Raw genomic sequence first — 144,179 nt, 5'->3', positions numbered from 1 at the left:
TGACAGGGATTTTGGTCATTATTGAAAAATGTTCATTTTGCATCGTGCTCATCCTGCACATTTATTAAGGTGATTTTAACTAAACGAACTGACTCAATTTTTTTTTTTTTTTTTTTACAGAGGGGATCGAGTTTCAAAACACGACCTTTAAACATTTCGGGGGCGAAGATTTTTAAGGCTGTGTGGGTCTACATGATAAGAATGCTGAACAAGACCCAAAGGTGGCTATTTATGCAAAGTCAGCCTTCCGGCGTCCCTTTCGGGAACATTCAACTATTTACGACAAAACAGCGTCACCCGATTTATTTACGACTCTGTAAAAATTTGACACATTTTTTATTTATTTATTTATTGATTTTTGGCTATTTAGAAAAATAGGGGTTGAACCCGACGAGGGTTGCCTACGTATCTCACATCCGGTGAGAATCAAACCGGCGTAGTTCGGGCATGCCGTAAATAGGGAAAATCAAATAAACCCAAAAATCAAGAATGCGTATTTTTATTATTTTTTTTTTTGAAAAGAGATAAAGATTAAAGAAAATATTTATTACTAATTATTTTTCTTGAAAATATTTGGACTATTAGTCTGAATTTATAAAAGGGGTACCACAAAAGAAACAACGTTTCTTTTTTTTTGAATTATGAATTTCCGTTTTTTTTTTACTTTTAAATAAATACCTTCTTTTTTTCCCTTTTTTTTTGATTTTGGAAATGATGAAAAGAAAAATTTTTGTATATATTTTTTTTTAATAATTCAAACTAAGAAAACAAATTTTGCTTTTATTCTTTTTTTTTTTTAGAAAAATTCCGGCGAGGTTTTGACACTACTTGGACATTGGTTTTATTTTTCCAAGATAAGTAATTATCTCCCTACGCTGCTATTTTCCTTTTTTTTTAGAAACCGGTCAGCATGCGGAATCGAAGCAAATAAATGCGCAAAACAAATATGATGCAGCAGGGTGGTCTTTTCATTTCAGGTTGCCTGTCTTAGACGGACCCAACCCCTGTGTTGAGTCCCCTAAGTCAAATGCAACATGATGCAAATAAGCGTTCCTACTAGGGATCCGGCATGGAGTCAAGTTATTCTAGGTTCGTAACCTGGGTATTTGTTCTAGACTGGGTACCCGAGCGGACAACTCGAGTCGAGGAGGGGGCTACGTACCGGGGACCCGCGAGATCGTCCGGCTTTGTAACTTGTCCGACCTCTTTCTTATTTCAGGTATTGACACTAACAGAATAGGGAGTCTCGACCAGCGAGCTTCTCCCCGGAGGTAAGAAGAGGAGGGTTTCGGCACAGTTTATATACAGTTCAGATAATATCAAAGCGGTAAAAGACAACATTTAGTACGTTATGCAAAAACATGTAATAAAGATCAGAATAAAGCCAAATATAACAATTATTCTAAGCTCGAATTCTTGAACCCTGAACCAGTGGTACTGGGTTTTGTCCCCAGCAGAGTCGCCTGAGCTGTCACACCTCCTTTATGCGCGCCCGGCCCCGAAGGGTAAGATGCGCGGGTGGAGTTTTTCCAATTTAAGTGACAATATTCGGAATGGGATTATTTATTTAATTCAGAGTCGCCACTTGGGAAAGGTTAGGCTTTTTGGTGTCCCAAGTCACCGGTTTATCTTGAATCCCAAATCGAGGAAATTTTCGACTTTTCCAAATGAAGTCTGCGAACCAGAAATTCTAAGTAAGGAATTCTGTTGACCCGAGGGAAGGTGTTAGGCACCCTCGAATCCCGTAGTTCTAGCACGGTCGCTTAAATTGTTATAATGGCTAAATATCTGATTTAAATACATGTTATGACTTACGTGCTTTTATTAAACTTAAAACCGCTTTTATCATTATCACTTATTTTTATAGAATTGCAACGTCGTGAAAATGCATCTCGAACCACGTCACAATCAATGCGCCCGTGATCGTCAACACATTTTGACTTCGTTGAGATTTGGATTTGGGTCACATCAATGTGCACCCGAATTTAAGAATATGATTTAATTAAGCCGCGCCTAAAGAGTCTAACGCGTTATTATTTTTTGGGAAGGCCATGAGATCCACTAAACGGCCTAGCCTGAATTCTAAATATTTATTATGATTATTTATTGAGGGCCCCGCAATTTGCATTCTATTTGGCGAGGCTCGTCTCATTTAGAAGGGTATCCTACAGTGACTACATTTCTACTACGTTTGTCTCTAAAAAAAGAAAGATGATACCGAACTTACTTGTTTGAACAAATACAGACTGGATCTTTATTATGTTTGCCGAACCTAAATTTGTTTGATTACCTGATTGATTGTTTATGAGGTGAAAGTTACCTCTTGCTTTGTCTTCATCGAGTGAATAAGCTTATTAATTTGCTAAGTGAGATTGCAGGCAAACTAACAACATATACTGAGTTATATTTAACGACCTCCAAGTTTTATTTTTTAAACTCTAACCCATTTGAACTTGATAAACGAAATTGGCTGTTTATTAGGAAAATTACTACTAATTGAACTCAAAACGCCTATTAGTTTTCCTCAACAGTCATCGCATTATTTCGAAACAAGGAATCTATACCGAGATCCGATATCGAACCTATATCGGAAAAAATAATCTGACAGGAGAGCTGGCATTCATAGCCAAACTCTTAATGTGACTGCATGAGAGTTGGTTTGGGATACATTTATCCCGGACCTAGTACCATAGATTTGTCAATTCAGTGGTCTAGACAAAATACATACAGGTGCTTGCCATGACTCTATGTTATACTGCCATAACTAAATTAAACAGAATGTTATACTGAACTGAACGTATACTAAATCAAACATACTGTCTATGTCATACTGTCATTACTATTAAACAATGCTATCTAATAGTTCATCTCAAACAAAATGTATGTTAGTTTATACAGAATGTTTACAGTTTGCAGTTAAACAAATACAGGCTAAACTAGCATTTAACCTATTTTGACCACCAGTATTATAACATAAACAAATGTTCATTTCCTTATTTCTGCTTCAACTTCAAACTTTCAACAATACATGGTTTCAGAGGTTGTGTACATGGAAATATTTGACAATTGAAGAAGAGAGCAGTCAGTAGAGTAACAATGACAACAAGTGCAGCAGCAGTAACAGCAGGTAACAAAATCCCAATGCAAGATGCAGTTATAGCCAACGGGAAGAGGTAACAAAATGACAGCAACAAAGCAGGGGAGTGGGCTCAGGAATCAAACAGTCTAACTCTAAAAGAAAACAACCAATAAGAACCAGACAGCAGAATCCTAGCTGATACTTGAAAAAATCAGCACTTATTTGAAACAGGGTAAACAAACTGGGAATCGAACAAACAACAGGAAGAAAACAGTTTCTGATTTTTGTGATATCCCTCTCCCTGTCTCCTTTCTTTTCAAAATCCAATGTCAATCTTCAGTTTTGAAAATATGCTTGAGTTATCAGAAAGAAATCTTTTCCAGTTTTTCTCGTTTTTTCAGAATTTTCAGTTCTCAAATATTCAATCTGAGTTCTGTCTCTTTTGTGTGTCGTGTGTGTGCATGTATCCCTCAATGTGTATCACCCTCTCTTTCTTTCAAAAATATTCCCCACAGTGTGCCTCCCTCTATTATGTGTGTGTGTTTTTTTTCTAATCTTAGAATCCGTGTGTCTCTCTTCCCCTATCAGATGTCCTCCCCCCATTTATAAGCCTTAACACTACCCCTTTTAACAGCCTGTTTAGAATATCACCATACCCCTCCCATGTGCCTTCCATTTTCAGTTCCACTTTAGCTAATTAAGTATTAAACCCCATCAACATTCCCTGGCAGACTTATCTTTCCCATTTTATTAACTAAAAGCAAGCATGGGCAGCAGGATGTAGTCTGACAGCACATGCTGTCAAACTATTTAATTCAAAAGGGCCTTTATGCCCATGTTGTGCACATGCCCTCCAGTTCAGATTACCATTACAGACTAAACATTAGGTTTCTGAAATCACATTAACAACTATAAGTAAATGAACTTAGTTCTTAATTGATTCAGGCAATGTTCAACAGAAGCAAATCGATTTATTTTGTTCAGACAGTTGAAACTAATTGACGACACATGTCGACTCGACTATATTAGCATTAACATACACAATCGTAGCCAAAAATCAGATATTTAAACAGTATCGATACATGGTTCGAATTATACTGACAAGCAGAAATGCACTCGAGGAGTCAACTAGTCAGTCCAAACTTGAAAATCAGCTACTTGCACAACACTTACATACACATTATCAGAACAAATGGAAGGGCTTAATCAAACAACAGAGGTTCAGGCAAAGTGGTTAAGGCACAGTTGATAGAAGTCAAGGACACAAACAGAACATGAACAGACCCTTACAACAATCAAATGAACCAAAACAACTAAGAAAAGAAAGAAACTCACCTTAAACCGCAAAAGATCAAAGCCTTAACTCGGACTCGGACAGACCTTTCTTAAGGCTGAATGGACTTTAATCGAAGTGTTTCTCAGATGAGAAACACTTCGATTAAGGTCCATTAGACCTTAATCTCTTCGGCTCGGACGGACACGGACCAGTGATGAGGAATCAACCAGTTCCAAAACTCAGATCTGGGATTCATGCTTCCCTGATCAGATTCGGACCAAACCAAGTATGGTTTGGTCACGGGGGGGGGGGGGGGGGGGGGCTGGGGAGTGTCTGGTGTGAAGCTGGGGTTAAACGGTGTAGATCGAGTTTTGACTCGAATCTTCAAATGAAGATTCGAGGACCTAGAGGATGATTCGAACTAAACGGTCAACAGGTCTATGTTCAGGGTGGTGAGGGGGTTCTATGGTGTTCAGGTGGAGGTCACCGGCGTCCGTGCCGCCGGTTTTCATGGTGAAGAGTACAGGGGCGGCTCTAGGGTTTGGGGGTTCTGGTGAAGACGACGAGGCTGGGGTATTGGATAGGGGGTAGGGTACGATTAGAGACTTATATAGTTAGTGGGTGGGCGGATCTCAACCGTTGGATCAACCGAAATCGATGGCTTGGATCTAAGGGTTTAGGGGAAACGGTGTCGTTTCAACTAATGGGGGTTTGGGTTGGTCCGGGTGGAAACGGGTCGGGTTCTGTTCGTGGGTATGGGAAATGTGATCTTGGCCGTTGATCAATCTGAGATCAACGGCCCAGATCAACCTGGATCAATACGACGTCGTTTGGACACCCTGGGTATCAGCTGGTGTTGGACCGGGCAGGCCTGGTTTGGACGTTGTTTGTTTTGGGCCAATTTTAATAAATTGGCCCAATCCGGAAGAAGAAAGGGTCTTTTTCTCTTTTTTTTTTTTTAATATTTTTATTTCTTTTCTTATTTATTTTAAAAACAAAACTAAGCAAAAAATCAAATTAAAATTAAATACACACTCAATACAATTATTTACACACACACTAAAGATATTTCAAAACAGGTAAAATCAAACAAAACAAAATCACGGACAAAGATGCCTGTTTATGCCTTTCTATTTAAACCATGTTACAGTTCAGATTATGCATGACACATACACATTTTTTTTGAATTTTGTTTTAATAAAGTAAATAAATAAAAATGGGCCAAAGTCACAAATAAATCAACAAAGTGCCGCACAGAAATCCAAAAATTGTACAGCAGGACCAATTTTTATTCTTTTGGAGCGACTGTCGAGCAAAACAAAAATCACGTGCTCACAATGATGTCGGCTATTATCGAATCCTCCAATCTCTAATTTATGTTCAGTTTATCTTGTTTAATAGCCTATACTGATTTCTATTACTCCGAGGGGTCTAACTTAGCCTTCTGGTAATCACGTTGGAGTTATCAACTTATTTCTCAAAATTATCACCCATTTTATCACATCTTACTCATAATGCTTCATTTACTCCTTTCTTATTCTTCTGCTAATATTCCTATTGTTTACCTTGAAAATGGTTTTAACAATTATATTTGATTTGTGGTTCTAGAAATACGCGATTTATCTTAATACTAGTTGTTATATGGATAATGCTAAGTGTAAATAAATAAGAAATGATAAGCAAACCCGTATGGTCACAAGGTTGAGGGCCTCGAGCTCAGCGATAGAGGACCTCGAGGGCAGCCTTCAACGGTTGATAATGAACGATAAATGAGCAATAAATGAACAAAAGAGAACAATAAATGGAGAACAATAAATGAGGAGCAATAAAGTAGTAGAGTAATTATTGAGTATGTTTAGCCAAGAAAAGTAGAGAATGTTCTATTGTATTCAATATTATATGTATATAGTGAAAAAAGTCCCCTTACAAGAATGTTTGGTTCCCCTTTATATAGGAGGGGAGAATCCCAATAGAGTACATGTCTAATAATAACAAGGAAATGCTATTGGTACAACTGTATAATGGCTTAGTACGGATTGTACTATTCTTGCAGACCTGGTCAGCTCTAACCACGTATATTTGGGAGTTTTCCCGCCTATCCATGACTATCATCGATTGTACTACTCCGAGATCGATCATAGTGAGCCTTCGATGTGCTCCCTCAAGGGACACACCTTAGGGTCATACCTCACGCTCTACTTTGAGCTTCTCGAGGTTGGGGGTGGAGCGGCATAGTAGCGCCAAAGTCGAACTGCCCAATTTTGGCCGTATATACATAGTCCCTACATTTCTTAGAATGAAATGATAAGAAACGATCTTGAGTTCTTTCATCTTCAATACCCCCATTGTGACGTCAACAACTTGAGATCATTAAATAGCGTGACAGAAAAGTTGTACAGGGGTCTTATCAAACACGATTCTCGAAAAGACAATGAACCTCTATAGGCCTCCCTTTCAACTCCTCCAATTGACTTATAAATACTCCAATTCCCTATCTTTCAAACCTTTACAACATCTTCAGATCTTCAAATCCTTGTTAACAATTTTCTGTCTTCACCTTTCTTCTGTGTTTACTTCTTCATCAACTTTCTTTCAAACTTTTGTTACAACCATGGCTAAAACTTCTAAGATAGTACCTCGAAAAGAGGAAGCCCATTCTTCGTCACGCTCGTCTAAGAGCAAAAAGGTAGTGCCTCCCTGGCGTTGAGGAGTGCATTCATGGGCCCTTAGGTACATCGTCTGATCTCAAAATTGAAAAACCTTCTTCGTTACTGAAAACCCATGTCTCAGTACATCAGTTTAATAACTAACATAGAGAAGGTGAAACTAAATTGGTGCTGGGGAGAGGCGGTACAAGTAGAGATCCCTTCATTGGAAGAGGATCTAACTTAACACAAAGCTGGTTTCCTTAGCGTATATACATATCCCTTTACCTTAGGCCCTGTAGATTCTTCCTCTCTACCGATAGACCCGGTGATCCTCGATTTTTGCCGACAATATAGAGTGACGCTTTGTTAGATTTATCCCTCTTTTTGGAGAATCATCTATTTGATTAGATACTTCTCGAACATGGTCGAAGGGATGGATTTCACCCTCGACCATCTGATTAGATTGTATAGCCCTTGCCTCTATCGAGGGGGCCTAGTAAACTGTAGTGTCGATCTGCCAAACCAATTTTTGGCAGCATCAACGAAGATAAAGACCAGGGGTGGATGAGCCGCTTTGTTCGAGTGAGGACTTTGGACCTCATCCCTACCGAGAAAATGCCATTCATTGAGGAATGGAATATGAGACGTAAGTATTGTTACACCGAGCATGTTTTATCAACTGAATGCCCTCTTTTCCTCATTCGAACTAATTCCTTTATCTTTTGAATTGATTCCCTTCTGGTTGTTTAGCCACCGTATGGTTCCCTGGCGTGGTCATGGACCTCTCAGGCTGGGTTAGACTTTTAGACACAGCCTCTTCATATAACAAGTGCGTTTGGTGTGATCTAGCCAAAACTCAATGGGAGGAAAACAAACACGGTACGCCCTCACCATTGTCACTTCTAAATCCCTTATGAATAGATTTCTTGGAGGTATGTTTGACATTTTACGCCTATGTAGGCCTCGGGAAAACCGTTTCAATGAGACTGCCTCCTCCTGGTGAAGAGGAGACCCAAAAGTCCACCAAAGATAGAAGAGAAAGAAGGAGACGCTGGCGGAGTCCCCGAAATGAAAGTGAGCCAAGGCTTCAAAGCCCAGGGCCGATACAATAGTCCTAACTTCGGCAGCTGCTGACACTTTTTGTGCTAAAGGTGAAGATGATAAAGGTTGCCCATTGGTACATCGAGCAAGATGAAGCGCTGATGCTCAAAGGTTGCTGGGAAGAAGACTGCCGAGTCTGAGGTGGCGAGTACGGTCCCACCTCGTATTGAGGAGACCCCGGAGGATGGTTTGGTTATAGTTCCCAAGCCAACTAGTGATCAAGATACAACTTGTTCTGAGGAGCACTTGGTTGGCAAACTTGGAGGTTCTAGCTCTGAGGCCCCTCAGGGCGAGAGGAATCCCTAATAGAGGTTGATACCTTAGGCGTCCTTTAACCAGGCCCATCATTTTTCCCAAGGCAAATACAGGATGCCCAAAATAGGGAGACTCCTGATATGGGGGCGTCCCAGGGAGAGGATGACGCACTTGGAGATTTTTTTGCTGGCGTTGAAGAGGATGATGATCTCGATGCCCCATTTGTTCTTGAGGAGGCTGCAAAAGTACAAAGATATGTGATTTTGACGTAACCTTTGTTCCTTAAGTTTTGATCTTTGTTTTTCTAACTTCTTTCCTTCATGTTATAGGTCATGATGCTATATGACCAGGCCTTCTCCAAGTTAAAAGCTCAACTGACTCATAGTGAAGAGGAGTTCGAGAATGTTGCCACAGAGTCGAAAAAGGTAAAAACTATGTACGCCCGAAGGGAGGATGAACTGAACAGCCTTCTAGAAAGCTCGGAGAAAGTGCTCCAAGAGCGGGCCAACTTCATCGAGCAGGTAGTTCGGTATTCATGAGCTTTCTTTTTGTTTTCATAACTTGGTGTTTACTATCTTGACTCGACATTTGCAGATTGAGCGAAAGGATGCCTTAGCGGAACAGCTACGGGAAGAAATTACAGCCAAAGATGTCGAGATCCTCGAGCTGAAGCGGTGCAAGGATACCATGGCCCTCGAAAGAGATACTCTACAAAGGGAGATGGCCTCAACCCAGGATCTTCTTCATGATGGTAAGGAGGAGGCTCACAAATTCCAAGCGCTTTATGCTGAGTCGGCTGCCGCGTTATCCATGGCCAAGTTTGAAGTCGATGCAATCTTATCATCGTATCGGGATAACGTTGATACAGCAAATGCTCAAGCGAGGGAGATATCTGAAGAGGCCAAGCTCAAACTGGCTCACGCCCTTGCATATGCTCGATTAGAGGCTTGAAGAATGGCCTTCGAGGAAGCACATGCCAAGGGTTTTGATCTCTCTGCCGAGATTGAAAATGCGAGGGACTTGGAAGAGGAGTCGTCAGCTCCGACTACTTCGGAGGAGGGCTCTGCGAGTGGCTTGGGGAGTAGCGAAGATGAAGACTAAGCCACCTTTGCTCTTTTTACTTCTTCTATTTTTGTACATGAACTTCGCGTGGGAGTTTTGTAAATGCACCTTTGTAAATATATTTTTGGAATGCAAAGGATTTTAATGTCTTCAAAGTTTTGCCTTTTAGTGTTCATGCCGAAGTTAAGCTTCGAACTTGAATTTAACTTCTCCGAGCTAGGTCTCGGAGTAAGAGAGACCTTCTAGATCGGGTTGTTCTGGTTTTGATTGCATACCTTCCCAAGGTCGGGTTGGAAAGGACTCGTTTTAACTCCTGTGAGCACGTGATTTTTGCCTCACATGAATTACTCAGAATTCCAAAAATTATATTTTTTTTCTTTTGATTATTTATTAATTTAGGAATTATTGTAGAATTTTTCTAATTATTTGCGTGCATGTTTAATTTTAGTTAATTCATAAAAAATACAAAAATAAATGCATTTCAATTTAGGATTTAATTTTACATTTTCAGATTAATTAGTAAATTAGTTTGTTTTACAAAAATAAAAAGAAACTCAAAAAAACAACTTATTTTTGCATTTTTTAATTTTAACTTCGAATTTGGCAGTTTTATTTTAATTTGGTATTTAATTACTTGTGGTAATTATTATTTAGAGTTAATTAATTTAATTTGGTAGGATAATTTGGTTTAGGGATTAATTTAGGTTTTATTTTTAATATTGAATAGAAAGGAATTTTGAAATATAAGGAAAAACGGAAGAGAATGGAAGGGAGTAGGAGTTTTGGGCCAAAATTATGAAATTTCCCTAGGCCCAAATCTTTTTCCCCATTACCCTTCCAAACTGACCAAAATCAGGCCCAAACCCGTTCCCGTACCCGGTCTACCCCACTCATGAGCCAAACGACGTTGTTTCAATTGTTTTGATTAGGACCGTCGATCTCACTTGATCGGACGGTCTGAAACTAAGCCCCATTTTAGTATATAACTATCCTAAAGCCTACCCCCCTCTCTAACTCGTCTCTCTCACTTCACCCTATCTTCATAGACGCCTACATAACCCTAGCGCCGCCCTAGTGTTCTCCGGTGGCAGCGCCACCTCTGACCGACCCCAAATCAACACTAGGGAATCCCCATGGATCCCTCTTGCCTAATCCTCACTCCTTTTCCCTCGAATCCTACTAGAACCTCTCGAATCTTAAATCTGAAGTCAAGCCCTAAAATCCCAAAAACCAAATCGGCGAGTTTATTGAAGATTTGAGGTCGAAATTGACTTTATTTGTGTGTTTTTCGTTTGAGAACACATGATTAAGGCCCATTTCGGTCAAAATCAAAGGCTCGAGGGTTAATTCCAGAATTTTGTTTGCTTGTTTTGATAGGTATTTTTGGTAACTCCTCTTTTTCATTTTTTCGCTATCTTCTTCTATTTTCTTCTTGTTCTTGTTGTTGTTGTTGTTCTTCTTCTTCTTCTTCTTCTTATTATTATTCTTCTTCTTCCTTGTTTTCTTTTTCTCAAATCATCTCTGCATGCGTTTCTTTTTAATTTAGGTTGTATGTTAATTAGTTTTGTTGTGATTTGTTAGTTTTAATTTGGTTTGAATTTCCTTTTTGTTTTGGGCCATTGAGAACCTTTGGTTCAGGGAGTCCAAATGACTCAAAATTGGCCCTTTTTTTTCTCCTCTTTCGAATCCTTTGTTGGAGTTTTGATTTGGACTTGGGCCTAAAGAAAGGGGATTAGCCCAGGTCATGTTAGACTCATGCCAGTATGAACCATTGGGTTTGAACCGTCTAGTTTAGGGGTAAAAACAGAGAGTATATGGGTTAGTCTAGGAATTCTATGTGTGGTAATCTTTAATAACTGAATTAGAAGCTGCCTAGAAGGTGGGGGTTGAGACTTATTTGAAAACCTGATTTTTAAACTATGGGTACAACAGCAAAAATGAAAATTCTAAAATGTTTAATGTGCAAAACTAAAACCATTTATGCTGCCCTAAGGCTTGGCTATAAAGGCATAGTTTCTTCTTTAGCAAGTTAGAGATTAGAGACTGAAAACACCAAAATTGAAGAAACGACTGAGTATTATCTCAAGTGAAAAGTATTGAAAATTGCTTGGTTTTTTTTGTTCCAAATTCCTTTTTAAAAAATCAGAATTTCAAAAGTTCAATAGAGTAGTTCAATCTAGTCTTTTTAATGTCTGGAATGGAGATGAGAATTTGAAGCCTGCTCTACTGATTCCTTTGAGATCGTTTCCATTTGTTGTTTTGTGGTTATTGATCAGGTATTCACTGAACTCCATTGACATGATTGAGTTAAAAGAGTTGAGGCTATTTGATTGAGTTGAAAATCAATGATGTTTGTTCCTTTAGATATTATTTTGCATCACTTTGGCTCTGTAATTAATCATTTATCCTCATGAGTATAAAGTTATGGAATTCTTGTTAGACTTTTGGATTTGCTCAAAATATGAGTTCGGCAATTCTAGTGTGTCATGGATGAGTGTTTGTTTCCATTTGAATAAAGTAGCATAATGAATCGAAAACGTGTTTGCTTATTTGAGTTACTACACTACCTATTTCGTCAAGGAAATAACTGCTTCACTGCTCTTTCAATTTTGTTTAGTATTTTTCAGTTGTTAAAACAAGTAAAAGATAAGGTCATTTGCTTCATGTATTCAGAAATTCACTGTATATATATGGCATAAGTGTTCCAGATTTGGCCTCAAGTTGTTTAGCTTTTAATGTCGATGAATAAGTAGTGGGTTCCAGGAGTATTCATGGGCCATTGTTAAATATCACATACATGCATAAAGCTAAAAACTAACAAGGTGGAATGATATTGTCTATATGAGTTCAGGCAATATATTTGCTCATCAAGGTGTAATCAAGAGTGTATTACTGTCAAACCTGAGTTTTTTTGTGATTTAGTTCTGCATGTAATTTTGGAGATGCATAGATATTCATAATCTGAGTATGTTGTAATTAATTCATTTCCTTGTAATAATGTTCAAATTTTGCTTGAGTTGCCAATCATTGGGCTTCAATTTCGCAGAAGTTATTGGGCCAGGTAAGTGGCCCGAACAGAGCCAGACCAAGCAATATAGAGTCTCGAAAACTCTATGCTCTGTTGGATTTATGAAATATTCTGGTGGAGCATTCAATTAAGCTCTAATCCTTAATGCCTTCTACTTCCTCTAAAGCATCTCTCTCTTTAGACATTCAATTACTTTGCTAAAAATTTGGTCATTTTAAATATCCGGAGAACTTTTGTCATTGGAGAGCTTAGGGGATTTTTTCCTAAATGATTCTGATTTAATTGAATAGTCACATAGCTTGAACATTAGCTTAAAATAATTAGAATGCTTTTAAGTCTTCCTTAATTGATTAGATTCTTCAAATTAGTTTGAGGTGTGCTATATTAGCGAAACGTACAATTTATGGCCCTCAAAAGCTAATTTAGAAACCCTTTTGGTTAGAATAACTTGAGGCGTGCCGTGCCAAATAAATATCAAAATGCATGGCCCGAATTTAATGAATTTTAAATCTTTAGAAATCGAGGCGTGCCATTTAGTTGAATTTTCCATGGCCCTCACAAATTTGAAAGTGCGTAGTTGCTTTAGGCGCGTAATTTAAAATAATTTCCTGAAACTCGGGTGTGCATTTCATGTGACCCAAATCCAAATTTCAACAGCGTTAAATAAAATGTATCGCGGACCGCGAGTGCATTTCATGTGGTGTGGTTCAAAGACATGTTTTTGATAATGTTGAATCTTCTTAAAATTAATTAAAAGCGGTTAATAATTTAAAATTATACCATAGGCTAAAACATGTATTAAAATCAGATAATAGGCCAATTATGATAGTTTAAGCGACTGTGCTAGAACCACGAAATCCGGGAGTGCCCAACACCTTCCCTCAGGTTAACAGAATTCCTTATTCAGAATTTCTGGTTCGCAGACTTCAAAAGGAAAGTCGAATTTTCCTCGATTTGGGATTTTAAAATAAACCGGTGACTTGGAACACCAGAAAACAAACCATCCCAAGTGGAGACTCTGAATAAAAATAAATACATAATCCCATTTCGAGTAATGTAACTTAAATCGGAAAAACTCCCTTATATACCTTCGGGTGTGTAAAATGGAGGTGTGACACCTCTGGCGACTCCGCTGGGGAAATCAAACCCAGAACTTCAGTTCAGTGTTCAAGAATTCGAGCTTAGAATAACTGTTGTAGTTGGCTTTATTTATTATCTATTTTTTTTCATGTTTGAGCCTATTGTGCTAAATGCCGCTTTTTACCGCTTTGATATTGTGTGAACTGTATATAAACTGTTACGAAACCCTTCTTCTCCCTGAGTCTTCTAAATCATCTGGGAAGTGTGCAGTTCGTGTGACTTCTCTTCTGTTTAGAGTCTTATCCAATTTTAGAACGAGGTTCGGACAAGTTGCAAAACAAGTGAAACTTCTGTATTCCCGGTACGCTGCCCCCTCTCAGCTCGAGTTATCCGCTCGGGTAAGCCAGGTCTAGAATAATACAACCAGGTTTTAAACCTAGTATAACAAAACCTCATGCCGGATCCCTAGTAGGAACGTTAGTTTGCATCACGTGCATTTGACTTTGGAGACTCAACACAGGGGTTGCGTCTGTCTAGGACAGGTGACCCGAAATGAAAAGACCATCCTGATACATCCTACTTTGTACTTGTGCATTTATTTGCTTCGGATTTGCATGTTGACTGGCTTATGAATAATACGAGAAAAGTTGGGAAAAAGAGAATCAATGTGAGGGCTAAGAGAGATAATTGCTTGTTTTTGAAAAAATCAATGTCCAAAAATATAGCGAAACTCTGTCGAAATTTTGAAAAAAAGGGAAAAGAAAAAGAAAATCTTGTTTTTTCTTAAAAATAGTTGATTTTGTTTTTATTTTTGTCAAATCTGCCCGAACTACGCCAGTTTAATTCTCACCGGATGTGGATACGTAGGCAACCCTCATCGGGTCCAACTTTGCTTTTTGCAAAATTAGCCGAAAAAGAACAAATTTTTTTTTATTGTAAATAAGTAAGGTGATGCCATTCTTGTTTAAAATAGTCGAATGTCCCCAAAAGGGCGCCGGAATGCCATTTTTGCAAGAACAACCACCTTTGGTCGCTTTTTAAAGGTTTTTGGCCGGTTAGCAAACATAGCCTTAAAATCTTCTTCCCCGAAGTGCTAAAAGACCGTATTTGCAAAGCCGAATTTTTTATGAAAATTTTGAAAAAAAAAAAGTGATAACTTTTTCTTGAGTCAAAAAGAGTTATAATCTTTTTTTATTAAATCACCCTAATAAATGTGCAGGATGAGCACAGATGAAAATGAACCCTTCGCCGCTCTTAAGGAGATCCCCTTACAGCTCCACATGTGGTGGAACAACTTGGGAAAAGTCAGCCGAGGAACCGTGGTAAAAGTTTTGGGTGGTCTTGTCGTGCTTTTGCACATCAAGCCAAGATTGGACGTGATTGAAGCCTTGATACGTTTTTGGAATCCGACTCGTAATGTATTCCGCTTTTCTAATTTTGAGCTCACACCCACGCTAGAGGAAATTGCGGGTTACGCCGGCCTTAACGGAAACCTTAGAAGTCGGTACCCGGTGTCACCAAGACCAGTATCTCCTCACAAGTTTCTAGAAATGTTGAGTATTAGCCGGGATATTCAGGACGGGAATTTATCTGAAGGGTTTTGCACTTTCCAGTTCTTGTACCAATGCTATAGCAGTCCCCAAGGTTTTGAAGCACCGAATACTGGTCTGACCCATGCCGAAAATAAAGATAAATAGGAGGCAAGACAGGGGTTGGTTTTTATAGTAGCATTCTTTGGTGTTATAATCTGTCCGCGAAAAGACGACAACATAGAATTGGGCCTCATGGGAATGGTTGATGTCGCAATCAAGGAAGCTAACGGCTCCCTAGTTCCCCGAATCTTGTTTGAGATTTACCGAGATTTGACTATCTGTCGAGAAGGGGGAAAATTCTTCCAAGGGTATAACCTACTACTATAACTGTGGATACAGGAACATCACTACCACTGTGTTGGGTATATGAACTACGACATGACCGGTTTGGACTGCATCGAAGAATTTGAAAGCCGAGTGGTGGGTGTGAATTTCCAGGGGGTACCGAGGATTGGTTTACACACTTGAGTTCTTTAACTTCTAATAAAATTGAATGGACGTTTGGATTGGGCCCAAAGGCTGTATTTCCAGAAGCAAGAGTTCGCCAAGTTTGGAATGAGTGCAGATTTCTCGAACCTAAGACTGTGGTGCAGGATCTAGCTAAAGGTGAGGTAGACCCCAATTGCATGATTTGGTTCGGTAAAAGGTTTCAGATCCCTTGAGAGCTCGAGAGACCTGCTAAGAGAACCCATGTCCAACAATTCACTAACGACTCGCGGGGGCAGTGGGTCTGGTTGGCAAAAGAAGAAAGCTATAGGGCCAAGATAAGTAAATTAGAGGGACAAATCAGGGACCTCAAATTTGGAAATAGTAGCCAAGCTGCCATAGATGAAGGGAAAAAGAAGAAGGTAACTTAGGAAAACGAAGCTCTCAAAGCTCAGATCTAGAAAATGAGAATAACTGCTAGAAACTCGGAAAGAAGCGGAGCAGATGAAAGTCTTATAAGTAGTATGAGAAATAAAGTACTCGAGTGTCAAGAAGACCTAGAATAATCTGTGGCCAGTCTAGCAAAAGTCCGAGCACAATTGACAAAGAATGCAGAAGGCCGGGCAGAGTTTGTGAGACAAATGAAAAGAAAATATGAGGGGACAATCACCAATCTGAAGAGAAAGCTAACTACCATTGAAAATGATGCGGCCAAACAGGCTAGGAACTTTAAAGCTGACAGGGAACATTGTTATGCTTTGATGATTCAGATGGAGGAAGATATGCAACAGTTGCAGAATCAAAGCCATCGTGACAGTCAGGTGCTAGATGCCTGGAATGAGAAAATGGGCGCTTACTTCAGGAAAAGGGTATTGTCCGAGAGAGGGTTAGAGCCATTGCCGACTACATCATTATGAAATGCCATGCATGTGAGGACATGACTCAAACCACTTTTTTCGCTGCAGTAATGACATTTGTCCGCCAAATAATGAGTGATTTGGAGCAGTTTCAAGGGGATCTCGTACGTAGGCCCGTGGCAAGACCGAATGATGTCCCACGAGCCCCAGGAGTCGAAGCACTTATGTACTCATGATTTTTCATTTATCGAGTCTGTATTTCAGTTTTTAGTTTAAAGTGTACTTTGAGTCTAGTTTTAAAATTCCAAGAAATGAGTAGTTTGAAGTCTTTTGTAATAGAAAAGTTTAGGAGTTTTATTAATAAAATTAGAAAATTCCCAAAAAATTATTTCTTTATTTTTTGCATTTATTTTTCTTGAACTACGTAATGATCTGATTCGCGTGGCGTCGTGATGCATAGGCAATCCTCATCGGATCCGATAATAATTTTGTAAATAACTCAAATGAGAGAGGGATGTTGTAAAGAAATAACCCAAAGAAAAACCAAAAGAAAAATGAAAAAAAAAAAGCAAGGAAAGAGAGGGAAGAAAAGAGCGGAAAATGGGAATAGAAGCACAAAAAAGCCAAAGTGGAGGAAAAGAAAATTGGGGAAAAAGTAAGCAAAGCCGGGATGAAACATGCAACCGTGGCAAAACATGTAGAAACACATTTAACTATATAGGTGCATCACACCCCAACGTGCGATTACCTATGTGATTAACTGCTCCAAACTGACCGGTATGTTGTCTACTGTTAAGTCCAGATTCTATAGTAAGGTGGTTGTTTTTGTGGTAGTCTAGCTTCACATCCATACTTCACGAGATCAAAAGGAAGTGTTGAAATATCTTCAGAAATTCCTCTTCCAACAGTTCCTATTCCAGAGGATAGTCCGATCTCGGCCATCCCAACTTCTGAGTCAGCAACTGCTGAGGAAAATAGGATTCTACGTTTTCGCATGATGGAAATTTGGGACGCCTGGGCAAACGGAAAAGAACCACCAAGTGCAATACACGGATTCCCTGAGCTGTTTCCCAGGGCAAGTGGGACCTCCAACATCCCCATAAGTTATCCAAATACCCCACTGGTATATCCTACCATTTCAGCTCACTTTGCTAGAACACCTTGTGAGGCCCGCCCTCAGGTGTTAACTTCAGGTGTGGCTTCAAATATATTCACCGCGCCACCTTGTTCAGCCACGGCACAACCTGTTTTACCAGGCCAAGCTTCGATCCATCTTCCTTCACATTTCAAGCACCATCTTTCCCAATGGAACCAACCTAGTTTACTACCAATGCTTACCCTCAGCCTCCTCGGGACGAGTTTACCGCAGGGCAGGAGAAAACCGCAAAAACCCTTGAACAAGAGGAGATTACCAGAAAGATGAGAAACATGAAACAAAGTCGTAAAAATATACCGGGTCTGATTGGGCAAAAGATCGTGTCTTACGCTGACCTATGATATTCCCACACATACATTTACCCTTACGTTTGAAAACCCCGAAGTTTGAAAAATATGACGGGCATGGGGATCCCACAGCCCACCTCAAAAGGTATTACAACAAACTGCGGGGAGCGGGCGAAAAAGAAGAGCTACTCATGGCTTACTTTGGAGAGAGTTTGGTCGGCATTGCTTTTTAATGGTATATGGATCAGGATATATCTCGTTGGCATATCTGGGACGACCTGGCTCAGGACTTTGTCAGGCAGTTTTAATATAACATCGACATCGCCCTTGACAAGAATTCATTGTCAAATCTAAAAAAAAAGTCCTCGGAGAGCTTCCGAGAGTATGCTGTCAAATAGCGCGAGCAAGTGGCCAGAGTCAAACCTCCAATGGACGAAACAGGGATGGTCAGTGTCTTCCTTCAAGCCCAAAAGGCTGATTATTATCAAAACATGATGTCTGTAATGAGTAAGCTGTTTGTCGAAGCCATCAAAATCGGTGAAATGGTTGAAAATGGGTTGAAAACAGGGCGAATCTTGAGTTAGTCTGCTATAAGGGCTACCTCCCAAGCAATCCAAGGCGGGTCATGAGGAGTAGCAAACCGGAAGAAGAAGGAAGAAGCAGCAATAGCAACTTCAAATGCAAGAAAACCCCATCTACCCAAACCTCTTTTCTCTGAAAGAACCCCCCAACATTACTATTCCTACCAAGATATGGCTTATGCTATGATTAAAACAACAATTTAATCAAAACCGAGCTCTACTTCCCAGAAATCAACCTCCTCACCAAGCTCACTATAATCCCCGACCTCCATAGAACAACTTTCGTGCCCGGGAACTACCTAAGATACCAAACATCACACCCATCAGTGAATCTTATTCCAGCCTGTTCCCAAAACTTGTTCTGATGGGTTTGTTGCAGCCTGTACCCCAAACCAGGTAGGAACCCAACGTCTCCCTCTTATAGAGCTGGTACTCGATGTGCCTATCATTCAGGGGCAGAAGGGCATGATACAGATAATTGTTGGACCCTGAAGAGGTCTATGGAAAATCTGATAAAACAAAAGAGAATAGTGCTAAAGGATGAAGATATTCCTAATGTAACCAACAATCCATTACCGTCTCACAACAACGAGCCAATTATTGGAATGATCTATGAAGATAGAGAATTTGATCCACCTCTAAAAGCCATCATTGCCATAGCCGATGTGGAAAAGAAGCCAAAAGCTGTCACGAGACAAGACAAGGGGAAGAAAAAGAGCAAACCTACCCCCCATTATACAGAAAAGAAAGTGGAAGCTGAAACTAGGGCAGCGCCCTCTAAAGATGTCGTTCTCTATGTTCCTCGAGGCCATAAGAAAAAATAGATGTCATTGAGTCCTCCTAGAAGGTTTGAGCTAAACAAGGGAGCTAAAATGTATGTGCCCAAAGGTACCTACGTGGTACGAGGGCCGATAACTCCACCAAGGCTGAATAAGCCCGTGGTTATTGGCCGCGCACCGCAAAGGCCCATGACAGATCCCACTGCCGTTCCATGGAACTACAATAAAGCAGTAGTAACGTACAAAGGTAAAAAGATCTCGGGTGAAGTTAAGGAAAATAACCCGAATGAGAAGTACCTCAATCTGGAGGAAGTGAATAATGCCACAAAGAAGCGTTTACCACCTAAGAAGCCAGTGAGTGCAGAAGAAGCAGAAGCGTTCTTCCTGAAAATGAAAATTGCAGACTACGAGATAATCAACCAGCTCCGAAAGTCTCCTGCCCAAGTCTCATTGTTGTCTTTGCTAACGAATTCAACTGAACATCAAAAAGTATTGATCAAAACTCTTAATGAAGCATACGTACCCATTGAAACGACTATAGAACAGTTGGAGAGGATGGCAGAAAGGTTTTTGGCAGTCAATCAAATCTCTTTCAGCAAGAATGATTTGCCCCCGGAAGGGGCCGCATGCAACAAAGCCCTTTACCTGACAGTTAAATGTGAGGGGTATTATGTGAAAAGGGTCATGCTAGATGGTGGTTTTGGGATAAATATTTGCCCTCTCTCAACTCTGCAATGCATGGAAATCGGTACTGAGAGAATCAAACCCAACAACGTCTGTGTGTGTGCTTTTGATGGCATAAAGAGAGATACAATAGGCGAGATTGATTTGATTCTGACTATTGGCCTGGTGGACTTCGAGGTGACCTTTCAGGTCTTGGACATGGATACTTCCTATAATTTCCTATTGGGAAGGCCGTGGATTCACACAGCAGGTGCTGTGCCTTCTACTCTCCACCAAATGGTGAAATTCGAATGTAAAGATCAGGAGATAGTAGTTCATGGGGGAAGATGAGCAATCGATTTATCGAGACCCGTCAGTCCTTTGTCTTAAAGCTAGAGAAGGAAGTGAACATATAGTCTATCAGGCTTTTGAGATTGTGGTCACGGACCAATTTGATGACGGAGACCCTTGCCTTCAACTATTTCTTTCAAATGCATCAATTATGGTGGCCAAAGAAATGATCAGACATGGTTACAAACCCGGGAAGGGGCTCGAGAAGTCATTGTAAGGAATTGCCGAAACTATCATTCTGGCTGCTAGTGAGAAGTTCTTTGGGGTGGGTTTCCAACCCACATCAGCTAGTGGAAAATGGGCGGTTGAATGAAAGAACAATGGTTGGGTTTTGCCTCAACCGATTCCGCACCTTTATAGGACATTTGTCAATCCTATGTACAATCAGGAAGAGGAAGATGAGGCATTTACGATCGAGGAAATTGAAGAAATCTGTAGGGCTGTGAGGCAGATGCTGTATGAAACACACATGGTCCAACCAGGGGAAGGCTCAAGCACTGCTGAGGTGCTATACATGGGACCCAGTGCCACACTGCAAAATTGGAAGGCTACTCCATTCCCAATCAGAAGGGAATCCCGGTAGTCCAGTATTGCCACTTTTTCTACATCACAAGTTATTTCAGGGTGTAACTCGGATGTTTTCTTTAGTTTCCTATCTTTAATTCCCAATGTAAACCCTGTTATCTTCAAATTCAAAGAAATGAGATCAATATTTCATCATTCATCTTTCTTTATTCTTTCTGATCTTTCTTATTTTTCTCTTTTATTTCTTCTTTCAATTCTAGTAATGCTGCTTTAAATAACATGACATTCTTGCTGACATTATGCCCAAATTCAAACACGTTGTCTAACTGTGAAATACTAAACCAAGAACCAGAATATGATGAAGAAGAGGCTTTTAGGGAAATAAATCGAGAATTGGAACAATTTGAGAATAGACCTAAGCCAAACTTAAATGATATTGTGCCGGTTAATTTGTGTAGTTATGAAGAAATTAGGGAAAACAAGATAAGCGATCACACAGATGAAAAAACCCGGGACGCATTGATCCAACTTTTGTTTGAGTTCAAAGATGTGTTTGCTTGGTCATACGATGACATGCCAGGACTAACTTTTGATTTGGTAGTTCATAAGTTGCCAAATTACCCCGATTGTCCCCCTGTCCAGTAAAAGCAAAGAAAGTTTAAAATCGATATCAGTGACAAGATTAAAGAAGAGGTCACAAAACAGTTGAAAGCAGGGGTGATCCGAGTGGTTCGATACACCACATGGTTAGCCAATGTAGTTCCAGTGCCAAAGAAAGACGGGAAAACCCAGTGTGTGTAGATTACAGAGATCTAAACAAAGCAAGTCCTAAGGATAATTTCCCTTTGCCGAACATCCATATCCTTGTTGATAACTATGCCAAACATGAGATACAGTCCTTCATCGATTGTTACGCAGGATATCACCAGGTGTTGATGGATGAAGAGGATGCAAAAAATATAACTTTTACCACACCCTGGGGCACATACTATTATATAGTCATGCCTTTTGGTCTGAAGAATGCCGGGGAAACTTACATTAGAGCCATGACTGCCATTTTTCATGACATGATGCACCAAGAGATAGAGGTGTATGTGGATGACGTGAACATCAAGTCCAGGACCCAGGATGACCATGTTCGGGATTTGAGAAAATTCTTTGAGTGGCTGCATAAATATAATCTGAAGCTAAACCCAGCCAAATGTGCATTTTGGGTTCCATCTAGCAAACTTTTGGGATTCATAGTCAGTCGGAGGGGCATCGAGCTGGACCCAACAAAGATAAAGTCCATTTGCGATTTTCCTCCTCCAAGAACCAAGAAAGATGTTATGAGCTTGTTGGGAAGATTGAACTACATCAGCTGATTCATTGCTCAGTTGACGTCTACATGTGAACCCATTTTCAAGTTGTTAAAGAAGATGCAACAATCAAATGGATAGACGAGTGCCAAGAAGCTTTTGACAAAATCAAAGAATATTTGTCGAACCCGTCAGTTTTGGTCCCACCTGAACCGAGAAGACCTCTATTCCTATATTTGACAGTCTTGGAAAACTCCTTTGGCTGTGACCTCAGACAACAGGATATGCCGGGAGGAAAGAGCAGACGATCTACTATTTGAGTAAAAAGTCACAAGCTACGAGGCTAAATATACTCTGTTGGAAAGGACTTGTTGCGCTCTAACCTGGGCAGCTCAAAATCTTAGGCATTAATTATTGGCCAACACCACTTATCTCATTACCAGGTCGGACCCTTTAAAGTACATATTCCAGAAACCAATGCCCATGGGAAGGTTAGCAAAGTGGCAGATCCTACTCACTGAATTTGACATAGTCTACGTCACTCGCACGACAATGAAAGCCCAAGTATTAGCAGATCACCTGGCAGAAAACCCAGTTGATGATGAATACCAACCTTTGAGCACCTACTTCCCGGATGAAGAGGTAAATTCAGTTGAGGCAATATCCGAAGATACTAATGCTTGGAAAATGTTCTTTGATGGAGCGGTAAACGCAAAAAGTGTTTGAATCGGGGAAATCTTGATCTCAACCATTAGTCAGCATTTTCCAACCACCACCCGGCTTTGGTTTTTCTACACAAACAACACTGCCGGGTATGAAGCCTGCATTATAGGACGAACATGGTAATTGACCAAAATGTCGAAAAATTGTTAATCATGGGAGATTTGGATCTGATTATACGACAAGCCCAAAGAGAATTGGAGACTCGAGATATCAAACTTATTCCCTACAGGCAACATGTGGAAGATCTTAGCAAGCGGTTCAAGTCAATAGAGTTCAGGTACATACCTCGTTGTCATAATAAACTGGCTGATGCACTTGCTACTTTGGCCTCGATGCTGCCATACCCAGTCGATGCCCATATTGATCCATTGGAAATCTAAATTCAAGAAAGGCACGGTTATTGTAATACGGTTGAGGCAGAACCGAATATTTAGCCATGGTATCACGATATCAAAAGATTTATGAAAACTAAAGAATACCCTGAGCAAGCCAATGGAGACCAATAGAGAACCATTAGACGACACGCGAGTGGTTTCTTCTTGGGTGGTGATGTCTTGTACAAAAGGACTCCGGATCTCAACTTCTTAAGATGTGTTGATGCCGAAGAGGCCGAAAGAATCATGTATCAAGTGCACGCGGGAATGTGCGAACCCCACATGAACGAATATGTTTTGGCAAAGAAAATCCTTCGAGAGGGTTATTACTGGATGACTATGGAAAAAGACTGCTTCAGGTTCGTCCGGAAATGTTATCAATGTCAGGTGCACGGTGATTTGATTCATGCGCCGCCTACAGAACTGCATCCCATGTCAGCACCTTGGCCATTTGTTGCCTGGGGCATGGATGTCATTGGGCCGATTGAGCTGAAAGCTTCAAATGGGCATAGATTCATATTGGTCGCTATCGACTACTTCACAAAGTGGGTTGAACCAATTACCCTCAAATCTGTCGCCAAGAAATCTGTAGTAGACTTCGTGTATTCCAACCTCATCTGCCATTTTGTATTCCTACAACTATCATTACGGATAATGCTGCAAATTTGAATAGTCATTTGATGAGGAAGATATGTGAACAATTCAAGATAACGTATCGGAACTCTACTCCTTATTGTCCCAAAGCCAATGGTGTTGTCGAAGCAGCAAACAAGAACATCAAAAAGAGTTTGAGAAAGATGATTCAAAGTTCTAGGCAGTGGTATGAAAAGTTGCCTTTTGCATTATTGGGGTATCGCACCACGGTGCACACATCAGTCGGAGATACCTCGTAACTTTTGGCTTATGGCACTGAAGTCGTAATACCCACGGAAGCTGAAATCCCTCCTCTCAGGATCATTGTTGAAGCTGAAATTGAAGATAGTGAGTGGGTCAAAACCCGTTTGGAACAGTTAACCCCGATCGATGAAAAGCGGATGGACGCAGTCAACCAATGGCAGTTGTATCAACAAAGAATGGCCCGTTCCTACAACAAGAAAGTGCGGCTTAGAAACTTTGAAGTGGGGCAACTCGTTTTAAGGCGTATTCTTCCCCATAATCAGGAAGCAAAAGTAAAATTTGCTCCCAACTGGAAAGGTCCATACATTATCAAAATATTTTGCCAAAAGGGGCATTGTATCTGGGAGACATTGAATGGAATGACCTTGAAATAGTTGTGAATGTAGATGCAGTCAAAATGTATTATGTCTAATCCTTCTGCAGCAATAGCATTATCCGATTGGGATGACGAAGGATTTCATTCTCGCTACCCCAAACACTCCAATATTTTGCTAACCCTTTGAGTCGGTTACCTTTCTTTCATTACCCTCTTTGAAACTTGAAGATGCGTGTAACAAAAAAAATTAAACAAACAAAAGAAAACAACAAAACAAAATGTTTCCCTGAACTATGTTCGACTTGATTCTGAAAGGATACGTAGGCATCCTCTCTCCTAGGGTTCATTCACACCAAAATAAAAATCCAAATTCCCCAAAAGTAAAACTGGGGCAGATATTATAATGGTTCGGCGATGATCCCACCTGAACGAATCCAAATTTGTAATTCCATCGGAATTCGTCTTACCCAAACCTTGTTCAAGTCCTTCCGATCAATCGGCGCACGATTTTCAAATCGGAGAACGCAGCTCTTTGGATCCAATACAATCAAGATGAGAGAAATAAAATGGGAGAGTCTTATTGGTGAAAACCCACGGGCACCATAAGTCGACGGTGAGCAGAGAAATTGAAAATGAGAGAGTCTTGTCAGTGAAAACTCGTAAAGAGCACTATAAGGCGACGGTGAGAAGAGAAATGAGAGAGGTCGATTGGCGAAAATCCGCAAAGGGCGTCGTTGATCGAAAAGAAAAAACCCCTCACCACCATTGGTATTGAAAGAGTCCCGGCAAGGTTTCTCGGTTTTAAAACTCGGGTAGCAATGGGTTTATGAGAAGTTGGATAGTTGTGCAAATCGGGTATCCAGTCCAAGGAGCATGTCATGTCTATTGAAGTCTGCATGCACCCCGGATAAGTCCTTCTTTCCTCCCTGAAAGGGACACTTCTCCATTTTCTTGTCCTTAAGTTCATTCTCCTTAAGTTCATTTTCGGTCTAACTCTATTCCGAAACTAATATAAAGAAAAGGTGGCAAGATTGGTTTTACAGGGTTCTGCCTAATAAAAGCCAAGTCTTAAGAAAAGTACCCAGCCTCAGCGGGTGCATCAAGTCAATCTCGACTGGCCATGATGACTGATGCCCTGAAATCAGAGTTATTAAAAATGAAAAGAAATACAAGGTCAAAAGCCCCTAGAGGTAAAATAAGGTGTAAGGGCCAAAAACCCCACACTGTTGAAAAATCATCTAGAAAGTTTGGAAAGTTGAGTTCCTCGGTTTTAGGAGAGATATTAATCTTTAGAAAAGCCAGCAAGCAGCAGAGGTTCTCACCAAAAGAGTTGGGCTGAGATCAAGTGATCAAAAACAATAAAGGCCACAAAACCAACCACCATTTCAAACTAACAATTGTTCTTTGTTTGAAAAATTGAAAAAGGTGCAATCCAAAGCAACCGTGCAAGAAGCAGGTGCAACCAAAAAAAAGGAAAAAAAGAGATGCGCAAGAGCTAACAAATAGCTTTGTAGCAATAATCAACCCAAAAAGGAAGTTTCCTCCAAATATTTTCCTGCATTTTACTAAAAAATGAAATGAAAATGAGAAATAAAAAGAAATTTCAAAAATAAATGATAGCTTAGGATTCCCAACCTCAATCTTTTACGCTTTTGCCAACATAGGGCTCCAATCCCTAAGTTGAGATTTTTAGACACAGGGCCTCCATTCCCTAGTAGACTATTGCCAACATTAGGACTCTGATCCCTAAGTTGAGATTTTTAGACATAGGGTCTCCATTCCCTAGTTGCCTTTTTCTAACATTAGGGCTCCAATCCCTAAGTTGAGATCTTTAGACTTAGGGTCTCCATTCCATAGTCGCCTTTTTGCCAACATTAGGGCTTCAATCCCTGAGTTGAGATTTTTTAGGCATAGGGCCTCTATTCCCTAGTCGCCTTTTGCCAACATTAGGGTTCCAATCCCTCAGTTGAGATTTTTAGACATAGGGCATCCATTCCCTAGTCTCCCTTTTGCAAACATTAGGGCTCCAATCCCTAAGTTAAGATTTTTAGACATATGGCCTCCATCCCCTAGTCGCCTTTTTGCCAACATTAGGGCTTCAATCCTTAAGTTGAGATTTTTAGACATAGGGACTCCATTCCCTAGTCGCCTTTTTGCCAACATTAGGGATCTAATCCCAGAGTTGAGATTTTTAGACATAGGGCCACCATTCCTTGTCGCCTTTTGCCAACATTAGGGCTCCAATCCCTGAGTTCAAATTTTTAGACATATGGCCTCCATTCCCTAGTCACATTTTGCCAACATTAGGGCTCCAATCCCTAAGTTGAGATTTTTAGACATAAGGCCTACATTCCCTAGTCGCCTTTTGCCAACACTATGGCTCCAATCCCTAAGTTGAGATTTTTAGACATAGGGCCTCCATTCCCTAGTTGTCTTTTGCCAACATTAGAGCTCCAATCCATAAGTTGAGATTTTGAGGCATACGGCCTCCATTCCCTAGTCCTCTTTTTTCCAAAATTAGGGCTCCAATCCCTGAGTTGAGATTTTTAGATATAGGGCCTCCATTCCCTAATCACCTTGTTGCCAACAATAGGGCTCCAATCCCTAAGTTGTGATTTTTAGACATAGGGTCTCCATTCCCTAATGGCCTTTTGCCAACATTAGGGCTCCAATCCCTAAGTTGAGAATTTTAGACGTAGGGCCTTCATTCCCTAGTCGCCTTTTTTCAACATTATGGCTCCAATTCCTATGTTGAGATTTTCAACAAAACAGACTCGATCTCATCATCTTCTAAGTCATTTCCCTTTATTCTGTACGTGTATGAAGTGATGTGTTCATTAGGATCTATGGTCCCATTGTATTTAGGTATATTTGGCATATAGAACTTCTTAGTAATGGGCTTCCGAGTCTCACTCTGAGGAAAAGACTTCAGCACGAACTTTTTTGAATCCAAACCCTTTATGATCGGGGATGCCCCTGGTATTTGATCAACTCAGGAGTTATATGTTTCCATTTTTTTTATCATTATCTTCAATTTTCTTCTCTCCCGACTCAATTCTTTTGGTGAGCTCCTCGAGCATTTTCATTATTGCACGATCAATCCTTGATTCGTTACCATTCGATCGTTCTAGCATTGGCTCGGTACGACGAGTGATTTCTGGATCGATCACACTTGGAGTCTTATGTTGATTTTGCAATTGAGCAATAGTGTCTTGATGAGCCTGTAGCATCAAGAATATTATCTGGAGGCTAACTCCCTCATCTTCTGTGCCCTGCGCACCTGGCTACCAGATCGGCCTTCCCTGTGTAAACTCCCTTCGGGGTCCGCGCCTAGGTCCGCATTTAGAGAAACGTGTGAACTGATATCAACTGGATCGGAAACCGGTTCTCCCCCGAGATTAGTTGGTGGCACCCGACTCCTAGAGCAATTACATTGTCCTTTTCCTCGTGAAATCCAAGACAATCATCCTAGAGTTTGACATGCTTTAACCTGAGAGCAAAAATACTTGACAAGAACAAGTGTGAAAATAACGTGTGCTATTAGAATCATCACTGAAACAATCACTATTATCCTTAGCCCCATGGTGGGTGCCAAACTGTTTACCCTTAAATTCGAGTAACAATTAAATTTTTATTGTGGTTTTAAGAATATGTGATTTAATTCAATGCCAATTAATAAATAAGGAATTAAATAGATAAATTAAAGAATAAAATAGATAAAACCAGTGTGTAAGCTAAATCTCGATCTCGATCTGTGATAACTTTGAGGTATGATAACGGGAATAACAAATGAAAAAACATCTCTGATGAATAGTAAGTGAAATAACAAGAGAATAATATGCGTATATTTTCTTATAAGGGAACAATGAATGTTATAAATGAGTGGGATCCCCCTTTATATAGTAGGGGAGTCCTAAATAAGGTACACTTCTAATTATAGTAGGAAATTCGATTTGACAACTGTTTAACCGCCGAAGACGAACCCATTCCGAAATTCACGTCGTGATCTCCGGTCCGTTGTGGATATCTCGCCCTTTCCGCTACTGAATCATACCGGCATCATCTCGAAGCACGCCTTCTTCTGACCTCGGTAAGTGTTATCGACCTCGACCATGGAAAGGGACTTCAACCCCAAGCTCGACGTCCTGGTCTTCTGACGTGGTATCATTTTTCCATTGAGGGACAAAATCAGATAGCCCCGATTTTCACCGTATACACCCATATCAATATCAATGTATATAAGATTATTTTAAAAATATATAAATTTTATATATTAGATGTGTAATTGTCGAATATCACATGGAAAATATTTCTGGAATTTAATATTGTGTTAATATTGTAATGAAGGTTTTAGGATAAAGTTTATTATTATAGTATTTATTTGAATGTGCATTTATCAAATGGATTTTGAATACTTATATATGCTAGAATTGATTTTGCTCTATTTTCTAGTATCATGAATATGTACATGTATCCCAATGATGACCTCACTGCCCTCGTGTTGTTCGGATATACATAAGATTACTTAAACACATCGTTAATGTCACGATCCAAAATCTCAAACAAGAGGGTCGTGATTGTTCCAAATTCTGTTAACTAGCCAAGACAACACTTAATGATAAATAGAGAACTAGTCCAATAGACAACATCATAATAAAATGGAGTAAGAATAAAACTCATAAATATAATCATACACCGCCTACACAACCTCCGAAGATTTGGTGTCACGACATGAATTTCTTAGTATACTACATATAAAGTCTGAAGTAAAATATAATACTGTCTGATACAAGAAAATAGCAATAATAAGAGCAAGGGCGAATCCGGAGTCTGTAGACGAAAAACAGCAATACCTCGAGTCTCCTTGGTCACCAAGTTATGCCCTTCACTGGATGCTACTAGGATCTGTACCAAAATCTGCACAAGAAGTACAAAATTGTACAACTGACCAATATGCTTTGTAAGTATCGAGGCTAACCCCGACGAGGTAGTAACGAGGCTAAGACAACATACCTACATATAAACCAATATGGTTTAACAACGAGAGATATAGCAACATGAAGACAAACGAATGTTGACGTCCAAATCCACAACTAAAAAGTAAATGGAAACGGTCGCATGCAATATAATATACCAAGCTATGAGTCGGGATCGAATCCCACAGAGAATATAAGCGATTAGGCAATATAAGAGAACTATCTCTTATTATGCTAAGCCAAACACTAATAAAGGTTTTGAGAAAATATTTATGTCTAAACACAAAGATGGAAACTAACCTAGAAATCAAGTAAATGATCAATGGCTACAAGCATGGATACAGGGAATACTATACTCAAGTAATGATCCAATGTATTTCACGATTTTATAAATATGAGCAAATTTATGTTAATTAGCCTCGGATATTAATTTTATATTATCTTCTTTTTAAGAATAACAAGACTGCCTAATTGAATTATCACTAAAATAATTATGAGATTAAGTGCACCCGATGTGGCTACAAGTAGTTCAATCCTATCCTAAGTAGAATCTATAAAGTAAGGATTAACGCTTCATGTTCTTGTTAATTAATCTTTTCCAACCCTAAATTACCTTTTCCAAGATTAATTCTAAGTTAATGGGTGAGTCCTAGGGTTAGCTAATCCCATTGAAAACATTAAAAAATATGAATTAAAGAAACAATAACTCAATTCAATATTTAGTGAAAATCATTCAATACATAAACACAACAAGATATTTAATCCACACATTAAATATGAATATTCCCATAAATAAGATTCAAGTGTTGGAAAAAATACTACACACTTGAATATTCAATACAAAGCAAGAAATCGAAGAAATGAGTAAAAATGGGTAAGCAAATCTCAACCAAAAGCTTCAAATCTTCAAGTCTAAGTGTGTTTGAGGGAACGCTAGATCCAAAACTTGTATTTGCTACTCAAAGATTTCCAATTATATGTTTCCAATAAGTTAGGTCATGTATTAAAGGGTTTGGTGCCAAAAAAGATAAAATTACAGAAGTGCCCAGAACCGAAGCGTGATCTTCACATTTGTGAAGGATGGTTCACATTTGCGAACCTTGAATCTATTGTTAACCATCGCACTAGTTACCTGGATATACGCATTTGCGAACTAGGCCATGTGCACTTGTTTTCTCATTTGTGATAGAGGAGTTCGCATTTGCGAAGGTTGACTTTGCATTTGAGAACCTGCCATCACATTTGCGACTTCTGCTGTAATAATTGAGACTTCGCAATTTTGAGATTCAGCTTGCATTTATGATTTTTGAGGCCATTTTCCAGTATTCTTCTTTCCAACATATTTTTGACTTGGTTTTGACTTGGTTTCTTTCATGATTACTTCTAAAACACATAAACCTCTAAAATAGAAGTAAACGACACTGAATACACTATGTTATCAAGCAAGCGTGGCAAAAATCTACGATTAAAGAAGAGATAAGTTGGTAAAATACTAACTTATCAACGAACTAACAAGTAAACAAGATAAATAACATATATAAAGCAATTATGTAAAGAACGAGATAATAAAGAAAGAAACGACTACAGTATACCATAGCTTTATACTTGCACAAGAAACTCCAAGAAAGCCTTAAAAAAATGACAAAACCATGCAACTGAGTCCACAATCAATATAGTGAAATAAGGAGTGAGAGATATTGGACAAATGGCACTACATCAGTCTTCGTGCGTTTACACTCAACGTCACAAGTAAATCATAATAGTAAGAACGAAAAAACCATTCATGCATGTTCACTCTTCGTCTCAAGCACAGGAACACCTATCGTGCAATGACATCAATATATAAAGAAATCACAGCATCACACTTCATGCACAATCACTCTTTCTCACAAGTACGATATCACCCTTCGTGCAACTCACTATTTCTCACCAAGCATAAACAAGTAAAGTAGTACCAATCGAGGTGGGAAACACAAATAATATCAAGAAGAGTGATTGAACATAGCTTTCCATATAGGAAGTAATCATCATTTTACGGTAATATCCAAATCAATAACTCAATATTCTTACCACCCAAAATTACAACAAGCTGAATACGGCCTAATACGAGGGGAAATAGTCAAAGAGTCTTACAATCTAGATAAAGCATGAAAATCATAATACTTGAAGCAACAAGATATGAATAACTAGTTCTATCACATGCTCAACCATAGCAACATATATACGCGAGCACGCACACTCGGAAATGAAGGCTTAAGGCTTAAACAACCGTGAACATGATCCTTATAGCATGAACGCGAATAAGACCATTCACTGACACTGTGCGGTCGGGATTCATTCTCGTGATTGCGAAGAATAAATGGGGCATTAGAAATTAGTAGAAACTAGCAGTGCCAAATAGAGACTAGGTGACATCACGACTCCTACGGAGGAATTTGGTTTGTGACAAGTTGGCATCAGAGCTTTTGCTTCAATGGTTCTATGAGTCATGAGTAAGTTTAGTAGAGTCTTGCGGATCGGTACAAAGACGTCTATACTTATCTTCAAGAGACAATAGAAGTACTAGGAAATTTCCGTTATTTCATTCTTGTTCATGATGATTTTTTTGATTTTGGAGGAGACACCACCGACCCTTGTTAGAGCCGCGAGAGGTCGAGGCCATTGAGGCCGAGGAGGGTCACGCGCTATAGCTAGAGTACCTACCAGAGTAGCAGCTGAGGAGCGACCAGTAGCTCTGATTGAGGAGTAGACACTTGAGGGTTCTGTTGCTACCCCTGGACTTCAGGAGACATTGGCACATTTCCTAACCATATTTAGTACTTTGGCTCAGGCGAGACTGATCCTAGTTGCACTAGCTACTTCCTTTCTTGCTCCATTTTCCAAGTCATCTCTTACACATTCTTGCTTCTCCATAAAACCTTTACAGAGGCTGCCTTTTTGGTCCTCAACCTAATGATCTGTCGATCTACGATAGCCATTGGAATATCCTAGTAGGATAGATCCTCTATAATCCAAACATCATCTATTGAGACAACCTGAGAAGGGTCTTTAATGCAATTTCGTAGAATGGATAATGGGCTTACTCTAACTCTGGAAGAAATTCAAGCTCATAATCTACTTTTCCTATCCATCGAATTACTTTGTAAGACCCATATATCTCGGACAAAGCTTGTACTTCTTACCGTATCTCATGACACCTTTCGTAGGCTAAATATTTAGGAATATCTAATCTTCTATGACTTTCCATACCATCGTACTTTAGGAAATTTTAATCTACGACCTTGGCCATCGTATATTTTTTATTCTGATGCTCATACAACAAAATACAATCCTCATCTTGGCTCTCATAGTTCTCGCTTTACATTTCTTAAGATTAGTTATCAGCTTGGTACTTGTAACTATGCTATTCAACCTTCTATTGAACCCTGTATTGATATATACATATATTTATTTTCTGCTTCTGGGGTGAGTGATCTAGGATCGGCTTTAAATTCTCAACCTCGTATACCAGCCTTATGACTTATCCTAGCCTTGTAAAATTTATACTTGACTTGTCATTTTAGCTTACTCACATTATTGATCTATTAAATTATGGTACTTCCATAAAAGCTAGCACATTTCTATTTTTAGCTTGGCCTGTCCTAATAGACACTTTTGAACTGAACGGTTGATCTGGAGAGTCGTTCGTCCATGTTATAATTTATAGTCTATGATCATCTTTGAAGTACCAACCATATGGGATCGCCCATCTTAGATCACATCTTCTTATTTATGTAGTATTCTAGATTATGACTGTGTTGTCATCTATGTTCTTTACTAGAATGGTGAAAATGATGCTCCCTCGTGTTGGTAACGTCTCGAAGTCCCGACTATTGTAAAGCTACAAGCTTATTACATATTATACACGATGGAATTTTTGATGGTCTCACTCTCCTTAAATTATCCTTAGCTACTTACCTCTGTTTCCTTGTGCTCGTAGGCTTACTTCTAAACTCAAATTTTGATTACCTCCCCGGTGGAAGTCTCTTTTACTTCCTAACACTTATACAGTACATTTAACTACCCCAACTCCTATCTGAATATTTCTCAAGGTTTATGATCTCGTATCGGAGATACTAAATCTCATATGTTGGGGTTCACTATGTTTATCTTGCATGAACTTCTCATTTATGTGTGACCCCTTGTCTAGACATAACTAGGTTCTTCTTGAATTAACTACTAACTACTCGCCGGTCCATTCTCATATCTATATTCTGCGTAACCTCTCTTGGGTTATGTCTTTTTTCTTAACTTAGTTCTTGCATTGGCTCTTTATGTATCAAATGTCTATTCACACTTATTTATAAATTAACATCCTTGTCAGAAACCCTTATTGCCTCTTCCCAGCGTCGTGCTTGTATAACCTTATGGAGTTGTAACATATCTGTAGGATCTGAATAAATGCAATCTCACCTTTTTCACCCTTTTTATCGCATTCTTCCTTTACCATTCTATATTTACCTGAACCATTTAACTCCGACTTCATACAATATCACACTATCTCCCCCCCCCCCCCTTTTGGGGGACTACTAACATTTAATGATCAGACGTTTTACCTGTAGATGTATTATCTCTTCATCTTCGGTGTCTTTTTACATTTTCAATGACCCTTACTCGCCTTGGGTTAACCCTTCTATACCATGGATAACCAAATTTCTTACGCACGAGGGTGACACATAGTGTAACTGTCACACTTAATCCCTTAAAATTAACTATGCTCACAACGCTTGCTAAAGGGAAGCATCTTCCTGAATGACCTTTGAAGGTTATTCTTCTAATGTCCATTCTATTATTGCCGGAATGCAGTCTCTGAAATTCTCACGATGTCGACTATTATCGAATCCTTCGATCCTAATCTATGTTCGATTTATCTTGTTTAATAGCCTATATTGATTTCTTTTACTCCGAGGGGGCTTACTTAGCCTTCTAGTAATCATGTTGGAGTCAGCAACTTATTTCTCAAAATTGTCACCCATTTTATCACATCTTACTCATAATGCTTCATTTACTCTTTTCTTATTCTTCTGCTATTATTCCTATTGTTTACCTTGAAAATGGTTTTAACAATTATATTTGGTTTGTGGTTCAAGAAATACGTGATTTATCTTAATACTAGTTGTTATATGGATAATGCTAAGTGTAAATAAATAAAAAGTGATAAGCAAACCCGTATGGTCACAAGGTTGAGGGCCTCGAGCTCAGCGATAGAGGACCTCGAGGGAAGCGTTCAACGGTTGATAATGAATGATAAATGAGCAATAAATGAACAAAATAGAACAATAAATGAGGAGCAATAAAGCCAGTAGAGTAATTATTGGGTATGTTTAGACAAGAAAAGCAGTGAATGTTCTATTGTATTCAATATTATATATGTATAGTGAAAAAAGTCCCCTTACAAGAATGTTTGGGTCCCCTTTATATAGGAGGGCTGAATCCCAATATAGTACATGTCTAGTAATAATAAGGAAATGCTATTGGTACAACTGTATAATGGCTTTGTATGGATTGTATTATTCTTGCAGACCTGGTCAGCTCTAACCACGTATATTTGGGAGTTTTCCTGCCTTTCCATGACGATCATCGATTGTACTGCTCCGAGATCGATCATAGTGAGCCTTCGATGTGCTCCCTCGAGGTACACACCTCGGGTTCGTACCTCACACTCTGTTTTGAGCTTCTCGAGGTTGGGGGTGGAGCGGCATAGTAGCCCCAAAGTCGAACTGCCCAATTTTGGCCGTATATACATAGTCCCTGCATTTCTTAGAATGAAATGATAAGAAACGATCATGAGTTCTTGCATCTTCAATACCTCCATTGTGATGTCAACTACGTGAGATCATTAAATGGCGTGACAGAAATGTTGTACAAGGGTCTTATCAAACACGATTGTCGAAAAGACAATGAACCGCTACATGCTACCCTTTCAACTCCTCCAATTGACTTATAAACACTCCAATTCCCTATCTTTCAAACCTTTGCAACATCTTCAGATCTTCAAATCCTTGTTAACAATTTTCTGTCTTCACCCTTCTTCTGTGTTCACTTCTTCGTCAACTTGCTTTGAAACGTTTGTTACAACCATGGCTAAAACTTCTAAGACAGTACCTCGAAAAGAGGAAGCGCATTCTTCATCACGCTCGTCTAAGAGCAAAAAGGTAGTGCCTCCCAGCATTGAGGAGTGCGTTCATGAGCCCTTTGATACATCGTCTGATTTCAAAATTGAAAAACCTTCTTTGGTACCGGGCCGATGAATGCCTGTGTCTCAGTACATCAGTTTAATAACTGACATAGAAAAGGTGAAACTAAATTGTCGCGTGGGAGAGGCGGGACAAGTAGAGATCCCTTCATCGAAAGAAGATGTAACTAAACACAGAGTTGGTTTCCTTAGCGTATATACATATCCCTTTACCTTAGGCCCTGTAGATTCTTCCTCTTTACCGATAGACCCGGTGATCCTCAATTTTTACCGACAATATAGAGTGACGCTTGGTTAGATTTATCCCTCTTTTTGGAGAATTATCTATTTGATTCGATACTTCTCGAACATGGTCGATGGGATGGATTTCACCCTCGACCATCTGATTAGATTGTATAGCCCTTGCCTCCATCGAGGGGGCCTAGTTAAACTGCAGTGACGATCCACCAAAGCATTTTTTGCCAGCATCAACGAAGATAAAGACCGGAGGTGGATGAGCCGCTTTGTTCGAGTCAGGACTTCGGACCTCATCCCTGCTGAGAATATGCCATTCACTGAGGAATGGACTCTGAGACATAAGTATTGTCACACCGAGCATGTTTTATCATTTGAATGCCCTCTTTTCCTATTTCGAACTAATTCCTTTCTTTTTTAAATTGATTCCCTTCTGGTTGTTTAGCCACCGTATGGTTCCCCGGCTTGGTCAAGGACCTCTCAGGCTGGGTTAGACTTTTAGACACAGCCTCTTCATATAACAAGCGCGTTTGGCATGATCTGGCCAAAACTCGATGGGAGGCAAAAAAATGGTACGCCCTTACCATTGTCACTTCTAAATCCCTTTGAATAGATTTCTTGGCGGTATGTTTGACATTTTATGTCTATGCAGGCCTCGGGGAAACCATTTCAATAAGACCGCCTCCTCCTGGTGAAGAGGAGACCCAAAAGTCCACTAAAGATAAAAGAGAAAGAAGGAGACGCTGGCGGAGTCCCCGAAACCAAAGAGAGCCAAGGCTTCAAAGCCCAGGGCCGATACAACGGTCCTAACTTCGGCAACTGCTGACACTTTTCGTACTGAAGGCGAAGATGATGATTGTTGCCCATTGGTACATCGGGCAAGATGAAGCGCTGATGCTCAAAGGTTGCTGGGCAGAAGACTGTCGAGTCTGAGGTGGCCAGTGCGGTCCCACATCGTATTGAGGAGACCCCGGAGGATGGTTTGTTTACAGTCCTCGAGCGAACTACTAATCAAGATACAACTTGTGCCGAGGAGAACTTGGTTGGCAAACATGGAGGAACTAGCTGTGAGGACCCTTAGGGCGAGAGGAAGCCCCAATAGAGGTTGATATCTTAGGCGACCTTTAACCAAGCCCGTCATTTTTCCCAAGGCAAATATGGGATGCTCAAAATAAGGAGACTCATAATATAGGGGCGTCCTAGGGAGAGGATGATGCATTTGGAGATTTTTTTGCTGGCGTTAAAGAGGATGATGATCTCGATGCCCCTGTCATTCTTGAGGAGGCTACAAAAGTTAAATAATATGTGATTTTGACGTAACCTTTGTTCCTTAAGTTTTGATCTTTGTTTTTCTAACTTTTTTCCTTCATGTTAAAGGTCATGATGCTATATGACCAGGACTTCTCCAAGTTAAAAGCTCAACTGACTCATAGTGAGGAGGAGTTCGAGAAGCTTGCCACAGAGTCGAAAGAGGTAAAAACTATGTACGCCCGAAGGGAGGATGAACTGAACAGCCTTCTAGCAAGCTCGGAGAAAGTGCTCCAAGAGCAGGCCAACTTCATCGAGCAGGTAGTTCGGTATTCATGAGGTTTCTTTTTGTTTTCATAACTTAGTGTTTACTATCTTGACTTGGCATTTTCAGATTGAGCGAAAGGATGCCTTAGCAGAGAAGCTGTGGGACGAAATTACAGCCAAAGATGTCGAGATCCTCAAGCTGAAGTGGTGCAAGGATAGCATGGCCCTCGAAAGGGACACTCTCCGAGGGGAGCTGGCCTCAACCCAAGGTCTTCTTCATGGTGCTAAGGAGGACGCTCACAAATTCCAGGGGCTTTATACTGATTCGGCTGTCGCATTATCCATGGCCAAGTCTGAAGCCGATGAAATCTTATCCACGTATCGGGATAACATTGCTACAGCAAATGCTCAAGCCAGGGAGATATCTAAAGAGGCCAACCTCAAACTGGCTCACGCCCTTGCATATGCTCGGTTAGAGGCTCGAAGAAGGGCCATCGAGGAAGCACATGCCAAGGGTTTTGATCTCTCTGCCGAGATTGAAAAAGCGAGGGCCTTGGAAGAGGAGTCATCAGCTCCGACTACTTCGGACGAGGGCTCTACGAGTGGCTTGGGGAGTTACGAAGATGAAGACTAAGCCACCTTTGCTCTTTTTACTTCTTCTTATTTTGTACTTGGACTCTGCGTAGGAGTTTTGTAAATGCACCTTTGTAAATATATTTTGGAATGCAAAGGATTTTAATGTCTTCAAAGTTTTGCCTTTTAGTGTTCATGCCGAAGTTAATCTTCGAACTTGAATTTAACTTCTTCGAGCTCGGTCTCGGAGTAAGAGAGACACTCTGGATCGGGTTGTTCTGGTTTTGATTGCATACCTTCCCTAGGTCGGGTTGGAAATGACTCGTTTTAACTCCTGTGAGTACGTGATTTTTGCCTCACATGAATTACTCCTACAGAATTCCAAAAATTAGATTTTTTTCTTTTGATTATTTGTTAATATAGGAATTATTGTAGAATTTTTCTAATTATTTGCATTCTTTGCATGAATGTTTTATTTTAGTTAATTCATAAAAAATACAAAAATACATTGCATTTGCATTTAGGATATAATTTTACATTTTTAGATTAATTAGTAAATTAGTTTGTTTTAGAAAAATGAAAAAAATGCAAAAATAACTTATTTTTGCATTTTTTAATTTCAGCTTCAAATTTGGTATTTAATTAGTCATGGTAATTATTATTTAGAGTTAATTAATTTAATTTGGTAGGATAATTTGGTTTAGAGATTAATTTAGGTTTTATTTTTAATATTGAAAAGAAAAAGGAATTTTGAAATAAAAGGAAAAAGGAAGAGAATGGAAAGGAGTAGAATTTTTGGGCCAAAACCATGAAATTTCCCCAGGCCTAAATATTTTTCCCCATTAGCCGTCCAAACCGACCAAAATCAGGCCCAAACCCGTTCCCATACCATGTCTGCCCCACTCAAGAGCCAAACGACGTCGTTTTAATTGTTTTCATAAGGACCGTCGATCTCACTTGATCGGACTGTCCGAAACCGAGCCCCATTTTAATATATAACTGTCCTAAAGCCTACCCACCCCCTATCTAACTCGTCTCTCTCACTTCACCCTATCTTCAGAGACGCCTCCATAACCCTAGCGCCGCCTAGTGTTCTCCGGTGGCAGCGCCACCTCTGACCGGCCCCAAATCAACACCAGGGAATCCCCATGGCTCCCTCATCCCTAATCCTCACTCCTTTTCCCTCTAATGCTGCCAGAACCTCTCGAATCTTAAATTTTAAGTCAAGCCCTAAAATTCCAAAAACCAAATCGGCGGGTTATTGAAGATTTGAGGTCGAAATTGACTTTATTCATGTGTTTTCGTTTGAGAACACACGATTAAGGCCCATTTCGGTCAAAATTAAAGGCTTGAGGGTTAATTCCAGAATTTTGTTTGCCTGTTTTGATAGGTATTTTCAGTAACTCCTCTTTTTCATTTTTTCCCTTATCTTCTTCTATTTTCTTCTTCTTCTTCTTCCTTGTTTTCTGTTTCTCAAATCATCTCTGCATGCGTTTCTTTTTAATTTAGGTTGTATGTTAATTAGTTTTGTTGTTATTCGTTAGTTTTAATTTGGTTTGAATTTCCTTTTAGTTTTGGGCCATTGAGAACCTTTGTTTCAGGGAGTCCAAATGACTCTGAATTGCCCCCTTTTTTTTCTTCTCTCTTGAATTCTTTGTCGGAGTTCTGATTTGGACTTGGGCCCAAAGAAAAGGGATTAGCTCATGTCTTGTTAGACTCATGCCTTTATGAACCATTGGGTCAATTTGACCCGTCTGGTTTCAGGGGTAAAAACAGAGAATATAGGGGTTAGTCTTGGAATTCTATGTGAGGTAATCTTTAATAACTGAATTGGAAGCTGCCTAGAAGGTAGGGGTTGAGACTTTTTTTGAAAACCTAATTTTTAAACTAAGGTTACAACAGCAAAAATGAAAATTTTAAGAGGTTTAATGTGCAAAATTGAAACCATTTTATTCTACCCAAAGGCTTGCCTATAAAGGCATAGTTTCTTCTTTAGCAAGTGAGAGATTAGAGACTGAAAACACCAAAAATTGATGAAATGGTTGAGTATTATCTCAAGTGAAAAGTATTGAAAATTGTTTGAAGTTTGCTTGGTTTTTCTTTTTGAGTTCTAAATTCCTTTTAAAAAAATTAGAATTTTAAAGGTTCAATAGAATAGTTCAATCTGGTTTTCTTAAAGTCTGGAATGGAGATGAGAATTTGAAGCCTGCTCTGTTGATTCCATACTTCTGTGTTGCCAATACTCTGCTACTTACTTCTTCTTAATCTTGAGCTCGTTTCCATTTGTTGTTTTATGGTTATTGATTAGATATTCACTGAACGCCATTGATATGATTGAGTTGAAAGAGTTGAGGCTATTTGATTGAGTTGAAAATCAATGATGTTTGTTCATTTAGATGTTATTTTGCATCACTTTGGCTCTGTAATTAATCATTTATCCTCATGTGTATAAAGTTATGGAATTCCTGTTAGACTTTTGGATTTGCTCAAAATATGAGTTCGGCAATTCTAGTGTGTCATGGATGAATGTTTGTTTCCATTTGAATAAAGTAGCGTAATGAATCAAAAAAATGTTTACTTGTTTGAGTTACTACACTACCTGTTTCGTCAAGGAATAACTGCTTCACTGCTCTTTCAATTTTGTTTAGTATTTTTCAGTTGTTAAAACAAGTAAAAGATAAGGTCATTTGTTTCATGTATTCAGAAATTCACTGTATATATATGGCCTAAGTGTTCCAAATTTGGCCTCAAGTTGTTTAGCTTTTAATGTCAATGAATGAGAAGTGGGTTCCAGGAGTATTCATGGGCCATTGTTAAATATCACATACAGGCATAAAGCTAGAAACTAACAAGGTGGAATGATGTTGTCTCTATGAGTTCAGGCAATATATGTGCTCATCAAGGTGTAATCAAGAGAGTATTACTGTCAAACGTGAGTTTTTTTTTGTGAGTTAGTTTTGCATGTAATTTTGGAGATGCATAGATATTCATAATCAGAGTATCTTGTAATTAATTCATTTCCTTGTAATGATGTTCAGATTTTGCTTGAGTTGCCAATCATTAGGCTTCAATTTTGCAGAAGTTATTGGGCTAGGTAAGTGGCCCAAACAGAGCCAGATTAAGCAACATAGAGTCTCGAAAACTCTATGCTCTGTTGGATTTATGAAATATTCTTGTTGAGCATTCAATTAAGCTCTCATCCTTAATGCCTTCTACTTCCTCTAAAGCGTCTCTCTCTTTAGACATTCAATTACTTTGCTAAAAATTTGGTCATTTTAGATATCCGGAGAACTTTTGTCATTGGAGAGCTTAGGAGATTTCTTCCTAAATTTTTCTAATTTAATTGAATAGTCACGTAGCTTGAACATTAGTTTAAAATAATTAGAATGCTTTTAAGTCTTCCTTAATTGATTAGATTATTCAAATTAGTTTGAGGTGTACTATATTAGCCAAACGTACAATTTATGGCCTTCAAAAGCTAATTTAGAAACCCTTTTGTTAGAATAACATGAGGCGTGCCGTGCCAAATAAATCTCAAAACGCATGGCCCTCATTTAATTAATTTTAAATCCTTAGAAATCGAGGCGTGTCATTTAGTTGAATTTTCCATGGCCCTCACAAATTTGAAAATGCGTAGTTGCTTTAGGCGCGTAATTTAAATTATTTTCCTTAAACTCGTGTGTGCATTTCATGTGACCCAAATCCAAATCTCAACAACGTTAAATAAAATGTGTCGCGGACCGCGAGTGCATTTCATGTGGCGTGGTTCAAAGACATGTTTTTGATAACGTTGAATCTTCTTAAAATTAATTAAAAGCGGTTAATAATTTAAAATTATACCATAGGCTAAAACATGCATTAAAATCAGATAATAGACCAATTATGATAATTTAAGCGACTATGCTAGAACCATGGAATCTGGGGGTGCCCAACACCTTCCCTCGGGTGAACCGAATTCCTTATTCAGAATTTCTGGTTCGCAGACTTCAAAAGGAAAGTCAAATTTTCCTCGATTTGGGATTTTAAAATAAACCGGTGACTTGGGACACCAGAAAACAAACCATCCCAAGGAGCGACTCTGAATAAAAATAAATAAATAATCCCATTTCGAATAGTGTCACTTAAACCGGAAAAATTCCCTTATATACCTTCGGGTGTGTAAAAAGGAGGTGTGACAGCTCTGGCGACTCCGCTGGGGAAATCAAACCCAGAACTTCGCTTCAGTATTCAAGAATTTGAGCTTAGAATAGCTGTTGTAGTTGGCTTTATTTATTATCTAATTTTTTACATGTTTGAGCCTAATGTGCTAAATATGGCTTTTTACCGCTTTTATATTGTGTGAACTGTATATAAACTGTTACGAAACCCTTCTTCTCTCTGAGTCTTCTAAATCATCTGGAAAGAGTACACTTCGTGTGACTTGTCTTCTGTTTAGTGTCTTATCCAATTTTAGAACGAGGTTCGGACAAGTTGCAAAGCCGATGAAGCTTCTATATTTTCGGTATGCTTCCCCCTCTTGGCTCGAGCTATCCGCTCGGTAAGCCAGGTATAGTACAATACACCCAGGTTTTAAACCTAGTATAACAGAACGTTTGGAGACTCAACACAGGGGTTGGGTCATTCTAGGACGGGTGTACCCGAAATGAAAAGACCTCCATGATGCATTCCACTTGCTACTTGTGCATTTATTTGCTTCAGATTTGCATGTTGACCGGCTTATGAATAATAGGAGAAAAGTTGGGAAAAAGAAAATCAATGTGAGGGCTAAGAGAGATAATTGCTTGTTTTGGAAAAAATCAAATGTCCAAAAATATACCGAATCTCTGCCGAAATTTTGAAAAAAGGGAAAAGAAAAAGAAAATCTTGTTTTTTTTAAAGAGTTGGTTTTGTTTTTATTTTTGTCAAATCTTCCTGAACTACGTCAGTTTGATTCTCACCGGATGTGAGATACGTAGGCAACCCCCATCGGGTCCAACTTTCCTTTTTGCAAAATTATCCCAAAAAGAACAAATTTTTTTTTATTGTAAATAAGTATGGTGATGCCATTCTTGTTTAAAATAACCGAATGTCCCCAAAAGGGCGCCGAAAGGCCGTTTTTGCAAGAACAGCCACCTTTGGTCACTTTTTCAAGGTTTTTGGCCGGTTAGCAAACATAGCCTTAAAATCTTCTTCCCCGAACTGCTGAAAGGCCGTATTTGCGAAGCCGAATTTTTTATGAAAATTTTGAAAAAAAAAGTGATAAATTTTTCTTGAATCAAAATGTGTCATAATCTTTTTTTTTTATTAAATCACTCTAATAAATGTGCAGGATGAGCACAGATGAAAATGAACCCTTCGCAGCTCTTAAAGAGATCCCCTTACAGCTCCACATATGGTGGAACGACTTGGGAAAATTCAGCCAAGGAATCGCGGTAAAATTTTTGGGTGGTCTTGTCGGACTTTTGAAAATCAAGCCAAGATTGTACGTGATTGAAACCTTGATACCTTTTTGGGATCCGACTTGCAATGTGTTCCGCTTTTCTGATTTTGAGCTCACACCAACGCTAGAGGAAATTACGGGTTATGCCGGCCTTAACGGAAGCCTCTAAAGTCAGTACCCGGTGTCACCAAGACCAGTATCACCTCACAAGTTTCTGGATATGTTGAGTATTAGCCGGGATATTCAATATGGGAATTTATCTGAAGGGTTTTGCACTTTCCAGTTCTTGTTCGAAGGTTTTGAAGCACCGAATACTAGTCTGACCCATGCCGAAAATAAAGATAAATGGGAGGCAAGGCGGGGGTTGGTTTTTATAGTAGAATTCTTGGGTGTTATAATTTGTCCGCGAAAAGACGGCAACATAGAATTGGGCCTCGTGGGAATGGGTGATATCGCAATCAAGAAAGCTAACGGCACCCTGGTTCCCCTAATCTTGTCTGAGATTTACCAAGCTTTGACCATCTGTCGAGAAGGGGGAAAATTCTTCCAAGGTTGTAACCTACTACTACAACTGTGGATACAGGAACATCTCTGCCACCGTGTCTGGTATATGAACTACGGCATGACCGGTTTGGATTGCATCGAAGAATTTGAAAGTCGAGTGGTAGGTGTTGAATTTCCAGAAGGTACCGAGGCTTCGTTTGCAAACTTGAGTTCTTTAACTTCTGATAAAATTGAATGGACGTGCAGATGGCTCCCTGCCACCAAAGTCGTATACATGTCAGCCGAAGTGTGTTATCTCCTCCTGATGGGTATTCGGAGCATTCAGCCCTATGCTCCTCACAGGGTTTTGCGCTAACTGGGTAGGTTTCAAACCGTTCCCCATGATGAAGATTTGAGTGGACATGTTGTCGAATTGGGCCCAAATGTTGTATTTCCTGAAGCAAGAGTTCGCCAAGTTTGGAATGAGTGCAGATTTCTCGAACCTAAGACTATGATACGGGATCTAGCCAAAGGTGAGGTAGACCCCAATTACATGATTTGGTTCGGTAAAAGGTTTCAGATCCCTCGAGAGCTCGAGAGACCTACTAATAGACCCCATGTCCAGCAATTCACTAATGACTCGCGGGAGCAGTGGGACTGGTTGGCAAAAGAAGAAAGCTATAGGGCCAAGATAAATAAATTAGAGGGAAAAATCAGGGACCTCAAATTTGGCAATAGTATCCAAACTGCCGCAGATGAAGGGGAAAAGAAGAAGCTAACTCAAGAAAATGAAGCTCTCAAAGCTCAGATCCAGAAAAAGAGAATAGCTGCTAGAAACCCGGAAAGAAGCCTAGCAGATGAAAGGCTTATAAGCAGTCTGAGAAAGAAAGTACTCGAGTGTGAATATGACCTAGAAAAATATGACGCCAGTCTAGCAAAAGTCCAAGCACAATTGGAAAACAATGCAGAAGGCCGGGCAAAGTTTCTGCGACAAATGAAAAGAAAATATTAGGGGACAATCACCAATCTGAAGAGAAAGCTAACTACCCTTGAAAATGACACGGCCAAACAGGCTAGGAACTTTAAAGCTAATAGGGAACATTGTTATGCTTTGATGGCTCAGATGGAGGAAGATATGCAACAGTTGCAAAATCAAAGCCATCATGACACTCAGGTGCTAGAAGCCCGGAATCAGCAAATCGGGTGCTTGATTCAGGAAAAGGGTATTGTCCGAGAGAGAGTTAGAGCCATTGCCGACTACATCGTCATGAAATGCCACACATGTGAGGACATGACTCAAACCACTTGTTTTGCTGTAGTAATGACATTTGTCCGCCAAATAATGAGTGATTTGGAGCGGTTTCAAGGGGATCTCAGAAGTAGGCCCGTGGCAAGACCGAAAGATGTCCCACGGGCCCCAGGAGTCGAAGCACTTATGTACTCATGATTTTTCATTTATCGAGTCTGTATTTTAGTTTTTAGTTTAAAGTGAACTTTGAGTCTGTTTGTAGTTTTAAAATTCCAAGAAATGAGTAGTTTGAAGTCTTTTGTAATAGAAAAAGTTTATGAGTTTTATTAATAAAAATTAAAAATTTCCAAAAAATTGTTTCTTTATTTTTTGCGTTTATTTTTCTTGAACTACGTAATGATCTGATTCGCGCGGTGTCGTAATACGTAGGCAATCCTCATCGGATCCGGTCATGATTTTGTAAATAACTCAAATAAGAGAGGTATGTAGTAAAGAAATAACCCAAAGAAAAATGAAAAAAATAAGGAAAGAGAGGGAAGAAAAGAGTGGAAAATGGGAATAGAAGCACAAAATGCCAAAGTGGAAGAAAAGAAAATTGGGGAAAAAGTAAGCAAAGCCGGGATGAAACATGCAACCGTGGCGATACATGTAGAAACACATTTAACTGTATAGGAGCATCACGCCCCCAAAGTGCGATTACCTATGTGATTAACTGCTCCAAACTGACCGGTTTGTTGTCTACTATTTACTCCGGGTTCTATAGTAAGGTGGTTGGTTTTGTGGTAGTCTGGCTTCACATCCATACTTCACGAGGTCAAAAGGAAGTGTTGAAATGTCTTCGGAAATTCCTCTGCCAACAGTTCCTATTCCGGAGGATAGTCCAATCTCGGCCATTCCAACTTCTGTGTCAGCAACTACTGAGGAAAATAGGATTCTGCGTCTCCGCATGATGGAAATGTCAGACGCCTGGGCAAACAGAAAAGAACCACCAAGTGCAATACCCGGATTCCTTGAGCTGTTTCCCAGGGCAAGTGGGACCTCCAACATCCCCATAAGTTATCCAAATACCCCACTGGGATATCCTACCATTTTATCATACTTTGCTAGAACACCTTGTGAGGCCCGCCCCTAGGTGTTAACTTCAGGTGCGGCTTCAAATATATTCTCTGCGCCACCTTGTTTAGCCACGGCACAACCTGCTTTACCTAGGCCTAGCTTCGATCCATCTTCACATTTCAAGCACCATCTTTCCCAATGGAACTAACCCAGTTTACTACCAATGCTTACCCTCAACCGCCTCGGGACGAGCTTACCGTAGGGTAGGAGAAAACCACAAAACCCCCTGAATAATAGGAGATTACCAAAAAGATGAGAAGCATGGAACAAAGTCTTAAAAATATATAGGGTTTGAGTGGGCAAAAGAGCGTGTCTTACGCTGACCTGTGCATGTTCCCACACGTACATTTTTCCTTGGGTTTCAAAACCCCGAATTTTGAAAAATATGATGGGCATGGGGATCCCATAGCCCACCTCAAAAGGTACTGCAACCAACTATGTGGAGAGGGCAAAAAAGAAGAGCTACTCATGGCTTACTTTGGAGAGAGTTTGGTCGGCATTGCTTCTGAACGGTATATGGATCAGGATATATCTCGTTGGAATATCTAGGACGACATGGATTGGGACTTTGTCATGCAGTTTCAATATAACATCGACATCGCCCCCGATAGGAATTCATTGTCAAGTCTAAAAAAGAAGTCCTCGGAGAGCTTCCGAGAGTATGCTGTCAAATAGCGCGAGCAAAAGGCCAGAGTCAAACCTCTAATGGACGAAACAGAGATGGTCAGCATCTTCCTTCAAGCCCAAGATGCTGATTATTATCAAAACATGATGTCGGTAATGGGTAAGCCATTTGCCAAAGCCATCAAAATATGTGAAATGGTTGAAAACAAGGAAAATCTTGAGTCAGTCTGCTATAAGGGCTTCCTCTCAAGTAATCCAAGGCCGGTCTAGAGGATTAGCAAACCGGAAGAAGAAGGAAGAAGCAACAACGGCAACTTCAAGTGCAAGAAAACCCCGTCCACCCAGACCTCTTTTCTTTGAAAGAACCCCACAACATTACTATCCCCACCAAGATGTGGCTTATTCTATGGTTCCTCAGCCATACGTAGTGATGAATGCCCAACCCTATGTTAGGCCACAACAACAATTTAATCAAAACTGAGCTCCATTTCCTAGAAATCAACCTCCTCACCAAGCTCACTATAATCCCTAACCTCTATAGAACAACTTCCGCGTCCGGGAACCACCCAAGATACCAAACTTCCCACCTATTAGTGAGTCTTATTCCATCCTATTCCCCAAACTCGTTCATATGGGTTTGTTGCAGCTTGTACCCCAAATCAGGCAGAACCCGGCGTCGCCCTCTTACAGAGCTGGTACTCAATGTGCCTACCATTCAGGGGCAGAAGGGCATGATACAGATGACTGTTGGACCCTGAAGAGGGTTGTGGAAAATCTGATAAAATAAAAGTGAATAGTGCTAAAGGACGAAGACATTCCTAATGTAACCAACAATCCATTACCGGCTCACAACAACGGGCCGATTATTGGAATGATCTATGAAGATAGAGAATTTGATCCAGCTCTAAAAGCCATCATTTCCATTGCCGATATGGAAAAGAAGCCAAAAGCTGTCGCGAGACAAGATAAGGGGGAGAAAAAGAGCAAACCTACCCCCAGAGTACAAAAAAGAAAGTGGAAGCTGAAACTAGGGCAGCGCCCTCCAAAGATGTCGTTCTCTATGCTCCTTGAGGCCATAAGAAAAAACAGATGTCATTGAGTCCTCCTAGAAGTTTTGAGCTAAACAAAGGAGCTAAAATGTATGTGCCCAAAGGTACCTACGTGGTACGAGTGCCGATAACTCCACCAAGGCTGAATAAGGCCGTGGTTATTGGCCGCGCACCGCAAAGGCCCATGACAGATCCCACTGCCGTTCCATGGAACTACAATAAAGCGGTAGTAATGTACAAAGGTAAAGATATCTCGGGAGAAGTTAAGGAAAAAAACCCAACTGAGAAGTACCTCAATCTAGAAGAAGTGAATAATGCCATAAAGAAGAGTTTACCACCTAAGAAGCCAATGAGTGCTGAAGAAGCAGAAGCGTTCTTCCAAAAAATGAAAATGGCAGACTACGAGATAATTGACCAGCTCCGAAAGTTTCCTGCCCAATTCTCCTTATTGTCTTTGCTAACGAATTCAACTAAACATCAAAAAGTGTTGATCAAAACTCTTAATGAAGCATACGTACCCATTGAAACCACTGTAGAACAGTTGGAGAGGATGGCAGAAAGGTTTTTTGTAGTTAATCAAATCTCTTTCAGCAAGAATGATTTGACCTGGAAGGGGCTGAACGCAACAATGCCCTTCACCTGACAGTTAAATGCGAGGGGTATTATGTGAAAAAGGTCATGCAAGATGGTGGTTCTGGGGTAGATATTTGCCCTCTCTCAACTCTGCAATGCATGGAAATCGGTACTGAGAGAATCAGACCCAACAACGTCTGTGTGCGTGCTTTTGATTGCATAAAGAGAGATACAATAAGAGAGATTGATTTGATTCTGACTATTGGCCCGGTGGACTTCGAGGTGACCTTTCAGGTCTTGGACATGGATACTTCCTATAATTTCCTCTTGGGAAGGCCGTGGATTCACACAGTAGGGGTTGTGCCTTCTACTATCCACCAGATGGTTAAATTCGAACATAAAGATAAGGAGATTGTAGTTCACAGGGAAGATGAGCAATCAATTAATCGGGACCCGTCAGTCCATTGTCTTGAAGCTAGAGAAGGAAGTGAAAATATAGTCTATCAGGCTTTTGAGATTGTGGTCACGGACCAATGTGAAGAAGGAGACCCTTGCCCTCAACCCTTTCTTTCAAATGCATCAATTATGGTGGCCAAAGAAATTATCAGACATGGTTACAAACTCGGGAAGGGGATCGAGAAGTCATTGCAAGGAATTGCCGAACCTATCACTCTGGTTGCTAGTGAGAAGTTCATTGGGGTGGGTTTCCAACCCCATCAGCTGATTCCGCATCTTTATAGGACATTTGTCAAGCCTAAGTACAATGAGGAAGAGGAAGATGAGGCCTTTACGACTGAGGAAATTGAAGAAATTTGTGGGGCTATGAGGTAGATGTTGTATAAAACCCTCATGGTCCAACCAGGGGAAGGCTCAAGCACCACTGAGGTACTATACATGGGACCCAATGCCAAAGTGCAAAATTGGAAGGCTACTCTGTTCCCAATCAAAAGGGAATCCTGGTAGTCCAGTCCTGCCACTTTTTCTATATCACGAGTTATTTTAGGGTGTAACTCGGATGTTTTCTTTAGTTACTTGTCTTTAACTCCCAATGTAAACCCTGTTATCTTCATATTCAAAGAAATGAGATCAATATTTCATCGTTTATCTTTCTTTATTCTTTCTGATCTTTGTTATTTTTCTCTTTTATTTCTTCTTTTAGTTCTAATAATGCGGCATTAAATAATATGACATTATTGCGGACTTCACGCCTAGATTCAAACACACTGTCTAACTGTGAAATAATGAACCAAGAACCAGAATATGATGAAGAAGAGGCTTTTAGGGAAATAAATCGAGAATTGGAACAATTTGAGAATAGACCTAAGCCGAACTTAAATGATACTGAGCCGGTTAATTTGGGTAGTTCTGAAGAAATCATGGAAACCAAGATAAGCATTCACACAGATGAAAAAACTCGGGATGCATTGATCGAACTTTTGTTTGAGTTCAAAGATGTGTTTGCTTGGTCATACGATGACATGCCAGGACTAAGTGTTGATTTGGTGGTTCATAAGTTGCCAACTTACCCAGATTGTCCCCTGTCCAGCAAAAGCAAAGAAAGTTTAAAACCGATATCAGTGACAAAATTAAAGAAGAGGTCATAAAAAAATTGAAAGCGGGGGTGATCCGAGTGGTTTGATACACCACAGGTTAGCCAATGTAGTTCCAATGCCAAAGAAAGACGAGAAAACCCCAGTGTGTGTGGATTACAGAGATCTGAACAAAGCAAGTCCTAAGGATAATTTCCCTTTGTCGAACATCCATATCCTTGTTGATAACTGTGCCAAACATGAGATACAGTCCTTCGTGGTTTGTTACGCAGGATATCACCAGGTGTTGATGTATGAAGAGGATGCAGAAAAGACAGCTTTTACCACACCCTGGGGCACATACTGTTATAGAGTCATGCCTTTTAGTTTGAAGAATGTCGGGGCAACATACATGAGAGCCATGACTGCCATTTTTCATGACATGATGCACCAAGATATAGAGGTGTATGTGGATGACGTGATCATCAAGTCCAAGACCCAGGATGACCATGTTCGGGATTTGAGCGAATTCTTTGAGTGGCTACATAAATATGATCTGAAGCTAAACCCAGCCAAATGTGCATTTGGGGTTCCATCTAGCAAACTTTTGGGATTCATAGTCAGTCCGAGGGGAATTGAGATGGACCCAACAAAGACAAAGTCCATTCGAGATTTGCCTCCTCCAAGAACCAAGAAATATGTTATGAGCTTGTTGGGAAGATTGAACTACATCAGCGGATTCATTGCTAAGTTGACGTCTACATGCGAACCCATTTTCAAGATGTTAAAGAAAGATGCAGCAATCAAATGGACAGATGAGTGCCAAGAAGCTTTTGACAAAATCAAAGAATATCTATTGAACCTGCCAGTTTTGGTCCCACATGAACTGGGAAGACCTTTGTTACTATATTTAACTATCTTGGAAAACTCCTTTGGGTGTGTCCTCGGACAACATGATGTGACCGGGAGGAAAGAGCATGCGATCTACTATTTGAGTAAAAAGTTCACAAGCTACGAGGCTAAATATACTCTGATGGAAAGGACTTGTTGCGCTCTGACCTGGGTAGCTCAAAAGCTGAGGAATTACTTGTTGTCCTACACAACTTATCTCATCACCAGGTTGGACCCTTTAACGTATATATTCAAGAAACCAATGCCCATGGGAAGGTTAGCAAAGTGGAAAATCCTACTCAATGAATTTGACATATTCTACGTCACTCGCACGACAATCAAAAGCCCAAGCGTTAGCAGATCACCTGGCAGAAAACCCAGTTGATGATGAATACCAACCTTTAAGCACCTACTTCCTGGATGAAGAGGTAAATTCAGTTGAGGCAATATCTGAAGATACTAATGCTTGGAAAATGTTCTTTGATGGAGCGGTAAACGCAAGAGGTGTCGGAATCGGGGCAATCTTGATCTCACCCATAGGTCAGCATTATCCAGCCACCACCCAACTTCAGTTTTTCTGCACAAACAACACTGTCGAGTATGAAGCGTGCATTATGGGTATGAACATGGCAATTGACCAACATGTCGAAGAATTATTAATCATGGGAGATTTGGATCTGATTATACGTCAAGCCCAAGGAGAATTAGAGACTCGATATGTCAAACGTATTCCCTACAGGCAACATGTTGAAGATCTTAGCAAACAGTTCAAGTCAATTGAGTTCAAGTACATACCTCGTTATCAAAATGAACTGGTCGATGCACTTGCTACTTTGGCCTCGATGCTGCCATACCCAGTCGATGCCCATATTAATCCATTAGAAATCCAAATTCGGGAAAGGCACGGTTACTGTAATATGGTTGAGGCAGAACCGAATATTTATCCATGGTATCACGATATCAAAAGATTTATGAAAACTAAAGAATACCCCGAGCAAGCCATTGGAGACCAAAAGAGAACCATTAGACGGCACGCGAGTGGTTTCTTCTTGGGTGGTGATGTCTTGTACAAAAGGACTCCGGATCTCAACTTGTTAAGATGTGTTGACGCCAAAGAGGCCGGAAGAACCATGTATCAAGTGCACTCAGGAGTGTGCGGACCCCACATAAACGGGTATGTTTTGGCGAAGAAAATCCTTCGAGCGGGTTATGACTAGATGACTATGGAAAAAGACTGCTTCAGTTTCGTCCAGAAATGTTATTAATGTCAGGTGCAAAGTGATTTGATTCATACGTCGTCTACAGAACTATATCCGATGTCAGCAGCTTGGCCATTTGTTGTCTGGGGCATGGACGTCATAGGGCCGATTGAGCCGAAAGCTTCAAATGAGCATAAATTCATATTGGTCGCTATTGTCTACTTCACAAAGTGGGTTGAAGCAATTACCCTCAAATCTGTCACCAAGAAAGATGTAGTAGACTTCGTGCATTCCAACCTCATCTGCCATTTTGGTATTCCTGCAACTATCATTACGGATAATGCTTCAAATTTGAATAGTCATTTGATGAGGGAGATGTGTGAACAATTCAAGATAATGTATCAGAACTCTACTCGTTTTCATCCCAAAGCCAATGGTGCTGTCGAAGCAGCAAACAAGAACATCAAAAAGATTTTGAGAAAGATGATTCAATGTTCCAGGCAGTGGCATAAAAAGTTGCATTTTGCTTTAATGGGGTATCGCACCACGGTGTGCACATCGGTCGGAGCAACCTCGTAACTTTTGGTTTATGGCACTAAAGCTGTAATACCCCCCGAAGTTGATATCCCTTCTCTCCGGATCATTGTTGAAGTTGAAATTGAAGACAGTAAGTGGGTCAAAACCCGTTTGGAACAGTTAACCCTGATCGATGAAAAGCGGATGGCCGCAGTCTGCCACGAGTAGTTGTATCAACAAAGAATGGCCCGTTCCTACAACAAGAAAGTGCGGGGCAACTCGTTTGAAGGCGTATTTTTACCCATCATCGAGAAGCAAAAGGAAAATTTACTCCCAACTGGAAAGGTCCATACATTATCAGAAAATTGTTGCCAAAAGGGGCATTGTATCTGGGAGACATTGAAGGGGATGGCCCTAAAACAGCTGTGAATGTAGATGCAGTCAAGGTATTATGTCTAATCCTTTTGCAGCAATAGCATTTTACGATTGGGATGACGAAGGCTTTCATTCTCGCTACCCCAAACACTCCAATCTTTTGTTAACCCTTTGAGTCGGTTCCCTTTCTTTCATTACCCTCTTTGGAACTTGAAGAAGCTTGTAAAAAAACAAACAAAAGAAAACAACAAAATAGAATATTTCCGTGAACTACGTTCGACTTGATTCCGAAAGGATACGTAGGCAGCCTCTCTCCTGGGGTTCAGTTACACAAAAATAAAAATCCAAATTTCCCAAAAGTAAAACTGGGGCAGATGTTATAATGGTTCGGCGATGATTCCGCCTGAGCAATTCCAAAGTTGTAATTCCATCGGAATTTTTGTTACCCAAACCTTGTTCAAGTCCTTCCGATCAATCGGCGCAAGGTTTTCAAAATTGGAGAACGCAGCTCTTTGGATCCGATACAATCAAGATGAGAGAAATAAAATGAGAGAGTCTTATTGGTGAAAACCCACAGGTACCATAAGTTGATGGTGAGCAGAGAAATTGAAAATGAGAGTGTCTTGTTAGTGAAAACTCATAAAGAGCACTATAAGGCGACGGTGAGAAGAGAAATGAGAGAGGTCGATTGGCGAAAACCCGCAAAGGGAACCGCTGATCGAAAAGAAGAAACCCCTCACCACCATTGGTATTGAAAGAGTCCCGGCAAAGTTTCTAGATTTTAATACACAGGTCGCAATGGGTTTATGAGAAGTTGGATAGTTGTGAAAATCGGGTATCCAGTCCAAGAAACATGTCATGTCTATTGAAGTCTACATGCACCCTGGATAAGTCCTTCTTTCCTCCCTGAAAGGGACACTTCTCCTTAAATTCATTTTCTTGTCCTTTGTTTACTTTTCCTTGAATCCCTTTCGGTCTAACTCTGTTCCGAAACTAATACAAAGAAAAGGTGGCAAGATTGGTTTTACAGGGTTTTGCCTAATAAAATCCAAGTCCAAAGAAAAGTACCCAGCCTCAGCGGGTGCATCAAGTCAATCCCGACTGGCCATGATGACTGATGCCCTGAAATCAGAGTTATTAAAAATGAAAAGAAATACATGGTCAAAAGCCCCTAGAGGCAGAATAAGGTGAAAGGGCCAAAAACCCCACACAGTTAAACCATCATCTGGAAAGTTGAGTTCCTCGGTTTTAGGAGAGATATTAATCTTCAGAAAAGCCAGCAAGCAGCAGAGGTTCTCACCAAAAGAGCTGGGCCGAGATCAAGTGATCAAAAACAATAAAGGCCACAAAACCAACCACCATTTCAAACTAACTATTGTTCTTTGTTTGAAAAATTGAAATAGGTGCAATCCAAAGCAACCGTGCAAGAAGCAGGTGCAACAAAAAAAAGGAAAAAAAGAGATTTGCAAGAGCTAACAAACAACTTTGTAGCAATAATCATCCCAAAATGGAAGTTTCCTCCAAATATTTTCCTGCATTTTACTAAAAAATGAAATGAAAAAGAGAAATAAGAAGAAAATTCAAAAATAAATGATAGCTTAGGATTCCCAACATCAATCTTTTACGCTTTTGCCAACATAGGGTTCCAATCCCTAAGTTGAGATCGTTAGACATAGGGCCTCTATTCCCTAGTTGCCTTTTAGACAAAATTAGGGCTCCAATCCCTGAGTTGAGATTTTTTAGATGTAGGGATCCATTCCCTAGTCTCCTTTTGCCAACATTAGGTCTCCAATCTCCCAGTTGAGATCGTTAGACATAGGGCCTCTATTCCCTAGTTGCCTTTTAGACAAAATTAGGGCTCCAATCCCTGAGTTGAGATTTTTTAGATGTAGGGATCCATTCCCTAGTCTCCTTTTGCCAACATTAGGTCTCTAATCTCCCAGTTGAGATTTTTATACATAGGGCCTCCATTCTCTAGTCTCCCTTTTGCCAACATTAGGGCTCCAATCCCTAAGTTGAGATTTTTAGACATAGGGCCTCCATTCCCTAGTCGCCTTTTTGCCAACATTAGGGCTCCAATTCCAGAGTTGAGAATTTTAGACATATGGCCTCCATTCACTAGTCGTCTTTTGCCCACATTAGGGCTCCAATCCCTGAGATGAGATTTTTAGACGTACGTCCTATATTCCCTAGTCGCCTTTTACCAACATTAGGGGTCCAATCCCTGAGTTGAAATTTTTAGACATAGGGCCTCCATTACCTACTCGCCTTTTGCCAACATTATGACTCCAATTCCTAAGTTGACATTTTTAGACATAGGGCCTCCATGCCCTAGTTGTCTTTTGCCCAAATTAGAGCACCAATCCTTAAGTTGAGATTTTTAGACATATGGCCTCCATTCCGTAGTCATCTTTTTGCCAACATTAGGGCTTCAATCCTTGAGTTGAGATTTTTAGACATAGGGTCTCCATTCCCTAGTCGCATTGTTGCCAACATTAGGGCTCCAATCCCTAAGTTGAGATTTTTAGACATAGGGCCTCCATTCCCTAGTCGTCTTTTTGCCAACATTAAGGCTCCAATCCCTGAGTTGAGATTTTTAGAAATAGGGACTCCATTCCTTAGTCGCCTTTTGCCAACATTAGGGCTCCAATCCCTATGTTTGGAATTTTAGACGTAGGGCCTCCATTCCCTAGGCACCTTTTTCTAACATTAGGGCTCCAATCCCTGAGATGAGATTTTTAGACATTGGGCATCCATTCCCTAGTCGCCTTTTTGCCAACATTAGGGCTCCAATCCCTAAGTTAAGATTTTTAGACATAGGTCCTCCATTCCCTAGTCGTCTTTTGCCAACATTAGGGCTCTAATCCCTAAGTTGAGATTTTAGACATAGGGCCTCCATTCCCTAGTCGCCTTTTTGCCAACATTAGGGCTCCAATCCCTGAGTTGAGATTTTTATACATAGGGCCTCCATTCCCTAGTCGCCTTTTTGCCAACATTAGGGCTCCAATCCCTGAGTTGAGATTTTAGACATAGGGCTTCCATTTCCTAGTCACCTTTTTGCTAACATTAGGGCTCGAATCCCTGAGTTGAGATGTTAGACATATGACCTCCATTCCCTAGTTTCCTTTTGTCAACATAGGCCCTCCATTCCCTAGTTGAGAATTTTAGATATAGGGCTCCATTACTTAATATTTCCTCCTAAAGACACACAATCCGTATTTTATCGCTTTCAAAAAAAAGGTTTAGATCTTAGTTACAAATAACTTAAGAAATTTTCCCAGTGAAAACTGGGGTAGAAAAATTTCGTTCATTTTTTGTTTTGGTGTCTGAGCAGGTCTGACCTCGAGGCACAGGATTCAAGATGACCAAAAGAATGAGTCTCAATCCAGAATAAACAAAAAAAAAAACAAAAAGAAGTGAACTCAGAATGCTAAAACGGAGAAAGATGCGGACTGCGCAAGATATGATTTGAATTACAGGCTTCACATGTCTCGCCTTGATCCAAAGCTGAAGAAAGAACCAACACCTACAGCTGACGAGCATCAAGATTCAGATTGGAGTCTGCAGCGAGAACCATTTAATACTCAAGACCAAGTTCAAGTGATTTATAGATAGGAACCTTGTAACTCGTAGCTGGTAGGATTAGTTAGCTTAGTTTTTTTTATTTTTCATTTTTTGGTGTAATAAGGAGTTCAGCAAGCAGTAGCAGCAACAACAATAGTGAAATCACAGCTTCTCGGTAGTCCCAGCTACCAAAACTTCTAGAACTACACTAACCTGATTCCTTTATAGTCAAGGATATGTAGGCAACTTTTGAAGCAAGTTTCGGTCAGATTTGTTTCAAAAATGCTTCTCATGGAGTTTCAGATAGGCAAAAATCCCTCGTAACTGCTCATTTTATCTTTGCCCGAAAACCCTTCGCGTCTCCGAGCAAAAAGGGGCAGCTGTGAGTTTCAGATAGTCAAAACCCTTCTTTTGATTATTTGTTAATTTAGGAATTATTGTAGAATTTTTCTAATTATTCGTATTCTTTACGTGCATGTTTAATTTTACTTAATTCATAAAAATACAAAAATACATTGCATTTGCATTTAGGATTAAATTTTATATTTTTAGATTAATTAGTAAATTAGTTTGTTTTACAAAAATGGAAAATAATCTCAAAAAACTAACTTATTTTTGCATTTTTTAAATTTTAGCTTCGAATTTTTGTAGTTTTCTTTTCATTTGGCATTTAATTAGTTGTGCCAATTATTATTAGAGTTAATTAATTAGTTTGGTAGGATAATTTGATTTAGGGATTAATTTAGGTTTTATTTTTAATATTGAAAAGAAAAAGGAATTTTGAAATAAAAGGAAAAAGGAAGAGAATGGAAGGGAGCTGGATTTTTGGGCCAAAACCATGAAATTTCCCCAAGCCCAAATCTTTTTCCCCATTACCCGTCCAAACCGATCAAAATTAGGCCCAAACCCGTTCCCATACACTGTCTTCCCCACTTAGGAGCCAAATGACATCGTTTCAATTATTTTTATCAGGACCGTCGATCTCACTTGATTGGACGGTCTGAAACTAAGCCCCATTTTAATATATAACTTTCATAAAGCCTACCCCCCTCTCTAACTCGTCTCTCTCACTTCACCCTATCTTCAGAGACGCCTCCATAACCCTAGTGCCGCCCTAGTGTTCTCCGGTGGCAGCGCCACCTCTGACTGGCCCCAAATCAACACCAGGGAATCCCCATGGCTCCCTCTTCCCTAATCCTCACTCCTTTTCCCTTGAATCCTACTAGAAACTCTCAAATCTTAAATATGAAGTCAAGCCCTAAATTCCAAAAATCAAATCGGCGAGTTTATTGAAGATTTGAGGTCGAAATTGACTTTATTCGTGTGTTTTCGTTTGAGAACACACGATTAAGGCCCATTTCGGTCAAAATCGAAGGCTCAAGGGTTAATTCCAGAATTTTGTTCGCATGTTTTGATAGGTATTTTCAGTAACTCCTCTTTTTCATTTTTTTCCCTATCTTTTTCTTCTTCTTCGTCTTCTTCCTTGTTTTCTGTTTCTCAAATCATCTCTACATGCGTTTCTTTTTAATTTAGGTTGTATGTTAATTAGTTTTGTTGTGATTCGTTAGTTTCAATTTGGTTTGAATTTCCTTTTAGTTTTGGGCCATTGAGAACCTTTGGTTCAGGGAGTCCAAATGACTCTGAATTGCCCTTTCTTTTTTTCTTCTCTCTCGAATCCTCTATTGGAGTTCTGATTTGGACTTAGGCCCAAAGAAAAGGGATTAGTTCAGGTCTTGTTAGACTCATGCCAATATGAACCATTGGGTCAATTTGACCAGTCTGGTTTCAAGGGTAAAAACAGAGACTATAGGGGTTAGTCTAGGAATTCTATGTGAGAGAATCTTTAATAACTGAATTGGAAGCTGCCTAAAAGGTGGGGGTTGGGACTTATTTGAAAACCTGATTTTTAAACTAAGGGTACAACCTCAAAAAATGCAAATTCTAAAAGGTTTAATGTACAAAATTGAAACCATTTTATGGTGCCCTAAGGCTTGCCTATAAAGGCGTAGTTTCTTAGCAAGTCAGAGATTAGAGACTGAAAAATACCAAAAATTGAAGAAACGACTGAGTATTATATCAAGTGAAAAGTATTGAAAATTGTTTGAAGTTTACTTGGTTTTTTTGAGTTCTAAATTCCTTTTAAAAAGTCAGAATTTCAAACGTTCAATAGAATAGTTCAATCTGGTTTTTTTAAAGTCTGGAATGGAGATGAGAATTTGATGTCTACTCTGCTGATTCCATGCTGCTGTGTTTATGATATTCTGCTGCTGACTTCTTCTTAATCTTGAGCTCGTTTCCATTTGTTGTTTTGTGGTTATTGATCAGGTATTCACTGAACTCCATTGACATGGTTGAGTTGAAAGAGTTGAGGCTATTTGATTGAGTTGAAAATCAATGATGTTTGTTCATTTAGATGTTATTTTGCATCACTTTGGCTCTGTAATTAATCATTTACCCTTATATGTATAAAATTATGGAATTCCTGTTAGACTTTTGGATTTGCTCAAAATATGAGTTCGGAAATTCTAGTGTGTCATGGATGAGTATTTGTTTCCATTTGAATAAAGTAGCGTAATGAATCGAAAAAATGTTTGCTTATTTGAGTTACTACACTACCTGTTTCATCAACAAAATAACTGCTTCACTGCTCTTTCAATTTTGTTTAGTATTTTTCAGTTGTTAAAACAAGTAAAAGATAAGGTCATTTGTTTCATGTATTCAGAAATTCACTGTATATATATGGCCTATGTGTTCCAGATTTGGCCTCAAGTTGTTTAGCTTTTAATGTCGATGAGTGAGAAGTGGGTTGCGGGAGTATTCATGGGCCATTGTTAAATATCATATATAGACATAAAGCTAGAAACTAACAAGGTGGAATGATGTTGTCTCTATGAGTTCAGGCAATATATTTGCTCATCAAGGTGTAATCAAGAGTGTATTACTATCAAACCTGAGTTTTTTTTTTGGGATTTAGTTCTGCATGTAATTTTGGAGATGCATAGATATTCATAATCAGAGTATGTTGTAACTAATTCATTTCCTTGTAATTATGTTCAAATTTTGCTTGAGTTGCCAATCATTGGGCTTCAATTTCGCAGAAGATATTGGGCCAGGTAAGTGTCCCAAACATAGCCAGACCAAGCAATATAGAGTCTCGAAAACTCTATGCTCTGTTGGATTTATGAAATATTCTGGTTGAGCATTCAATTAAGCTCTAATCCTTAATGCCTTCTACTTCCTCTAAAGCGTCTCCCTCTTTAAACATTCAATTACTTTGCTACAAATTTGGTCATTTTAGATATCTGGAGAACTTTTGTCATTGGAGAGCTTAGGAGATTTCTTCCTAAATTATTCTGATTTAATTGAATAGTCACGTAGCTTGAATATTAGCTTCAAATAATTAGAATGCTTTTATGTCTTCCTTAATTGATTAGATTCTTCAAATTAGTTTGAGGTGTGCTATATTAACCAAACGTATAATTTATGGCCCTCAAAAGCTAATTTTGAAACCCTTTTGTTTAGAATAACTTGAGGCGTGCCGTGCCAAATAAATCTCAAAATGCATGGCCCTCATTTAATTAATTTTAAATCCATAGAAATCGAGGCCTGCCATTTAGTTGAATTTTCCATGGCCCTCGCAAATTTGAAAGTGCATAGTTGCTTTAGGCACGTAATTTAAATTAATTTCCTTAAACTCGGGTGTGCATTTCATGTGACCCATATCCAAATCTCAACAACGTTAAATAAAATGTATCGCGGACCGTGGGTGCATTTCATGTGGCATGGTTTAAAGATATGTTTTTGATAACGTTGAATCTTTCTAAAATTAATTAAAAGCAGTTAATAATTTAAAATTATACCATTGGCTAAAACATGTTTTAAATGAGATAATAGACCAATTAAGATAGTTTAAGCGACCGTGCTAGAACCACGGAATCCAGGGGTGCCTAACACCTTTCCTCGGGTTAAAGAATTCCTTATTTAGAATTTATTGTTTGCAGACTTCAAAAGGAAAGTCGAATTTTCCTTGATTTGGGATTTTAAAATAAACCAGTGACTTGGGACACCAGAAAACAAACCATCCCAAGTGGCGACTCTGAATAAGAATAAATAAATAATCCCATTTCGAATAATGTCACTTAAACCGGAAAAACTCCCTTATATACCTTCGAGTGTGTAAAATGGAGGTGTGACAACTCCTCGATGACTCGAATACGGGGTGGTGACGTTATTCCTGTGACATGACCGTGAAGTGACCAAAATGGCCCCGTCGGTACATTTCCCAAAAAGTCATAATTATGTCGTGAGAGTTGATTGGCTATCAAAGTTAATGAATAGTCGCCACTTTTCTTATATGTATACTTGCTTTCCTTTTATTGAAGGCTTTGCCACTTTGTGCAACTGCATTTCTCTATAAAGTTCCTTTTTTGTGCTAGTTCTAGTGCCGCATCAAATCAAAGCTTTTGCCTGAGTTTTCATCTTCCCTTTCTTGTTTTGAAGGAGCCATAGGTACCATGCCTAAATTCGCTTACCAGGAAGAGTGATGTCCCACCTCTGTTTCCCGGGTGGTGGTACACCACTAGCGTTTGGAGAGCTAACTTCGAACTATTTCATCTCGATGAAAGATTTTATGATAGAGAAACCTCTCGACATTCCGAGCCATTGAGAACATGCATCGAGGTTTATCCGATCAATAGAAGAGAGACACCTTGAGGCCGTGAGGAGAGACTGCAGATAGGGAGAAAAGGTGAGGCTGTAGGTACCCTCCCGGGAAGAGGATATTATTGCCCACGTAGATGGGTTTCTGAACATGGTCACGTACCATTTTACATTGGGTCCTCTCTAATGACTCGTGCTCGAATTTTGTCGAAGGTATAGAGTTACTTTGGCTCAGACATCCATCTTTCTAGCGGATTGGGCTGATAATGAGATTTTCGCTGAAAAGGCCAGGCTCGAGTTCACTCTTAACCATCTCATCTGATTGTATCAGTCTTTGCATCATCGAGGTCTAATTACACGACGACGCTGATCCACCAGGCCCTTTATTTTTAGTTATGACGAGGATAGGGATCGAGGATGGATGAGTTAGTTTGTTCGAGTGAGGACCGTTGATAATATTCATGCGGAGTTCCTGCCATTTCCCAAGAAATGGAATTTCAAGAGGGTGATCTTCAACAATTCCCCACTCAATCCTTTCCTAAGCCCTTGAAGATTATCAATAAAAGATACTAGGCCCTTAACCCAAGAGGTAAGAACTTGAGCCCTAATCTATAATTTCGAAATTTCTATTAAAATAATTGATTAACAAGTGGGTTCATGGGTATAAGGATTAATTATCTTGCATGCATGAGTGATAATGGTGTATGGGAAGATTGTGAGTTAAAAGGATAGTAATTGGGGTATAAGGTGATGAAAATTTCTCACAAAAGGGTTCTAAAATCACAATGCACACTTAGTGCTTGATAGTAAACCTAAACGAGCTAGAATCTTAATCATGTCTCTAATTCTTGATTCAATTTTTAATTTTCATAAAATAGATTGAAGTTGCTAAGAGTCCCGGTATTTTGTAAGGAATTGAAGAAAGCTCTATTGAGGTATGTATGGCTAAAACCCCCTTTTATTAGAAATCGAGCTTCGTTGGTGTATATGGAAATGTGATAAGACTGAAGTTGGATTGATGAATTGATTGTTATTTCACATGAATTGGTTTTGCAACTGTATAAGCATGACCGGGGTGCCTCAATATGTTTAATATACTATTCTTGCTAATTTAAAGATGTGTGAAGAAAATAAACCATGTGTTGGAATGCCTAGACCTCAATGTCAGGATTTAAACTGAGATTATCATGCCAGCTATGTGAAATCTTATCTATGTTTACACTTGAATTGCTCTTGTTTGTTCTTGTTCTCCTAAATTGCAATGTTGGTATTTAAAGTGGACATGATATGGAAATTGTGGCCCTAAGTGCCAATGAATTGATATGATATATGCGAAATAAAGATTCAAAAGAGATGATTAATGAGAAAGGAACAACGTCTAGGTAAGGTGGCCTAGCCGATCGGGCCGTGATCGGATACCATGCCGCACAAATGGTGGTAATGTACTGATATTAAATTCCGAAAAAGAAAAATGAGATGGTGATTGAGGTATATGTCTCAAATGAGGCAACCTAGTCGATTGGGTCGTGATCGGACTCCACTCAAGACAACGGTGACATTGTTAACAATGACAAACATATGAAATGCCCTAAACTAAAGTTATGGAAATCATGTGGAAGTTGTATGATTCTTTATTTGATGATGTGGTGTTCGGTTTAAGCTTTGATTGTCTCTTGTGATTTCCTTGAATTCTTGTATGATAGTTCTTTCTAATAAGATATTGTTTCGTTATACATACTAGTACTATTCCATAGTACTAATGCCCTTTTTTCCGAGGGCGCTACATTTTTAAATGAATATAGGTGGCTCCATAGCGGACAGTGTGGATCGCGCGTAGCGGAGTATCCTCCTCTCACGGTCTTGGTGATCCCCTTTTTCCTTCAAGGGGTTTTGTTGCACATCTTTTGTTGTAGATTTCCACTTTTGAGGTATAGCCGGGCCTTGTTGCCGGCGTTGTCATACTTGTCTTTTGTATCCTTAAAGGATCCATAGACGTTTGTGTAGGTTATGTAAGGGTGTTAAACGGGTCTATGAACTAGGTTGTAATCTTAAACTCGTGTTTCTCAAAATTGTAACTATAGGGAATCTTAGAAACATAGCTGCGGTTTAAGGTTGTGATATAAAATGAACTAACAATGTTGAATGTACAACCTTTCCTATTGTCTAAATAAACGAAAGCATGGTTTCCTTAATCATATTGAGTTGGGTAGAAAGTGTTTGATAAGGCTTGCTCAGTTGGGTTAACTCGATTGAGTGCCGATCGTGCCTCCCGAGGTTGGGGCTTGAAAAACTTGGTATCAGAGCCTAAGGTTTTGAAGTGTCCTGGATGTCTCAGAGCCGTGTCTAGTAGAGTCCTTCTTATCAGTGTGTAGTCGACCACATCTATAAGTTGGAGGCTACTTGGGCATTTAGGAAAAACACCCTTCTTTGATATTCTAGATCGTGCGGAAAAACTTGTTACGAAATTATTCCCCCTCCAACTAGTGCAATGTTCTATCTTTCAGTAAATGGCACATAAGAAGAAAGCGAGAATTGGCCAAGAAGCCAATGCCACCTCAGGAATGGATGATGAATCATTGCTTGATACTGCGGGTGAGGGTAGTCGCACTGCTATCACCCTGTCTGGTTCTTCAATTCCAGAGCAGACTACCCTAGTTCCTACACCTGCGGAGAGTACCACTATCCCTCCCATTGATACTCCTGTTCCGCCGCCATCCCCAGCTTCCGGTTTTGGTATTTCTGATGGGGATCTTAGGGGAGCTATTGATCGCTGCCAAGTCGACGCTACACTACGGTAGGAAGAGCGAGTCGCAATAGGTTTTACCTGATATGAGGGTCGGGATCGATTTCCTCATGGAGCTAGTAGTGGAGTTGGATTGTCTGTCTAGCCTAGAGACGTGTTTGTATCTAATGTCACTTCAAACATTTTTTTGGTTTTCGAATTATAACTATTTTTATAAAACTATTGATTAACAATAAATTATGCTACGAGAATATTGCTAAGTTTTATCTAGTGGGAAGAAGGGCACTAGGGTCGTGACACTACCTAGGTGTCTAACTGACAAGTAGATGTTACTACGGTTCGATTGACATAATTGAGGCTTATGCTATAACCATTGCATAATTTTACCCACTCTCACACCTCTCGGTAGAGAAATTGATTTTGCCAAATTGACTCTCGAGAGACCAAATGGGTAGGCAAATTAGACCAAGCAACTAGGGTTCAAGTACGGTAATTACTCTCTCGAGGTTTAACCCGTTAATTGGGACTATCATTTCTCATGAGTCCATCCCAATATCTTGTTCAGTGAAATTTGAGGTCATAGACTCTCTTTCTCAAGAAGAGTTAAACCCACAAAGCTTGAATCAGTGTTTGCAACCACCAATTCTAGATTAAAACATAAAATCAACCCAAATAGCAAACAGCCATAGTCAATCTAACATTAGATGGCAGCACCCATCAATTACCCACACTAGGGTTGAGCCACAACCCTAGCTGATGGGTTTAGCTACTCATGCTTGAAAAAAGAAAATAAAGAAATAGATGAAGAACTAAGCATATTAATTAGTTACTAAAATTAAACTACAAGAATCTATTGTAAATGTAAAGCAAAAGTGCCAAAAATGGCTAGAAAATTCGTTCTCACGAGCGCAGCTCTTGTCTGATATCTCTCCTTACCTAAAAAATGGTAAAATATTTTATTTATACTAGGTTGGAAAAACTGGACAAATATACCCCTGTGGGCTCTTTGACTTTGACTTGTGCTTCTCTGAACTTGGACTCCGCGGACTATGCAGAATGGACTGCGACCGCGGAGGGAGCTGGCGCGGTCCACGCAATCACGACCGCGGACCGTATGGCGTTGGCTTGCAAACTTTCATCTCTCTGAATCTCATGACCGCGGACCGCACAAAATATTAGTGCGGCCGCGGAGCCTTCACCGCGGACCGCGAGATGTGTACCGTGGCCACGTTGCCTCTAGCCTGGTTTATCAACACTCTGAACCACCTAGTGCGGCTGCATTCAACTTTGAGCGGTCCGCACTAGGCCTTCTTTCCTTAGATTTCTCGGTCTTTGATACTTGAGCAAGTTTCACTCCTTTTTGAGCCGATCTTTGACATTTCATCACTTTGTCAATCAAATCTGCGATCAAGCACAACTTGTGAGCCTTTTAGGACTATTTTGTAACAATATATGATCAAAGCATAGGCATGTAGGGGCATAAAACGCATTAAAATCCTAACTTATCAACTCCCCCAAACTTAAACCTTTGCTTGTCCTCAAGCAAACAAAATAAGACCCACCCCTTAAAGGAAAATCCAAGTAATTCCAGTTGTCCTAGAGTAACCTCAACAAGCATCAATTCGGACTAACAATTGCCCTCAATTCGAATGGATCATTAACAAAATTTAGACTTTGAAAAACTATGGATCTAGTGTGACACAATAGTATCAAGAATTGACTCATTACATCAAAGAACTCTCTCCATTACTTTGGTCGCTGTGGAACCCAAACTCACACATCCTCAACTCTCCCTAAGCAAAACCTCACCTTTTAGAGTATAAGCACACAAACCAAGGTTAATGGGAATTCACTCGTCTCTCTCAATGAAAGGTCACAAGTCCGGCTCTAAGTACCATATGCTTGACCCTTATGTAAGTATCCACTAAGGCGAGCGTTATCCAACACAAGATCATATAGGGCTTTTGTGGAGTCAATGTGAAGGCTTTTGGTTCAGGGTAGGAAAAGTTGTTGGTCTATATGGGTTCCATCTTCCCTTAAGCACTTCTTTTGATTCATTTTGGCACAATTCTCTTTGACACTTTGAGTATTTCACTTCTTTTCAATGGGTTAGAGAGATACATTGTCACTCTTTCTTATGCAATTCAAAGCGTTTCTCCTTTTTCTACTTTTTCCACACCTTTTTCACTTTTGTTTTTTCTTGAATCCCGTTTTATTCTTTGCACATTGGGCTTTTTTTTTTATTTCCTTCCTTTCCTTTTGCTTTTGTACCTTTTACCACTTTGTTTCCTTTCTCATCTCTCCCCCCCAAACTTAGACTTTTACCATTACTCAAGGGACGATTTGGGTGCCAAGAGAGGGTATAATTTAGAACGGGTATAGGCTTGTAGAATTGGTTCTTGAAAGAAAAAGGTTTAAGGCTCAAAAGGGTTAGCTAGGGATTATATCATTGGTAGGCTATGGAATTGTTCGACTATTATTTGGATCAAGGAGAGCCTATAATCACTTCTCAAGTCGAATTTTCACTCAAAATTTTGCCTCAACAAACATTCAGTGCAAGTTCTAGACCATTGGCTTGGGACATGGACTCACAATTAGATTTCTCACCACACACACTCAAGGATTGCTAAAGACATAGAGCCGGGGGCCCACAATATACTTAGACACGATTGAGCACACAATAGTCCCGAAAGACCACATGATGTTTGTTTGGTCAAAACAATATTCTCAAGGTCACTACTTTCACCATCCTAAACACAACCACTTGTCTTTGACCATGGGATCAAAGGCAAATGTGTTAGGCCCTAGTGAAGCTTTGCTTGAGGTACCCTTAACTATAACCTACTAAAAACAAAAGAAAAATAAAAAACGGACTCAAACCCTTAAGAAGGTTGTCACGCCATCCATCATCGGGAAGAGCCACCCGATTCGCAAAATACTCCACCCTTGGAAAGAATCGTGGCATTAAGAAAACCAAGGGCTTATCGAAAGCGCCAAAAACAAAACAACAAGGCTGCGAGCCTATCTACTAAGCTAAAAATGAAAAATTTGTATGAAAATAGAAAATAGAATAAATATTTACAATAGGGGATTAGAATATACAACAGAGGATGAATATATACAAAAATGTAACTTTATATACAGACCCAAGAATAGATAAAAAGTGCGATAAAACTAACTAAATGTAAAGTTATATACAGACCAAATAGAAAATCAACAGAAACATAAACTAAGTCAAATAATATATACTATCATCTGGATAAAAGGTAGGGCACACCCCCACAAATGAAAGTTGGCATTGTCCCCAATGCCAACTAAACAAATAAGCTTAAAAAATCAAGATGAAAGGATATAGGAGCTCCCTAAGCCTCGTCTGTATGCATGGGCACATGAGTGGTCCCTGGGTCCTTTGTATGTACGGGAACCTCATACTGGTTTCCGGTCTCCTACTGCTCAACTGCTGGGACTGGGGCCTTGACCTGTACGGGCTGAATATCATGAACATCCTGTGGCTGACTGGAGGAAGCCTTCGGTGGGTCCACCAACTGGATAATCGCCTCATCTGCACTAGGGATCTTCCTCTTCTTCTTTGGAAGCTGCTGTGTCTACTCCTGCTGTGGCTCTGCTACTGGTACTGCTGCTGGGGTTGGATCCTCAAATAGCAAGTCTAAAGGCAGCTGGTCTGCCTTCAGTTTGTCAACATCCTCCCTCAGCGCCTTCACAGACTCCTTGGAAGCCCGTGTTTTGCGCAGCTTCTTGTGCTCCCTAGCAAGCTCCTTTAGGGCCTTGCCATGAGAATCCACTACCTTAGCCAAGGTAGCCTGAGAATCAAGGATATTGTGTTGATTGGCAAGAATCTCCTTAAGTGAATCCTCGATAGATTGGGGCACTTGCACTGGCTGTGGTGCCGACTGAGCTGTAATGGTAGAAGTTAAGGTGGACAACTTGGATGAAGTAGTCTCCATCCAGTTATTCAAGCTATGAAGTGTCTGGCTCAGCTGGTGGGCGGTGATAGGATGGGCCCGGGAAGATGGAATGCCCGGGCTAGCTAAATTAGAGGGACTACTAGTAGTGGAAAGACTGGGAGGCATGTCAGAACCTGTGGAAGTAGGCTCAGTGGAGGGCTCTACCGCAATCGGCTCTTCAGACTGGCCGGTTGGGGAAAAAGTAGGTGGCTTGTAATTGTTGTCCTTGGGGTTGTCTGACCCCTTTAAATTGTATCGTGAAAACGGAGCCACAGGTTTGACCTTGACGTCAAAAGGTCTCTTCTCCACCTCCAGGTCCCGGAAATATATATTGAGGGTGCTGGGAAAAGCGTAGTTCCGGTCATGCTCAACCCCCACTGCAGAAATGACGCGGGACATCACATTGCCCATGTTGATAAGATATCCCGCCATAATAGAAGCAACAAGAACAACCCGGGCAAGTGGAATAGTCTGATCATGGGTAGTGGGGTCGAGCCGACTGCACACAAAAGTCAACCACCCTCTAGCCTCAAAGTTAAAGGTTCTCCGAAGTATTTTGGCCCCTGCTTGCAACCACTCTGGAACCGTACCCGGGATAGCTAGGTATGAAGCTAACCATGGATGAACCTCCTCGCCCATTGCCAACTTTTCATTGTAAAGGGACTCATCTTCATCATTGAACCCCAGGTATTCATTTAGTGCCTTCCCGGTAAATACCACATTTTTGTTTCTCACTTTGGTCACCTTAGCGCCCTTCAAAATGTGGGCCACATTGCTATAAAATGCCTTGACCATGTTCTTATTCGCCTTCACACACTTATATTTAAAGAACTCCCAACCCACTCGAGCTCGAAACTGTCTATGTACATTGGGGTGTAAGTGTAGAAGGTCTTTGTTAATGAAACTCCTTTCGAGAATCAACTTTCGTGATGGCCACCATTCCCTAAACTTGTGGAACGCCACCTGGCTGACCAATCTATCTTCCCAAATAGCGGGATTTCTAGTCCGGTCAACACCCCCAACCTGAGGCACACCACCCCCAGGTACCTCCTCATCTCCCTCATCACCTCTAGCACCCTCCCCAGATATTGACATTGTGGGGGAGGTAAATGATTCACCCCCACTACCTGCCGCTGAGCCCTCAGACGACCCAGAAGAAATGTTGATTGAGGCTCATGCATCGGGGGAAGATAGGGGAGTGTCTCTATGTATGGCATTCTCGGAATATGGGATGTAAAGAGGGACTGAATCTGAAGAGATCTCCCGGGAGGGCTCGTACTCACTCCCCGAGTTATCAAGGGCTCTATCAGCGGCATTCCTCGTTGTTTGACAATTATCTACAAGAATACACATCTAACATGATTAGTATCAGCATAGGCAGTGAAACACGTCTTGAAATTGAATTGCAGACAGTAGATTAAATGATGCAGAACATGGCACCGCGGTCCGCATAAACAGCAGTACGGCCGCACAGGGGGCACCGCGGACCGCGCAAAGGCGACCGTAGTCCGTATTAGGATAAAGCCCTGGACAACATCTCTCTGATTCTCCTTACCGCGGCCCACACAAAAAGTAGTACTGCCGCATTGGGGCATCGCGGACCGCATAAAAGCAACTGCGGTCCGCACTGAGGTGAGGTTTGTAACACTTCTCTAAATCCAACTACCGCGGCCCGCATAAAAAAGCACCGCTGGCGCAGTGGGCTAGCGTGGAACGCATAAAGTGCAATGCAATTGCGCTGGGCATACGTTCAATTTCAGTCACTTAGGCACCGTGGTCCACGCAAAATGGCAATGCGGACCGCGTCAAGGCACCGCAGACCGCACAAAGGAGACCGCAGTCCGCAGAGAGTATATTGCACAAGCACTAAGTTAGGGTTTCCAATTTTTGCAATTTTATTCAAGTTTTCACCTACTTTGTCCCTACTCAAATTACCCAGTCATTATGCAAATTAAGCACCCCTGAACTAATACTTAAACCAAACTAAGCTAACAAAAATAGAGAAAATATGACAAAAAAAGAAGTTACAGGCTAATTGTAATAAAATAAAAACAAAATTTATCAAGTAAATGCACAAGGACTGAGTGAAACATTACTAGATGAGAAGATGGAATTTAATTAGTCAATCTTAAGCAAGAATCACGATCAAGAGAGGCTATGAACAATACTTTTATGTCTCTGAGTGTTAAAAGTTCGAATAAGGTAAATAGTGACCCGTGGGATCTATTTAGAGAAAAGCAATGGGACCCAGCCTTACCTACCAGAGCGGCCGCACAAAATCGACTGCGGACCGCGCTGGGTTTGTTCAAATGAAGTTTGAGTAGGCAACCTCCACGGTCCGCACAAAAAAGACCGCAGCTGTGGAGGTCCACCGCGGACCGCACTAAATGGAATGTGGCCGCAGTGGCAAACTTCAAAGAGCACCACTTTTGACCATCACCAATGCGGACTGCACAAAGTGCAATGCGGCTGCACTGGCAATCTTCAGGGACTGTTCGACTTTTTCAAGCTATTTTGCACTGCATCAACTTAATCACTGCAATATCTCACAATCAATTAGCTCAAAAATCAAACCTACACTGCGAAGAAAACACAGAAAACAACAAAAAGAAAAAGACATGGGTTGCCTCCCAAGCAGCGCCTGATTTAACGTTGCGGCACGACACATGTTACCATCACATCACTTTAGATTGAGAAGTGCCACCACGTGGCTATCATCAAATTTCCCAAGATAATGCTTGACCCGATGTCCATTGACTCTGAATACTTCACCATTCTTGTTCCTTAGATTAAGAGCACCAAATGGGGTCACGAACACAACTTCAAAAGGCCCACTCCACTTTGACTTAAGCTTACCCGGAAACAGATGTAACCAGGAATTGAACAAGAGAACCATACCTCCAACCTTGAACTCCTTACCCTGAGCATGTTTGTCGTGAAGGTACTTCATTTTGTCCTTGTACAAGGATGAGCTGGAGTAGGCATGGAATCTAAACTCATCGAGCTCATTAAGTTGTTCAACCCGAAGATTTGCCGCAACATCCCATTCTAAGTTCAACTTCCTCAATGCCCACATGACCTTGTGCTCTAATTCCACCGGAAGATGGCAAGCTTTCCCAAACACCAACCGATACGGAGACATACCAATCGGAGTTTGTAAGCCGTTCGATAAGCCCAAAGAGCGTCATCCAACTTTTTTAACCAATCGGTCCTATTAGCATTGACAGTTTTAGACAAGATACTCTTAATTTCTCTGTTGGAGACTTCCACTTGGACACTAGCTTGAGGATGATAGGGGGTCGAAACCTTATGATTGACACCGTACTTAGAAAGTAACGTGTCGAAAGCATTGTTGCAAAAGTGAGACCCCCATCACTAATGATAGCATGAGGAGTGCCAAACCTTGTGAAGATGTTCTTTTTAAGAAATGTAACAACACTCCGGGCTTCATTATTAGGCAAAGCCACAGCTTTAACCCACTTTGAGACATAATCAACTGCCACGAGAATGTATGTATTACAACAAGAGCTAACAAATCGACCCATGAAATCGATACCCCAAACATCAAAGATATCCACTCCAAGAATCGTATTGAGGGCATCTCATCCCTTTTTGAAATTCCGCCCGCTCTTTGGCACTCATCACATCTCTTCACCAAATCGCCCACATCTTTGATCAAGGTGGGACAATAGAATCCACAAGTCAGAACCTTCGAGGCGGTCCTCACCCCACCATGGTAGCCACCATAGGATGAAGAATGGCAAGCCTCTAGGATACTAAATTGTTCTTCCTCCAGGACACATCTACGAATCACACCATCCGTGCAAATCTTGAACAAGTGTGGCTCGTCCCAATAGAAATCCTAACTATCCTGCTTGAGCTTCTTCCTTTGGTTAGAAGAGAGCTCACACGGGATTATTCCGGTCATAAGGTAATTGGCAACATCAGCAAACCATGGCATATCCTTCATTGACACCGCAAGGAGTTGTTCGTCGGAAAATGAATCATTGATCTCAAGGCCGTCACAAGGCCTCCCCTCCTCCTCCAAACGGGACAAGTGGTCCGCCACTTGATTCTCACTACCTTTCCGGTCAATAATTTCTAGATCAAACTCTTGAAGAAGTAACACCCATATCATCAATCTCGTCTTGGAGTCTTTCTTTGTCATCAAATACCTAAGGGCGGCATGATCGGTATACACTATAACTTTGGCCCCCATAAGGTAATTTCGAAACTTTTCCATAGCAAACACAATAGCCAATAATTCTTTCTCGGTGACTGTATAGTTTCTTTGAGCCTCATTCATGGTCTTGCTTGCATAGTACACCAGATGAAACATCTTGTTGATTCTTTTGCCAAAAACAGCCCCAACCGCAATGTCAGTAGCATCACATATGAGCTCGAAAGGTAAGCTCCAATTTGGTACGGTGATGATGAGGGTAGAAGTCAACTTGAGCTTGAGTAGCTCGAATGCTTGCATACAACTCTCATCGAACAAGAACTTTGCATCTTTCTCGAGCAACTTGCACAAAGGGTATACCACTTTAGAAAAATCCTTTATGAACCTCCGGTAAAAACCCGCGTGCCCAAGGAAACTCCTCACCCCTTTGACAGAAGTAGAGGGAGGGAGCCTCGAAATAACCTCAATCTTGGCCTTATCAACTTCAATTCCTCGCTTCAAGATTTTGTGACCCAGCACTATACCTTCTTCTACCATAAAATGGCACTTTTCCCAATTAAGAACAAGGTTGGTGTCTTCACATCATCTCAACACTCTATCCAAGTTTAACAAGCACTCCTCAAAAGAATCCCCAACAACGCTGAAGTCATCCATGAAGACCTCGAAGATATCCTTCACCATGTCGGTAAAAATAGCCATTATGCAATGTTGGAAGGTCGTCGGAGCATTACACAATCCAAATGTCATTCTAGAGAAAGCGAATGTGCCATAAGGACATGTAAAGGTGGTCTTCTCTTGGTCCTCTGGGCAATTAGAATTGGATTGTACCCCGAGTAACCATACATAAAACAATAGAAATCCCGGCCCGTAAGACGATCAAGCATTTGGTCAAGGAATGGCAATAGGAAATGATCTTTTCTAGTCACCTTGTTTAGCTTTCGGTAATCCATACAAACTCTCCACCCGGTAACCGTTCTAGCAGGAATGATCTCATTGTTGTCATTGGTCACCACAGTCATACCACCCTTTTTCGACACACATTGCACCAGTGAAGTCCACGAACTGTCAGAAATAGGATAAACCACCCCAGCATCTAGCCACTTGATAACCTCTTTCTTCACCACATATTGCATCGCCTCATTTAGTATTCTTTGATGCTCCAAGGAAGGCTTTGAATTCTCCTCCAAGATGATTTTGTACATGCAAAATGCGGGGCTTATTCCCCAAATATCAGCTAGAGTCCATCCGATTGCCCTTTTCTGCTTTTGAAGAACCACTAAGGTGGCCTCAACCTGCATGTTAGTAAGGCAAGAAGAAAGAATAACAGGTAATGTAGAATTTGAACACAAGAATTCATACATGAGGTGTGGGGAAAGTGGATTCAACTCCAACACTTGTGGCTCCTCAATCGATGGCTTTGTTGGTGGAGTTTTGTGGTTTTCAAGATCCAAAGATAGCTTCCTAGGCTCATATGAATATGAACCCATACCATGCAATGCATTCACGCACTCCACTCTACAAGCATCATCATTGACATCCATATTAAGCAGCACTGTCTCAAGGGGATCTTCAACATGGATCATGAAACTTGTGTCATCCACTATTACAACTGTGACAATGTCCACAAATGAACACACCTCCGTGCTATTGGGTTGTCTCATTGACTTGCAAACATGGAATACCACCTTCTCATCCCCCGCTCGGAAAGTCAGCTTGCCCGCTTCAACATCAACCAATGCCTTCCCCATAGCTAGAAAAGGTCTACCAAGAATAATCGGCACTTCAAAGTCCACCTCACAATCCAATATGACAAAGTCGGCCGGCAATATAAACTTATCCACCCAGACAAGTACATCATCAATTATGCCCAAAGGTCACTTCTTCGATCGATCAGCCATTTGAAGTCTCATTGAGGTAGGTCGAGGTTGTCCAATTCCCAAAGTCTTGAAGATCGAGTACGACATCAAATTTATGCTAGCCCCCAAGTCACAAAGGGCCTTGGCAAAATCCGCACTTCCAATAGTACAAGGGATAGTAAAAGCTCTGGGATCCTCAAGCTTGGGTGCCACTGAATGCACTATGGCACTCAATTGATGAGTCATTTTAATAGTTTCACACTCCATCGACTTCTTCTTTGTTACCAAATCTTTCATCAACTTAGCATACCCCGGCATTTGCTCAAGTGCCTCCACCAAAGGCACATTGATTGTGAGGCTCTTCATCATGTCAATGAAATTTTTGAATTGATTGTCACTCTTTTCTTTGCTAACCTTTTTAGGATAAGGTGGAGGTGGCCTAGGAAAAGGTGCCTTGGCCTTTTGTACATGACGGCATCTTGAGTCTTTACCTCGGTTTCATCATCAATATCAATCCGCACATCATTGTTCACATTTTGATTAACCACATCATCAACAATCAAAGGTACATCATCATCCCGCAACTCAACATCTTCATCCATAACTTGTTTTTGCTTTGAGGCATTCACATCACTGCCTCTCCCACTTCTTGTTGTAACCGCCATCACATGATTATTATTCCCACCCTTCGGGTTCATTACCGTATCACTTGGTAGAGCACCTTTGGGATGAGTATTCAACATTTGAGAGATTTGGCCTAGTTGCACCTCCATATTCTTGATAGATGTATTATGAGAAGCCAATTGGGAATCGGAATCTTGGTTCGTTTTCATCATTTGCTCGAACATGCTTTCATTTCTTCCCATATCACCTCCGGAAGAACTAGGACCTTGAGAGGAGAAAGGGGGTGGATTGCTCGGTTGTTGATACATTGGGGGCCTTTGAAAGCCAATCCCCATGTTGCCTTGGTTTCCATTGTTGTTCCATCCGCCTTGATTGTTGTTGTTACCCCAATTATTATTATTACCATTCCAATTGCCTTGATTGCTACCTTGATTACCCCAATTGTTGTTTTGATTGTTGTTGTTCCAATTGCCACCACCTTGTTGTTGGTTGTTGTTATTCCAATTTCCTCCGCCTTGTTGTTGATAACCCCAATTTCCTTGAGGTCGCCATTGTTGGTTGGAGAAGTTGCTTCTATTACCTTGATAGTTGTACTCATTTGAAAACCCACTACCATCATTGTCATATTGTTCACAATTCCCTTGAGATTGTTGCCCTCTTTGCCTTCTCTTAAGCATAGTGACACCTTCCATTGCGTTGACTTGGCGCGGATTTTGGATTTGTTGTAACTGTGCCTTCACTAGTAGATTCATAGTTGTTGTAAGCTCGGCAATAGCTTGTCCATGATTGTGCAATTCCTTGTGCAAATGGATGACCATGAGGTCACCTTGGGGCACATTTTCTAGGCTTTGCCATGCCGAAGGGGTGTCGGACATTTCATCAAGTACATCACATGCCTCTTGGTAAGAAAGTTTCATAAAGTTCCCTCCGGCCAATTGGTTCACAATGCATTGATTCGTGGTGTTGATGCCCCGATAAAAAGTTTGTTGAATCATAGCCTCGGTCATGTCGTTATTAGGTTACTCTTTCACCATTGTTCTATATCTTTCCCATATCTCGTGCAAAGGTTCTGTTGGCTCTTATTTGAAGGCTAGAATTTCATCCTGAAGAGCCGCCATATGTCTTGGAGAAAAGAACTTGGCAATAAATTTGTCCGCCAATTCACCCCATGTTGTAATAGAATGATTGGGGGGCCTTTCTAACCAATCCAATGCTTTACCCCGAAGAGAGAACGGGAAAAGCCTCAATCTCAACGCATCCTCGGACACGTTTGTCTTCTTGCTACCCCAGCATATATCCACGAACCCCTTCAAGTGCTTGTAGGCATTTTGATCGGAGGTGCCCGTGAAATACCCTCTTTGCTCGAGCAAGGTCAACATAACATTTGTGATTTGAAAGTTCCCCACCCGGATTCGGGGAGGAACAATAGCACTGGCGTATCCTTGATTTGGTAAAACTCTGGGAGCCACTCTCGGCGGTTGCGAAGGAGGGTCTGGAATATTGTTGTTCTTATTTGCATTTATATTGGCATTTTGTCTTCTCCATGGAACTTGGGGTAAGACCTCATCTTGTTCTATATCCTCTACCTCCTCCCCCGCTATCACATTGCCAAGAGGATCATTTGCATTAAGAGCCATTTATACCTGATTGATCGACACAAAGAGAATTAGTAAACAAGAAGGAAAGAGAAGCAAAACACAAAACTAACTAAACAGATAGTCAACACCATAAGCTCCCCGACAACGGCGCCAAAAAGTGATCACTGTCAACTCGACGCTACACTAAGGTAGGAAGAGCGGGTCGCAATAGCTTTTACCTGATATGAGGGTTGGGATCGATTGCCTCAGGGAGCTAGTAGTGGAGTTGGATTGTCTGTCTAGCCTAGAGCTGTGTTTGTACTCCTAATGTCACTTCAAAAATTTTTGGTTTCGAATTATAACTATTTTTATAAAACTATTGATTAACACTAAATTATGATACGAGAATATTGCTAAGTTGTATCTAGTAGGAAGAAGGGTACAAGAGTCGTGACACTACCTAGGTGGCTAATTGACGGGTAGATGTTACTAACGTTCGATTGATATAATTGGGGCTTATGCTATAACCATTGCACAATTTTACCCACTCTTACACCTCTCGGTAAAGAAAGTGATTTTGCCCAACTGACTCTCTCGAGACCAAATGGGTAGGCAAATTAGACTAAGCAACTAGGGTTCAAGTAGGGTAATTACTCTCTCGAGGTTTAACCCGTTAATTGGTACTATCATTTCTCATGAGTCCATCCTAATTACTTGTTGGGTCAATTTTGAGGTCATAGACTCTCTTTCTCAAGAAGTGTTAAATCCACAAAGCTTGAATCAGTGATTGTAACCACCAATTCTAGATTAAATCATAAAATCAACCCAAATAGCAAACACCCATAGTCAATCTAACATTAGATGGCAACACCCATCAATTACCCACACTAGAGTTGAGCCACAACCTTAGCTGATGGGTTTAGCTACTCATGCTTGTAGAAGAAAATAAAGAAATAGATGAAGAACTAAGCATATTAATTAATTGCTAAAATTATGCTACAAGAATGTATTGTAAATGTAAAGCAAAAGTGCCAAAAATAGCTACAAAATTCATTCTCACGAGCGCAACTCTTGTCTGATGTCTCTCCTTACCTAAAAAATTGTAAAATGTTCTATTTATAATAGGCTAGAAAAGCTGGACAAAAATACCCCATGCGGGGTCAGTGCGGACCACACTAAATGGACCGCGGACGCACTGAGCTCTTTGACTTTGACTTGTGATTCTCTGAACTTGGACTCCGCGGACCACGTAGAATGGACCGCGGTCGTGGAGGGAGCTGGAACGGTCCATGCAATCACAACCGCGGACCGTATGGAATTGGCTTGCATGCTTTTATCTCTCTGAATCTCATGACCGCGGACCGCACAAAAGAGTAGTACGGCCGCAGAGCCTTCACCGCGGACCGCGAGATGTGTACCGCGGCCGCGTTGCCTCTATCCTGGTTTACCAACTCTCTGAACCACCTAGTGCGGCTGCATTGAACTTTGCGCCGCACTAGGCCTTCTTTCCTTAGATTTCTTGGTCTTTGATACTTGAGCATGTTTCACTCCTTTTGAGTCGATCTTTGATATTTAGTCACTTTGTCGATCAAACCTGCGATCAACCACAACTTGTGAGCCTTTTAGGACTATTTTGTAACAATATATGATCAAAGCATAGGCATGTAGGGGCATAAAACACGTTAAAATCCTCACTTATCAGCTATTCATATGTTGACCCAGCTAGTGGCCTCTCAGGCCCAAAGGTCCAATGTTGCGCCCAGTTCATCCAGCCAGTAAGGGGATTCCACCAGTTCCAATGTGAATATGTTTCTTCAGTTAGACCCTCCGGTGTTTACGGTTGCCAATCCAGAAGAAGACTGATCGAGGCCAACCCTGCACTACTATGGAGTAGCGAGAGATGTCGAAGCAGCTTTTACCCGATTAAGGTCGGGATCGATTTCCACCGGGAAATAGATATTGGAGTCGGATGTCTATCTAAAGCGGAGTTGTGTATTTGCTCTTAATTGCACTTCTACAAATTTTTGATTTGATTTATAATTCTAATTTTATAAAACTACAATGCTCAATTAAACTAAATAAAGCTAAGGTATAAACAATTGCGAGTTATTCAAATGATTGAAAGGCACTAGGGTAGCGACTTTCACCTAGGTGGTCAATTGACAGATTCTTGAGTCTAAAGCTAGATTGTCACATTTGGGGACTGTGTTAGAACCATCACACGATTCTACCCACTCTACACCTCTCGGTTGTTCGAGTGATTTTTCCCGAATTGACTTTCTCAAGACCAATTGGATATGCAAATTTGTGCAAGCAATCAAGGTTCAAGTCGGGTATTACTATCTCTAGGTTTAACCCTTTAATTGGGTCTATCAATCTCTTGAGTACGACCCAATTCCTTGTTGGACTAATTTCATGTACTTAGGCTCTCTTTCTCAAGAAGAGCCAAAGTCTACTAGGCATAAACTAGTGTTTGCAACCATTAATTCACAATTAACACCCTAAATTAACCCAAATATCAAACACCCATAGACAATCAAGCATTAAAACACAAGACCCATCAATTACCCATACTAGGGTTGAGCCACAACCCTAGATAATGGGTGTAGCTACTCATAATTAGAGAAGGAAACAAAGAATTAGATGAAAAGAAACTCATAATAATTAATTGCTAAATTAAACTTGAAGAATTAATGTTGAAATCACATTAAAATTACTCGAAGTAACGAAAACAACGAAGTCACGAGCGCAGCTCTTTATAAAAAACTATCTGATGACCTAGAAATGGGAAAATAATCTATTTATACTAGGCTGATAATCTTGACAAAAATACCCCTGCGGCGCTAGTGCGAACCACATAAAATCAAGTGCGGCCGCAATAAGGCTCTGGGCTTGAATAACAGCTCTCTCAACTTAAGCAGTGCGGACCGCACGAAATCGAGTGCGGCTGCGGTGGCTTCCATTGCGGTCCGCACAAAAAGGACCGCGGACCGCATTGAGCTTCAACCTCCAAAATACCACCTCTCTAAACCTTGGCTCTGCGGACCGTACTAAATCGAGTGCGGCCGCAATGATCCAAATGCAGACCGCACAAAACCCCTTACGGCCACGTTGCCTTTTGGCCTGAATAACAACCTCTTTGAACTTCACTTGTGCGGACCGCGTAGAATGGTGTGCGGCCGCACTGGCCGTATTTGACTGAGCTTTGTCTTGTTTTGGTACTTGTGCAACCTTTGGGATAGTGGCACTCAGAACAAGGTTAATGGAAACTCTCTTATCTCTCTCAAGGAGAAGTCACAAGTCCGGCTCTAAGTACCATATGCTTGCCCGTTATGTGACTCATCACTAATGTAAGCTTCATTCAACTCAAGATCATATAGGGCTTTTGTGGAGACATAGTGAAGGATTTTGGTTCATGGTAGGAAATGTTTGGTCTAAGTAGGTTCCATCTTCCCTTAAGCATTTCTTTTGTTTCATTTTGGCACACATTCACTTGGCTTTTTAAGTCATTTCACTTCTTTCTAAGGGGTTAGAGAGAGACACTGTCACTCTTTCTTGTTCATTTCAAATCTTTTCTTCTTTCAAAACTCTCTACACCATTCATTCTTTGCTTTTCTTGAATCCCTTTATTCATTTCTATATTGAACATTCTTTTTGACTTTTTGCTTTTCTTTCTTTTTCATTGCCTTTCCTTTTCTTCATTTTGTGCCTCTTTACCACTTTGTTTCAATCCTCGTCTCTCCCCCCAAACTTATACTTTTGCCATGTGCTAAGGAAAGATCGGGTGCCAAGAGAGGGTATCTTTTAGAACTGATAAAGGCTTGTATTATGGTTCTTGAAGGAAAAAGGTCTAAGGTTCAAAAGGGCTGACTAGGGATTTTATCATTGGTAGGCTATGGAAGTGTTCAAGCTATCATTTGGATCAAGGAGAGCCTATAGTCATGTCTCAAGTCAAAATTCACTTAGGATTTCACCTCAACAAACATTTAGGACAAGTTCTAGACCAATGGCTCGGGACTTGGACTTGCAATGCAAATTTCTCACCACACAAGCTATGGGGTCGCTAAAGACACAGAGTCGGGAGACCACAACAACCCTAGATATTATTTGAGCACACTATGGTTCCGAAAAATCACTTGATGGTTATCGGCCAACAGAAAAGTCTCAAGGTCATACTTTCACCATCCTATACACAACGATTTGTTTTTGACCATAATATCAAAGGAAAATATGCTAGGCCCAGGTGAAGCTTTGCTTGAGGCACTCTTAACCACTAACTACTAAAAAGCAAAAAAAAGGAAAAACATACTCAAACCCTTAAGAAGGTAGTCATGCCATCTATCATCGGGAAGAGCCACCCGGTTCACACAAATTCCACATTTGGAAAGAACCGTGGAATTAAGAAAACCAAAGGCTTATTGCAAAAATCCAAAACAAGAAGCTACGAAAACAAATAAGAAGTTAAGAAAGAAAAATTGCGGAAAGTAAAATAAATATATACAAGAGGGGTTTGATCGAATATAGAATAAGGGGGATGAATATATACAATGTAACATAACTTTTATATACAGACCCAAGATAAAAAGTAAGAAAAATGTAATGAAGTGCAGAAATTATATACATACCAAAGATGAAAAATAAAGAAAGAAATAAAATCTTTCATATATGTATAGTCATCCAATCAAATCAAAGTAGGGCCTACCCCCTCAAATGAAAGTTGGCATTGTCCTCAATGCCAACTAAGCAAAATAAGCACCAAAAATAAAGGGAAGAGGATACGAAAACTCCCTATGGCCCGTCTGCCTGCGTGGGATCCTGAGTGGTCCCTGGGTCCTTTGTAAGCTCGGGAACCTGAGACTGGCTCCCTATGACCTGTGACTCTGCTGGGACCTGTGCCTGGACCTGGACCGAGGCCTGGGCTAACTCCTGGGGCTAGCTGGAGGAATCTCCCTGCGGGTCCTCCAACGGTATGACTGCGTCATCTGCACGGGGAATCACCCTCTTCCTCTTGGGAGTCCTTTCCGACTACACTAGCTAAGGACGAGCTGCTGGCACCGGGTCATCTAGTAATAAATCCAAAGGCAGGTGATCTGCCTTCAACCTGTCAACCTCAACCCGCAACTCCTTCACAGACTCCTTGGAAGCTCGCGTCTTCCTTATCTTCTTGGCCTTCCTAGAAAACTCCTTGAGAGCTTTCCCATGAGAATCCACAGTCTCTGTAAGCACTATCTGAATATCAAGGATTTTGTTCTGGATGTCTAGAATATCCTTGAGGGCGTCCTCAATAGCCTATGGGACCTGTGAAGGCGGAGGTGCCGACTGGGCTACTATGATAGAAGTAAGGATAGACAACTTAGAGGAAGTTGTCTGAATCCAGTTGTTGATGCTAAGAAGGGCCTGGCTCAAATGGTGGGCAATCACTGGGTAGGCCGGGGTGGAGGGTATGTCTGGAACTGCCGAAGTGGATGGACCAGGGGGCATGTCTGCTAAGGTAGAAGAAGCCTGAGTAGGAACCACTACCGCTACTGGCTTTTTAGACTGACCAGTTGAAGCAGTGGCTATTCCCTTGTCGTTCTTGCCTTTCGGGTTGTCATCACCCTGCAAGCTGTACGATGAGAACGGTGCCTTTGCTTTCACTTCGACATTAAATTTCCACTTTTCTACCTTTAGGTCCCTGAAGTACATGGTTAAGAAGCTGGGGAAAGGGTAGTTTTTGTCACCTTCACTCACTACATGCGTAATAACCCGAGACATCACATTTCCGACATTAATCAGGTAACCCGCCATAATTGATGCTACCATTACCACCTGGTGAAGAGGGAGTGGGTTATCGTGGGTAGTGGGGTCCAATCTATTGCACACGAATGTCTCCCACCCCTTAGCCTCGAAATTCAAACTTCTCCTTAATATCTTCACCCACGCGTTCAACCAATCAGGGGTAGTACTTAGGACTGCCAAGTACTGTGCCTACCAAGGACGGGGCGCCTCACCTAATGCCATATTTTCCAGATATAGTTATTCATCCTCCTCATTGAAGCCCAAGTAGTCATTTATTGCTTTCCCATTAAATAGCACTTTCAAATTCTGCACCTTGGTCACTTTGGTGCCCTTCTTGATGTGGGCAGCATTGGTGTATAATTCCTTGACTAGATGCTCTTTTGCATCCACACAGTTGCTTATGAAGTACTCCCAACCCACTCTCTCTCTAAACTGCCTTCTTACATTAGGGTTGAGAGGCAAAAGGTCTGTATCTACAAAACTTTGCTCCGGAATTAATTTCCTCACAGGCCACCATTCTCTGAACTTATGGCAGGCCACCTCATTCACAAAACGGTCTTGCAAAACCTCCAGGTTTCTAGTTCTCGCTACTCCTCCCACCTAAGGTTCACCCCTTCTCTGTCTCTTCATCTCCTACTGCCTCTTCTTCTCCTTCTGCACCCCCTCTGGATAATGAAGTTGTGGGAGAGGTGGAGTATTCATTTCCACTACCGGTAGCTGAGCCCTCAGAAGACTCAGAAGATACACGTACTGAAGCTTGGGCAGTGGGGGAAAGTGGAGGAGTGTCTCTCAGTCTGTTTCTCTCTAGCCAGTTAGTAATGTACTCTGGCACTGAATCTGATGATGCCTCCCGAGAGGGCTCGTACTCACTCCCCGACTGATCAATATCCCTATCAGCAGCTCTGATGAGCTTTCTTGTGTTTTTTATGTTTTGTCGGGCTTGGGGGGTCAAGTTTATCATCTTTTGTTTCCCACCCCGGGAGAACTCTCCTCTACCTGCTTGTTTAGCACCCTTGCCCATTTGTTTCACCATTGTATGCAAACAACATTCATTAGACTTGTTAGTATCCAAAAAAGCATTGTGATTCACAGTTGCAGAAAAATGTTGCAGACAGTTCAAACTTGCAGAGTGCGGACTACACAAAATGCAGTGCGACCGCAGAGAGGCCAATGCGGACCGCACAAAATGGCACCGCGATCCGCACAGATATGGGGTTCAGACTACCCACTTTATGAATAAATTCACTACGGACCGCACAAAATGGTAATGCAGTCCACATTGAGGCATCGCGGACTGCACAAAATGCAATGCGGCCGCGGTCCTCAATGATCATGTTTCAGAACTTTTAGCAACGCGATCCGCACAAAATACCATTACGGACTGCACAATGGCACCGCGGACCGCACAATTTCCACCTTGGTCCGCACAGAGCACCAAGTACCAGTACCAATGTAGGGTTCATGATATTTTGAATTTAAGTCCAATTTTACACCTAATAAAGAGTCCCTAAGTTTTTGCCCAATATTTTAACTACCTAGTCTAACTTTAAACAAGAATAAACTAACCTCAGCTACATTACTGAGAGAAATACGGGTAGGGAAATAAAAAGAAATAAGAAAAACAAAAATTAAAAGAAAATAACAAAATCAAACAAGTAAAAAGAAGTTAAAGTTACCATATGTGAGAAGCACTGAAGATTAATCGAGACTATGCAGATGAATTCGTGCAATTTTAGTGATGAACAGTGATTTTTTAGGGTTTTGAAAGTAAAGGATAGAAAAGATCAAACGGTGGGACTCCGGTAATATTTATAGAAAAAGTCCGGGGCCAAGCTTACCTACCCACTGCAGACCGAACAAAATGCAGTACGGTCTGCCCCACACGGAATTATACAAGTTTGAGAAGGCAACCACTACGGTCCGTGTAAACAGCTTTGTGGGCGGAGTGGTTCACCGCGGACCACACAAAATGTAATGCAACCATGGTGGCAAACTTCAGAGAGTTGGTTTTTACATCCATCATCAGTGCGGTCCACACTGATTTTGTGCCCCCCACACTAAGTTCCTTGCGACCGCACAAAATGTAGTGCGGTCCGCATTGCAAACTTCAGAGACTTCAACAATTTGTTTCCACTTTGTCATGCACAGCATCAACACAATTCTGTACCATCTCACAACCAGTCAGTCCAAAAATAAATCTTATACTACAATGAAAATCAAAGGAAAACAAAAAGAAAAATACAAGGGTTGCCTCCCAAGAAGCGATTTAACGTCGTGGCACGACACAGGTTACCATCAAATCATTTGAGATGAAGAAGTGCCACCACGTGGCTGTCATCGGTTTTTCCCAAGTAGTGCTTGACCCTATGCCCATTCACTCTGAAAACATCCCCATTTTTGTTCTTCAAATCAAGTGCACCAAACGGGGTCACAAACACCACTTCAAAAGGTCCACTCTATTTTGACTTAAGCTTTCACGGAAACAGATGTAACCGAGAGTTGAAAAAGAGAAAAAAATCACCCACTTTGAACTCCTTGCTACGAGCTATTTATCATGAAGGTACTTCATCTTGTTCTTGTACAAGGACGAACTAGAGTAGGCATGGAATCGGAATTCATCATGTTCATTAAGCTGCTCCACACGAAGATTGGTTGCAACATCCCATTTAAGATTTAGCTTCCTTAAAACCCATATGGCCTTCTGCTCTAACTCAACCGGTAGATGGAAAGTTTTCCCAAACACCAACCGGTATGGAGACATACCAATCAGAGTTTTGTAAGCAGTCTTATAAGCCCATAGAGCATCATCGAACTTCTTTGAACAATTGGTCTGATTAGCATTGACTATCTTTGACAATATGCTCTTGATTTCCCTGTTAGAGACTTCAACTTGACCACTTGCTTTAGGATGATATGGAGTGGAAACTTTGTGATTGACACCTTACTTTGCAAGCAAAGTGTCCAAAGCTCTATTATGCAAAAATGAGACCCCTCATCACTTATTATTGCATGAGGAGTACCAAATCTTATAAAAATGCTCCTCTTGAGAAATGCAACAACACTCCGGGCTTCATTGTTGTGGAAAGCCATGCCTTCAACCCACTTTGAAACATAGTCCACCGCCACAAGAATGAATGTGTTCCCACACGAGCTAACAAATAGGTCCATAAAATCAATGCCCCATATATCAAAAACATCAACCTCAAGAATGGGATTGAGAGGCATCTCATCTTTCTTCGAAATTCCACCCGCTCTTTGACATTTATCACACCTCTTCTCTAGTTCACTTGCATCTTTGTACAAAGCTGGCCAATAAAACCCACAACTAAGAACTTTGAAAGCCCTCCTCGCCCCGCTGTGATGGCCACCTGAGGGAGAGGAATGACAAGCCTCCAAGATACTCAATTGCTCTTCCTCCGGGACACACCTTCGAATCACACCATCCGTGCAAATCTTGAACAAGTACTGCTCATCCTAATAGAAATCCAAACTATACCGTTTGATCTTCTTCTTTTGGTTAGAAGAGAGATCACACGGGATTATACCAATCACAAGGAAATTAGCAACATCCGCAAACCATGAAATACCATTCACCGACACCGAAAGGAGTTGTTCGTCGGGAAATGAATCATTGATCTCTACGCCATCACGAGGCCTCCCCTCCTCCTCCAAGCGGGACAAGTGGTCCGCCACTTGGTTTTCGCTACCCTTCCGGTCCACAATCTTCAAAAAAAACTCTTGAAGTAGCAAGACATATTGCATTAGTCTAGCTTTGGAATCCTTCTTCATCATCAAGTACCGGAGTGCGACATGTTCGGTATGGATTATTACGTTGGCATCCATGAGATACGGCCGAAATTTTTACATTGCGAACACAAGAGCCAAAAGTTCTTTCTCGGTCACAGTGTAGTTCACTTGAGCATCATTCATTATCTTGCTCGCATAGTACACCGGATGATCCATTTTGTTCACTCTTTGACCCAAAACCGCCCCAACCGCAACATCGCTCGCATCACACATGAGCTCAAAGGGCAAGCTTCAATTAGGTGCGGTAATGATAGGAGTGGTAGTAAACTTGTTCTTGAGAAGTTCAAAGGCTTGCATACATTTTTCATCAAACTCGAACTTAGCATCTTTTTCCAATAGCTTGCATAAAGGATTTGCTACCTTCGAAAAGTGTTTGATAAATCTCCGGTAGAACCCTGCATGCCTAAGAAAACTTCTAACTCCCTTGACAGAGGTAGGAGAGGGAGCCCTGAAATCACATTAATTTTTGCTTTGTCTACCTCAATACCATGCTTTGAAATTTTATGCCCAAGAACTATGCCCTCTTCCACCATAAAGTTGCATTTCTCCCAATTGAGAAGAAGATTGGTTTCTTTAAAACGAGTCAAAACTCTATCAAGATTATTTAAGCATTCATCAAATGAATCACACACAACACTAAAGTTGTCTATGAAAATATCCGAAATGTCTTCCACTATATCAGTGAAAATGGCCATCATACACCGTTGGAATGTAGTCGATGCGTTACACAACCCAGAAGGCATCCGAGAAAAGGCAAAGGTGCCATATGGACAAGTGAATGTGGTCTTCTCCTGATCTTCTAGAGCAATCAAGATTTAGTTGTACCCAAAATACCCATCCAAGAAACAGTAGAAGGCACACCTAGCAAGTTGGTCTAACATCTGATCAAGAAAAGGCAATGGAAAGTGATCCGTACGGGTCACTTTATTCAACTTGCGGTAGTCCTTGCATACCCTCCAACCGGTGATGGTTCTGGTAGGAATCAACTCTGTTTGTGAATTTGCAACCACGGTCATGCCACCCTTCTTCGGTACACATTACACCGGCGAAGTCCAAGAGCTATCAGAGATGGGGTACACAACCCCAGCATCCAACCACTTGATCACCTCCTTTTTCACAACTTCTTGCATTGCTTTGTTCAATCTTCTTTGATTCTCCAAGGAGGGCTTTGCATCATCTTCTAGGATAATCTTGTGCATATAGAATGCGGGCTTCTCCCCAAATATCAGCTAAAGTCCATCCAATTACCTTTTTTTGTTTTGTAGCACCGCCAATGTGGTATCAAGCTGCATGTTAGTAAGACAAGAGGAAAGAATAACTTGCAAAGTAGAACTTGAGCCTAAGAACTCATACCTGAGGTGTGGAGGCAGCGTCTTCAACTCCAACACCGAAGGTTCCTCAATTGAAGGCTTTGTTGGTGGAGTCTTGCTATTCTCGAGATCCAAAGAAAGATCTCTATGCTCATAAAAGTACGAGCCCGTTCCATGTAATGCGTTCACACACTCCACCTGGCTTGCATCCTCATTGACGCCAAGATTCAACAAAACAACCTCAAGAGGGTCTTCCACATTTATCATTGCACTGGTATCATCAACTATTACTGTCGTGACAAGGTCCACAAAACACATCGGAATTGTTGGGCTGCTCATTAACTTGCACACATGAATGACTACTTTTTCATCACCCACCCAGAAGGTGAGTTCCCCTTCTTCCACATTAACTAACGCCTTCCCAGTAGCAAGGAAAGGTCTCCCCAAAATGATAGGAACTTCATAATCCACCTCACAATCCAAGATCACAAAGTCAGCTGGTAAGATAAATTTGTACACCCGGACAAGCACATCACAATAATACCCAACTGTCTCTTCATCGTTCTATCCACCATTTGTAATCTCATGGAAGTCGGTCTAGGTTGCCCAATACCCAATTTTTGGAAAACTGATTAGGGCATCAAATTAATACTAGCCCCCAAATCACATAAAGCCTTAGCAATGTCCGTTCTCCCAATGGTGCAAGGAATGGTGAAAGTACCGGGATCTTCAAGCTTTGGGGCCATTGAATGCACTATTGCACTAACTTGGTGAGTCATTTTTATAGTTTCACAATCCATGGACCAATTCTTTGTCACCAAGTCCTTCATGAATTTAGCATAGCCTGATATTTGTTCAAGAGCCTCCACCAAAGGCACATTAATAGATAAGCTCTTCATCATGTAAATGAACTTTTTAAACTAATTTTCATTTTTCTGCTTTGCGAGCCTTTGAGGATAAGGCGGAGGTGGCCTTGGCAAAGGTACCTTGGCTTTAGGCACAACCGTCTCTGGCATGTCTATTACATGTTCCCTAGACAGGTTCATGTCATTTTGAGTTTCCACCTAGGCATCTTGAATATCAATCCTCACTTCTTCATTTACATTTTCATCAATCACATTTTCCACCACCAAAGGAACTTCATCTTCTTGCAACTCAACTTCATCACTCAAAATTTGTTTTTGTTTGGAGGCATTCACATCACTAACTCTCCCACTTCTTATAGTTACCGCCATAACATAATTGTTTCCACCCATTGGGTTAACCACTGTATCACTAGGTAGAGCCCCTTAGGATGAGTATTCAAAGACTGTGAAATTTGGCCTAACTGGACCTCCAAGTTTCTGATTGAGGTATTGTGGAAAGCCAACTGCGCATCAGAATCTACATTCTTTTTCATCATTTGTTCGAACGGCATTTCAATTCTACCCATATCATTGCTAGAAGAACTAGGATCTTGGGATGGAAATGGGGGTGGATTGTTCGGTTGTTGGTACATTGGGGGCCTTTGAAAGCCTTGCCCCCGATTTCCTTGGTTTCCATTATTCCATCCACATTGATTGTTGTTACCACCCTAATTGTTATTGTTACCATTCTAATTTCGTTGATTGTTTTGATTGTTGTTCTGATTACCTCGGTTATTGTTTTAGTCGTTGTTCCCCCAATTACCATTGACTTGTTGTTGTTGATTGCCCCAATTGCCTTGGGGTCTCCATTGTTGTTGGTTGGAAGAATTGCCCCTTTGGCCTTGATATGTTCACGTATTGCACCTCTTCACTCTATCCATCATAACCATCATCTTGAAATCCACCACAATCGTTGTCAAATTGCTCCGAATTCCCTTGATTCTGTTGACCTCTTTGTCTTCTTTTGTTGACAAGCATGTTGACACCCTCCATTGTATTCACTTGGCAAGGATTTTGGACTTGCTGCAAATGTGCCTTTTCTAGTTGGTTCATTGTAGTTGTCAACTCAACTATAGTCTACCCATGATCATGTAACTCTGTGTGCAAATGAGTAACCGTGGGGTCACCCTAGGGCACATTGGCTCTACTTTGCGAAGCATAAGAAGTGTCAGCCATCTCGTCAAGAATGTCACAAGCCTCATCATAAGACAACTTCATAAAGTTGCCTCCAGAAAGTTTGTTCACTATGCACTGATTTGTTGTGTTAATGCCTCGATAGAAAGTCTATTGGATCATCGCCTCAGTCATGTCATTTTTGGGGCATTCCTTCACAATTGTTCTATAATGCTCCCAAATCTCATACAAAGGTTCGGTGGGCTTCTGCTTGAAAGCCAAGATCTCATCTCTCAATGCTGCCATATGCCCTGGTGAGAAACATTTTGCGATGAACTTGTCAGCCAACTCATCCCAAGTACTGATTGAATGGTTGGAAAGTCGCTGGAGCCAATCCAATGCCTTCCCTCTAAGTGATAATGGAAAGAGTCTCAACCGAAGTGCATATTCGGACAGATTAGTTTGCTTGCTCACTCAACAGGTATCCACGAACCCCTTGAGATATTTTTAAGCATTTTGATTGGTAGCGCCTGTGAAATACCCACGCTACTCCAGCAATGTCAGCATCACATAGATAATTTGAAAATTGCCCGCCAGAATCTGAGGCGGACAATTGCACTTGCATAGCCTTGGTTAGGATGCACTCGAGGAGACACTCTTGGAGGTGGAGGGGGAGGGTCTGGACTATTATCATTGGCCTGGCGACCTCTCCGTTGTCCTTGAGGCACAATAGGGACCTCATCTTCCACAATGTCATCTACTTCCTCCCCCGTCGGAAGATCTCCAAGAGGTGCATTGTTTAAGTTTGCTGTCATTTTGTAGCTGAAGTTGTGACACAAACAAATTAGTAACACATAAGGAAAGAAGAACAATACATAAAACTATTTAGATAGATAGCCAAAACTGTTAGCTCCCCGGCAACGGCGCCAAAAAGTGATCGAGGCCAACCCTGCACTACTGTGCAGTAGCGAGAGAGGTTGAAGCAGCTTTTACCAGATTAAGGTCGGGATCGATTTCCACCGGGAGCTAGATATTGGAGTCGGGTGTCTATCTAAAATAGAGTTGTGTATTTGCTCTTAATTACACTTCTACAAATTTTTGATTTGATTTATAATTCTAATTTTATAAAACTACAATGCTCAATTAAACTAAATAAAGGTAAGTTTTAAACTATTGGGAGTTATTCAAATGATTAAAAGGCACTAGGGTAGCGACTTTCACCTAGGTGGTCAATTGACAGATTCTTGAGTCTAAAGCTAGATTGTCACATTTGGGGAGTATGATATAACCATTGCACGATTCTACTCACTCTACACCTCTCGATAGTTCGAGTGATTTTGCCCGAATTTACTTTCTCAAGACCAATTGTGTATGCAAATTTGTGCAAGAAATCAAGGTTCAAGTCGGGTATTACTATCTCTAGGTTTAACCCTTTAATTGGGGCTATCAATCTCTTGAGTACGTCCCAATTCCTTGTTGGACTAATTTCATGGACTTAGGCTCTCTTTCTCAAGAAGAGCCAAAGTCTACTAGGCATAAACTAGTGTTTGCAACCACTAATTCACAATTAAAATCCTAAATTAGCCCAAATATCAAATACCTATAGACAATCAAGCATCAAAATACAAGACCCATCAATTACCCACATTAGGGTTGAGCCACAACCCTAGCTAATAGGTCTAGCTACTCATAATTAGAGAAGGAGACAAAGAAATAGATGAAGAGAAACTCATAATAATTAATTGCTAAATTAAACTTGAAGATTCAATGCTGAAATCACACTAAAATTACTCGAAGTAGCTAAAAGAACGAAGTCACGAGCGCAGCTCTTGATAAAAAACTATCTGATGACCTAAAAATGGGAAAAAAATCTATTTATACTAGGCTGAAAATCTTTGACAAAAAAATACCCCTGCGGGGCTAGTGTGGACCGCACAAAATCGAGTGCGGCCGCACTAAGTCTTTGAGCTTGAATAATCAATTTTCTGAACTCAGGCAATGCAGACCGCACGAAATCGAGTGCGGCCACGGTGGCTTCCATTGCATTCCACACAAAAAGGACCTTGGACCGCATTTAGCTTCAACCTCCAAAACACCTCCTCTCTGAACCTTGGATCTACGGACCGCACTAAATCGAGTGTGGCCGCGATGATCCTAATGCAGACCGCACAAAACCCCTTGCGGCCGCATTACCTTTTGGCCTGAATAACAACCTCTCTGAATAGCGTGCAACCGCACTGTACCAGTTTAACTGAGCTTTATCTTGTTTTGGAACTTGTGCAAGTTTCACTCCTTTTTGAGCTGGTTTTTTACATCTTGTCACCTTGTTGATCTAACCTACAATCAAGCACAAATTGTGAGCGCTTGGGACTATTTTGTGCACATTTCTAATCAAAACTTAAGCAAGAAGGAGTGTAAAAATACATCATATTTCCTAGTTATCAAGACCCACAGGATTTTATTGATGAGATGCACAAGACCCTCAGGGTTATGCGTGCAACTGAGACAGAGAGAGTAGAGTTGGCTGCATATTGTCTGAAAGGGGTGGCCTATTCCTTGTTTGAGTTGTGGGAAGATTCCCATGAGGAGGAGAGCCCTCCGACGAGGTGGAGCGAGTTTGCCGATGCTTTTATAGATCATTTCTTGCTTGCTAAGACAAGGGAAGCCCGTGCAACAAAGTTTGAAAATCTGAAGCAAAGTAGCAGAAGTGTGTGGGAGTACTACATGGAGTTTGCTCGTATGTCCAAGTATGCCATTCACATGTTGCCCACAATGGAGGCCAAGGTGCGCCGGTTTGTTCAGGGCCTTAATCCTTTGACTATTAATGAGGCTTCTACGGTTGCATTGAATTCTGACATGAATTATGGGAAGATGGTAGCATTTTCTCAAGCCACAAAAAATCGTAAATTGAAGAACAGGATGGAGAGAGAGGGTAACAGTAAGTCCCGGTCTACGGGCAACATTGGAGAGTTACTAGGTAGGGGAAGATCAGTTTTCAGGGGAGGATCATCAGGGCCGTCCTAGTCTGTTGCACAGTCTTCGGCCAGTACACCACCATCAGGGCCCAGCCAGTAGTAGTGGAGTCGTTTCAGGCCCGGTCAGGGTAACATGGGATCCCATCAGCAGGGTCAGTCAAGAGAAAGGTCCCAACAGCAGCAGAGGTCCCCGTGCTCCAGGTGCGGGAAGATGCACTCAGGGATTTGCTATTTAGAGTTACACGTATGCTATTGATGTGGAATGAGGGGTCATATTCAGAGGCATTGTCGTGTATCCCACCAGGGAGAGGTTAGGGGCACATCACAGTCATCCAGTCCAGCAGCTGCTACATCCTCAGCCCCCTTTCCGGCTCGAAGCACCCAGCACCCGCAGGGCGTGGTGCAACTAGGGGTGGTGCACAGAGTTTAGAAGTACTCAACTGGTTCTATGCCATGAGTGGTCGCCAGACTGTAGAGGCTTCTCCAGATGTTGTTACAAGTATTCTGAATGTCCAGTCTCATGATGTGTATGCACTTATTGACCCCGGTTCCACCTTTTCCCATGTTACCCCTTTTGTTGCTATGGAATTTGGGATAGAACCGGATCAGCTTCATGATCCATTTTCGGTGTCTACTCCGGGTTTGTGAGTCTATTATGGCTGCTCGAGTTTATAGAGGTTGTGTTGTCACAATGTGTGTTAGGGATACCATGGCCGATCTTGCTGAATTATGGTTGGTTGACTTTGATGTAATAATGGGAATGAATTGGCTTTATTCATGTTTTGCCAATCTTGATTGTCAGACTAGAACTATGAGGCTTGAATTTCTGAATGAGCCCGCTGTTGAATGGAAGGGAGATAATGTAGTGCCTAATGGTCAGTTTATATGTTACCTTAAGGCCGCAAAGATGATCAAGAAGGGGTGTATCTATCATTTAGTTCGTGTTACGGACACCGACGCCGAGGCACCTAGCCTTGAGTTTGTACCAATTACGAATGAATTTTCGGATGTCTTTCCAGATGAGCTCCCTGGGATTCCACCAGATATGGAGATTGACTTTGGGATCGACATAATGCCAGGCACGCAGCCTATATCAATTCCACCTTACAGAATGGCACCGACAAAATTAAAAGAGCTAAAGGAATAATTGATGGATTTGCAGTGCTGATACGAAGAAAATAGAACATATGTTTGACTATAAATAATGTAAATACAAATGTTAATCTACAATGAACAAGTGGTAGCTTTTATCTCGAATGCTGGTACATCCTCTATGCTAGCCTTCATCATCCACAATAGCTTATCTTTAAAATTAGCACACGATGTGTAGAAGTGTAATATGAGTACAACCGACCCCATGTACTCAGTAAGTATCTTGAGAAACCTCAGTGAAGTAGTGACGAGGTTTTTAAGTCAAAAGATACTTACTTTACGTAACGTGTGCAGCTCAATAGAATATACATGTACATAAAAAAATACCGAAATCTAAACATAATGTGTAGGTAAAGCCATCGGTGCACAAAGAGAAGATATTCATAGACATCATAAACAAACCAACTGTTTAGCATATAGAAAAGACATGCATAAGTATCATAAACAAACTACGGTTTAGCATATAGGAAAAATATGAATTTGAAATCAAATAACCCGTCTACAATTTCATATAGAGAAGATATGCACAAGCATCGCAAACAAACTAACAGTTCAACATATAGAAAAGATATGCATTTGACATCAAATAATCCGCATACAGTTACACATATAGAGAAGATATGTACCGTGAATCATTTCATCAATTTAGGCAGCATATAGAGAAGATATGCATAAAAGTCTATATACATTCTGTAGCTATTGTATAGAGAAGATATGCGGTAAAATTATGTATAGATCTAAGGAGTTTCCATATACAGAAGATACACAAAGTCCAACCACTAATCAATTTTCCCTAATCCGCGTCAACTAGAAACTGTTGATTTCTCACAACCTGCATGTATGCCTTTAAGAGAGAAACAAAAAAGGGTGACCCTAGGGGGGATGGTAACACGACCAAAAATCCAACTAGTCTTGATGGAACCTAACCCAACCCGCTAGGTAAGCCAATTAACAATAACACAATCCATATGAGATTAATAAAAATAAATGATGAAATAACTGAACCTTTTTTATAACAACTCAAGGACAGGTAGTACAAGTCATGAGTCCCTAAGACTTATATTTACAAAACTGAACAGAAATAATTACAACATCTGTTTGGAATGTACATGAACATAATTCGAATTTAAAGCTACCAAGGAGAAGGGATAGCCATAACTGGAATGCGGGTACCTCTTCAATGTCAGCTCCTGCCATACACAACAACATCAACTCCAAGATCTGCACGCAAGGTACAAAAGTGTTGTATGAGTACAACCTACTCTAAGTACTCAATAAGTATCTAACTAACCTTAACGAGGTAATTGAAGCAAGAATTATAAATGATACTCACTATCCCCTGCACAACTCATAATTTCAACAAGTATAAAACAAATATATGATTAAGTCAAGAAATCTCAGGTACAACGACCTTGGTGCTGAGAATTCCTAATTTTAAAGGGTTCTACTTAGTCAACAGTCCAGCATTAAGGAAGATATGCAAGTAAATCAGGTAAATAGTTATGGAAATCTCAATTAAAGATGAATGCAATACCAAATATCAGTCTGTTGTAGCAGTCAACCAGATCCAAATAACTTTAAGCCAATAAGGCTTGTTTCTGCGTGCTACCCGACCCAAATAATAGTAACAAGCTCTACAAAGCTCACATCATCAAGAAACCCGTCAGTTTCTCACAATCGTTGTGTACACCATCAAGAGAGATAATTGAGAGGGTAGTCCTAGCGGGATAAACCTATATCTACATGCAAGAACGGCTAATTAAACGTGCTGCCATCCAGGCGTGGTCACAGGCTCAATATCAACAGCACTAATAACTCACGTGCAATAATATCAGTGTCTAGATCCGCATAGACAACTCACGTGTTGCACAAACATCTAATGTGTCGATACTCACAATCCGCCCGGCGTGGTCACTAGCATAACAACACAATCTTCCTGGCGCAGTCACATGCATAACAACACAATCCGCCCTGCGTGGTGACAAGAATACCTACACAATCAACTCGGCATGGTCACAGGCATAACAACACAATCCACCTGGCGCGATCACAATCATAATAACACAATCTTGCAGGCGTCGTCACAAGCATCCAGTCCTAATAATATCACACAGAAGCAAATATACAAGAATACATGTATGATATCAACAAATATCATATTTCATGCTCCTGGACGGGTATAAGTGGCATGCTAAAAACTATGCATGTGCAAAGTGTGGTATGATATCTCAAATCGGTAATTTCACCACACAAATAACAATTACCAAGTTTATTCAGGGAATTAGCTTCTATGTAACTCCAAACATGATTCAAATAGTTCATAACAATGTTACAAATACGAGAAACAATATAGGTTAAAGATTAATGGTAAATTCTACACATATCATAGCCTAAGCACTACCCCAAGCATGGATAAATACCCTGGTGCTCGCACATAGGCTCAAACCCCACACATATGCGCAACAATAGCACGTATCTATCACAAATAATTCAGGTAACTAGCGCCTCAACAAATTTTAGATAGGATACTTACCTAAAACACACAAAAACAAATAACGAGCAATCCAAAAAATAATCTAGAAATGCCATCACGCGCGTTTCAACCTCCGAAAAGCTCGAAACTAGCAAAAAGCAACTCAAAAACATCAGATAATGTCAAAGGAAACCAGCCAAACTTATAAAGGTTGACTCTTTAATCAATACCTCAAACCCAACCAAAAAGTAAAACCCGGGCTTGCACCTAGGATCCCGACAAAACTTACAAATTCCACAACCCATTCAATTACGAGTCCAACAATACTAATTTTACTCAATTCAAACTCCAAATCGATGTTAAAAAGTCAATAATTCACTTTAGGGAAGTTTAGACAAAACCACGCAATTTCTCTTTCAACATCATCAATCAAATGTCCAAAAATCAAAGATAGAATCATGAAATATAATCAAATCCGAGTAAAAAGTACTTACCCCAAACTATGTAGTGAAAATCCTCTCCAAAATCATCCCAATCTAAGCTCCCAAACTCAAAATGTGATAAAATAACTTAAAGGTCCGAAATAGAGTACTTATATGTACTACCTAGTGGTACTCTATATGATCGCGGCAGTACCCTTGCAATCGTGATGCACAAAAATTATGTTACCATTGTAAGGCCCCATAGAATTTCACCTAATACCCGGGATGGTGTTGAGGTAGGCTTACGTGTTCGCGGGAAACCTTGGAGATTTATTTGATGGTGGTAGGTCAGCATTCAGGGGAGGATCATCTAGGCTATCCCAGTCTTTTTCTCAGTCTTCATCCAATGCACCACTATCGGGGTGCAGTCAGCAGCACTGTAGTCATTTTAGGCCCAGTCAGGGCAAAAAGGCACCCCACCATCAGGGTCGGTCCGGCGAAGATTCCAAAAGTAGCGGAGGCCCCCATGGCCCAGGTGTGGGAAGATGCACTTGGGGATCACCTACACGAACCTACCCATATGCTACGGGTACGGATTGAAGAGTCATATTCAGAGAGAGTGTTGTTCGTCTTTCCTAGGTGCGGGCAAGGGCACAACATAGTCATCCAGTCCAGCAGTTGCTACATCCTCAGCACCCTCTCCAGTTCGAGGCACTCCAGCACCCGCAGGGTGTGGTACAACTAGGGGTGGTGCACAGAGTTCACGAGGACCTAGCCGTTTCTATTCTCTGAGTTGTCACCAGAGTGCAGAGGCTTCTCCAGACGTTGTCACATTGTATTGACTGTCCAATCTCATGATGTGTATGCTCTGATTGATCCCAGTTCCACTTTGTCCTATGTCACTCCTTATGTTGCTATGGAGTTTGGGATAGAATCAGAACTTCTCCATGAGTCGTTCTCTGTATCTACTCCATTTGGTGAGTCTATTGTGGTTGCACGGGTCTATAAGGATTGTTTGTGAAGGTGCATGGTCGAGATACCATAGCCGATCTCATTAAATTGGGGATGGTTAATTTTGTTGTAATAATTGGTATGGATTGGCTTTATGCCTATTTTTCCAAGCTTGATTGCCGAACTAGAACTATGAGGTTTGAATTTCCAAATAAGTCAATTGTTTACTGTATGAGGGATGATGTGGTGTCGAAGGGTAGGTTTAATTCCTACCTTAAGTCCACGAAGATGATTAACAAGGGGTATATCTACCAATTGGTACGGGTCTGCGACCTTACTTCCGCAGAAGCGGCCAACCCTATACTTCACCAACTTTGCATCTGTGAACACCAAACGTATAGGTGTGACATTGCATCAGCGACAATTCCTCCGTAGATGCGGCATACTAGAACCAACAACACATGCAACTCCGAAATAGTCTGAAATCAATCTGAAACCCCCATCTAGTCATACCACTATGTCCAAATACATCACCCAAACCTATCCAAAGGCTCCAAACACTATAATTAACATCAAAACAAAGAATTATCGATCAAGATGAATCTTTTATGTTCATAAACTTTCAACCTCAAACTAGGCATCCAATTAAAGCCAACCAATCCGGAATGAATCTGAAACTTTGCACAAGTCCCAAATGACAAAACGGACCAATTCCAATTCCTGGACCAACAATTTGAGCCTTATAGTCTCAAAGTGAACATTCCAATTATTCAAATTGCCTATTTCAATAAATTGAGCCAAAACCTTCTAGGAATATCAAAATTCAAATCTGAACATAGGCCCGAGTCTAAAATCACCATACGAACCTATTGAAACCATTAACTCCCGATTCAGAGATTGTTCACTAAAAAATCAAACATTGGTCAATTCTTCCAACTTATAACTTCTCAATTGCGATTCATTATATCAATCAACCTCGGTCCCATGCGAATGTCAAAACCAACCATATACGCAATTCAGTATAAATCACATGAAGCTACTCAAGATCTCAAACTATTAAACGAAATACTAAAGCTCAAAACTATCGGTCAGGTTGTTACATTCTCCCCCATTTCAACATATGCTTGTCCATGAACATTCCAAGAGTCATTCCAAAACTGTCAAATAACTGTATAGCTCATCATACACATACTCATGAGTGATCTCACGCCATCTAAAACTATATAAGCCCATTATCACAAATTTACTAAAAGATTTTTGTTCGACCTTGACTCACAATCCTTAAAACCAAATTTCAACATCTAGAACTTCCTCTAATCTCTGATTCTTGCATATATTCACTATATCAATCTCTAGAAGTTGCATCAAACCATAGGTATACTCCCATTATGTACCCACATGACATACTCCATCACTCATATGCCCATAGCAATATCTTCTAACAATAATAGTTGCTCAATACCAAATCTAGTAATGGTAATATAACTTATATCAAGTAGAACCTTGTTCCAAACCTTTGCAATAATGTTAATGATAACATAAACCTGTAAAAACTCATAACCACCTGTCAAATCAACATGTCATGGAGTTCTCTCGCCCGACAAGTACCACTGCCAAAATATGAGCTGACTAATGATATTATTCTTCCAAGCACACCTTATCCAAATTTGATTGCACTAGTTCCATATCAAATAGCCTTGTCCCAACGAGGAAAAACTCCACGACCTATAGGCCACACAAAATTCCATTTAGAACTGCATACGATGCAATCCATGCACAAAACAAGCAACAACTCAAATGTAGCCAATAACGAAAAGAGAACCAAATGAGAGAATTGTCCCACAATCTTGACTGGTGCAATTACAAAAGCACAATGTTATGAATACATCCCATTTTGTAGAAACAAAATATAGAGATTAAGCACCAAAAATCATATTCAAACATAACACTAATGGGTCGGGCTACTCGATCCAATCTCCACATGAAAATACTCGTTGAGTCATATCTTGTAATGCTCTCTCTCACTCACTCACTCTCTCACACACACACACACACATATATATATATATATACATATATATATCAACAACAAGAACATTCTGTGCATAAACATAACTATCAGTAGATGGATAGATAGAGGGCTACGAAAAGGCAACCATGAGCTATCTCACTCATATAACACCACAAGGCCTAAACATGACCACAACATGAGTGTGAATAATCAAGTAGCTTCACAATCCATCATAGCATATGGGAGTAACACATGAAACAGATCAGGGCAAGAATAACATCCATTCGACCCGATGACACATCATAGAAAAAGTTATGTTGAGTAAGCAAATCCAATCCAATATAGATTACTCATCCTCATTAGGCCTACTAATAAGCACCCAAACTGATTCAGATCATCCCAAAATAGGTAGATAACCTCCTAAAATCCATAATGATCTCATCACTAAACCTCAACCAACGACTGATTGAGATTGTCTAAACCTTCATACCCCTTCACTGTCCACAACCAATGGAACAATCTGCCTCCATAAAGATCAAATCACTAAACCTCAAGAATACCAAATCCCCATACCTGATTTCTATCTTCATACTTAAATGACTGATACATGACACATACATAATCACCTCACAAGAAATACTGCCAAAAGCTTTCCACACCATGTGGCACAAATCTGAACATCAACAGTCACCAACCATACATTCCCTATAGTACTAGTGAAACCTCCATAAATTAGTCTACTATACATATCCTACAACACACATTTTCCTATGGCGAAAAAATATAGTGCTCGCATCCTCTTAAACATCTAAAATCCTCCATGCTATCTAGAACTCAAAACATTCCTTTCAAAACTGAATTGCAACCTTGTCCATTCAATCTCAATCCCACAAGGCTCGCCACATATATCATGCCCCAACACAAAAATATGAGAATCTAATTATTATCTTTTAATCACGAATAGGATACCCACTCCATCGACCAAAAATCTTCCATTTAACTAAGTATAGGAGAAAAATCACAACATGAAATAACCTCCCTATGCCCATGAAATACATCAACCTCAAGTTGTGGTTAAACCATCACCAATCTTCGGAATCTATTTGCACACCACCAAGCCATCATAACTGAATCTCTCTAAATCAACTAAGTCACGCAATCTGCCAAACCTGAAAGGTATTCCTACAAAAAATCTATAAAGCCCCATCCCATCAAAGAAACTGCTCATCTCGATTGCCAAGCTGATCCGAGCCACCACTAAATAGACCCAACTTCTTTAGATTAGTAATGACCCACGTTCACAGCCACTACTCCATCCAAGTACACTACAAAGCTCAATCAAAACTTACTTTAAGTGATCCCAACATGAAATTTTGCTACCCTGAGACTCGTGAGCCACTTTGTTTCCCTTTATATATTTCGTAGTACCTCCTGTCCAAGTACCTATTCTAAAGAAGCCTTTTATGAATCTGAAGTTGTTCCCTCCATCTCTCAATCGCTGCCTTGTAGAACTGATAATGATTCAAAAATTCTCCAAGTTTCTCTCACAAACCAACACAAATCTCTAGTCTTTAGTCACATACATAAATTCGAAAATCCTTAGCTTCCACACATAGAATCTTGGATCTATCAGAACCCTTTTGAGAGTTGCCCACTCTAATTGCATCCAAAGTATATTATCAGTCATGCCGAACGATTAGTGTTCTGTCAGTGCATGAATACCCCCAGAAGAAACAACTGAATGAATCCTTCCCTTTCACACTACCTCTAAAGAAGAATACTGAACATGTGTCCTTTCACGAACTCCACATACAACAGGCTCCCAAATATATTTGCTTAAATTATCCTCAAAGTCACCCTTCGGAGATCATATCTAATCCCCAAGCATCCCTTACTTTATATTTTATAACAACACACAACTAGGTGACCCAATCTCCGCTGGTAGACTCCCCCATTTGGCTTCAAGCCACAATCACACATTCCAAGAACCCATAATGAATGCTCCTCCTTAACTGCCATGATCCCACAATGTTACACAAATGAATTTCCTCATAAGCTCAAGTAGGACCAACTATAATGCATTACAAATCATGAACCAAAATGCACAATCAACCTTGTGAAAGTCATGCCATCCTTCTCAAACGATCTAATCCCATCTCGTAGCATATTCATCCCATTAGGTAGAAGGAAAAACACTTCATAGAAGCCTCAAAAGAATTTCAATAACCCCCAACCATCTCATAAGAGATAACCCACCTGCGTGACTTTATATCAACATATTTCTATGACCTTCCATGGTACAATGTTATGTAATCAATGACTCATGTCGACTCCATACTTTTTCATAAACTGCAAAAATCTATTTCTTCCCACCAATGAAATACGCACACCATCAAGCATTCACATCCCCTTTGTAGCTCAAACAAACTCTTACTATTAAATCCAAAACCTTTTGAAATGTATGTAGTCATCACTAAAATGAAATGACAGTCTGAATCATATGTCCACAATGACCCAAGTCGCACCAACCTTCCTTAAAGCCCGTGGCTAGCCTACCATAAAGCCCATAACAATATGCCTCTACTTCCATGTTGGGATAACCACCTCCCAAAGTAAGCCCCTCAGCCTTGCGGCTCATTCTCGAGTAGGTGACAATCAAAAACCATGAGACATGCCTAATAATGTCCTTTTTCATCCTCCTCTACTCATAATGTTGCCTAGAATCACAATACATCTCTGCATCATCAATATGAACAAAATACCAAAACTACAAACCTCATCAATGATCATCTCTGTCAAACCATCAATAATAGAAACATAAATCTGACCCTGAGTTTGCAAAAACACCGTCTCACTAAGGACCAACTCCTTAGCACTACCCAACACATCGTATCTATAAGGACAAGAAAATGTAGATCATCACACTAACAAGCTCTGATGCGCTCAAACAAAGACAATTGTGCAACCACCAAAGCAAGAACTCTACTACATTTAGAAATGCACGATCTCACAATTCTATATACTAAGGTTAGACTTCCATAGCCAAATACCTTCCCTCTGCCGGAACGAATACCAAAATCCAACTCATGAACTAGATAGATTCCTTCATGGAGCTTCAACTTTCAATACATGTAAGCAATCTCCCTTCACTTTGAACTAATATTGCACCAAAGTCAAGACAAGAAGCATCACAATATACTGTGGAAGGCCCTGAACCTGTGGGTAACACCAACACTAGAGTGGCTATAGATGGAAGCCCCTATACAAAGCGATGATAGTAGTAAGCCCTCATTACAAATCACCGGATCACAACTGGTAACGAGTACTCAACATCGCGTATGAACAAGTAGGATGGAACTATTGATATAGGCTTCAAGCTGAGATAAAGTCGCACGATAAGGAATCAAGAAAGAAAAATTTCCTAACATCCCACAACTTCTTGGAGATAAGTACGGATGTTTCCCTACCGATCCACAAGACTCTACTAGATCTGATCGTGACTCGTGAGAGCTGCACAAACTTAGAGCTCTGATACCAACTTGTTATGACTCAAAATCCTACCTCAGGCCATGACGGTGCCTAGCTGTACTTGCTAAGCAAGCCAACTAACTATCAATGAAAATAAAGTTCAATTTCCTTTATTTAACAGAGTTTTATCATAACAAAAATAGGATATAATCTCAATTCAGTAAAATATCTAATACAAGTATGGTAAGACCTAGACACAACCAAAATAGTACAACCTCCAAGTGCTAGGTGACATAAGTACACAAGGAACTACTAAATAGGTACATTTATGTATACTTAATCACAATTGTTTATGAGAAAATAGATAGGAGATAAACAAGGACGAGGACTCTATGCACCGTGGATTGAAACTATTATACCCCGTAAGTTTAACAACCATATATATATATATATATATATGATATGGTATTTTGAGTGGAATTTTTTTTTTGTAGAGAAAAAATGGTTTGAAAAATATAATTTTATATAGTTATTAATATTACTACTTTCGAATATGTTTTAAATTATATACATAATATGAGAAAAGTGTATGAGATTTTCTTTATAGTAAATATTGAGATTATTTTCTCACAAAAAAAAAAAGAAGATTGTCGTTTTACCATTTTTAGAATTAAGCATACGAAAATTTTTACTCTTTATATGAAATTAGAAAAATTAGAAGTTAAGAAAATATGTGTTTTTTTACATGGATATTTTAATGAAATAATAGTGTATGTATTGATTTTATATGGTACCACATGACCATGATAGTAAAGTATTTTTTAGTAAGAGGTATAAAGTGTATTAAAAGTGAATAGTATTTTAAATAAATTGAGATAATTCTTAATTATATGAGCAATTAATTAATTATTGGGTAATTAATAAAAAGTGGGATAAGATTAGCCCTCACCAAAACGTGGCAATCATCCTTTACACATTAAATGACTAAGCATTAAAAATTATAAGTGTCACACTTGGAGAAAGAAGTGTGACACAAAACTTAATTGTGGGGCCACCTAAAAAGTGTTGAATGTTGTCTACAATGTCTTATGAAATAATTTAACACTTTTCCATAACTTCAACCTAATTTCTCTTCGAGCTTCTGTTAAGAATAACCTGCTCTCTTCAAATTTCAACAAGACCTTCTATACACTTTTAACGTTATTTTCTAATGATTCTTCAATACAAACATGTACTGCTTTTATATTACATTCAGGGATAGGTCAGATTACAACTCAACTTAACTTATCTGCCACTAGTTTGGGGTTGAATCTTGTTGATTGATTGGATGATCAATGTTCTAACTTATATAGGTTGTTTGATAAATGTTTAATATTTTACATGAGCAAAACTTTTTAACCTTGGAAATGCGCATAATTTCGGGTCATTCTACAATATTAGCAACAGTTAATAAAAGAAATAATTTTATAAATTTGCAACAGGAGATTATGAACCAGGGATATACACTTGATTGCCTTATTTTTAAAATTTTACCACCTTAACTTATGGAACTCCATTTCTTGATTGTCAAGGTATTTCTCTGCTAGTTTGTTTGATTAGAATTTAAACCAAATTCCTCTGTAATTTTTTTTGGGCTGTAAATCTTGGGGACTCTTTCCTATGGCATGCCGGCCTCTTTGTTCCCGTATGAAGCTAGTAAAAGCACAATGATAAATCTCTTTAGCAGAAAATGCAGTGGGCAGTTGTTACAAAGTGCACGATGGCTATATTTTACTGTGGTTATTTACTCTGAGATTTAGCGCATATTTTCCAGGAAAAGTTCATGCCCTTCACCGATGATCGTAAAATAGTAACTGCATCCGCTGATGCTTAGGTATGTTAAGGTCATCCCTTCTTTCTTTTTGGCATGGTCCAAGTTATATAGAAGAAACGAGCAAACGCACGGTTTTCATAAACGACTTTATTCATAGAAATATTAGGGGTCTCTTTGTTCTTGATTCCCCATGTGAAATATTATTATATCTCCTGGTCACGGGTCTCAGAATAATACCCAGTTGAAAAAGTTTATCTGTAAAGAATATTGAGATTATTACATATTTTTCATGCATTTCATTTATTTATACATGTACATTGACCCATGACCAGATGACGTTATATACGTGTATATATGTATATATGCATATGGGATATGAAAAAAGTTACGGCATTATATACGCATCACCACCTGATCAGCTGGTATGCGATGATGATGTTGCCCACAATGGCTGAAATATGACTCAGACGGCGTTATGTATGCATATATATGTATATGGGATATGGGTAAAGGTTACAGCGTTATATACGCACTACCACCTGATTAGCTGGTATACGTTGATGATTTTCCCACAGTAGCCGAGATGATATGATGGGATGCCCTCAGAGGCTTGATGATGTTATGTACGTACCGACCTATGCATTACATGATATTTATATGCATATGCATAACCTTATAAATAATTCATGATTTACAGAGTTATCTAGACTTACATATTGAATCTTTTACTCTACATTTCTTCCATGTTCTTTATATACTTACTTACGTGCCTTACATACTCAGTACAATATTCGTACTGACGTTCTTTTGTTGGGGACGCTGCATTCATGCCTGTAGGTATAGATAATCAGTTGACAAGCCCATATAGTAGACGATATTGGCATGCAACGAAGGATCGGTAAAACTCCACCTCATTAGGAGTACAGCCGAGTTTATGAGTCATCGTGTCAGAGTTTTGCTACAGACTTATGGGTAAGCCGGTACCCTATCCCATTTGATGTCAGTTACTCTTAGAGGCTTTGTAGACAGAGGTTCAGTTTTTATAGTAGGTCAGAGGCCTTGACGGCCCATGTGTCTTCATGTTTTAAGAAAAATGGTTTAGTGGTATAGTTTTTTTTCCACTTACAATTGTACATTACGAGTTGTGATCATGTTGGCCCATGATAGTTATAAAAGGAATGAATGAGTTACAGAGTGGTTCGCTCGGGCCACTACGGCACCGGGTTCCACCCACGCCTCCCCAGGTTCGGGGGTGACAAAAACAATATGGCAGCTCAACACAAATTCTCCAATAACACACTCATATTCAACTCAATGGGTACTGCAATACCAGCCTCAGAACGTGCAAAAATATATTCAGAAGCATAGTATGAGTATACCACAGTCGGTACTTAGTAAGTATCAAGTCTAACCTCGAAAAAGTAGTGGCTAGGCTATATGCATCCGAATACTTACAATATAGAAATAATAACAATTCTGGAGCTAGAACAGTAAATATACTCATGATCAATAGGTATCATGATATAAAATAGTCGAAAAACATAAAGCATGATTTTCCACTTCAATAGATCGTCATAACGCTGTTCATGTATGGCAAGTAAGGTTCTCATGCTTCAATATATGGAGTTGAGGCTCCCAATAGCATGTATACATGGCATGCAACAATTATCATTTAAATGAATGCCTCTAAATGAATCAAGAATACGAATACATGCTCAAACTAGCACAAGTTCCGTGTACCCTAATATAAAATCCTTGTATCATGATACAAAATACATTTATCGACCTGGTACAAAATCCATGTATCATCCAAGCTCACAAGGCCCAAAGTAACATGAGTAGTTACCTGACTTTTGAGGTACTATCCAAAATCCAAGTGCAAGGAGGGGCATAATAATAATTGTCGCGCCCCCTTTTTTCTCCGCGGAGAAAGTCCAGGTTTCGACATTCATGGGGGAAAATAACTCATCTCCTTTGGGAATTTGGGTATTTGAAGAGTCTTTACCTAACAGATTATGGTGTGTTAGGGAACATAGAGCGATTAACTCTTAGACTAGTTTACATTACCAGAGATTTAGGGTAAGGGCTCAAAATAACCTTGAGAGGAAGGTGTTAGGCAACTCTCTCGATCCACAATGGTGGGTCCCGGCAAAACTTATACTTATGTGAATTAGTCCTTTTAACAAATAAATAGTTGTAACACATACTTGCAAATAAAGGCATATTTAAGCACATGTATGATTTAAGTAATGAAACAAAGGGAAAAGACTTGAAAAAGTGGCACATATATAAAGGAAAGTTAAAAACAATGAGAATTGGGAAAGAGGGGTCCTAGGTTGGTTAGCCTATAGAATCATACCCACACAATGCCCGGTAAAAACTCTTCAACGAGGGGCTATACGTGACATTAGCGCATAGTCATCATATTTCTTACTACCTAATTCCCTCCCCTTGGTTATATCCTAAAGCGTTCGAGCAACCTTGAAAGATACCCTATGCGTGCACTACCCGTCTCTTTCTTGTGGCCCTAGAGGTATTTAGGACCTCTAGTTTTAGGTAGTTCTAGACTATCCTAAGATGTTTAAAGGAGAAAAGTCTAGGCGTCAATCAAAACAATTAGGACTACATTTAAAGAAGGAACAATTAAAGGCTCACATTTACCTCCACAAACAAGACAAACAAGTGCACGTCTCAAACAACAGTTTCAAGTATTTAAGAGAAAACCTTAGAACATGATATCTAGGTGAGGGAGATTATACAGTATTGAATTAGGACCAAAGTGTCAAAGACCTATTCAGCTTGCCTACTGATTTTAGACCTGTGAATGTGAGCAGTCTTAAATAACAAAGCGCATTTTTATAGTTACAAGATTTTTAATGGCCCTATAGGCTTGCCTAAGCGCATAATAGTGATGTTATAAGAGCATGGTATCTATATTGATTAGGAATGCAGTAAAACAGTGAATAATTTTGAAATGGACAACTTGAGATCCTATAGATATGTTTTCTAGCGGCGATAAATTGAGGAAGCGTTTGAAAACTTTTAAAGAAGCAGACAAATTTAGTTAACTAAACCACTTCAGAACATATAAACACGAATTGAACTGACTGAACTCTTTTATGTCTTATAGGCATGACTTCTAATTAAGCATAAGATAAAAAAAAACAGCATTCATTTAACCTAAGTGAAACCCTTATAGGCATGGTATCTATAGAGCTGATTTTAACCATATAGGCATGATCTCTATTATTAAAGCCATTTTTTAGATCCTATAGGCATGATTTCTAATTGTGTGAAAGTATAATAATCATAACAAACACATTTAAATCAACATGGACCCTATAGGAATGGTATCTACCTAATTTACCCAATATATATAACTACCCTCCCTTTTTCATTAATCACACCACTATTTGTTTACAATAATTATTACAGACCAATGAATCAAATAACAAATTTGCAGAAATAGAAAATTAATCTATATGGAGTGTGAAGTAGGCCCAAATGACTTCCAAGCCTCCAATAGCCTCAAATGCCCAAAGTCCCATCGACAAATTCGTATCTAGGTGTGTCAGAGTTCCTTAAGGATCTCAAGGATCCCGGGAGGTGCTCACAACTAGAACTTTTCTCAAATAATAATCGATTTAGGTGCAGTGTGGAAAGCCCAGCTCTGACATACCAGAGTTCAGAGAGATCCCAAGGATTTCAAGGCAGTACATATATCAGAGGGGCAGAACCCAGTATTCTAGGAGTAAAGTCAGAGTGCTTGACATAGTTTTGAATAGGTTTTGAAAATAGTACAAAGATGACTTTAGGAGTGAAAAGGTTTTCTGAAACAGGAAATAGCTTGGTGCTAAAAGACAGTTTGAGAAGAGTACCAAAACTCTTTTGAAGACAGCAGGCAATCAATTGGTCATATAACATCCAGATTCAGACACTCAACAAACAGATCTCACATGGGGATAAAGGGATTGGGGCACATAAAAGTCATATTAGGGGTACATGGATAGGGTATAGACGAATCATATAGTCAACAAACTGCATAAAACACTTAGGATCTTAGAAACTTAGCAGGATAGTCATGGACAATAAATAGTTAAGACATAGATCACAGTTGTAATACAGAAAGGCTAACATGTCTTGAACAAGATTAAACATACAGGTAGGGTCAATCACATACATCAAATAGCCAACATGATCACATAATTAGGGGATTGAACAGATATTCACAAACATACTAGTTAAGTATCAAATAACTAGGTGAAGTGTAGATATGCTAATCATACATTGAACAGGATAGAGTTTAGACATGTTATGCAAAGAAGTAAGCAGGAATACAAGGTGAATTCATAGCTGATGAACTAGTGCATGAATGAAACACAAAGGGTTTGGATTTCAAAATTTAACTAGAGACATACCAGTTGAATAAAATAGTGCCGAATATAAAGCAGATGTAGTTCCAATATCTAGTCTTGGCATTCAAATGGCTAGACCAGTGAATATCACAAGTGGCAGAGGAGAAAAAGAGAGCTTTATAGTGTAAATGTTCTTTTTTGTGAACTAATGTTCGTTGTCAGAAGTGAGAATACGAGGGAGTTTATATAGTGAGCAATTCGCAGGCCATGAAATGGTGTTCTCGGGCCATGCAAATGATGCCTCTAAACCATGACGCCTTTGAATAATAAAATGCAAATTTGAGGGATCCTCCGGCCATGACATGTTGTCTTTCAGCTATGAGGATTATATCTTTTAGACTATAATGCCTTTGGATATATTGGTGATATTTCAGCCCATGATATGCGATAATACGATGTTAACAAGACAAGGCTTAGTTTTGTGAAATGGAGGGTAGAGCTTAGCTCGTTTTAAAAGAAAATAGACAGTACTGGAAACAGAGCAATATTGGTGCAAAGAGGGAAAATGCTTGGTCCCATGCAAATGTGAAGGCAGGGATTAGCCTCATGTAGATATGGAGGCAAGGATTAGCCTCATGTAAATATTGAGGCAAGGATTAGCCGCATGCAAATATGGAAGCAAGGATGAGCCTCATGAAAATATAGAGGCAAGGATTAGCCTCATGCAGATATGGAGGCAGGGATTAGCCTCATGCAAATATGGGAGGCAAGGATTAGCCTCATGCAAATATGGAGGCAGGGATTAATCTCATGTAGATATGGAGGCAAGGATTAGCCTCATGTAAATATGGAGACAAGGATCAGCCGCATGCAGATATGGAGGCAATGATGAGCCTCGTGCAAATATGGAGGCATGGATTAGACTCATGCAGATATGGAGGCAGGGATTAGCCTTATTCAAATATGGGAGGCAAGGATTAGCCTCATGCAAATATGGAGGCAGAGATTAACATGGAGGTAAGGATTAGCCTCATGCAAATAGGGAGGCAGGGATTAGCCTCATGCAAATATAGAGGCAAGGATAAGCCTCATGCATGTATGGAAGCAAGGATTAGCCTCAAGTAGATATGGAGGCAGGGATTAGCCTCATGCAAATATGGGAGCCAAGGATTAGCCTCATGCAAATATAGAGGCAGGGATTAGACTCATGAAAATGTGGAAGTAGGGGTTAGCCTAATGCAGGTATGGAGGCAGGGGTTAGCCTCATGCAGGTGGGGAGGCAAGGATTAGCCTCATGCAAGTATAGAGGTAGGGATTAGCCTCATACAGGTATGGGGGCAGGAGTTAGCCTCATGCAGGTGGGGAGGCAAGGATTAGCTTCATGCAAGTATGGAGGCAGCGATTAACCTCATGCAAATATGGAGGTAAGGATTAGCCTCATGCAAATGTGGAGGCAAGGATTAGCCTCATGCGGATAGGGAGGCAAGGATTAGCCTCATGCAGGTGAGGAGGCAAGAATTAGCCTCATTCAAGTATGGAGGCAGGGATTGGCCTCATGTAAATATGGAGACAAGGATTAGCCTCATACAAATGTGGTGGCTTCAATTAGCCTCATGTAGGTATGAAGGCAAGTATTAGCCTCATATAGGTGGGGAGGCAAGGATTATCCTCATGCAAGTGTAGAGGCAGGGATTAGCCTCATGCAGGTATGAAGGCATGGATTAGCCTCATACAGGTGGGGAGGAAAGGATTAACCTCATGCAAGTATGGAGGCAGGGATTAGCCTCATGCAAATATAGAGGCAAGGATTAGCCTCATGCAGATAGGTGGGACAGGGCTTAGTCCCATGCAAGGAGCGGGAAGCCAATAAGTGTATCATATGTCTTATCTGGAGATACATTTAGTATCCGATGGCCTGATTGACAGTAATCTTGCTACGTGTATATATTTGCGGATGTTATCATTACGTCACATGTGCCTGCGTTCAAAGAAAAATTGTGAGTTTTGTGAGGGTAAGTTGGTTCATCCTTCTGTCCACTAGCCTTGCTTTACTCCATTTCGGAGGCCTTTTCAAGTTTCCCTTGGTAACACATGACTGTCACATAAATAGAGTTTTCAAAAATATGCAGTTATTGATAAAAATAGAGTCATTTTATATGCGGGTAATGAGCCTCGTTGAACATTCTTCTGAATTTTGAGAATCCTTCTCAAAATTCTGCCCTAGTTCTTTAACCAATTTCTGACCGTCTGACATATGTTGGCATTGCCTAGATTTGCTCTGAAATTTTGAGGGTCCTCCTCAAAATTCTGGCCCAATTTCTGATCTTGGGGGAAATTAAAATTTTATTATGATATGACCGAACCCATAAGGCTACCTACGTATTCCCTCTTAAACGGGAATCAGGTCAAGAATAGTTCAATTACATCAGATGAGGAAATGTAAATAATCTAAGCATAGTATCTCCTGACCGCGTCTGAATTTATTGGTTTTGTATAGATTTCTCCATCCATCTCTGCAAGTATGAGTGCTCCTCCTGTCAGCACCCTGTGAACCATGTACGGACCTTGCCAGTTGGGAGAGAATTTTCCTTTGGCTTCATCTTGACGCGGGAAAATCTTCTTCAGCACCAGCAATCCAGTTGCAAATTGCCTTGATTTGACCCTTTTGTTGAAAGCTCTAGACATTCTGTTCTGATAAAGTTGGCCATGACACACTGCGTTCATCCTCTTTCCATCTATAAGGGCCAATTGTTTATAGCGGCTCTTTATCCACTCTGTATCACTGAGTTCAGCTTCCTGTATGATTCTTAAAGAAGGAATCTCTCCCTCCACTGGAATGGCCGTTTCGGTACCATAAACCAGCATGTAGGGAGTTGCCCTGGTTGATGTGCAAACTATAGTGCGGTATCCCAATAAAGCAAAAGATAGCTTCTCATGCCATTGTGTATGGTTCTCTACCATCTTCCTTAGTATCTTCTTGATATTTTTATTGGCGGCTTCTACAGCTCCATTCATATGAGGTCTGTAGGGTGTGGAATTGTTGTGCTTGATTTTGAAAGTTTCACACATGGCTTTCATCAAATCACTGTTGATATTAGCGGCATTATCAGTAGCAATGAACTCGGGAACTCCGAATCGGCAAACAATATGATCTTTGAGAAAGTCTATGATGACTTTCTTGGTCACAGCATTGTAAGATGCAACCTCTACTCATTTTGTGAAGTAATCAATTGCTACCAGAATAAATCTGTAAGAGTTTGAAGCAGTGGGCTCGATTGGACCAATGGCATCCATTCCCCAGCGGCGAATGGCCAAGGTGAGCTTGTTGCATTGAGCTCATTCGGCAACATTTTTATTATATCGGCATGTACTTGGCATTGGAAGCATTTGCGAACATACTGGATGCAATATGTCTCTATGGTCATCCAAGAGTAATTGGCCCTAAGTAGTTTCTTAGCTAAGACAAAACCATTCATGTGTGGGCCACAAGTCCCATCAAGTACATCCTCAAGTAGTTTAGAAGCTTCTTTTGCATTAACACATCTTAGCAATGCTAAATCAGGAGTTCTTCTATCCAGATTTCCTCCGCTGTGGAAGAAGTGATTGGATAATCTCTGGAGTGTGCGTTTCTGAGTGTGGTTCGCATGCTTTGGGCATTCTCCTTTTGGCAAGTACTCTTTGATGTCGCGGAACCAAGGTTTTCCATTCGTCTCCTCCTCAACATGAGTGCAGTAAGCCGGTTGATTGTGGATCCTCACCGGGATAGGATCAATGTAATTCTTATCTAGATGTTGTATCATGGATGACAAAGTGGCCAATGCATCAGCAAACTCATTCTGAATTCTGGGCACATGTCGGAATTCTATATTTATGAATCTCTTTCTCAATTCTTGCACATGGTGTAGATATTGCAATATCTTCGAATTCTTGGTGGCTCACTTACCTTGTACCTGGTGCACGAGCAAAGCTGAATCACCAATTGCTAGCAGCTTTTGAATGTTCATGTCGATTGCCATGTTGAGCCCTAATGTGCATGCCTCATATTCTGTCATTTTGTTGGTGTAGGAAAATCCGAGTTTAGTAGATACCGGTTAATTTTGACCCATTTCTAATACCAAAACTACCCCAATGCCCACTCCTTTGAAATTTGCAGCTCCGTCAAAGAACATCCTCCAACCATTGTATGCTTCGGTAATGTCATCCCCTACGAACGACACTTCTTCATTAGGAAAATATGTTTTCAAGGGTTCCTATTCTCCTCTCACCATATTTCCAGCAGGATAATCTCCCAATGCTTGCCCTTTGACTGCTTTTTGAGTTAGGTAGACGATATCGAACTCACTCAACAGTATCTGCCACTTATCTAACTTCTTAGTTGGCATGGGTTTTTGAAATATGTACTTCAGAGGGTCCATCCTGGATATGAGGTATGTGGTGTTGGCATAGAATTAATGCCTCAATTTCTAATTTATCTAGGTCAAAGCACAGTAAATGCGTTCTAGCAGAGAGTACCATGCTTCCTAAGGTGTGAACTTCATACTCAAGTAATACATGGCTTGCTCCTTTCTCCTTGTCTCGTAATGTTGTCCCAAAACACATCCAAAGGCTCCATCCAATACAGACAGATAGAGTAGCAAAGGTCGTCCCGGTTCCGGCGGGACCAGAACTGGTGGTGTAGACATGTACTCCTTGATTTTATCAAAAGCTTTCTGACAATCCTTGGGCCAATTTGTTTCTGCATCTTTCCTCAGCATCTTGAAGATGGATTCACATATGACTGTGGACTATGCTATAAAGCGACTGATATAGTTGAGACGTCCTAGGAAGCTCATCACGTCCATTTTGCTCCTAGGTGGAAGTAACTCCTGAATAGCTTTAACTTTAGACGGATCTAACTCGATCCCTCGATGACTGACAATAAATCCCAATAACTTTCCTATGGGAACCCGAATGCACACTTTGCGGGGTTCAGTTTCAAGTTGTACCTTCTTAACCTGTCAAAAAACCTTCTTAAGTCTGCTATGTGATATGCGGCCCTCTTGGATTTGACAATGATGTCGTCCACATACACCTCTATTTCCTTGTGTATCATATCATGGAAGATGGTTTTCATGGCTCTCATATAGCTAGCCCCAACATTCTTTAGAGCAGATGGCATCATCTTGTGGCAGTATACCCCCCAAGGTGTGAGAAAAGCTATTTTCTCTGCGTCTTCTTCATCCATCCAGATCTGGTGATAACCTGCGAAGAAATCTACAAAAGATTGGAGTTCATGCTTAGCGCAATTATCAATCAGAATGTGTATATTTGGCAGTGGGAAGTCATCCTTGGGACTTGCTCTGTTTAAATCTTGATAGTCAACACATACTCTGACTTTCCCATCCTTCTTCGGAACTGGCACAATGTTAGCTAACCAGGTTGGGTACTCGACCACCCTGAGAACTTTGGCTTTGATCTACTTAGTAACTTCCTCCTTGATTTTCAGGCTCATGTCTGGTTTGAACTTTTTGAGTTTCTGCTTCATTGGTGTACACATGGGATTAGTAGGCAACTTTTGAGCCACTATGGACGTGCTCAAACCGGTCATGTCATCATATGACCATGCGAAAATGTCCTCATATCCTTTTAGGAAACAAATGTACTCTTCCTTTTCTGCTGGTGACAAGTGAATGCTGATGCAAGTCTCCTTGACGCTATCGGCGTCCTCCAAGTTTACTGCTTCGGTTTCGTCCAGATTGGAATTAGGATTATTCTCAAAGTTTTTAACTTCCCTAACAACTTTCTCGGGTATCTCATCTTCTTCATCTGAATCACTATTCTTATGTTGCGTTACCTCGTTACATGTCACAGTCACCAGTTCATCAAGAAAAGTAATAATAACGCTGTAGAAGGAAAAAGTTTAAAAATAGTAATGAATAATAAAGAGCAAATGCATTTTATTAAAACTAAAAAAACATCAAGACAAGTACGGCTCGATGAATCGAGCATTTATTTTGAAACAAGTAAATCTTAAAACAATGATACCGAAAATCTTGAAGGCCAAGAGTGGCTATAAAAATAAAACTCTGCCAAGCTACCCAGGGACTCGGCGGGCACGGGATGGTATGGTGGTCCAGTTCTTGAGAACAACCCCCTTCTTCACAGTCTGAATAGTAAGGCCTTCTTCCTCCTCCTCCTCAATTATTGCACTACAATCCATGTCTTCCGCTTCCAAGAATAGATTCTTCAGCCCAGCTAATGCCTCATATTCTGTAATTCCCCATATTGTATCAGCTTGATGAAAAAATTGATCCATTGGCACTGGTTGCTCGAGAGGATAATATGGTCCGCTCTATGGAGGCGACCAATCATTGTATTCTTGCGATGTGTATTGATATACGAGCCGAAAGGTAGTACCATGACCCTTCAGCCGTATTGGTTAAGTAAGACCCTAGAGATTCTTCCCCAGCCCTTTGCCGGGCTCATACCCAGACCATGCTAATATGCTTTCTATTTTACGGCTCCACCATTTATCTTTCTCGACGGCATTGACACGTTCAATGTCATGATAGGTTTCCTATCCTAGCCTTCTTCTATGTCCAATGACCGGGATGGTGACTGGTGTATGAGGTTACTCTCATCTCCGTGAATAATCACCTCCTGACGATTCCATTCAAATTTCACGGCTTGATGTAGTGTGGATACCATAGCCCCAGCGACATGGATCCATGGTTGGCCTAACAAAATATTTTATGAAGCCGGTATGTCGAGCACCTAAAACTCAACGTCGAACCAAGTTGGCCCCATCTGCAAGCACAAGTTAATTTCCCCAATCGTAGCTCTTTGAGACCCATCGAAATCTTACACGTTAATGCCTCCTACCCATATTTCATGAAAACCTTTGTCCGACCTTTCAAAGTGTCTAATGGATAAATATTGAGGCTTGAACCTCCGTCAACCAAAACCCTGGCAATGAATTTGTCTTCAAATTGCACTGTAATATGCAATGCTCGGTTGTGATTCAACCCTTCACATGGTAGCTCATCTTCATTGAAGATTATCTTATGACTTTCCAGTACTTGCCCTACCATATTGGCCATCTCTCCGTCAGTGATGTTATTGGGTACATAAGCTTCACTCAGCACTTTCATTAAAGGGTTCTTATATGCCTCTGAATTTTGCAACAGTGACAGTATTGGATATCTGAGCTGGGGTTTGTTTAGATGGTCAATTATGGAATACTCCTTTGCTTGTACTTTCGTCCATAGGTCATCTGACCCTGTTTCAATGACAAGCTTCCTGGTAGTGGCATCCTTACTTGGTCCTCCCAAATGTTCAGGTGTATAGACTCTTCCAGTCCTAGTCATTCCTTGTGCAGCATCAGATTTCTCCATTTTTGCCTTTCCCTTTCACCAAGCTTCGGCAACGTAATCCTAGGGTATTGCTTTTGAGTCAAAAGGAGGTGTGGTTGGTACTGTCACTGTGAAATGTGTGACCACTTCTACTTCAAATGGATTGGAGGTGGCCGCAGGTTGGGCTACCTCTACCTCAAATGTAACCGGTGTAGCTACCTCGACCATGATTGGTGACTGAGTCTGTACCACAATAGGAGTAAATGTGACTGCAACTTTAAAGTTATCGCCTTCTCGAATAAGCCCAATTAGCCCCTCAGGATCCCATTCTTCGTTCGTCTCTATCTCATGTACCCCCACCACCTTTATGATCAGGGAGGGGTTTTTTGCGAACATTGGGTGCGGCTTCCTTTGTTTGTATGACCTTATTGTCAATTAGCATTTGGTTCTTATCTTTCAATGTTCGGCACTCATCAGTGGTGTGCCCCTTCATACTAGAGTAGTACGCACATGTTTTGTTCGGATTGACCCATTGGGATGGATTCTCTAATGCCACAACAGCAATGGGTGACATAACCAGCGACTTTTAACCTTTCATATAGTTGGTCGATGGGTTCAGCAATGGTGGTGTATTGTCTGGGTAGCTTGCGGTTGAAATTGGGTCTTGGTTTTGGAAAGTTTTGGCGAGTTTGAGGTGATTGGAAATGGGATGGTTGGGAATTATATGCGTGATGGGCGGTGGCTGGTTAGGAATATCCAGGAGATGAAGGCTGATATTTAGGCGGTGATGCTTGGTATGTAGACGAAAGTATTTGATATGTGGGTGGAGGTGTTTGATATGTGGGTGGGGGTGTTTGATAGGTAAGTGGAGATTTTGGGCCCTGGGTTACCATTACTGCCCCAAAATCTCTCTTTTTTGATATGGCGCCTGATTGTAACGCCTTGTTTATGGCCTGTAATGCCTCAAAATTCATTACCATCTTACTTTTGATGCCTCCCTCAATTCTTTCCCCAAGCTTGATGATATCGGAGAACTTATGGTTTTTCCATCAATCTTTCATAGTACTGCGGATCCTATGCTCTGACGAAGAATTTGTTCATTTGTTCCTCGTCCAAAGATGGCCTAACCTTTGCCGCTTCCAACCTCCAATGAGTAGCATACTCAAGGAAGGTTTCGGTGGGTTTCATCTTAATATTCTGGATGTATAAAACAACTCGTGCATTCTCTGTGTTGAACTTGAATCAGTCCATGAAATCAGATGCCATACTTACCAAGTTGGACCACTTTATGGGATCCTGGCTGATATACCAAGATAGGGCATCTCTAGTAAGACTCCTCGTAAAGAGTTTTATCCGGGTATTTTCATCCTTTTCGACCCTAACAAGCTTGTCACAATATGTCATGACCCAAACCGATGTGCCGCGACGGGCACCCGGTACCTTACTCAGCTGAGTGCCAACGTAACGTATTTTTCTTATTACACAATCATATACACATGACATATGGGCCTCATAGGCCAACATGATCCTTTATAAACTCAAAACATAGGCCGACCAGGCCGTACAATCTTTTATGTACACGACATATATCTACAAGCCTCTAAGAGTACATAAATATTGTAAAGGTTGGGACGGAGTCATGCCTTACCAAACAATACACGTCTAAATCATACTAACCAAACGAGCAACTCTGAAGCAAATAGAGTGCACCAACATCTTCTGCTAAGCTGATAGCCTACTTGGAGGGCTCTCAACCTGTCTATCGAGACCTGCGGATATGAAACGCAGAGTCTCCAGGAAAAAGGGACATTAGTACGAATAATGTACCGAGTATGTAAGGTATATAAATAAATATATAAGAGACATGGAAGAAATATTGAGTACATGACTCAACCTGTAAGTTTGAATAACTTTGTAAATCATAAATTACTTTTAGCATCATGCATATGCGTATGAATGTTATGTCGTGCATAGGTACACGTTTCATAACATCATCAGCCTCTGAGGGCATCCCATCATATTATATCAGCCATTGTGGAAAAATCATCATTGTATACCAGCTGATCAGGTGGTGGTGCGTATATAACGCCATAACCTTTCCCATATCCCATATACATATATATACATACAAATATACGCGTATATAATACCGTTTGAATAATATTTCAGCCACTGTGGGCAACATCATCAATATATACCAGCTGATAAAGGTGATGGCATGTATATAATGTCGTATCCATTTTCCATATCCCCATATACATTAATTTACATATATACGCGTAGATGAAGTCATATGGTCATGGGCCAATGCATATGTATAAATGAGTGAAATGCATGAAAAATACATAATAATCTTGATATTCCTTCTTGATAAACTTTTCCAACCGCGTATTATTCTAAGACCCATGAACAAAAGATAATAATAATTCTCATGGAGAATCAAGAATATAGACACCCCTACTATTTCTACGAATAGAGTAATTTATAGAAATTGTGTATTTGCTCATTTCTTCAATATAATTTGGACCATGCCAAAAGAAAGAAGGGAGGGCCATAACATACCTGTTCTTGAAATTATTTGAACGAATCTGCTTCTGCTAAATATGAACATGGATTCCTTGAAATTGGAATAAACTTGTTTTGGATTTGAAATTTTTGAAGAATTTTGGTTCTGTTCCTTCACGCGTTTCTCAAAGACAATATTTCTTTGAAACTTAACCAAAAATCAAACCTTTAAACCAAGTGATTACTATTCTGTATTTAACGTTTTCTTGAACCTTTAAAGAAGGAAATGTTTCTTATCTTCTCATGTGTTTTAGACCTAAAAATGAAAATGAAGATAAGACTTATTCAAGTCTTATCTTAGTTAGAGTTTAATTTGGCTTGGAATCAATGGGTTTAACGTTTGAAGTCTGCTTTTTTTATAAATTCTTGGTTTTCAAGTCTTATTCAAGATTTATGGATAAGACTTTATAAGTCTTACTCAAGACTTACCTTGAAGACACCTATACATGTATATTATGAATCATCCTCCCTAATTAGTGGCTTTGTGACCCATGAGAGGGTGGTATAATGTATAGTTTTTTTTATCCACTTATTAGTTAATTGGGTAATGTCCTGTTACCCGGTAATTAATCAATTACCCGCATAATTTTAAAATTGCTACAAATTACTTAAAATTTTATTTATTTTTAAAATACTTCATATATACATTATATATTATACTACTGTGGTCATATGGTACCTTGCATGGTACTAGTTCATATTATCGGGTATTATCGCTTGACCCTTATTTTACTCCAAATTGGCCACTTTTAACGAAACTTGTTTTCTTTAATCCGTGTACCCCTTTATCCTTCATAACACTTTTTTATCGCTCGTTATAAATAGCGTAAGTACGTTAATGTCAAGATGATCTCATCCCCGATCTACATCGGTTAATCGAAAATGAAATTTTAACGTACGAAAATGCGAGATGTAACATCCTTCCCCCTTAGAAACATTCGTCCTTGAGTGTTCATCTCCCCATGTTCTGTATAACTTTGGTAGGGTCGCCTTTGTAACAACACCATTACCAATTCTCCTCGTAGAATCTTAATAACCCAATGCCACAATTATGAATAACGACCATGGCCTCACACGACAACCGACAATAGCCAATAAAAGAATTTGTACACGTACCTTTTGATTATGACGTCTCAGTAGGACCCTTCTCTAGATGAGGAAATAGGTAGGCATATATAGACTTCATGTTTTCCTCGGCCTCCCAAGTCATTTCTTACATATTGTTGTTCCTCCAAAGTACTTTCACGGAGGCTACCTTATTCCGCATCTTGCGGGTTTGTTGGTATAAGATGGCAACCAGAACTTCCTTGTATGATAAGTCTTCTATAATTTATACATCATTCGTGGGCACCACTCGGGTAGGATCACCAATGTACTTCCGTAACATAGATACGTGGAAAACCGGATGGACAGACTCCAATTCCAAGGGCAATTCTAACTCATAACCTACTCGGCCCACTCTCCGAATGATCCTATAAGGCCCAATATACCGTGGGCTAAGTTTGCCTTTCTTTCCAAATATCATCACACCTTCATAGGCGACACCTTTAAGAATACCCAGTCATCAACCCCGAACTCTAAATCTTGACGTCGCATATCAGAATATGACTTCTGACGACTCTGAGCTATCAATAGTCGATCCCGAATAAGTTTTACTTTTTCTATGGCTTACTGAACTAGGTCTGGACCGTGTAATCCAGATTCTTCAACATCAAACCACCCTATAGGTAACCTACACTTCTGTCTGTAAAGAGCTTCATATGGAGCCATCTGAATACTGGAATGGTAACTATTATTATATCCGAACTCAATAAGCGGCAGATGATCACCCCAGCTACCTTTGAAGTCTATCACACAAGCTCCTAACATATCCTCCAATGTTTGAATAGTATGCTCAGTCCGTCCTTCTGTCTGGGGATGAAATGATGTACTAAGACTTACTTGAGTCCCCAATCCTTTTTGGAAGGACCTCCAGAAGTTAGCTGTAAATTGAGCTCCTCTATCCGAGATAATAGATATAGGGACACCACGAAGTCGTACAATCTTCTTGATATAAAGACTCACATAATCTTCTCAGGAATATGTAGTTCTAAAGGGCAGACAATAAGCTAACTCAATAAGCCTATCAACAATCATCCATATCGAATCGAACTTACGCTTGTTACGGGGTAAGCCTACGATGAAGTCCATATTGATTATATCCCATTTTTAAGTCGGAATCTCCATAGCTTGCAATAATCCACGGGTTTTTGATGCTTAACCTTAACCTTCTGACAGTTAGGACACTAAGCAACGAACTCCGCTATATCCATTTTCATTCTGTCCCACCAATATACTCCACTGATATCATGATACATCTTTGTCTCTCCTGAATGGATAGAATAACGAGAATAGTGAGTTTCTCCCATAACCTGCAGATGCAACCCTGCAACATTAGGCACATATAATTGTCCTCTATATATGATGAACCCATATCCTGTAATCTCAAATGTCGTCTTCTCCTTCTGAAGGGTGGTATCTCTATAATGAACTAGCATAGGATCCTCGTACTGGCATTCCTTTACTTCAGTTACTAATGAGGATGTTGTTGTATTCTGAAGAGTAATTCCAATGTCATATGAGTCCAGTAACCGAACTCCAAGACTAGCTAGCTGATGAACCTCATGGGCTATTCCCCTCTTTTCTGGACACAAATACGACATGCTACCCTTAGATTTACGACTAAGGGCATCGGCTACTACGTTTGCCTTCCCTGGATGGTATAAAATATCAACGTCATGGTCATTAAGTAGCACCAACCATCTTCTTTGACGTAGATTCAATTCCTTTTTGCTTAAATGTGTACTGGAGGCTCTTATAATCCGTATAGATTTCAACATGAACGCCATACAAGTAGTGTCTCCACATCATTAGTGCATGAATCACTGCGGCTAACTCTAACTTGTGGGTCGAGTAGTTCTTCTCATGATTTCTTGGTTGTCTATAAGCTACAACCTTACCATGCTGGATCAACACACAATCCAATACAACGCCTGAGGCGTCACAGTAGATAACCTAACCATCGGTCCCTTCTGGGAGTGTTAGAACCGGCGCTGAAGTTAATCTGTCCTTCAATGCCTGGGAACTTCCTTCGCAGGCATCAATCCATTGAAACTTAGCTCCCTTCTGAGTTAACTTACATGGGTATTCTAATCTTTCACAATTCATAAAATTCCCTTCTTCGAAGGCCCAAACTTTATCCTTTATCTATTACAATTACGCCATTATTCCAATATCAAGGCAACATTTCATCTATTCCTAATGTTACTGGTCTTAGACTCCTTTGAGTTCCTTCAGGCCATACTTAGACTTCTATAACTTAGAGAAACTATCAGCTTTCTCATGAGCTTAAACCTAAAGACTTATCCATTCTCGCCACCTTTTCACTCATCTTTTCTTATCCTTTCTCCTGTCTGCCTAGAACCTTGTCGCTCTACCATATCTTAGCTTGCGACCTAAACATATCTATTTATACTTATAGACAATATTTCTTTAACTTACTTGCGTCATAAATTTCCTTATGTTATTCTGGAACATTAAGCGAGACACCACATACTACTTTGGTCAAAGGTGCTTAGAAGAGAAGAAAATTTTGTTACAAGTTTCTTATAATAACCTGCTAAACGGAGAAGCTACGAACTTCCATCGGTGTTGTGGGTCTAGGAAAAGTCTTACTCCTCAGTCTCTTGTGTATCCACTCGGATGTCCTTACCCGAAACAACATGCCCAAGGAAAGCTACAGAGCTCAACCATAATTCATATTTAGAAAATTTTGCATACAACTTCCCTTCTTGTAGAACTCTGAGCACAGTACGTAGATGATTTGCATGCTGAGCCTCTGAACGAGAATATACCAATATATCATCAATAAATACAATTACGAACAGATAAAAAAAAATCCTGAACACACGGTTCATCAAATCCATGCATACTGCTAGGGCATTGGTCAAACCAAACGACATAACACGAAACTAAAAATGCCCATATCTAGTCCTGAATGTTGTCTTCAGAATATCTTCATCCTTAACCCTTACTTGATGGTACCCGGACCTCAGGTCTATCTTTAAAAAACACTTGGTACCTTGCAACTAATCAAATAAATCATCAATTTTCGGGAGTGGGTACTTATTCTTGATTGTCACCTTATTCAATTGCCTATAATTAATACACATTCGTAAGGAACCATCCTTCTTTCTCACAAACAACACAGGTGCTCCCCAGGATGACGTACTAGGTTTGATAAAACCTTTTTCAAACAAGTTCCTTAGTTGTTCCTTTAAATTTTTCAGCTCTGTGGGGGCCATTCTATAGGGGGAATAGATATTGGATGAGCATCTAGTAGTAGGTCGATGACTAACTCAATTTCTCGCTTTGGTGGAAGACCCGGAAGCTCATCAGGGAAAACATTGGGAAACTCATTCACCATAGGGATGGATTGAATGGTTGGTGACTCTACTTTCATATTCTGAACCCGAACTAAGTGATAAATACAACCCTTATTGATCATCTTTCTTTCCTTGAGTTAGGAGATAACTTTACCTCTTGGTGATGTCGTATTACCTTCCCATTCTAAAACAGGCTCTCCTAGGGACTGAAATTAAACCATACTTGACCTACACTTGATGTTAGCATAACAAAAGGCCAGTCAATCCATACCTATTAAAATATCAAGTCCTACCCAACCGAACACCATGTATTTTATACTTGTTTATTATCAAACCTATCACGGGCCATTTCGGGCCACATCCAAATATATAAGTAATAATATTAATACTTAAACCGCATAACTAATTTAGAAAAAGGTTTATATACATAGGGGTCGACTAGGCTGTAGACATATCATATCCAAAACTATATACAGGATATTGTCTGCAAAATCTCTAAGTAGGCATAACCATAATATATACAAGTCAGGACGGGGCTCCTTACATCCTCATAAAACAACCTAACATATTTAGAACCCTGACTTGGTAATATTCCAAAAAGCAGTGGAACTCACCAACCAAAAATTGACACTTGGAGGAAGTCTATAGTAGAGGGTCCTTGCCTCGTCCTATATAAGAACCTCGATCGGACACACTTCGAAGGGGAATCTTCATGTCCTTATCAGTTACCTTCCTCCTATTGGCCCGACTACTATCTTCTTCCTCTATTGTATTCCATAACATATACCGACAAACCTTGATTGACGGACTTCCACGATTGTGGACTATCCGGAACCTCAGAAGAACTGGTGTCCTCAAATACCTTGACATAGTTTTGAGCCTGAGGGAATCCCGGCTGTGCCAATCCATGCACTACCCCCCATATACCCTGATCAACGGGCTGTGAAACTAGGGACCTTGGTGAGGTCGGAACTCCTCTCACCCCATCTACTACCTAAGTGGTCGAAACAACTCAAACGGATAACTCATATGGATCTTTCTCAGTAGAACCCATGATCTCCGATGGGTCTGAATCCATATTATAACTTATATCTCTTTCTAACACCTTCATAGTCTTCTGACTTGTGCTAGCTTCTGTAGTCTTTGGAGTCATCGCTCAAAATGTAACATAACGTCAGGAACATGAATGCTTATATTGCACAATCTAAGATAAGAAGAGAGGATAACATCCTATATGTCATGTAGCCTCATGTTTATAATTGTGGTGCATGACACACGCATAAACAAGACTCTACTAGACACAGCTTGTAGACTCCCTAGGATAGAACTGCTCTGATTCCACTTTTGTCATGACCCAAACCGATGGGCCGTGACGGGCACCCGGTACCTTACTCAACCGAGTACTAAAGTAATGTATTTTTCTTATTACATCATCATATACACATGACATACGGGCCTAATAGGCCAACATGATGCTTTATAAACTCAAAACATAGGCCGACCAGGCCATACAATCATTTATGTACATGAAATATGTCTACAAGCCTTAAGAGTACATAAATGTCATAAAGGTCAGGACAGAGTCCCGCCATACCAAACAATACACGTCTAAATCATACTAAGCAAATGAGAAACTCCGAAGCAAATTGAGTGCACCAACATCTTCCACTGAGCTGATAGCCTACTTGGAGGGCTCTCGACCTGTCTATCAGGACCTACGGGCATGAAACGCAGCGTCCCCAGGCAAAAGGGACATTAGTACGAATAATCTACCGAGTATGTAAGGCACATAAATAAATACATAAGGGACATGGAACAAATGTAGAGTACATGACTCAACCTGTAAGTTTGAATAACTTTGTAAATCGTAAATTACTTTTAGCGTCATGCATATGCGTATGAATGTCATGTCGTGCATAGGTACATGTTTCATAACATCATCAGCCTCCGAGGGAATCCCATCATATCATATCCGCCACTGTGGCAAAATCATCATCATATACCAGCTGATCAGGAGGTGGTGCTTATATAACGCCATAACCTTTCTCATATCCCATATACATATATATACATACATATATATATATACATACATATATATGCGTATATAATGCTGTTTGAATCATATTTCAGCCACTGTGGGCAACATCATCAACATATACTAGCTGATCAGGTGGTGGTGCATATATAACGCCGTAACGTTTTCCCATATCCCATATACATATATTTACATATATACGCGTACATAACGCCATCTGGTTATGGGTCAATGCACATGTATAAATGAGTGAAATGCATGAAAATACATAATAATATCGGAAATCCTTCCAGATAAACTTTTTCAACTACGTATTATTCTGATACTCATGAACAAAAGATAATAATAATTCTCATGGGGAATCAAAAATATAGACACCCCTACTATTTTTATGAATAGAGTAATTTATAGAAACTGTGTATTTGCTCATTTCTTCAATATAATTTGGACCATGCCAAAAGAAAAAGGGAGGGCCTTAACATACTTGTTCCTGCAATTATTAGACCGAATCTGCTTCTGCAAAATATGGACCTGGATTCCTTGAAATTGGAACGAACTTGTTTTGGATTTGAAATTTTGGAAGAATTTTGGTTTTGTTCCTTCACGCTTTTCTCAAAGACATTATATCTTTAAAACTTAACCAAAAATAAACCTTTAAACCAAGTGATTACTATTTTGTATTTAACGTTTTGTTGAACCTTTAAAGAAGCAGATGTTTCTAATATTCTCATATGTTTTGGACCTAAAAATGAAAATGAAGAAAAGACTTATTCAAGTCTTATCTTAGTTAGAGTTTAATTTTTCTTGAAATCAGTGGCTTTAACGTTTGAAGTCTGCTTTTTTTATAAATTCTTGGTTTTCAAGTCTTATTCAAGATTTATGGATAAGACATTATAAGTCTTACGCAAGACTTACCTTGAAGACACCTATACATGTATACTATGAATCATCCTCCCTAATTAGTGGCTTTGGGCCATGTAGGAGGGTGGTATAATTTATAATTTTTTTATCCACTTATTAGTTAACTGGGTAGTGTCCTGTTACCCAGTAATTAATCAATTACCCGCATAATTTAAAAAATTGCTACAAATTACTTAAAATTCTATTTATTTTTAAAATACTTCATATATACTTTATATATTATACTACCATGGTCATATGGTACCTTTCATGGTACTAGTTCATAATTATCGGGTATTATCGCTCGACTCGTATTTTATTTCAAATTGGCCACTTTCAACGAAACTCGTTTTCTTTAATCCGTGTACCCCTTTTTACTTCATAACACTTTTTTATCGCTTGTTATAAATAGCGTAAGTACGTTAACGTCAAGATGTTCTCATCCCCAAGTCAGCGTCGGTTAACTAAAAATGAAATTTTAACATACGAAAACGCGAGATGTAACCCAATAGGTCCTCAAATGAACCCTAGGATCAGACGTGCCATCAAATATCTCGAACTTGGGAAGTTTATACCCCTCTGGCAGTTCTACATCTGGCTGTATACATAGGTCTTCATAGTTCACCCCTTATATTCCTTTGCTGCCTTCGACAACCTGAACTTAACTCGTCAACTTCTTGAGTTCTTCAGCCATGTTTTTAGTGAGCAGGTCTTTCTCGGAGGATTCCTGTGTATAGGAGATTTGTTGGATAGAGTAAGGCATGGTTTTCACATATATTGGGTTGTTTTGGTGAGTGCTCGGTGCTTGGATGTAATGGTGGTCATTGGTAGAGTTTTAGGGGTTAGGAATTGGTTGTGGGGTATCTAAGGAGTATGATAAGTGGCGGTTGGTGGGTAATGAATTGGTTGATGGTGGTGTTGTGGCAGAGTTGGTATTGGTAGGGGATTATGTTGGCCCAAGAACAGGTGATGTTTTGAAGAATGACAAATGAACTCAGTCATGGACCAGGTCCATCTTGTGAAGCACTGTCATGATCAACCTACACATGTGACATGCACGTGAAGGAGATGAGTCCTACAAATCAAGCAGCAATATCTCCTGATCTGATCGAAAAGGTTGCATATTGGATAAGGGGAGAAAGTCTCCTTATATGAAGAGAACACAATTCGGATAAAGAGAGTGTTAGAGTTTGATATCTTTAAGGACTTAACTACGATAGAAGATCAGAAATTGAGTCCCATTCAAACTCTGATTTCTAACCTATTAAATGACAGTGATTGTTCTCTTTTACATGTATTGCACAAACATAGAAGTTAAATTAAATTGAAAGAAAAAGAGCAAGGCGATTTTGCAAGCAATTTAAGTGAGATTTTACTGTGAACTCCTGAAGCTACTTGAACGAGATAGAAGAATCAGTTCCATTGTGTTTTTTCTTATTCTAGTTCAATTGTAGTAGGTGGTTTAAAGTTATACCTTTCAGCTTTCATAGAAGCAATTGTATTAGGTATTTTGAGTATTCAAATTATAAGCTAACTTGAAGTTGTCGCAACAGTTGAGGCTGTGTGCTACAAGGGATTAGAGTTAATCCTTAGGTTTACAAAGAGTTTTTGTAAATGCTGTTTTGGCTCAGTGATTTTAGTGGAAATTTGGGAAAATCCTACGAATAGTAGGTCGTGATTTTTTCACCTTTTGAGCTAGGTGTTTTCTACGTAAAAATCTCTGTGTTCCTTATTTTATGTACTTTTTATTCTGCAAACAGTACTAGTTAGAAAACCTAGAATAACCAGGTTCTTCCAGAGCAAAAATTGGGTACCACACAAATCCCCCCCTTTGTGTGGTATTGACGTCTACAATATCAATTGGTATTAGAGCGGGTTATCCTTGAAGAGGCTAATACTTTAGGAAAAGATCAAGATGAGTGCACCACCTGGGAACTAGGAAGGGCAATCCACTGCTAGGCCTCCACTTTTCAATTGTGAGTACTATTCTTGGTGGAAGAACAGGATGAGGGATCACATCATAGGAGAATACTATGAACTGTAGGACATAGTCAATGATGGTCCTCTAGCAACTACTAAGAAGAATGTTGAAGGAGTGGATGTGCTAAAGACAAGAGCTGACTGCACTGCTGAAGACTTGAAGAAGTGGGAGAAGAATGCCAAGGCCAATAAATGGCTTGTGTGTGGACTAGGTCTAGATGAGTACAGTAGAATTCAAAGTTGTACCACTGCTAAGGAAATGTAGGACACTTTGCAAGTGGCTCATGAAGGAACACCTCAAGTGAAGAGGTCCATAGGAACACTGTTGTATTCTTAATATGAGAATTTTACCATGAAGGAAGGAGAAACCATCCAAGAGATGTATACAAAGTTCACCACACTGACAAATGAACTTAAATCTCTTGGAAGGATTATATTTGAAGAAGAGAAAGTTGAGAATATTTTGACAAGGGTTCTGCCAGTCTCTTGGGAAAGCAAAATTACTGCTATTAAGGAATCAAAGAACATTGCTACCCTCAAGCTGGATGAACTAATTGGAAACCTTACTGCCTATGAACTAAGAAGGAAAACCATGAAAATGGATGCACCAGAGAAGGAAAGAAGTCTGGCTCTCAGAATTGTTGAAGGTTCAGATATGGAGGATGATGAAATGTCTATGATCACAAGAGATTTCAAAAAGTACCTGATGAGAGGAAAGGGTTCTTCAAGAGGTACAACCTTCAACAAATCAAGGGCTCCTGAGAAATAAAACAATGAGGGTTGCTACAAGTGTGGTAAGAGTGATCACATGATCAAGAATTTCCCTCAATGGGAAATTAAGTGGAAGAAGGAAAGGGCTGAACGAAGGAACAGGAAGAAAGAAAAGGTTCAACCACAAAGGAACAAAGGATCAACAAAGGCTATGGTTGCTTCCTGGGGAGAAACATCAGATGAGGACTCAGAAGATGAAGCTGGAAATGAACAAGCACTTATGGCCATCGGAGAATCAGATGATGAACAAAAGGTAAGTATTCTTCATCTCAAAGACAAGATTAAATTCCTGTCTAAAGAAAGGTTGTCTGAGCTACTGCTAGACTTCATTGATGAGTCTGAGATAATTAACAATGAGAAGGAAGAGCTGTCTAGGGAATGTATGATCCTAAAAGCCAAGTGCAAAAATCTAGAGTCTAGATCTAATGAGAGTGAAAGTGAAAATACTGAGTTGAAGAATCATGTTCTTGAACTTGACACTAGTGTCCTAGAACTTAGGTCTGAGAACTTAAAACTGAAACTAGGAACAGGAAAGAAGAAAGCTGATCATATACATCTCACCCTAGAAGAAAACTTAGGAAAAATGAAGGATGAGTTGTACAGGAAAGATGAGCAGATAAGAGTATTAAAAGAAGATTTAGGGAAGGTAAAACATGAACTAGATAGAACTTGCAAATGGAACAAGGCTTCTGATGCACTCTCCTCGCGACAAGAACATCACAATAGAAACAAAAAAGGACTTGGTTATGGGACTCAAGCACCTAAGTGGGATCCTAAAAGCAAGTACCTCAATCTTCTTGAGAACAAAATTTGCACACACTGTGGAAAGACTGGCCATTAAAAAATTGAATGTAATGCAAAAGAAAAGGCCAATCAAAAGAACAAAACTTTTGTTCAAGAAAAAAATGGGCTGCATGAGTGGGCTAGAAGGAATCTGATTTATCCTTTTGCCAATAGAAAGGGACCCAAACTAGTTTGGGTTCCTAAGACTAACCCCTAATTTCTTTTTGCAGGTCCAAGTGAAGAGAAGCATCTAAATATGGTACATGGATAGTGGCTGCTCAAAACATATGACTGGAAGCAAGAACCAGTTCCTTTCACTTGAGGACTTAATGGGAGAGAATGTCTCCTTTGGAAATGGGAAGAAATGTGAGATCATTGGGGTTTGAAAGGCAGTTAAGATAGACTCGCACTCCATTGAGAATGTCTACTTGATAGATGACTTGAAATACAGCCTGATCAGTGTGTAGAGGTAACCTTGTAGCATTCACCTCTACTAAATGCTTTGTGATTAACCTTACCACTGACAAGATTGTTTTGCAGGGAAAAAAAGTTAACAATATTTACATTGTAGATTTGTCTACTCTCTCAGAAAATGAACTAACATTCCTAAGTGTGCTAGATAATAATCCCCTCATGTGGCACAAAAGACTTGGTTATGCCAGTCTGAATCAGCTAAACAAATTGGTTTCTAAGGACTTGGTGATAGGGTTACCCAACATCAAGTTCAAAGAAGAAAAAGTTTGTAAGGCCTATGCAAAGGGGAAGTAGGTAAGATCATCTTTCAAAAGCAAGAAAATGGTAAGCACAACCAAGTCGTTGGAACTGGTCCATATGGATCTCTGTGGTCCAATGAGAACCATGAGCTGAGGAGGAAAAAAATATGTAATGGTACTTATTGATGATTATTCTAGATTCACCTGGGTACTATTTCTAACATCTAAAGATGAAGCATTTGACATGTTCACTACCTTTGTTGAAAAAACTCAGAAACAATTAGGAAATCAACTTGCATCAATTAGGTCTGATCATGGAATTGAATTTGAAAATACTAAGTTTGCTGAATTTTGTGATGAAAATTGTATATTTCATAACTTCTCTACCCCTAGGATCCCTCAACAAAATGGAGCAGTTGAAAGAAATAACAGGACTCTTGAAGATATGGCTAGGTCTAGTAAACTGCCCCACAGCTTCTGGGCAGAGGCTATAAATACTATATGTTACATTATCAATAGGTGCATGACTAGACCTCTTGTAGAGAAGACTCCCTATGAGTTACTTAAAGGGAGAAAACCAAATATATCCCATCTTAGGGCATTTGGATGCAAGTGCTTTGTCCACAATAATGGAAAAGACTCCCTAGGTATGTTTAATCCCAGAAGTGATAAGGGAGTATTCTTGGGATATTCTTCACATACCAAAGCATATAAAGTGTTCAATAAAAGAACTTTATGTGTACAAGAAAGTGTACATGTAGTATTTGATGAAACTAACATTCTTTCTGAGATACAGGAACATAAAGATGAAACCATTGGATTGGTAAAGGATTTGACTGAAGCCTCAGCACAAGTCAAAGTGGAACCAAAAGAAGGAACAGGTGATGGAACAGGTTCTTCCATCCAGAGCAACTTGACAGGGGGAACTGATCAAAGAGGAATTGAAATAAATCCCCTAAAAGAACCTGTTCATGACCATGTTCCTCATCAACAGAACATGGGAGAAACATCTAGTAGAAACCAGTTGATTGTAAAACCTCACAAGTATCAAAGTTCTCATCTTATTGAGAACATTATCACTGATCCAACATCTATAGTCCAAACTATACCACAAAGAATTTGTGTGATTTTGATGCCTTTTTATCTCTTATTGAACCTAAAAATATTGTTGAGGCTTTGCAGGATGCAGATTGGGTGAATACAATGCAAGATGAACTCAATCAGTTTGAGAGAAGTCAAGTTTGACATCTAGTTCCAAGACCCAAGGATAGATTAGTTATTGGTACAAAATGGGTCTTCAGAAACAAACTTAATGAAGATGGAACAATTACAAGAAACAAGGCAAGACTGGTGGTCCAAGGTTACAGTCAATAGGAAGGCATAGATTATGATGAGACTTTTGCTCCAGTTGTAAGACTATAGGCAATCAGACTCCTCATAGTCTTTGCAGCACACATGGAATTTATTCTTTATCAGATGGATGTCAAAAGTGCCTTCCTAAATGGCTACCTGAAAGAAGAACTGTTTGTAAAACAACCTCTAGGGTTTGAGAGAAAAGAATGTCCTGAGCATGTGTACAAGTTAGACAAGGCTCTCTATGGACTCAAGTAGGCCCCAAGAGCATGGTATGAATGGCTGTCCAAATTCCTACTAGAGCATGGTTACAAACGAGGTAAAATTGACAGTACCTTATTCTTAAGGGAAAAAGGTAAGGATCTCTTTGTGGTACAAATATATGTTAATGACATAATCTTTGGGGCCACCACTGATAAGCTAAGTAAGGACTTTGCAAAATTAATGGGGAGTGAGTTTGAAATGAGTATGATGGGTGAGCTTAACTTCTTCTTAGGCTTGAAGATCAAACAAAGTCCTAATGGAACCATGATCCATCAGCAGAAGTATGCAAAAGAGCTTATAAAAAAGTTTTAAATGGAAGAATCGAAAGAAATATACACACCCATTGCAACTGCCACTAAATTAGACATTGATTAACCTGGTTCATCAGTTGATCAAAAGTTGTATAGGGGTATGATTGGTTCACTCTTGTATCTCACTGCCAGCAGACCTAACATTGTTTTCAGTGTAGGGATTTGTGCTCGTTTTCATGCAAATCCAAAAGAGTCTCACTTGACTACTGTCAAGAGGATACTAAGATATCTGAAAGGCACCACTAATCTATGTCTTTGGTACCCCAAAGGTAGTAATTTCAATCTAGTAGGATATGTTGATGCTGATTATGTAGGTTTTCTAGTGGATAGGAAAAGCACCTCAAGTATGACACACTTCCTTGGTTCATGTCTAGTGTCATGGGCTACTAAAAAGCAAAATTTAGTGGCTTTATCTACTATTGAAGCTGAGTATGTTGTTGTTGCCTCTTATTGTGCTCAATTGCTATGGATCAAACAACAGCTAGTGGACTTTGGCATTGAAGTTGGTTGCATTCCTATATTCTGTGATAACACTAGTGCTATAAGTATGACAAAGAACCTTGTTCATCATAAGAGGACTAAGCACTAGATGTTAGGCACCATTTCTTAAGAGACAACTATGAGAAAGGTTTGATCTCCATAGAATTTTTTGTTACTGATAAGCAAATTGCTGACATATTCACTAAAGCACTAAGTAGAGAAAAATTTGAGAGGAATAGGTTGGAATTAGGGATGATTAAGATCACCTAATAGATCCAGCTCAGAATGCACAAAAAAATAATTTGGCTAGGAATTCTAACCTTGTGTAAATATCTAGATTAATTCTTACTCAGTTTTATACTTTAATTAGTATACTCCTGTGACATGTGTATATATGACTCACTGATCTCTTACAACATTTTCTCTATTATAGCATTTGAAGCATGTTCAAGAGAGTTCTATATGAAGAACCTAATTCATCAGTATGGGTTCATATGAAAGCTCCGGTATATTTTCTATGCTCTGCACAATTAGAGAGATTAATAATTCAATCATAAGCTGAAGTCCTATACTTGTCAAATTCCTAGAAAATTCTATCCGTTGAGCATTGAACCAATTCCGTCCATCTAGAACTCTAAACCGTGATTTTTACCTAATATCTAGGGAACCCAAATATATTATTAAAATTCTGGAATTTCAGTTTGATTAGACTTCTATTTGACCCCTGAAAAAGCTGTTGTTACTTATTTAATACCTAATTAGCTTTAAATACACACCACATCTCCAGTCTTCTTCATAATTCTAAAACCGTCAAAAATTCCTCTTCAATTCTAATTGCCCTCTTCTCCAAAAGTCCCAAATTCTCTTAAGAAACGAAGAATCATGTCTAACCCACAAGATCATCCTAGCACTCCTCCACCACCATCCCCCTCAAATTCATCCTTATCTACTCCACCTAGTGTATCTCCAAAACCTAGGTTTCGAAGGCAGAAAATACTTGCTCGAAAAACTGTAGCATCTAGGGCTTTGAGGAAGGTTTTTAATGAAAGGTTGAAAGCTAGCCAAGTGAAAGAAAACCTAGCTCTAAAGTCTGATTCTAGCTCTAAGTCTAAATCCTTTCAATCCGCTGTGGGAAATGGACATGGATCTTCAGACTCTGAAAAAACTCAAGATTCTCCTCCTGAGGTAAGTTCTTCTGTGGTTGAAAACTTAGAAACTAGGTTTGTTCTGGTTGGACCCATTAGGGATGTTGAGTTGCCTGAGATGAGTAGGAGTGGAGATAAAGAGAAGTCTGAAAAAGAAATAGAGAGAGATGGTGCATGTGGTGAAGAGAGGGAAAAGGGAATAGAGCAGTTCTTGCTATATGTGGTGTTGCACAAGATAGGTTAGATAAGAGTGGCATGAAGTCAGGGGGAAGTGGTTTTGGGGAAGTAGCTGAGGGGTTGGTTCATCTAAGAAAACAAAGAGATGAAACTATTTCATCTACTGAAGAAACCTTGGCTGACCTACTAAAAAAGGTTGGGGCATGTTATGACCCAAAGAAACGCAAAGCTACTACACCAAAATCCCCAAATGTTACCAAGCCATCCAAGAAAAGAAAAGCCTCATCCCCAACACCTATTGCCTCTTCAGTGACTAGGGGTAGAGCCACAAGAAGCAGGGTAAAACAGAGTGAAGCTGATCTACAAAAGGCTTTAGAAGAAAGCAAGATACGGAAAAAGGATAAGGGAAAGGGAAAGGTTGCAGAATCCTCAAAGGCTATTGAGGAAGAAGAGATGGAACTGGTCCATCTAAAGAGGGGTACAATAGTGGAGGTTCCTACACCCAAGCCTAAGAAACCCAAGACTTCCTCCAAGAAGTCCTCCTTTGTGCCTGTAGCTGCTGAACCCACAATAGCCAAGATGACAAAATCTGCAGTGAAAGCTAAACAAATCAAATTTTCTGATGATGATGATTGGAGTGGAGAAGAAGAATAATAAGATGAATTTGAGAAGGAACAGGATAAGCTTGCCATTTTTGGCAGAAGAAAAATCTTAAAAGGTAGATTGTTGAAGGACCTGCTGGAACCAGGGATGATGAGATTGGTAGACTCATTGGCTGCTCAGGGATGGAAGGACATGGTACTTCATATGGAAGGTAGGCTAGCTAGAAATGAGTTGATTGAATTTATGGAAAATGTTGTTGTTAAGGATGGAGTTGTCAGTAGCCAGGTGAAGGGAGTTCAAGTGCAGTTTGATGCAGTGAAACTGGGAGAGATTCTGGACATACCCTCTAAAGGGTTTGATGACTATACTAGGCAAAGGTGGCCATGCCCGGACTCCCTCCCCACTGCCCTTGAAATCACCAAAAGGTTTTGTGATTCAGATAATGTGAATGAAGCTAGAGCTGTGCAGAAAAGTGAGATGAGGCCTCAACACAAGGTGGTGTTTGAGTTTGTCAACAAGTGCTTATTGCCAAGATTGGAGAGAAGACACACTGGCAACTACATGGATCTGGTTCTTATGGAATACCTGGAGAGAGGAAAGCAAATCAACTGGCCTGCCTTCATAGTCAAACTGCTAGACAGGGTCATAAATTGTTCCAAGGCTCATGCTACCCTATATGGCTTCATACTAACCACAGTTCTAGACAGGCTTAATGCGCCTCTGAAGAAATGGGAAATGGCCTCGAGCAAAGAACACTTTGGCATCAAAACTCTTCTTGCTTGTGACTATCCAATCAATGCCATCCCAGTTGAACACATTTCATCCTTGAGGACACCCATCAACAGCAAGGTTAGGACTTTGGTTCAGGAATGTGCAGTTAAAGATGCTGAAATTGTTAGGCTCAAGGCTCGTGTGGCTGAAGTGGAAGCTAAGAGGGTTGGTCTCAGAATTGAGTTTGTAAAAGAAAAGGAGAAGAATGATGGAATTCATTAGAACATGCTGAATCTTCTCCAAACTCAACCCTCCAGTTCCTCCAAGCCTTAGGATTCCTAGTTTCTGTCTCCTGAACTAGTTCTAGTACCCCAGTGACCTAGATTAGGGATTTTTCTGTTTTTTTGCTCATGGTTTGGATGTTTTTCTTTCTTTATATGGATTGTTAGTGGCAACATATCTCTCTTAATAACAACTGCTATTTTCTTTTGTTCAATGATTATTCTGACCCTGATAGTTTAAATATGTTTGTTTGATTACTGATGATTGCACCATGATTGCACTTGCAGTTGCCCCAGTGGCCATGAGTACTTATTAAAATCTGGAATTCACACTGTATATGCAACTTTTCGATGATTCCAAAAGGGGGAAGAGATATTTTGCTTTACATATTATTCTGAAATAAGTTATTTTGTAACCTAATTAACCTGGTCGTTGATGAAAAGAAACTTTTCTAAGTTTAGTGTTGATGGTTAAGATGAGTTCTTACATGTTTTTTGATCAGTAAAAAATACAGAGTTTATCATTAATCAAAAAGGGGGAATTTGTTGGCCCAAGAATAGGTAAAGTTTTGGAGAATGACAAATGAACTCAGTCATGGACCAGGTCCATCTTATGAAGGACTATCATGATCAACCTACACATGTGAGATATACGTGAAGGAGATAAGTCCTACTTATCAAGCAGCAATATCTCATGATCTGATTGAAAAGGTTGCATATTGGATAAGGGGAGAAATTCTCCTTAAATGAAGAGAAAACAATCCGGATAAAGAGAGTGTTAGAGTTTGATATCTTCAAGGACTTAACTACAATAGAAGATCAGAAATTGAGTCCTAATCAAACTATGATTTCTAACCTATTAAATGACAGTGATTGTTCTCTTTTGCAGGTATTGCACAAACACATAAATTAAATTAAATTAAAAGCAAAAGAGCAAGGCAATTTTGCAAGCAATTTATGTGAGATTTGAGTGTGCACTCCTGAAGCTACTTGAACGAGATAGAAGAACCAGTTCCATTGTGTTTTTTCTTATTCTAGTTCAATTGTAGTAGGTGGTTTAAAGTTGTACCTTTCAACTTTCATAGAAGCAATTGTATTAGGTACTTTGAGTGTTCAAGTTATAAGCTAACTTGAAGTTGTCGCAATACTTGAGGTTGTGTGCTACAAGGGATTAGAGTTAATCCTTAGGTTTACAAAGAGTTTTTGTAAATGCTGTTTTGGCTCAGTGATTTTAGTGGAAGTTTGGGAAAATCCTACTGAGTAGTAGGTCGTGGTTTTTTCACCTTTTTAGCCAGGTATTTTCCACGTAAAAATCTCTGTGTTCTTTATCTTATGTACTTTTTATTCCGCAAATAGTAGTAGTTAGAACACTAGAAGAACCAGGTTCATCTAGAGCAAAAATTGTGTACCACACAAATCCCCCCCTCCTCTTGTGTGGTATTGACGTTTTGAACATCAGATTGAGATTTTGGTGTGGGGTTGCATATTGATGCGGTGCAGGAGGGTTTTGCGGATGTTGGTTTTGCGTGTTTTGGGGAGGTGCTGGGTTCTTTGTGTTTTGTTGGTTGATGTCGGGGATATTTTGGGTGAGTGACAAGTTTTCCAAGTTGCAAACCTGCTGAAGCTCTCCTTGTAGCTCTAATATCCTTTGTTCCAACCTCAAGACTAGATCATTTGATGTCGGAGTACTCCGACCATATGAAGCTTCTGTGTTCTCAGTAGTATCCTTTCGAATGCCACTTAAATCGTCCATTTTTTCTTTTCTTTTGCCTTTTTTGTTGCTTGGAGGATGAGGAGGTAGAGGGCCTCTAGACTTGGTGTGATATGCTGACGATGCCAGTATGAGCGAAACCAACTTTAGGGAATGGGGATAAGAAATAAAGAAAAAGGAAAAGGTAAACAAGTCAGTAAGGATTCTGAAATGTTTGCAATATTTAAACACATAATGCGGGAATGTAAATTTGTTTCCTAATTTGGGAGCCTCGTGGTGCCCGAGGTAAGCCTAGCGAAAAGTAAATTTGGAGAACATTAGATGCTAGTAAATGCTTTATTTCATAATGTGAAAATAGACGAATCCCAAAATAACATTAAGACAATAGGAAATTCATTCCCTCAATGATCTTGTAGTTCCACATGTGCTAAGCTTGGAACTTGTAAGGGACATCATCATCCTGAAAGTCTGCTATGAAATGGTTCATTTTGGCGATCATGGGTACAACCTGTTTCCTGCCTACTTGCCTTATTACTCGGATAGGGACATAATGGTATATCCATCTCAACCCAATCAGCACCAAGTGTGGAGCGTCCCTGGATTAGATGATGAATTCGTCTGTTGGGAACAATTCAAACATCCATTGCACATGTTCCTCAGTCAGATTGTCGAAGAACTCTACCCACTCTTTGGCGCCATCCAGCTGAGCGAACCTGTCCGGAATGTAAGTCATCCGCTTGGGGTGATGGAAGGCAATATGGTCATTCCAAGCCCTTCGCAGAAATTCTTGGTGATAGTGACCCTTTTAAAGATGTTCTAATAACCACGACTGCAGCAACACATTACAACCCTCGAAATGCTTGACCCATCTTTGACAGCGTTCTAAAGCCCTATAGATGTCGACTATGATCATGTGGACTATAGTGTATGTTTGCCCATTGATCCCCTCTATCAAAGTCTTGGCGACCATGGCCAACCTAGTATGGATTCTTTCCCTTTTCATTGGGAACACTATCAGGTCCAAGAAACAGACAAAGAACACGAACACTCTATGATGGATGTGTCCCAGAGAAGTGATAGAGAGCTCGTCGTGGAAGGTATGGTAGGACTTTCTATGGCCATATCTCTCGTACAGGTATTTGAAAGGTATGTAGGACTTCTCCAGGCATCCCAAGTCAGCATTTTTCTTCAACCCCATCATATTTAGGAACCCTTTACCAATACGATTCTTCGGTACCAACAACCCAAGGCTATCCCAAGTAATCCCGCAAATCCCCTAATTTCCTCTAAGAGTGGATTCATCTCTATGTTGCCGAAGCAAAACACAACCCTTTCACTATCCCAGAATAAAGTGGCAGCCTCGATCAACCTGTTGTTTGGTTGAATGTCTAGTAGAGAAGGAAAGTTTCCCAAGTGCTTTCTTACATGATTCTTGTCACTTAAGGAAAGGTCCTCCCATCAGTCTAACAACAATGGTGGAATATTGCTAACCATACTGAATCTGGGGACCTCGTGCCTCATTTTCTGCAAAACAAAAAAGGTTAGGCCCTTCTCCCCCACCGAAATTGACTATTTGTACATTCATGATTAGCATATTGGCATTTAGTTCTCCAAATTAATGCACACAATGTGGTTGTATCTGTTAGGATTATGGGAACCCTGGTGGGCTTTTGGATAAGGCTCGTCTTAAAGGATCATTATGTGGATAACATATTAATCCGACTAGGTTTGACCATGATGCATGCACAATTTTAATCAGAGTAAGGTTACTATGGGACCTAGACTGGTACCCTCAAGTAGACAACTTGAGGGGAAAAGGTACGGAACCATCGATTGCACCACGGATCAACTAGTTTTACCGCAAATAAGCCTTTCCGAATTTAAGGGTAACAAATTGGAAGAGCGCAACCACTTATCAAGTGTTGCTATAGGATTTAATATGCACAAGTGAAATATGATGTTGAGCATGATTTATTCAGCAATAAAGAGCATGTTTTCAAGTATTTCCACGTAAGAAAATAATAAATGCAGTGCTTAAATAATTGAAGAGACAGTTACAGAAAAGAAAGCAAGGAGACAAGTCAGTTTCAGGAATAAAAAATCATAAATGCTTGAAAATAGACAGTTAAATTAAAATAAGGGGAAAGAGTACGTGGGATAGAGCATGCTTGGACTAATTCACAAAAGATAAGTTCGTTATGGAAAGAGCCTAAAATAACCCCAGCAGAGTCGTCATGCTATCGCGCCCCCTTTTTTCCTCTACAGAGAAAGTTCGGGTTTCGACATTCATGGTGGAAAATAACTCATTTCCTTTTGGGATTTGGGTATTTGAAGAGCCGCCACCTAACGGATTATGGTGAGTTAGGGAACCTAGAACGATTAACTCTTAGACTAGTTTGCATTACCAGAGATTTAGGGTAAGGGCTCGAAATAACCTTGAGGGAAAAGTGTTAGGCACCCCTCTCGGCCGACAACGGTGGGTCCCGACCAAACTTATACTTATGTGAATTAGTCCTTATAACAAATTAATAGTTCTAACACATACTTGCAAATAAAGGCATGTTTTCGCATTATTAAGAACATGTATGATTTAAGTAACGAATCAAATGGAAAAGACTTGAACAAGTGGCACATATATAAAGGAAAGTAAAATTTATTTTAACAACGGGAATTGGGAATGAGGAGTCCTAGGTTGGTTAGCTTACAGGATCATACCCACACAATGCCAGGTAAACACTCCTCAACGAGGGGCTACACGTGACATTAGTGCGTAGTCATCATATTCCTTACTACCCAATTCCCTCCCCTTGGTCATAGCCTAAAGCGTTCTAGCAACCTTGAAAGATACCTTATGCGTGCACTACCCGTCCCTTCCTTGTGGCCCTAGAGGTATTTAGAACCTCGAGTTTTAGGTAGTTCTAGACTATCCTAAGATGTTTAAAGGAGAAAAGTCTAAGCGTCAATCAAAATAATTACGACTGCAATTAAATAAAGAACAATTAAAGGCTCACATTTACCTCCACAAACAGGACAAATAAATGCACGTCTCAAAAAACAATTTCAAGTATTTAAGAGAAAACCTTAGAACATAATATCTAGGTGAGCGGAGCTTATGCAGTATTGAATTAGGACTAAAGTGTCAAAGACCTATACAGCTTGCCTACTAACTTTAGACCTGTGAATGTGAGCAGTCTTAAATAACAAATTGTAGTTTTATAGTTGCAAGATTTTTAATCGCCCTATAGGCTTACCTAAGAGCATAACAGTGATTTCCTAAGATCATGATATCTATATTGATTAGGAATGCAGTAAAAAAAGTGAACAATTTTTAAACAAAAAACTTGAGATCCTATAGACGTGTTTTCTAGCGGCGTTTAATTGAGGCAACGTTTGAAAACATTTAAAGAAGCAGACAGATTTACTTAATTAAACCACTTCAGAACATATAAACACGAATTGAACTGACTGAACTATTTTAAGTCTTATAGGCATGACTTCTATTTAAGAATAAGGTAAAACAAACAACATTCATTTAACCTAAGTGAAACCCCTATAGGCATGATATCTATAGAGCTGATTTTAACCCTATAGGCATGATCTCTATTATTAAAGCCATTTTTAGATCCTATAGGCATGGTTTATAATTGTGTGGAAGTATAACAAACATAAAAAACAAAATTGAATCAACATGGACCCTATAGGCATGGTATCTACCCAATATATATAACTACCCTAACTTTTTCATTAATCACCCCACTATTTGTTGACAATAATTTTTACAGACCAATGAATCAAATGACAAATTTGCATAAATAGAAAATTAATCAATAAGGAGCCTGAAGTAGGCCCAAATGACTTCCAAGCCTCCAATAGCCTCAAATGCCCAAAGTTCCATAGCCAAATTCATGTCTAGGTGTGTCAGAGTTCCCTAAGGATCTCAAGGATCTCGGGTAGTTCTCACACCTAGATCTTTTTTGAAATAATAACCGATTTAGGTGTAGTGTGGAAAGGCCAGCTCTGACATGCCAGAGTTCAGAGAGATCTCAAGGATCTCAAGGCAGTACACATATTAGATGGGCAGAACCTAGTATTCTAAGAGTAAAGTGAGAGTGTTTGACGTAGTTTTGAAAAGGTTTTGAAAATAGTACAGAGATGACTTTAGGAGTGTAAAGGTTTTCTAAAACAGGAAATAATTTGGTGGTAAAAGACAATTTGAGAAGAGTACCAAAAATCGTTTGAAGACAGCAGGCAATCAATTGGTCAAAAAACATCCAGATTCAGAAACACTCAACAAATAGATCTCACATGGGGATAAATGGATTGGGGCACACAAGAGTCATATTGGGGGTACAGGGATAGGGTATAGAGGAAGCATATAGTCAACAAACTGCATAAAACATTTACGGTCTTAGAGACTTAGCAGTCTAGTTAGGGACACTAAATAGTTAAGACATAGATCACAGTTGTAATACAAAAAGCCTGAGATCTCTTGAACATGATTAAACATACATGCAAGGTCAATCACATACATCAAATAGCCAACATGATCACATAATTAGGGGATTGAACAGATATTCGCAAACATACTAGTTAAGTATCAAATAACTAGGTAAAGTGTAGATATGCTAATCATACATTGAACAAGACAGAGTTGAGACATGCTAGGCAAAGAAGTAAACAAGAATACAAGTTGAATTCATAGATGATGAACTAGTGCAGGAATGAAACACATAGGGTTTGGATTTCAAAATTTAACTAGAGACATACCAGTTGAAGAAAAGAGTGAAAAATATAAAGCAGATGTAGTTCTAATATCTAGCCTTGGCTTTCATCCGGCTAGACTAGTGAATATCACAAGTGGCAGAGGAGAAAAAGAGAGCTTTAGAGTGTAAGTATGTTTTTTTGTGAACTAATGTTAGTTGTCAGAAGTGAGAATAGGAGGGAGTTTATATAGTAATCAAAAGCTTAGCAAAATAGGGTAAGGGATCAATTAAGTAGCAATTAGAGAAATTCAGGGAATCAATCACATGTAAAATCAGTAAGTCTTCCCTTTAATCAAGGGATAATCAATGGTAAGAGCAGGATAGATACTTAAGGAAGGGTATCAAGTACGGAGTAGGTAATTAGGGGTGAATGCATAAGGTTTTCAATTAAGGAAACAATAAGTAAGAATCAGCAAAATAACAAATAAGTCAAGGGGAAATTAATTAAGGTAAGCAGTTCAATTAAACCGAGTAGTGAGGTAAGAATCAAAAGTTTCGTTAAGGAAAAGTGCTCAAATCAAACCAGGAAATAAGGACTTCAGAATAATCAATGGTTCAATCAAAGAGAAAATCATGTAAAGAGTCAGCAAGTTTAGCAGATAGAATAAGGTAAGACATGAATAGTCAGGATTCGACATATAATTTTAACAAAACAAATAGTTAAATCGACATTGATTCAAGGAGAAAGATATATGTCTTAACATGAATAGTGAGGATAAACACAAACATATAGAATCAATGAAAGGTTGAACTATGAAATTCAGTAGAGGTATATTAGGACAAGAAAACCACGATACATTCAAATGGCTAAAGAGAAATCACAAGAACCAAGGAAAGAACACAACCAATATACCATTACTCAAAAACCGAACATAGAATGTCAAAAATTAGGGTTTTTAGTATAAACGAGTTAAGGTTGTATCAAACTTACGAAATCAGTCAAAGCACATAAGAAGCAGAAGATCTAACACTCAAAAATTACCAAATGTTTTGAAAAAAAGAAATTTTCAGAAACCCTAGTTTTATAGAAAGATGAAAAATCACTCGAAAATCATATGATTCTTGTAAAGAATCACAAGGTTATTGTAAAACTCATATGAAACAAGTCTGAACCATCTCAGATCTGTACAAATCTAAGAGGTTTAGAAGAAAGAAATTAGGGTTTCGAGGAGAACAATATAGAGGTGAAGAAACATGCTTAGAAACCCATAGATCATAGTCGATGTAGGACGATCTTACTCGGAATCATACTGGAACAGCCTGAACCAAGAAAGAAAGGGGCCATAGATGCAAACCAACTAACCCTGGTCCCTTGAGGAACCTAGAGATGGCAATACCAACGTGAGAGAGGCTACTAGAGGCCTGGGGAGTGGTGAGGAACACCATGGAAGGCAACAAACGACCAGCGATGTGGGTAGGTTAGGGTTAGGTTTGACAGAATTTGAGAGAGGAGAGGGATTTCAAGGCGGCGGACGGTGGAAAATGAAAGGGTTTGGGGGGTCGTTTGGTTTATTTAGGTAAGGGCTGTTTGTGGCCGTTGATCTCTATGATCAACGGCCGAGATTGAAAGGGTTTTGGGGAATTAGGGTTTGGGCTGGGTAAATTTAAATTGAAATTTGGCTGGTATTGGGTTGAAATAGGGCTAAAATTGAAATAAAAATAGGCCAGATTTTAAATAGCCACTTTTAATAACTACATAATTTATAAAAGTAATAAATGAGTTCCAAAAAATATTTTCGTGTACTAGAATGCTTTAAAGAAGTTATTTAACATTTTGAAAATATAAAATACCATTTTATGCATCAATAATGTAAATATGCATTAGTATGTGCTATTATTGCAAATATATGCAATTTAGCCTAAAAATGTAAATATAATTACCAAAACTGAACTAAAAATATTTAAACACTATGTTGGCATAAGTAAAGAATTTAGATGACGAAATCATCACAAAAGTAATTTGGAGGACAATTATTGGATATTTTATATATAAAAGAGAAGAAATAAATTGATTTGGAAATTTTAAAAAATTAGAGAAAAATTATAAAAAATGTTTATGCATGCTTATAACTGCATATGTGCTATTTTGAAAGTATATATGTATTATAATATATGAAAAAAACTGGGTATCAACAAAAATCTCTTATAAATTAATATCCACTCATCATGCTAGAGTTCCATAACTCTATCTCATCTGCATCCTTTACCTTTCATGCCAAAGTTCTCAGTTCAAATCATGTATATTTATTTAAGTGTATGCATAC

This window comes from Nicotiana tabacum, chromosome 3 (genome assembly GCF_000715075.1).
Source record: "Nicotiana tabacum cultivar K326 chromosome 3, ASM71507v2, whole genome shotgun sequence".
Taxonomy (NCBI): domain Eukaryota; kingdom Viridiplantae; phylum Streptophyta; class Magnoliopsida; order Solanales; family Solanaceae; genus Nicotiana; species Nicotiana tabacum.
Note: the sequence above shows the minus strand (reverse complement) of the source record.